Source organism: Populus alba, chromosome 11 (genome assembly GCF_005239225.2).
Source record: "Populus alba chromosome 11, ASM523922v2, whole genome shotgun sequence".
In the NCBI taxonomy this organism is placed as follows: Eukaryota; Viridiplantae; Streptophyta; class Magnoliopsida; order Malpighiales; family Salicaceae; genus Populus; species Populus alba.
This window is the reverse complement of record NC_133294.1, coordinates 10,731,677-10,875,855: the sequence shown is the minus strand read 5'-3', so window position 1 is coordinate 10,875,855 and position 144,179 is coordinate 10,731,677. Positions and strand designations below refer to the sequence as shown.

General features: G+C 38.1%; 1 protein-coding gene and 1 pseudogene across 3 annotated transcripts in view; one reads left to right on the top strand and one right to left on the bottom strand.

Annotated features, from left to right (window-relative positions):
* The window catches only part of LOC118035343 (uncharacterized), a 21,760-nt gene extending 6,448 nt beyond the window's left edge, over positions 1 to 15,312 (bottom strand). Inside the window, exons 1-5 of one of the 3 annotated variants that reach the window (XM_035040866.2) lie at positions 14,948 to 15,312; positions 14,813 to 14,862; positions 14,291 to 14,372; positions 14,176 to 14,217; positions 3,430 to 3,895 (exon numbers count right to left, since the gene is read on the bottom strand). In XM_035040866.2, coding sequence (XP_034896757.2) covers positions 3,681 to 3,895; positions 14,176 to 14,217; positions 14,291 to 14,372; positions 14,813 to 14,862; positions 14,948 to 15,293 — 735 coding nt within the window. In that variant the 5' untranslated portion in view covers positions 15,294 to 15,312 and the 3' untranslated portion in view covers positions 3,430 to 3,680. Of the gene's footprint in view, positions 1 to 3,429; positions 3,896 to 4,271; positions 4,509 to 14,175; positions 14,218 to 14,290; positions 14,373 to 14,812; positions 14,863 to 14,947 lie in introns of those variants that run through there. The other 2 variants (XM_073412514.1, XM_073412515.1) reach the window with 2 other exon arrangements.
* A 76,106-nt stretch (positions 15,313 to 91,418) lies between these two features.
* On the top strand, positions 91,419 to 143,358 carry LOC140956081 (uncharacterized; annotated as a pseudogene).
* The last annotated feature ends 821 nt before the right edge of the window (positions 143,359 to 144,179 follow it).

Here is a 144,179-nt window from a genome sequence, read left to right as displayed (position 1 = left end):
CTCTCTAGCATAAAAATTGGGTTGTTTCTTTAGTTTTTCCACACAATTCTCATCACACTTGCTGACTTTCTTCACTCCTCTTTGTCTTACCTCCACTCTCGGCCAGATTTGGGTGTTTTTGAGTTGTGGTCGAATGGTTTGATTTGTTTGGAGTGTTGGCCGAATATTTGCTTGTGTTTGGATGGGTGGCCGAATGGGTTGTAGTGGTTTGGGTTCTAGCCGAATCTGATGGTCTTCTCTCCCCTTTTTCCTCACCTTGATTTTCTCTCCCCATCGCCTCATGCTCACTTTTTAGCTTTTATTTGATCATCATACACCTGTTTGGGTGTAAGAGGTACAAGAGTGATGGTTTTACCATCTTTTACAATGGTATACCTATTTTTAACCCCATCATGAATTGCCTTCCTATCATATTGCCATGGTCTCCCCAACAAGATGTGACTTGCTTGCATTGGTACCACATCGCACAGAACTTCATCAACATATTTCCCAATCGAAAATGGAACCACAACCTGTTTAGTCACTTTCACTTCACCACTATCATTCAGCCATTGCAATCTATATGGTTTAGCATGCTTAGCAGTACACAAATTCAGTTTACTAACAAGGGTGGCACTGCAACATTAACACAGCTTCCACTATCTATAATTAAACCACACACCTTTCTTTGTACGTAACAACGCGTATGGAAGATGTTCTCCCTTTGTTCATTAGTATCATCTTCTTTGACCTGAACCTGAAGTGTTCGCCTTATAACCAAGGACTCCTCAACCGGTAATGCTAAACTCATCCCCATCACTATCCTCCAATGGTGGCATGCCTTCACAATCAGAACTGTCACTTTCAGATTCCACATCACATTATCTCTAATCATCATGATTCTCTTGTTTGGACACTCTGAAGCATAATGTCCATGTCCCTGACACCTGAAACATTTAACATCACGAGTACGTTTAGGTTGAGTTTCAGATTTACCTTTGGCATTAGTAGGGACATCAACTTTAGCCTTTGGTGGTTCAGTTCTAGAAGGACCAAAGGATCTTGGGCGGACAGTGCCCTCTCTCTTTAGATTCGGCTTCCAAGATGATGACGAACCCGAATTAAACGCTGGCCGAGCATGCCCCCTCCTAAGTTGTCTCTCAACCTTCTTCGCCATGTGAACCATGTCCTCTAGCTCCACATAGTGCTGTAGCTCAACCACATTAGCAATGTCCCGATTCAACCCATTAACAAATCTAGCCATGGTGGCTTCTCTATCCTCAACAACATTAGCCCGAATCATTGCTATCTCCATCTCTTTGTGATATTCATCTACTGTCTTATAACCTTGATTCAGACCTTGGAGCTTCAGATATAAGTCTCTATAATAGTGGTTTGGCACAAATCGTCTCCTCATTAAGACTTTCATCTCCCCCAAGTCTGAACGGGTCGCTCGCCATTCCTCCTCCTACTGATCACAATCTGATCCCACCAAATCAACGCATACTCCGTAAACTCAATTATCACCAATTTCACCTTTTTCTGTTCAGAATAGCTATGGCAATCAAAAAATCCAATCTACCTTTTTCTCCCACTCCAAATAAGCCTCGGGATCGTTTTTACCTTGAAAGGTAGGAATTTTCAGTTTAATGGTGTCCAAGTCCCCATCCATATCTTCATAAGTGCTCATGCCACGGAAATTCACATTCCTCCTAGCCCTGTTCGGTCCAGACCTGATTCCTTGGCCAGCTGATGCAAAATCATAGTCATCTTCTCCCGCATCTGCGTTTTCATCAACAAACTCTTCAAAATCAGATCTAACATTCCGTGCAGCCATACGGACCGTATTTCCCCGTCGATCAGCCCCACTATTCTGTTGCTTTATCGAATTCACCTCATCTTTCAGATCCTTGTACGTCCTAGACAACAGCTCAAGTTGCTGGCCTATGGATCGCAATTGGAAAGCTACGTCAACGTTTTGTGTCGCTGATTCGTTGTTTTCAGACATTCTTTGAATCTGCAAAATTTGGTCAGTAGCACAAATATATCCTCACACCTCTCGTGTATCACACAAACAAAAATGAAGGCTTTTCACTCTATTAAGCTCTCTATGCCTTTTACCTCACAACTTGCTTTCTTTTGGTTCTTTAGGAACTGAAATCAACAAATCAAAGTCAATAGCCTTCGCAGCGCACTCTAAATATAATTTTCAGACTCAAGAATCAATAAATATACTGAAAACAAAGCAAAACAAAACTAGGATTACGATTTTACGAGTAGCAATGCAATGCAAATTCGTACGAATTATGGACGAAACGAAGACACGAAATAAAACAGAAGCGAATGTTAAGAAAACAATTACTTGACTCCTAGATAATCCAAATATATCAGAAACAAAAATATTTGGACAAAACTAAACAGCAAAGATCATGTTTTGAAACTCGAGGCAAATCTAACCTATTACGCAATTTTATGTAACAGAATTGAAACCCAGACCAAACGATCTCGAAATGACCTCAAATTCAATATTTAGTATTACAATACTATGAAAACACCAAAAATCAATTTATAGGTCGTTCTATAATGTCTAGGTACCCAAACCCCTTGTATGATCAGTTTGCGGCAGAATTGAACCTCCAATTAAACCTCCAGAAACCGATATCAAAATAATCCCAAATTTAATATGTGATTGCAATCGCATACCCAATACTCATAATATGAAGTTTCAATAGATTCCAAGGTGTTTACCTAGGGTTCACTAAGAGTAGTGTTTTGCGGCAGAATTGAAACTCGAATTAAAACCTCAAGCAAATAATATCAGAATAAGCCCAAATTTGATATATCATGCGATCCCACCCCCAATAGACTGAATATGAATTTTAAATTGATTCCAAGGTGGTTTGCTTATGGTTCACCAAGATTTGTGTTTCTGCGGCAAAAATTGAATGATCCTTCAAATTTCAACTAATCACTCTTTTCTCTATTTCTTTCTGATTTTTTTTTCTTTTTAACAAACTGATATGATTAGAGGCAGTAACAAGATGAAATATAAACTTTTTTTTTTTTGCTTAGATGACACAGACACGAAGAACAAGAAGATGGATGCAAACACTAAAAAACTTAAGGGACACTAAAAAAAAACGAAAATAACAGAATGATATGACCTTGTTTCGGAGCCTAGCTCTGATACCAACTGATGCGAACCTCGTGATCACGTGGTCACGCAACCCACAATCAAGATTGAGATCTGATCCCGGAAAGCCGAAATAGGTCTGATATGAGTGCGACACAATGGAAACCTGCCCCAAGGCACCAACACTATTGGAATGAGTAGAATGACGCCACGAAGCCAGTTAATCTTCGATAAGTCAGATTCAGTTCGTTTAAGAACTGAAGAATGCAAGAATCACTCTCACACGTTAAAACTGAAAAAATTCAGAATAATAATCATCAAAGCTGCCGAAATTTTGGCCTCCATGAGTTTAAATAGTTCTTGAAAAGTTAACCCTAATGGACCCTTTATGTGGACTTATATGAGGTCCACTCAAAACTGGCCCAAAACCCTAAAATGAAAAGCCCATAACCAAAAAATGAAAAGCCCATAACTTAATCCAAATAAGCCTTGGATCCTAGCTTAAAACAAAGTATGAATTAAGCCCAAACAAGCCTTGGGCTGTAGCTAACAAAATAAAATAAAGCCCTTATCTCATGGCCCAAATAAGGTTGTATTGGACCCCTCTTGCACATGGATAAGATGTACTAAGATCTTCTCTTGATACTCCAATGGACCTTCCAATTCTGACTTGGTGGAAACCTTCAAAACCAATGCATTCAATGCGTCTTTCAATGTCTTTGTCTTGGACCGAGTCATTGGTCCATTTGGAACATGTAATGGGTCCTTGCTGGTGTTTCTGGGCTGGTCCGCATCATAAATAAAAAAGAAAAAAAAATAATAATCCCAACCTAAGGAAGTTAGCCTTAAACATTAGAACAAAAATTTGTTTTTCTTCCAAGTAAAGCCCCATAACTATATGTTGATATTTTGAGCACAAAAGAAAGGTTTAGTAATATCTTGTTTAAGAGGTATTGAGCAGATATATGAATTTAATGAGAGTTTGTTTATCTGGATATATTAAAGTAAGTTGAATGATGAATGCCTTGCTTTGTGGAACTTGCAAATTGTTTTTCTATTTTAACGCTTTGATTACTAGGGACTAGTAATAAGCTGGTTGGAGGGAGTGATTAGTACTTAAAAGTGCATATTATCAAGGTTTTATATCATCATTTTGCACTTAAAGTATCAATAACTCCTTAACTAAAGCATGTTTTATAATAACAAAGGATTGATGAATTGTTCATCTTAAATGCAGGCCTATCACATAAATCAAAGGATTGATTGATGAATTCAACTACTGAAATTTGTGAAGATAAAGAGAGGGTGAAATTTAGAAAAGAGATGTTGGTGCAGTCCAAACTGGAACACTATTCGGTGTTTAGGTCATATCTTGAGTTCTAGATGTCCAAATGACCTGCAATTTTTACAATGATTCAGTAAGATATAGGCCTATAACTTTCATGTTTTCATCAAGATCTAAGAAGGTTGTTTTCAAGTCCAAATTATAGCAACAACAGAGAAGTCTGAATTTGTCCTGTAGCCCGAACACTGTTTGGCCCATATCTGGAGTTCTAGAAGTCCAAATGACCTCCATTTTTTTTCCTGGAAAGCTGAGTCAATTTCCTACAACTTTCATATTTTCCAGTGGACACAGTTCGGATGGTAGCATTTTTGTTTTATTCAGACAAGAAGATAAGGATTTTCACCAAGTCAAAAGTTGGCCACCCACTCAACAATTATTTATCAAATCAATAATTCTGAATTTTGGCCTATAAAAGGAGACATTTGCCATGTATTTGGAAGCTTGGTTGTTCAGATCAAGTTCATGCTCTTTATTTCTCTCTTTATATTTTTTTGTAATTTTTAAGTTTTGCTTTCATTAATATCTTGTTTATGCTTTTCATTTCCTTTTCTTTACTTAGTTAACTTGTATTTTCTTTATGTTCTTGTTTTGTTTATTTATAAACCTCTTCTTCATTATGTTTAGCTAAGCTTATTATATCAAGGTGAAAAGGTTACACTAATGGTGTAAGAATAAATATAGTGTAAACTCAACATGGATCTTAATGTTTAATATTAACATGTCTTATCTTTTTATCTTGCTAATTCTTAATACCTTACTTGTTAAATGGTTAATCTAGATTTGTGTTGTATAACACTTGGTACAACAAATGCTTGGCACTCTCATAGCCCAACTGTATGGTATTACCTACACCTGGGCTATGAAAGGAACTTGATTTGTTGTTAACATCAGTTAACATCATGAATTCCTGACAATATTTAAAAGTTTGGTGTTATGTAAATAAGATAATTAATATGATCATGTTAATAATTTATAATGAGCTATTAATGACAAATCATCCGATTGGAACCTCTTTTGTATGTGGTTTCCAAATTGAGTAATAAGAAATTATATTATACTTGTTTGAAATACCATTGGTGGATCCTCTAACCTTGACATTTATTTTTATCATTGTTTAATCCTTACATTAATCTTTCATCTCAAAGTTCTCATTAATTTCATCTTCTTCTTTTATTACTACTACTAGTATTATTATTATTATTATTATTATTATTATTATTATTATTATATCTCTTTTGATCTTTTTTATAAACTCAGTATATAGGCTGGAAACCTGTGACCTGATCTTTTTTGATCATTCTCAGGTATAACAACGCCATGTACTAAGTATTATTATTATTATTATTATTATTATTATTATTATTGTTATTGTTATTGTTATTGTTATTGTTATTACTATTACTATTACTATTACTATTACTATTACTATTACTATTACTATTACTATTATTGCTATTATTATTGTTATTGTTATTATTGTTGTTGTTGTTGTTATCTTGTTATTTATAATTTATACAATTAACCTTTCTGTGGTTCGACCCCGGTCTTACCGGGTTATTTATTACTTCGACACTCCTGCACTTGGGAGAAGACATCAAGCTTTTGGTCGTGTCATCGATCAACAGGGAGGTCAACTATATATATATATATATATATATTAACAAAGAGTTAAAGAGATCTTTGAGATGTGAGATTAATGTGTAAATTAAACAATGATAAAAACAATTGTCAAGGTTAAAGGATCCACTAATGATATTAGAAATAAGTATATTGTAAAGTCTTTTTATTACTTAAGTAGAAACCACACATAAAGGAGGTTTCAATCGGATGATTTGTCATTAATAGCTCATTATGAATTTTTAACATGATCATATTAATTATCTTATATTATTAGGTATGTTATTATAAAACATAATTTAGTTAAGGAGTTATTGATACTTCAAGTGCAAAATGAATGATATAAAACCTTGATAAAAATGCACTTTTAAGTACTAATCAAATAATAAATATGATAGTATAAAAGTTTAAAAGTTTGGTGTTACGTAAATAAGATAATTAATATGATCATGTTAATAATTTATAATAAGCTATTAGTGACAAATCATCCGATTGGAACCTCCTTTGTGTGTGGTTTCCAATTAAGTAATAAGAGTTTATACTATACTTGTTTGAAATACCATTAGTGGATCCTCTAATCTTGACATTTGTTTTTATTATTGTTTAATCCTTACATTAAACTTCCATCTCAAAGTTCTCATCAACTTCTTTTTTATTATTGTTGTTGTTGTTGTTGTAATATTGTTGTCTATAATTTATACAATTAACCTCCCTGTGGTTCGACCCCAGTCTTACCGGGTTATTTATTACTTTGACACTCCTACACTTGGAAGAAGACATCATCAATCTTTTGGTCATGTCATTATTATAAATCATGCTTAAGTTAAGGAATTTAATGATACTAAAAGTACAATATAATGATATAAAGCCTTAATAACAATGCACTTTTAAGTACTAATTAGTAGCTCTCTTAAATCTTTGATAACCAGATTGATGTTAGCTACTACAATATACTATGTTTGGAGAGAGGAATGCCCGGCTCCATGGTGAAGCTCCTCATAATATTTTTGTTGTTTATCGTGATATCATTAAGTGTACTATATCTAAAGTTAATCCTTTTTGTAACATGGTCTCCTCGGATGCTAATAGAAGGCTTTATATTTTGTGGGATTTTTTTTATGATATTTCTAGTTGATTTATTTCTTGTTTAGGTTTTTAAAGGCATGCCCTCTTAGCCTTTCTCTTATGTATGACACTTTTATTTCATGTTTTCTTCTTGTTTTAGGTTAGGCAGGTTTTGGTCGCCTATCCGAGCTTTGTGGGCCTTGCCCTATGCTGTTGTTTTGTTCCTTTTTGGTTAATACACTTACTTTACCTAAAAAGGGGGTTGATTCGCGTTTGTTTCGCGTTCGCATATCAAAACACATCAGAATTAAATCAAATTGATATTCTGGTTATCTAGGGGTGAAATCACATTAAATATCAAATTTCAGGTCATTTGGTTTAGGGTTTAAATTTAGGTCTAAAAAGGTTTGTTACATTCATCAATTGAAAGACCTTATAATTTTGGATTGGTACCATTGAAAATCAGTATATTCAATTGATTAGTACTTAAAAGTGCATGTTTATCAAGGTTTTATATCATTATTTTGCACTTGAAGTATCAATAACTCCTTAACTAAAGCATGTTTTATAATAACAAGTTTGATACTATAAGATACCTTAATTTATGGTAAATGATCATCTTAAATGCAGGCCTATCACATAAATAAAAGGATTGATTGGTGAGTTTAAGTATTGAAAGTGAAAGGACAAAGAGATGACAAAACTTAGAAACAAGATGCTGGTGCAGTCCAAACCGGAACATTGCTCGGTAATTGGATCATATCTGGAGCTCTAGATCTCGGATTTAGGTCCATTTTATATGGATGGAAAGGTAAGACATAGGCCTAACAAATTTCATGAGGAGCCCAAGATTTAAAAAGTCCGTTTTAAAGTCCAAATTGTAGGAACAACGAAGAAGTCTGAAGTTGTCCTGCAACTCAGACACTGTTTAGTGTCCAACCCATATCTTGAGTTCTAGAAGTCCAAATGACCTCATCTTGTTTTTTATTGGAAAGCCGAGACAATTTCCTAGAACATTCCTGAGGATTCTGTGCAAATTATGATGTTAGCAATGACGTCTTGTTCAGACAAAAAGATAAGGATTGTCACCAAGTCAAGATGTGGCCACCCACTCATCAATTAGTCAACAAATCAATAGTTCCAAATTTTGCCTATAAAAGGAGGCATTTATCATGTATTGAGGCATCTTGGTTTCCAGATCAAGATCATGCTCTTGCTTTCTCTCTTTGTATTGCTTATGTTTTGCTTTCATTAATATCAAGTTTATGCACTTCATTTCCTTTCCTTTATTTAGTTAACTTCTTTCTCATTTATGTTCTTGTCTTGTTCATTTATGTTTCTTTCTTTCATTATGTTCAGTTAAGTTAATTATGTCAAGGTGAAAAGGGTACACTAATGGTGTAAGAATAAGTATAATATAAACTTAACATGGACCTTAATGTTGGATACTAACATGTTTTATATTTGTTATCTTGTTCATTTTTAATACTTTACATGCTAAATGGTTAATCTAGATTTATATTGTGATGCGGATCAGCCCAACACCAAGCGTAATCATGCCAACGATCCATTGGAGGTACCAATTGGGCCAATCACAAGAGCTAGGGCAAAGAAGCTTAAAGAAGCATTGAATGGGCTTGTTCAGAACTTATGGAGCAAGATGGACCTAGAAGGGCTTGGAACATTTAAGGAGCATGAAGAACAGCCTTTAATTCATCTAGTTCATGTCCAAGAAGAGCCCAATTCATGTGGAACAAGGGGTTGATATGTCCGGCCCAATACCAGCCTTGTTTGGCTTGTTTTATTTCCTAACGCTACAAGGATAAAAAGCCAGCAATTTATTCTCCTAATTAAGTAAGGAAGTTGGCCATATCTTATTCCTAAAGAGGGGAGGACTATTTAATGCTTTTCCTAACATAGGAAGGAAAGTAATTAAATCAGCAACAAAGAAGGAAATTTATCCAAGCTAATCAAGGACATCAAAGGAAAGGGGGCAGCAACACAAATTTGATTCTAGCATATTTAGGATGGTAATTTTCGGATTTTTATTATTTTCTTCTTAGTTTTTGGGTTATTATTACTTATTTGGGTCAATTATAAGTGGGCTTCATATAAGTCCACCTAAGGGGGGGTCCATTAGGGTTTCTTTTAAGTTTAGAGTCAGTATAAATAGAGGCATAACCAAACATGTAAGGTTACGCAATTTTCATATCAATAAACTTCTTTGCTGCACTTGTTGTGTGTTGGTGGGATAATCTCCCTTCCTTGGTTCTCTAAAGAACTGAAAACGACTTATCGAAGAACAACTGGCTTCGTGGAGTCATCTTTATACTTCTCGTTCGCGAATCAATATTCGTTGGGTGGGGGTTTACGTTTCCAATAGTGCTGGTGCCTAGGTACAAGTTATCTTTGTGTCACACTCCTATCAAACCTGATTTACTTGGCTTTCCGGGAATTAGTGTCTTTGCGTGTGGGTTGCGTGACCACGTGATCACGAGGTTCGCATCATGTTGTGTAACACTTGATACAACAAATACTTGGCACTTTCATAGCCCATACTGTATGGTATAACTGACACCTGAGCTATGAAAGGAACTTGATTTGTTGTTAACATAAGTTATAATCATGAATGCCTGACAACATTTACAAGTATTAGCATTATTTGAATAAGATAACTAATGTAATCATGTTAACAAATTATAATCTGATTGGAACCTCCTTTATGTGTGGTTTCTAATTGAGTAATAAGAATTTATACTATACTTGTTTGAAGTACCATTAGTGGATCCTCTAACCTTGACATTTGTTTTTATTATTGTTTAATCCTTACATCAATCTTACTTCTCAAAGCTCTCTTTATTATTATTATTATTATTATTTACATTCTTGTTATATTATATGTACATTAAGTATGCTCTGTGTTTGATTAAGGATCCTGACATTGTTTTGTCTTGCCTTGTTCGTTCGCATCAGAAATCTATTTATTATAATATATCACTTTGATTTTTTCATAAACTCAGTATATAGGCTGGAAACCTATGACCCGATCTTTTAGACCATTCTCAGGTATAACAACGCCACGTACTGAGTATTATTATTATTATTACTCTTAATATTATTATTATTATTATTATTATTATTATTATTATTATTATTATTATTATTATTATTATTATTATTATTGTTATTGTTATTGTTATTGTTATTGTTGTTGTTGTTGTCGTATTGTTATTTATAATTTATACAATTAACCTCTCTGTGGTTCGACCCTAGTCTTGCCGGGTTATTTATTACTTCGACATTCCTATACTTGGGAGAAGACATCAAGCTTTTGGTCGTGTCATCAATTATTTTGGGTTAGTTACTACACCAACAACATCTCTATATGCTTTTAGTTAGATCTAATCCAGAAGGTCAAGTTGCAATTTGGGTCTAAATCAATATTTTTCTTATCTTTAATTATTCTTGGCATGTCTTTAGTCTTGACATTATCTTTGCGAACACCATCAATACAGATTTTTCGACATTAAGGCCCCATTTGTTTGCCGGAAAGTAGTTTCTTTTTGGAAAGTGAATTCCGAGAAAGTATTTTTCGATGTTTGATAGTGTAATGGAAAATAAATTGGAAAACATTTTCTAGTGTTTGGTTATGTCATGGAAAATGAGCTGGAAAATAACTTATTAATATTTTTATTTTTCTCAAGATTATTAAAATAACGAGGAAAAAATTTTACAAATTAAAACATTGAATGAGAATGAAATTGAAAAAAATATATATAATTTCATAAATGATCTCAAATAAAATAAATAATAATCAAAATGATATAGATCAAATCTAAAAAAATTAAAAACAAAATAAAAGATGAAGAAATTAAAATAATAATAATCAACATTTCATAAATTATTTCAAATAAAATAAGTAACAATCAAAAGAATGAGGACCAAATTTGATAGATAAAAAAATTTCAATAAAAAAATAATAAGAAAAAAAGCAAATAGCAATTTATAAAAATAAGGACCAAAGTTAATATAAAATTAAAATTTTAAGAGATGAAATTGAAAAATAAAATATTCAAAAAATAAATAAATATATATATATATATATATATATATATATATATATATATATATATATATAGCAATCAAAAGTTTGAGGACTAAATTTGATATAATCAGCAAATAATGACATTTCTAAATTTTTCACAACTTCCGAAAAGTATTTTCCGTCCAAATTTTTCAGGAAAACACTTTCCTGAAAACCAAGCCAAATTTTCCTTTTACTGGAAAGTATTTTCCATTAACCAACTTTACTAATGGCAAACAAACACAAGAAAGTTTGGAAAGTGATTTCCCGGAAACCACTTTCCGGAAAACAAACACAGTAAAAAGGAAACACTTTCCTGAAAACCAACCCAAATTTTTCTTTGACTAGAAAGTGTTTTCCGTTGACCAACTTTCCTAAAGGCAAACAAACGCAGAAAAGTTTGGAAAATGATTTTCCGGAAACTACTTTCCGGGAAATAAATATGGCCTAAAAATACATGTAATTTAAGGCCTTGAGTGAAACACAAGAGGAGTGTAAATACATAAGTGAGTGAGTGAGTGAGGAAACATATTTTCTTTACCACTAACTTGTTTTTTTTTTTTTGGATTTAAGGATGTCAAAGTTATTCAATATGGCACCACTAACATTGCTTTTTAGTTATGATTTGCCGCTCAACAGTTGATAGAGTTCAGTTTGGTGATGGGTGATATGCATAATAGGATGGAAAAGATTGGAGGGACTTGCTAATGAAAATGGTGGAGTTTGACATAGGGTTGATTGGAGAGAATTCAATATGATTAAGAAAGAGAAACTGAGGTTAAGAGCTTCAAATATTTATGATTATAATGCTTCGATGATGGTGTTCGCAAATAGAAAGGTTGAACAAATTGCAAAGTTTTATAAAAGAAACAAATAAAAAACATGAAAAATGAAGAGATTTAGTTCAGCATCGAAATGATAAAAAACAAAAAAGAGCAGAAATGATTATCATTAAAAAATATGTATGCAAGTGGATGACGAGACGTGCTTATTTGAAATTATTATCGGCTACAACATTCATACAATGTTGTTGGATGCATATGCAAGCAAGAAAAGAACTCTTAAGGATTCAACAAGAGGCTAAAGAATTATCCATGCTACCTATTGATGATTCGATGATGAATCATCTTAAAAAGAGAGGGAATGATACAATCAAAGAAATGTTAGATTCAAGTTTTGGTGTAAAATTTCCTATTGTCTAGTTTTACACTATCGAGCATAACTTTCACCTTGACTGTTAGATCAAGCTGAAACATTTACAAACAAATTCTAGACATGATTTTCTACAGTAGGTTAAGATTTTAGGTCAATTGGAGTTAGGTAAGGGGTTATTTTAGAGGGTTGAATTTACTGGATGAATTTTGTCAAATATGTCTATCTAGACCTCCATCTACCTTTTGGACTATATCTAGAGTTACATAAAAATTTATGCTAAGTTCCAATTGAGTTGGAAAATAGACAACCGTATCTTTTTGAAAATATATGGTAGGCTTGCTAATTCATTTGAACAAGAGAGACATGCATGTTTTAAGTCGTGACTGAAATTTATGAGGAATATGCGAGAAAATTAGAGAAACATTGTTTCCTTATATATTATAGATTTCAATGAATACAAGGATTCCTTAATGCTCATGTGTGATTAGCTATTGGTTTACTATTCTATAAGGATTTCATGTCAAACAATGAGATATTTTTGACAACTATTATCCATAATTTACCAGGATTCCATATCTATTATGGAATATACATGGTGGCAAGGAGGCTTGAGATTATTTTGCTATTTTTTTTCTTATTCAAAATGGAGATTATGGTCCTTATTTTACAGGATTTCCTTACTCAAAATGGAGATTATGGGAGGCTATTTAAAAGAGATATTTCAACCACTTTTATTTTTATTTTTTGGGGCATATTTTTAGCTAAATTAGAGAAGAAACTTCAACATTTCAAGATAGCATCTTTCAAGCAAAGAAAGAGGAATTAATGGATGGCACAAAGGGACGCTATTTATTCTACAAGTTTCTTATTCTACTATAGGGAATTCAATACAAGGAGATATGATTTTGGGGTTGTTTTGATAACTCTGTATTAATTTGAATATTTCTTAGGTTTATTTATTGTTTTAATTAATATTTGAGATAATTATATTTTATTTTTAGGGATTTTATTTTTGTTGGTTTTGTTTTGGCTCAAAATCAATGTTTAGGCTTGTTTAGACATTGAACTTGTGCTTAGCTGAGTTTTAGTTAAGGTCTATTGGTTTGCAACCTAATATTAGACCATTAATGTTGTTATCTTAGAACTATATTATGTTTTGTTTTGCTGCAAATTTGAGCAGCATTTAGAAATTAATAAAATTTGTTTTACTTGAGCAAACTTCTTCTTTTTTCCCTGAACAAAAAGTTAATCCGACTTATCAAGGTATAACATTGTGGCTTGATTCGAATCATCAAAAATTTTTGGTTCTTAATTACAGGTTAACCTTTAGTCAAAAGTTCAATCAAACCTGATTGTTTAGATTTCTTGGAGAAGTTATCTTTATCGTTATGAGTTTACGTGATCATGAAATTCATATCAATAATGATATCTAATTTATTTTAAATTAAAATTTTAAAACAATAATAAAATAAATAATATATAATATATGTCCATGAGGTACAATGGTTATTTGTTAAAAAAGAAGAAGAAGTAAACGCTGAGTTTTTTTATGAAAAAACAAAAACCAATCTGAAGACTTTTTACCCCTTTAATCTTTCATTTCCCATTAATATACTGCATTCCTTAAAATTACTCCGTCAAAATAAGATTAACATTTTACTCTGATTGACTTAAACTAAAAAATATTCGAAACAATCTTCGACTAAAAGTATCACATATGTAAAAGCACACCTCACCTCGTGTATATAAATAAGAAAATACATATGAATACCGAAATATATATACACACACACTAACCAGAGAAGAATCTTTTCCAAGTCTGCCACGGTAGAAAGCCTCCTGCCAAGTGTTGAGAATCATATTTTATTAGTCAGTTGTGTGAATAAAAAAAGAAAACAGAAAAAAGTCTTACCACATCCTGGGCAACGAAAATAGTCCTTGTCCCTTAAAACAAGTCCAGAGCCCCCACATACTTGACACCTTCGCTGTGCTATCTACCATGTATGTAAACCGTAAGGTTAAAAATTCCTTCAGTTTGTATGTGAAAATCAAAATATTTATTTAAAAAAATTACATCATCAATTAAAATTTATTACAAGGACCATTATATTGAATAGACACAGAATGTTGAGCATCACAATTCATCCACAATAATCAATTAAATTGATAAATAACACTTGTTTGTGAAATATAAATTGATTAATAACACCAATTGAATTATTTTGGAATGATATTCTTGAAATGCATGTATGTGTTTTCTCCCTTTTGTTTTTCAGAATTTGAAATCCTATCAAATGTTGGCAGCCGTTAGGAATAATGTATTGTGTAGAAAATTCATGAAAAAAACTTGAAAACAAATAAAGGAAGCAGTAATCTTCAACAATGAAGGAGTAGTAGAAAAGCAGTAATCTCAATATGATGCAGTAGTACTTACTATTCTTTTGCTGAACTCAATCCCAGCTACAACGAAGGGTGTTACACCAGCTGCATATTAATTAATTTGTAATTTTGCTTAGACACACAAATTATAACACATGCAGCCCTTTATTATTAACAGTAATACTCTTACCTATAGCTCCGACAATAATTTGCCAGGTGACCTCCACTTGGGCTATATCTGCGGCAGCCGAAATACCATAGTCATTGATGGCTAAGATCTTGGACCTGGTTTTTAATCTTCTTCCATTAATTGTAATCCCAGTAGGAGAAGGATATTGTCCGGTACTTGATTTTGAATTTGGAAACTGATCGGAGAATTGGATTGTATCTCCCTTCTTCCTAGTAGTAAATAGAGCTTTCTTGTTTGCAGGAAATGTTATTAACAGCTTTAAAGAAGAAGAAATTGCTGTTGCTTCCATGGCACCCCACGATCCACTGCAAACTGCAGCTTTAGCAGGGCAGGCTGGGCATTTCATTTTTCATTTTTTTTATGTTTATTTATTTTATTAGTCAACCACAGAGAGACAGAGATTGTGCCACGTCAACATATTATGGCCGGTCTGGCGCCAACCACACAATACAAGATACAGCGGAATGGAATTCAGATTAAGATAGTTAAAAAACGTCACCGTTCGGACCTTCAGCGTTGTTTTTCTTTGATACTAGTATTTTAGTGAAGCGAAACGAAGTCGTTCCATAATTGTCCAAATAATCTGATTTTGGAAGAAAAGCCAGCAATGGTAAACAAAAAAAAAACATTTTAATGAACCTCTAAACTAGAGGTTATGTACATCCATAAAGTGCGTAATTCATTTGTAATAAAATTGTGTTAAAAATATAAAAATATTTAAGTGAAGATAAATGATTTTGATAATTTTTTTAATTATTCACACTAAAAAAAGAAAAAATAAAATTCATTTTATGTATTTAATAAATATATCTGAACAATTAAAATTAAAATAATTTCCATCGGATTTGCAAAGATATTATTATTATTTAGAGGTGAGGATAGGGTTTATGGACACTCTCATACAATTCTATCTTAAATGCACACATTATTTTTGTCTATCTAAAATAATAATAGAAAACATGAAAATTTTAACTATTTATCCATTAAATGTACAATCATTTGAAGGTACAAAAATAGATGAAACTATGTACCAACATTAGTATGATGTTTCATAGTAGCCTGAGTTTGTACTTGTTATTTCTATTTAAATATTTACCTAAATCCTGCTCTCCTTTGGCACTCTCACATGCTTATTATTTTTCAAGCTCACTTAAAGGTACAGTCACTCGCTTGCTATTGTCTATGCACTCAAATGCAAAGATTCTCAAGCCTCATCAAAAGTCACGTTATGGATATATGGAGTACTTATGACACTGATAATGATTGCTTGCTTGATGTGAGTTTTCTTTCGACTAATTTAGACTCTTTGTATATTAAAATTTTAGCTTTTTAGTTTCAGAAAAGAAAAGAAAATGAGAAATTAATAACATTATTAAAACTAACACAATGTGTTAATTACTTAAATAGTAAAAATCACTGGATTCTGACACGACCAAAAGATTGATGTCTTCTCCCAAGTGTAAGAGTGTCGAAGTAATAAATTTAATTGTATAAATTATATAAAACAACAATAACAACAACAATAACAACAATAACAATAGTAATAGTAATAGTAATAGTAATAATATAATAATAATAATAATAATAATAATAATAATAATAATAATAATGAAGAAGAAGAAGTTGATGAGAACTTTGAGATGAAAAGATTAATGCAAGGATAAAACATGTTAATGGTATTTTAAGCAAGTATACTATAAACTCTTATTATTCAACTACAAAACACACAAAGAAGGTTTCAATAGGATGATTTGTCATTAATAGCTCATTATAAATTGTTAACATGATCATATTAATTATCTTATTTAAGTAACACTAAACTTTTAAATATTGTCAGGAATTCATGATGCCAACTTATGTTAACAACAAATCAAGTTCCTTTCATAGCACAAGTGTAGGTAATACTATACGATTGGGCTATGAGAGTGCCAAGCATTTGTTGTACCAAGTGTTATACAACACAAATCTAGATTAACCATTTAACAAGCAAGGTATTAAGAATTAGTAAGATAAAAAGATAAGACATGTTAATATCAAACATTAAGGTCCATGTTGAGTTTACACCATACTTATTCTTACACCATTAGTGTAACATTTTCAAAGATCCTTGCGTTCCGTTCTTGCCAGATACAATACACTGTAGCTGCGAAACCCAGTTTACGAGAAAAGTTGACGAAACTTTTGCCATGCCAAGTGACAATGCCCAATCGAATCCATTCATCCAAGCTTTTTGTCATTCTTGGAATGTCGCATCTGTCACAAACATTCCACCATAATGCTTTCGTATAGTAGCATTCAAAGAACAAGTGGTTGTGATCTTCATTATTGTAGAGACAGAGTGAGCACCTGTTGGGACCATGAATACCAAACCGATGAAGTCTATCCTGCGTTGAGAGCTTCCGTTGGATAGCCACCCATAGTAGAAATGCATGTCTTGGGACAGCATTCTTCAACCACACGATGTCATGCCAATCAACCATTTGATGATGAATTCTGAGTTGCTCCCAAGCTACTTTGACCGAGAAACTCTGATTTGGCGAATCCAACCAAACAATCTCATCCTTTTGCCCCTTAGGAGTAGATGTGGAAGGAATAACTTCTATAATGGGGTGTCAGCCAATAGCATGAGTGATAGGAATTCTCCATTCTAAGTTATTAATCAGCACATTCACTCTCGCGTGGTGTTCCATACCTGAATCATAGATGAATCTTTCACCGTAAGTATCAGCGAGCGGGCTGTGAGGATGCCAATTGTCAAACCATAGAGAGGTTGTCATTCCATCTCCGATGATGTGCTTCATCTTCGGCCATGCTAAGGATCTGAGCTTTAGAATCTTTCCCCAAGCCCAAGAGCAGCTTCCTGGCGCCTTGATTGTCCAGAAATTCCTACCTCGCAAGAGATTGGATTTGATCCAAGTAGACCAGATGGAGCCATCCGAGTCATTGCACAAGTTCCAAATGTGTTTCAACAAGGCAATCTTGTTCCATTCTGTTATATTTTTTTTGGTAAGCTGACTTATGTATTAAAAGAAAATGATACAAAGAATATAATGGGCATACCCAAGATTTACAATGTGGACAGAAACGAAAACCAACAAATGGCTACAGGCTAGCCACACAACAAAACAAAAACTTAGACCAACTAGATATGCTTGGGGTACAAAAACAACAAGCTAAACATCAAATTAAGAGTTCATGTTATTGACCCTCCAAAGTCTTTGGATCCTTATGTTTTCATCTGTTTGTTGAACATTCCTCATCAAAACAAGCTTATCGCGAATGATACATTCGATTTGATCAAAAACCAAATTTGAAGCTTTAGACACATCTGCAAAGATCCTTGCGTTCCGTTCTTGCCAGATACAATACACTGTAGCTGCGAAACCCAGTTTACGAGAAAAGTTGATGAAACTTTTGTCATGCCAAGAGACAGTGGCCAATCGAATCCATTCATCCAAGCTTTTTGTCATTCTTGGAATGTCGCATCTGTCACAAACATTCCACCATAATGCTTTCGCAAAGGAGCATTCAAAGAACAAGTGGTTGTGATCTTCATTATTGCGGAGACAGAGTGAGCACCTATTGGGACCATGAATACCAAACCGATGAAGTCTATCCTGCGTTGAGAGTTTCTGTTGGATAGCCACCCAAAGAAGAAATGCATGTCTTGGGACAGCATTCTTGAACCACACGATGTCATGCCAATCAACCATTTGATGATGAATTCTTAGTTGTTCCCAAGCTACTTTGACCGAGAAACTCTGATTTGACGAATCCAACCAAACAATCTCATCCTTTTGCCCCTTAGGAGTAGATGTGGAAGGAATAGCTTCTATAATGGGGTGCCAGCCTATTGCATGAGTGATAGGAATTCTCCATTCTAAGTGATTAATCAGCACGTTCACTCTCGTGTTGTGTTCCATACCTGAATCATAGATGAAACGTTCACCGTAAGTATCAGCGAGCGGGCTGTGAGGATGCCAATTGTCAAACCATAGAGAGGTTGTCATTCCATCTCCGATGATGTGCTTCATCTTCGGCCATGCTAAGGATCTGAGCTTTACAATCTTTCCCCAAGCCCAAGAGCAGCTTCCTGGCGCCTTGATTGTCCAGAAATTCCTACCTCGCAAGAGATTGGATCTGATCCAAGTAGACCAGATTGAGCCATCTGAGTCATTGCACAAGTTCCAAATATGTTTCAACAAGACAATCTTGTTCCATTCTGCTATCCTTTTTATGCCTAGCCCCCCCTCCTTTTTTGGAAGACATACCTGATCCCAAGCCACTTTAGCCCTAGTAGTGCTCATATCTGAACCTGACCAAAGAAAGGATCTCATAATTTGCTCAACATTTTTCACTACTTGCCCAGGTAATAGGAATAGAGATGCCCAATAGACCTGGATGGAGAATAAGACTGAGTTAATCAGTTGTACTCGCCCTGCGAAAGAGAGTGTTCTGCAGGTCCAATGTCGTACTTTAGCGGTAATTCGATCTACGAGGCCCTTACAATTAACAGCCTTTAGTCTGGACGAGATAAGAGGCACTCCCAAATATTTCATAGGAAGCTCCCCCTCTCTAAACCCAAGAATACTGATAATCTGTTCCCTCTCAGCACCTAACATACCGCTCAAGAAGATGTCACTTTTGTTTGGATTTGGATATAGATCTGATAAATCTTGAAACTCTGTGAGTACATTTTTGATCATACGAATTGAGTGTACATCCCCTTTGCTGAATATCATCAAGTCGTCGGCAAAGCAAAGATGAGAAATTCTGTCCTTCTTGCATCTCCAGTGGAACTTGAAGTTTTGGTTGGCACTCATATTGCAGAACAGCCCTGACAGGATTTCCATGCATAGGACAAACAAATATGGAGATAATGGATCACCTTGTCTCAGCCCTCTCCCCCCTTGGAAGTAACCCGCAAGTTCACTGTTGACGTTGATTGAGAATTGACATGATGTAACACAAACCATGATCCAATCAATGACTGTTCTAGGGAATCCCATTTTTATTAACATAGCATCAATGAAATCCCACCGAACCGAGTCATAAGCCTTCATCAGGTCTACTTTCATAGCACAACGAGCAGGACCCGTAGATTTGTCGCCTTTCATTAGCTCCTGAGACAAAAGAATATTGTCGCTGATTCTCCGTCCAGAGATAAAAGCTGTTTGATACGGACCTACTAAGGATGGTAAAACAACTTTCATTCTCCCAGCTAGAATCTTCGCGATGCATTTGTATACTGTATTGTAGCAAGATATAGGACGAAAATCTGTCAACCTCGTAGGATTAGCAACTTTAGGGATAAGGGAAATGGATGTAGCATTCATCTCTTTAAGCATTCTACGAGTCTGAAAGAAGTAGCTAACAACTTTGATTACATCTTCCCCCACTATATGCCACATTCTTTTGAAGAAACCTGCATTGAAGCCATCCGGACCAGGGGCTTTGTTGTTTTTCAACTAAACATAGCATGCTTAATCTCCTCCCTTGTTACTTCTTGTGCTAGAACATCCTGTTGTGTTGAAGATAGTTTGCAGTTAATTGCCGATTGCATCACTTCCTCGTTCAAGGCCCTAGGCATCTGTTTCACTCCCAACAGACGCTGGAAGTATGCAATTACTTCTGATTTGACTGCCTCGTGTCCTTCAACGACTCCCCCATCCTCCCTTGTTACGGAGAGAAGCTTATTTCTGTTCTGTCTTCCATTTACTGATTTGTGAAAGTAGCTAGTATTCTGATCCCCCAAGCTAAGCCATTGAATCCTTGCCTTTTGTTTGAAAAAACTCTTCCGCCCTGACGATAGAAGCATAGTTATGAACAGCATCTCTTTCTCGCATGCGTAAAGTTGGGTTCTCAGGCGCTGTATGCAGCTCCTGTTGAGCCTTATCCATGAGATCTTTTGCATCTTTGACTCTATCTGAAATATTGGAGAAGTGAGTCTTATTGAAATGTTTAAGTTCCTGCTTTAGTTTCCTTAGTTTGCAACACAACTGATACATTGGACAACCCCCCGAATGCTGATCCCATACTTTCTTCACCAAGGGCATGAACTCGTCATGATCCATCCACATATCGAAGAATCTGAATGGTTTCTTTATGTTCTGAACATTTCCAGTAACCTTTACCACCATGGGAGAATGATCTGACATACCAGCAGGCAAGAATCTCGCTTCCGACAATGGGAAGTGCAGACTCCACTTCTCATTCACAAGCACTCTATCTAGCTTCCGCATAATCAGATTCTCAATACATTGGTTCGTCCATGTATAATGCATACCAGAATACCGAAGATCATCCACTTTCGCATCTCGAATACATGTTTCCAACCTGTCCATCTGACCATCCCACATAGAAGACCCTCCTGACCTTTCTGATGGATTGCGGATAGCATTAAAGTCACCCATAAGAATCCATGGGGTTGACTCCCATTCATCACTACGACTCACTATATCAGACCATAATGTCTCACGTAAGGATGCATTATTGTCTCCATAAATGATTGAAGTATTAAAACAAATATTGGTATCATAATTGTACAAGAAGGACCAATTACGCAAAAGAAGATTAGCAATATTATCTTTATTCTTTTCTCTAACCGGAGTTTCAACCAAACCAAAAAAAACCATCCTCTCTTGATGGATTAGCCGACGCAATTCTGAATGCTTTATGGGGTCATTCAAACCTCTAACATTCCAACATCCAATCATCATAAGAAAATAGAGAGGAGTACAAACAGCAACATAAAGGTTACCTTGACGTGCCACCCCGCGGGGAGCTAGATTTCTTATTCTTCTTTGAACCCTTTTTCTTTTTCTCTAGAGAGTCGCCAGCCTTAATAGCTGACTGATTAACAATTTTCCCATCGGTGGAATTCGGAGTTTGTGGACTTGTCGGGATCAGTGGCGTCGGCTCCTTCTCATTTCGTTCTCCATTTATATCACCTCCCATTGCTGCAACATCAGCATTCAGCTCATCACTAATAGTTGAGAGAACTTGGTTCACGGTCACACAAGCATCTGTATTGGAGACGACTAAACTTTGATCTAAAGCAATACATGTAGCCCCTTCCTCCTGCTCCATGTCTCTCAAAACATGAGGAGAGGTTGGAGTTTTGTCATCATGGCAAATAACATTGCACACATCTGATGTCACATGATCATTACAATCAGACGTATGTATCCCAGATGTTGAGCAACCATTCTCATTCTCATTCTTATGCACTTTAGATGCACACAGACCATTCTCACCACTTACAGAACCCTTATATCGTTTAACAACTACCTGCCATTGAAACTGATTCTGTTTGTTATCCGCAGATTTAGATATCACAGCTCCTACTTTCCTCGCACCCTCTGCCACCACTGTAGGATGAGCAATTTTATTAGTAGTACATATCGTTGTGGTGTGTCCAAAGATGTTGCAGTTATTGCACCTTGACGGTATCCATTCATAATCAGCTGATATTGTTACGAATACCCCATTTGGACAACGAAGGTCGTATTCCTTAACCATTGTCTTAGAAGCATCAATCTCAACGCAAACTCTTGCGTAGCTAAGCCTTTTACGCAACAATGTAGTACGATCAGCATGAAGGGGAACCCCAATAGCACTCGCAATACAACTCAGCCCCTTAAAAGTCCAATACTCAAGAGGAACATTATACAGCCTAACCCATACTGGAACTTTGACCAAATCATCTTTCAAAAATTGCATGTTCGGTTGCCAACGTTTAAGCACCAAAGGTCTGTTTGCCATGTGCCATGGGGCTCTTTCCAGAACATTAGTGGCGCGATCAACAGAATCAAAAGTGAAAAGGTAGAAACCATTTTCCGAAGATAAAACTTCTGATAGACCATAGGAGCCCCATATCCTTTTGGCAATCGAATTAACAACAGGATATGGTAATTTCTGACCCACAAAATGACCAACTAGGGTGGATTTCCAAAGTTCACAGCCATCGTCAAACACATCACGCGGAGGAGCTACTGTTATACGACCATCAGTCATAGTCGGGTGTTCAAAATGCAGATTTCGAACTGGATGAAAATCAATGTTCTTACTACCCTCCTTGACATCAACAACAGAACCCTTCAAAGCATTTAAAAAATTCAGTTTGGTCTTAAGGTTTAGTTGTTCTTGTTGCTGAGACCCTACCTTCAATTCATCAACTTCAGAACCCAGCACATGGTTCATTGCTGAAACAACATGAGGAGCCTGGATAGTCGAAGATTTCTCTATGCTAGCTTCAGAATCAGCTTGATGATCACTAGTAAACTGAGAAATCTTCATACGATGACTATTCAACATATCTTTTAGCTCTAATCTTAAGGTATGTCCAGACTTAACTTCAGTGTGTTGTTCAATGTTACAGCTAAGGTTTGGAACAGATTCCACACCAGAACATAAAGACATTATGGAAATAGACAAATACTAGAGAGAGCAAGCTCTAATGAGAGATTATCATGTTTATAGCTGGTATTGGAAATCCAGAAAGAAAACCCACTGAAAAGATGCAGCTACTCACCTTATCTCAAAGAATTACGAGGCCAGTATCTCTCAGTTAATTGATTGAAACGATGATCCCTTCAGTCAAGATGTAGAGCATGTTCTGATGGACAACATACTCAAATATGGTGGCGATCCAACGGTGAACCAAAGAGATCGAGCTTCAACAACCCCAGAATTATGAGGCCCGTATCTCACAGTTCATTGATAGGAATGATGATCCGTTCGGTCAAGATGTAGAGCATGTTATGATGGACAACATACTCAAAAATGGTGACGATCCAACGGTGAACCAAGGAGATCAAAAGCAATACAGATTAGAGAGAGAGGGGGAGAGAGAGCGAGGAGAGAGAGAGGAGCTTTATTTGATCATTCACCTCAAAAAATTGGATTTACTAATCAAATTCTAATATGAGAGTTTGCTAAGTTTTAATTAATCAAAAAGCTACATGTATGATGGGTATTGGTGATTATGAACTAAGGATTCTCTCTATAGAAACTAGTTTATATTTATGTTTAACAAAAAAAAGGTAATATTAAATGATTATTTCCCTAATAATTATAATATAAATGAAGTTATTTTGATTTTTTTCAGTAATATGAGGCCAATTGTTTCTATATTGCAGCATGTTGTTCACATGGATTGTAAGAAACATATGCATTCTTCTCATTAACTAACATGCCCATCATTGATTTTCCATAGTTTCATTATGGCTTGTGGGCATTATTATTTTTTGCGTCAAGCTAGTCACTAGCACTACTTGTACAGCTCATGCTATGTTAGCTTTGCATTTTTTATATTTGTTTAATCCCTGTCGGAATGTGTATTAAGGATGAATTTGCAAAACTTGTGGATTTTGACGTGGATGGAAACAAGAGAGGGTGAGGTCAGATCTGCATTTTTCACAAACAAGCCAATGATTTTACTTGTGTACAAAGAGGCTTACTTTAATACTAATGATCTTGATTATATTGTGCCTAGTGTTGCTATTTCTTTGTTGCAGGAGTTTGATGATGTGTTCCCCGACGATACTCCTAGCGGATTACCACCATTGAGGGGGATAGAACATCAAATTGATTTCGTACCCGGATCTTCAATTCCTAATCGACCAGCTTATAGAAGCATTCCTAGCCGACGAAGGAACTTCAAAGGCAAGTTGATAAGCTGATGGAAAAGGGCTACATTCGTGAGAGTATGAGCCCGTGTGCTGTACCCGTGCTACTTGTTTCAAAGAAGGATGGAACATGGAGGATGTGTGTTGATTGCCGAGCCATCAACAACATAACGGTAAAGTATAGACATCCCATTCCTAGGCTTGATGACATGTTAGATGAGTTACATGGATCCTGTATTTTCTCTAAAATTGACTTGAAAAGTGGGTACCATCAAATTAGGATGAAAGAAGGTGATGAGTGGAAAACAACATTTAAGACTAAGCATGGTTTGTATGAATGCCGTTTGGACTTACAAATACACCTAGTACGTTTATGCGTTTAATGAATCATGTGTTGCGTACATTCATAGGTAAGTTTGTGGTTGTGTATTTTGATGACATTTTGATATATAGCAAGAACTTAACTGAGCATCTTGATCATTTATGTAATGTACTTAGTGTGTTGCGTAGTGAGAAATTGTATGCCAATCTTAAAAAGTGTGCCTTTTGCATGGAGAAAATTGTGTTTCTTGGCTATGTTGTAACTGCACAGGGTATCGAGATGGATGAGTAGAATGTTAAGGCCATCCGAGATTGGCCTACACCCAAATCGGTAAGTGATGCGGATCAGCCCAACACCAAGCGTAATCATGCCAACGATCCATTGGAGGTACCAATTGGGCCAATCACAAGAGCTAGGGCAAAGAAGCTTAAAGAAGCATTGAATGGGCTTGTTCAGAACTTATGGAGCAAGATGGACCTAGAAGGGCTTGGGACATTTAAGGAGCATGAAGAACAACCTTTAATTCATCTAGTTCATGTCCAAGAAGAGCCCAATTCATGTGGAACAAGGGGTTGATATGTCCGGCCCAATACCAGCCTTGTTAGGCTTGTTTTATTTCCTAATGCTACAAGGATAAAAAGCCAGCAATTTATTCTTCTAATTAAGTAAGGAAGTTGGCCATATCTTATTCCTAAAGAGGGGAGGACTATTTAATGCTTTTCCTAACATAGGAAGGAAAGTAATTAAATCAGCAACAAAGAAGGAAATTTATCCAAGCTAATCAAGGACATCAAAGGAAAGGGGGCAGCAACACAAATTTGATTCTAACATATTTAGGATGGTAATTTTCGGATTTTTATTATTTTCTTCTTAGTTTTTGGGTTATTATTACTCATTTGGGTCAATTGTAAGTGGGCTTCATATAAGTCCACCTAAGGGGGGTCCATTAGGGTTTCTTTAAGTTTAGAGTCAGTATAAATAGAGGCATAACCAAACATGTAAGGTTACGCAATTTTCATATCAATAAACTTCTTTGCTGCACTTGTTGTGTGTTGGTAGGATAATCTCCCTTCCTTGGTTCTCTAAAGAACTGAAAACGACTTATCGAAGAACAACTGGCTTCGTGGCGTCATCTTTATACTTCTCGTTCACGAATCAATATTCGTTGGGTGGGGGTTTACGTTTCCAATAGTGCTGGTGCCTAGGTACAAGTTATCTTTGTGTCACACTCCTATCAAACCTGATTTACTTGGCTTTCCGGGAATTGGTGTCGTTGCGTGTGGGTTGCGTGACCACGTGATCACGAGGTTCGCATCAGTAAGTGAGGTAAGGAGTTTTTATGGGTTAGCTAGTTTTTACAAGCGTTTTGTGAAAGATTTTAGCACAATAGCTGCGCCCTTGAATGAAGTTGTTAAAAAGTCAGTTGGGTTTAGATGGGGGGAGGAACAAGAGTTGGCTTTTGTTCTTTTGAAAGACAAATTATGTTCTGCACCTGTTTTGGCTTTACCTGACTTTACGAAAGCATTTGAAATAGAATGTGATGCGTTTGGAATAGGAATAAATGCTGTTTTGATGCAGGATCAAAGACCTATTGTGTATTTCAGTGAGAAGTTAAGCGGAGCGACCTTGAACTATTCCACTTACGACAAAGAACTCTATGCTTTGGTAAGAGTACTTGAGACATGGCAGCATTACTTGTGGCCAAAAGAGTTCGTAATCCATTCGGATCATGAGTCATGTAAAATGGGTTGAATTCATTGAAACTTTTCCTTACGTAATCAAGTATAAGCAAGGGAAAGAGAACATCGTAGCTGATGCACTCTCGCGCAGGTATGTTCTTTTACACACCATGAATACTAGATTGTTAGGTTTTGAATATGTGAAGGAATTGTATGATAATGATTCTGACTTTGCTGAGATTTATAATGCATGTGGACATTCAGCTTTTGGTAAGTTTTATTTGATGGATGGTTATTTGTTCAAAGAGAATATATTGTGTGTTCCTGCTAGTTCTTTGCGTGAATTGCTTGTTCGTGAAGCACATGGGGGTGGTTTAATGGGTCACTTTGGGGTTGCAAAAACCTTGGATGTATTGCATGAGCATTTCTATTTGCCAAAGATGAAAAGAGATGTGCAACGAATTTGTGAACAGTGCATTGCTTGTAGAAATGCAAAATCTAGAGTACAACCGCATGGACTATATACACCAGTACCTATGCCTACTGAACCTTGGGTAGATATCTCTATGGACTTTGTTTTAGGTTTACCTAGGTCAAAGAAAGGTAGAGACTCTATTTTTGTTGTGGTTGATAGGTTTTCTAAAATGGCGCATTTCATTGCATGCCATAAAACAGATGATGCATCTCATATCGCAGACTTGTTCTTTAGGGAGATTGTACGTTTGCATGGCATTCCTAAGAGTATAGTGTCAGATCGTGATGTTAAGTTCCTTAGTTACTTTTGGAAGACCTTATGGGGAAAGTTGGGAACTAAACTCTTATTTTCGACAACATGCCATCCTCAAACAGATGGACAAACTGAGGTAGTGAATAGAACATTATCCCAACTTTTACATGTTGTAATTCAAAAGAATTTGAAACGTTGGGAAGAATGTTTGCCTTTTGTTGAGTTTGCCTATAATAGAACTGTGCATTCGACTACTACTTTTTCTCCTTTTGAAATTGTTTATGGTTTTAATCCACTAACTCCTATGGACTTAATTCCTTTACGTTTTGAAGAAAGGGTAAGTTTAGATGGTGAAAAGAAAGCAAAGATGGTGAGAGGACTCCATGAGGGAGTTCGACTACAAATAGAGAAAAAGAACAGACTTTACGCTTCTAAAGCAAATAAGGGACGTAAACTAGTTGTTTTCCAACCCGGTGATTGGGTTTGGGTGCACATGCGTAAGGAACGATTTCCTAACCAAAGGAAATCAAAATTGCAGCCTCGTGGTGATGGTCCATTTCAGGTTTTAGAGAGAATCAATGACAACGCATACAAAATTGACCTTCCAGGTGAGTATAGTGTTAGTGCTACCTTTAATGTTGTTGATCTTCCGTTGTTTGACACAGATTTTGATTCGAGGTCGAATCCTTTCAAGGAGAGAGGGGATGATGCGGACCAGCCCAGAAACACCAGCAAGGACCCATTACATGTTTCAAATGGACCAATGACTCAGTCCAAGACAAAGACATTGAAAGACGCATTGATTGCATTGGTTTTGAAGGTTTCCACCAAGTCAGAATTGGAAGGTCCATTGGAGTATCAAGAGGAGATCCTAGTACATCTTATCCATGTGCAAGAGGGGTCCAATACAACCTTATTTGGGCCATGAGATGAGGGCTTTATTTTATTTTGTTAGCTACAGCCCAAGGCTTGTTTGGGCTTAATTCATACCTTGTTTTAAGCTAGGATCCAAGGCTTGTTTGGATTAAGTTATGGGCTTTTCATTTTAGGGTTTTGGGCCAGTTTTGAGTGGACCTCATATAAGTCCACATAAAGGGTCCATTAGGGTTAACTTTTCAAGAACTATTTAAACTCATGTAGGCCAAAATTTTGGCAGCTTTGATGATTATTATTCTGAATTTTTTAGTTTTTACGTGTGAGAGTGATTCTTGCATTCTTCAGTTCTTGAACGAATTGAATCTGACTTATCGAAGATTAACTGGCTTCGTGGCGTCATTCTACTCATCCAATAGTGTTGGTGCCTTAGGGCAAGTTTCCATTGTGTCACACTCATATCAGACCTATTTCGGCTTTCCAGGATCAGATCTCAATCTTGATTGTGGGTTGTGTGACCACGTGATCACGATGTTCGCATCAGAGAGTTAATTCACAAATTAAAAGTGGTGCAAGAGAAAGAGAACTGGCTAGAACACCTATGAGAGGAGTTTAGTTGGAAAATTTTATCATACAAAAACAAAACAAAGGAAGTTGTTTCCTCTAACATTAATGAATAAGGATATGGTTAGACTTTTATATTTTAACTCGCACCCACATATATTTCAAAAGAGCTGACAAATTAGCTTTCGTTGTAGTTGATGACTGGGAAATCTACTGAGGAAAGATATCCAAAGCTATATGAAGAAATACATCTAGATAAAAAGTGTCTCCCGCTTTTGGATTACTAAAGCATGTTTGATCTCAAGGAACCACACTTTTGTCAAGATATTCTGTCAAAACCAAGAGAAACCTAAAACAGAGAGCTTTGTTTCTCCAAAAAAATGCTTCCCTTTTCAGTTCCCCTCTTTCCTTATATATTATTTCCATCTATAAGTATAACTTATTCCTAATAATTAGTCTTTATACATGGAAAGATAATCTTATAGCTAATATTAACAAAGTCCTAAATTTTATATACGGTAACATCTCCTCTCAAATTGATGATGGTAAATCAACCAGCAATAATTTGCCAACAAGAAATTGATGTCGTTGTCAAGTCATAGCTTTGGTGAAGATATCAGCCACTTGGAGATCAAAAGAGATGTGAGGAAGAGATATCACCCGACTTTCCAAGGTGTCTCGAATAGAATGACAATCAACCTCAATGTGCTTGTTACATTCATAGAAAACTGGATTGGTGGAAATTTGAATAGCACCGGTGTTATCAGCATGAAGAGGGGTAGAAGTAGTTTAAGGAGACCCAAGCTCTTCAAGAAGACCACATAGCCATACAATTTTAGAACAATCAGTAAACATGGCATGATACTCGACCTCAATAGAGGATTTAGAAACACAGTCTTGTTTCTTACATCTCCAAGAAATTAAGGCATTACCTAAAAACATACAAAAACTCATAGTAGATCGACAAGTATCCGGACACCCAGCCTAATTAGTATCACTATAGGCAACCAGTTGAAGAGAGGATCCAGTAGGAAAGAACAACCCACAAGTAGGTAAACCTCGAAGATAGCGGATGATGCATCGAACTAGAACAAGATGGAGATGTCAAGGAGAAGACATAAACTCACTAATTTGATGAACAATATAGCAGATATCAGGTTGAGTAGTGGTCAAGTAGCTAAGACTTCCAACCAAGCATCGATAGAGAGTAGGATCATCCAGAAGGTCCCCTTCATCTTTCTTGTATTTGACATTTACCTCCATAGGAGTATCCACTATAGAAGTGTCCTCCAAACCAGCTAAAGCAATAGGATCTTGAATATACTTATATCGGTTCACAAAATTACCATTGGCCCCGATACTGAACTTCCAGCCCTAAAAAGTATATGAGCTGGGCAAGATCTTTCATATCAAAAGTTGGATATAACAACCGTTGAAGCTTAGTAATCAAACCACAGTTAGTGCCAGTAATGATAATATCATCCATATAAACCAAAAGAAGGACTATACCTAATGCAGATGTGTGGAAGAAGAGAGCAGAATCATACTGACCTTGTGTAAAACCGAAGCAAAGAAGTGTACTACGAAACTTCTCAAACCAAGCTCGAGGCACTTGTTTGAGCCCATATAAAGAACGTCTTAGCTTACAGACATTATAAGGAGAAGAAATGGTCATAGTCGAGGGAAGCTTCATGTAAATCTCTTCTTGTAGATCACCATGAAGAAAGGCATTCTTCACATCCATCTGATGTAGTTGTGATGCAACCATATTATTCAATAGTTTCACCCATATTTAACTAGTGTTTTGTTTATTTTATATATAAAATGCATTGATATTCTTTATTATTATTATTATTATTATGTTTTGAAGGAGTTTTTGGATGAAAGATGCAAGGTAATTGGAGGTAACTAGCAGATGTGACCTCCAGTCGATGGTTTGTGTAGAGCGTGAGCTCTAGACGTTGAAATGAAGTGATTCTAAGTGGCATTAAAAAGCTAACATCCATACCATTTTGGAAATCTAAGCCAAGAAAATAAAATAAGGAAGAGCATGGAAATCACAGCCTTCAAAATCAAATATCATAATCTATCAAATACCATTTCGACTTGAAGATCTAGAGTTATAAAAGTCTAATTAATGCAAAACAATTTTTTTGGATTTCTGACTCAAAGGCCTATCAACGCTTAAAAGTTTAGTAAAAAAAGATGTCATATGAGGGAGATATGATTTTTAAAAGATGACAACTGAATTATGCCAACAAACAGGTTTCGTGAAGAAACGAGCCCAAATTATGCTTCGAAGCATCTAAACCGATATCCAAGTTTTTATTTCAGCAATTTAGCTCATCTAAGTCAAAGCTTGAAGATTTCATGCAAGGCTATTTCTCCATTTTTTTTAAGGAAAATAGTTATTGAAGTACTTAAATGTAAACAGTCTACTTAAGGGAGGACTATTTTATAAAATAGAGACTAGTGTTTTCTAGGATATTAAAGAAATGAGAGAAGAGAAGGGGGCAACCAGCCAAGAGGAGAAAAACACCCCCCTTCTCTAAAAAACCCAAAATCATACATTCCTCGTTCTTTTTTATTAGTTGTTCCACAAATATGCAAGGCTAAACTCTTCTTCTTGGTTGCGAGGACACGGAAACCTTCGGATTTCAAGAACTATGAGATTTATTTTACCTTTTCTTTTCATTTTATATGATGAACATGTTTGTTCTCTTATGCTTATTTTTCCTATAATTATTTATTTTAATTGCTAGAGCGGACTCTAAGTTATTATTATAGACAATCTATTCCTAAGTTTGATATCAAAACCGGAGTTGTGGTATATGAACTTGTGAAGCAACTGAGTTTAATTATTGTGGTGGATCAAAGCTCAGATCCTTAGCATGGCCGAAGATGAAGCACATCATCGGAGATGGAATGACAACCTCTCTATGGTTTGACAATTGGCATCCTCACAGCCCGCTCGCTGATACTTACGGTGAACGTTTCATCTATGATTCAGGTATGGAACACAACGCGAGAGTGAACGTGCTGATTAATCACTTAGAATGGAGAATTCCTATCACTCATGCAATAGGCTAGCACCCCATTATAGAAGCTATTCCTTCCACATCTACTCCTAAGGGGCAAAAGGATGAGATTGTTTGGTTGGATTCGCCAAATCAGAGTTTCTCGGTCAAAGTAGCTTGGGACCAACTAAGAATTAATCATCAAATGGTTGATTGGCATGACATCGTGTGGTTCAAGAATGTTGTCCCAAGACATGCATTTCTTCTTTGGGTGGCTATCCAACGGAAACTCTCAACGCAGGATAGACTTCATCGGTTTGGTATTCATGGTCCCAATAGGTGCTCACTCTGTCTCCGCAATAATGAAGATCACAACCACTTGTTCTTTGAATGCTCCTTTGCGAAAGCATTATGGTGGAATGTTTGTGACAGATGCGACATTCCAAGAATGACAAAAAGCTTGGATGAATGGATTCGATTGGCCACTGTCTCTTGGCATGGCAAAAGTTTCGTCAACTTTTCTTGTAAACTGGGTTTCGCAGCTACAGTGTATTGTATCTGGCAAGAACGTAACGCAAGGATCTTTGCAGATGTGTCTAAAGCTTCGAATTTGGTTTTTGATCAAATCGAATGTATCATTCGCGATAAGCTTGTTTTGATGAGGAATGTTCAACAAACAGATGAAAACATATGGATCCAAAGACTTTGGAGGATCAATAACATGGACTCTTAATTTGATGTTTAGCTTGTTGTTTTTGTACCCCTAGCATATCTAGTTGGTCTAAGTTTTTGTTTTGTTGTGTGGCTAGCCTATAGCCATTTGTTGGTTTTCGTTTCTGTCCACATTGTAAATCTTGGGTATGCCCATTATATTCTTTGTATCATTTTCTTTTAATACATAAGTCAGCTTACCAAAAAAAAAAAGTTATTAATCTTATGTAGAACATTCAATCAAATCAAGCATAGACTATAGACAGTTATGTTTTCTTGATTAATCAACTTATCTAGTCTTAAGGCTGCCATTGAATTAAATTGCTAGTGCGAACACTGTGGTTGTTTGATGGTTAGGGTTGATTATACGACGGATCTATTAACTAAGTAATGTTAAAAACAGATAAATATTTAGAATATAAATTGATGTTTCGTTTCCATGATCAGTTCTGATTTCTGTAGGTGGATGTGTGCTTGCAACCAAGGTTTGTTCTCTTGATAATTTTCTGATTTTATTAAATTTTGTTTGATTGTTTTCTGTTTTCTTTTGCTTTAGCATAGATAACGTCCACCCCCCCCCCAAATTGCATATCATCTAGTATAAAAATCTGACTTGAACCTTCCTTGTGGGATCGACCCCTTGCTTGCTCTATATTATATATTATATTGTGTGTTGTGTTTGAAGATAGGGTAATTAATTTGTGCGATTGCGACATTGCAACAAGTTGTCATAACTGTGAAATGACAATAGCTAAGATGATTCGAACTGTGGTAATTTTAGCAACATAAGCAAAAGTCTCCTCATAATCAACCCCATACTCCTGTTTGTTACCCAAAGCTACGAGGCAAGCTTTGTTCCAATCTAAAGAGCCATTAGAATGAAGTTTTACAAAGAAAACCCATTTACTACCAATAGGTTTGACTGTAGGAGGATAAGAAAAAATATCCCAAGTGTGATTCTCCTCAAGTGCTTTTGAAGTTATGCTTGCATTGCATTTTTGATGCGGACCAACTCAGAAACACCAGCAAGGACCTATTACATGTTCCAAATGGACCAATGACTCGATCCAAGACAAAGACATTGAAAGACGCATTGAATGCATTGGTTTTGAAGGTTTCCACCAAGTCATAATTGAAAGGTCCATTGGAGTATCAAGAGGAGATCCTGGTACATCTTATCCATGTGCAAGAGGGGTCCAATACAACCTTATTTGGGCCATGAGATAAGGACAACAAAGGAAACAAAAGAATCCTACTACAACTTGGAAACAACATGGTGGCTACCTTTTCCTTTTGTTTATAAGATTAAGGGGTTGCATGGAAGGCTATAAATAAGTGATGTGCCGTGAATGATTTGAAAATCGGCAACAATGATTCTAATGAAAATGGATGAAGGATGGGTCTGGTTGTGCTGTCTTTCTTTTGGTATTTAGGCTGGATTGTAGTGATTTAAGGTAAATAAGATGGAGGATAGACTAGAATGATACTTTGATAAGTCGATCTGGACGCCACAAAGATCAATCTAGGATTTCAACGCCACACTCTTTGTGATTGAAGAGTGATAAGTCAGGTAGGGTTCTTCACAAAACGAATTTGGAAGAACAACTCTTAATTCTCTGAATTAAGTTTTCAAATCTTGGCCAAAAGTGTTTATTTCATATTCTGATACATATTTATCTTTGGAACATCCCTCCAAAGTTAGGTGAATTCAACATGACAGAAGTCAAGCCTAAAAACTAGACTTTTAATAAAGCAAGTAGACAAATTTAACTAACACACGTTTTTTGTTGACATTTCTAAAACATATGCAGACGAAATTTAAAACAGCCATAACTTTTGACACAAAAGTCCAATGCACTCATGGTTGGACAATATAGAAAGATCACATTCTGAACTTGAATTTTACCTACATAAATCTTGTTTTCACATGCATTGGATGACTTCAAATTCGGGTTCAAATCCATCTACTGTTCTGACCGTAAAGAGCATCAATTCCTTCACTTGCATTATCAATCCAAATACAAGTAGCCCAGCATGAAAAGAACCATTAAGGGCTTTTCCCATCTCCAAGTTCCAATTGTAGGCAAATAAGCACCCTTGAACCAATTCCAAACTGATTGCTAATTTTTAACTCCGACGCAGCTTCAATCATTGCAATTTGATTCGTCAAGGCCCGTTGTAGTTGTTTCGCTCTCGCTCTTGTCATTGGACCATCTAAATCCTCTTGCATATTAGATTCAGCTTTACGAGATGGATTATAATTCCCATGATGCACATCATCAGCCCCGGGTTGAAAATGATTTGTCCTCAAATCAAAATCGTCATCATCATCCAAGTACGGAGATAAGTCTTTCACATTAAAAGTAGCTGATACGTTGTAATCACCAGGAAGATCTACCTTATACGCATTGTCATTCACCTTCTCTATAATACGAAATGGACCGTCAGCTCTTGGCATCAACTTGGACTTACGTTTGCTTGGAAATCTGCCCTTGCTAATATGAATCCAAACAAGATCTCCAGGTTCAAACCTGACCATCTTTCGCCCCTTGTTAGCTTGTTTAGCATACTTTGTTGTTTTCTCCTCAATATGTAGTCGAACCTGCTCATGTAGTTTCTTCATCAATTCTGCCTTTCTAATTCCATCCATAGATGTCCTCTCATCAATTGGAATATGAACAAGATCAATAGAAACACAAGGATTAAAGCCATAGACAACCTCAAATGGTGAAAATTTTGTAGCCCTATGCACACTACGATTATATGCAAACTCCACAATCGGCAAACAAGTATCCCAACTCTTCAAATTCTTATGTATAACAGCTCGTAACAAAGAAGATAAAGTTTGGTTTACTACCTCAGTTTGTCCATCAGTTTGTGGATGACATGCTGTACTGAAAAGTAACTTTGTTCCAAGTTTCCTCCAAAGAGTCTTCCAAAAGTGGCTTAAGAACTTTGTATCACGATCAGAGACAATGCTTTTAGGAATTCCATGCAAACGAACAATCTCTTGAAAGAACAAATCAGCAACATGTACTGCATCATCAGTTTTCGTACAAGGAATGAAATGGGACATTTTGGAGAATCGATCAACCACCATCATTATTGAATCCTTCCCACGTTGTGTTCTCGGTAGTCCAAGTACAAAGTCCATGCTAATGTCCATCCATGGCTGCTCTGGAATAGGCAGTGGCATATATAGTCCATACGCATTCTCTTTACCTTTAGCTCTCTTGCAAATAGCACATCTTTCAATCACCTTGTGTACATCCCGTAACATACTGGGCCAAAAAAAATGTTCTTTCAGCAGCTCATAAGTCTTCTTCTCCCCAAAATGACCACTAAGACCACCACTATGAGCCTCTCGCACAAGCAACTCCCCTAACGAACCTGAAGGAATACACATTCTGCCCATTTTGAACAAGTAACCTTCATGCATAAAGAACCCATCACAAGCTCCCTTTGCACATTCGGCAACCACATTAGCAAAGTAGGAATCATTGGCATACTGATCCTTCACCTGTTCAAAACCCATCAGCCTTGCATTCAACATAGAGATCAGTGCATACCTCCTAGAAAGAGCATCAGCAACCACATTAACTTGCCCTTTCTTGTACTTTATGACATAAGGAAATGACTCCATGAACTCCACCCATTTAGCATGTCTTCGATTCAACTTGTTTTGCCCCTTAAGATACTTCAAGGCTTCATGATCAGTATGTATAACAAATTCTTTAGGCAACAAGTAGTGCTGCCATACCTCCAGAGCCCGAATCAAAGCATAGAACTCCTTGTCGTAAATAGAGTAGTTCAAACGCGCTCCATTTAACTTTTCACTGAAGAATGCAATCGGTCTCTTTTCTTGCATCAAAACAGCACCAATTCCAACCCCGGAAGCATCGCACTCTATTTCGAATGTTTTAGCAAAGTCTGGAAGTGCTAAAACTAGAGCAGTACACAACTTTTCCTTAATTATCTCAAAAGCTTTCTGGGCATCTTCACTCCATCTAAACTCCTTCCCTTTTTTCAAGCATTCTGTCATAGGAGCAACAATAGAGCTGAAGTCTTTCACAAATCGCCTGTAGAAAGAAGCTAAACCATGGAAACTCCTCACATCAGTGATACTAGCAGGTTTTGGCCAGTCTCGAATTGCCTCAATTTTCTCCTCATCAACTCTAACTCCCCTGCTAGAGATAATATATCCAAGAAACACGACACTTTCTTTACAGAAGTAACACTTTGTGAGTTTCCCATACAACTTAGAATCTTGCAAAGTCTCAAACATAACTCTAAGATGCTTCACATGATCGTCAAAGCTCTTGCTATACACCAGGATGTCGTCAAAATATACTACAACAAACAGCCCAATATACTTCCTCAAAACATGATTCATAAGCCTCATAAATGTACTAGGCGCATTAAATAACCCAAACGGCATAACCATCCATTCATATAACCCCTGTTTAGTTTTAAATGTTGTTTTCCATTCATCTCCCTCTTTCATTCTAATTTGGTGATAGCCACTCATCAAATCGACTTTAGAAAACAATGCAGCACCATGCAACTCATCAAGCAAATCATCAAGTCTGGGTATAGGAAATCGATACTTAACTGTTATTTTGTTGATAGCGCGGCTGTCCATGCACATCCTCATGGTACCATCCTTCTTCGGTACAAGCAAAGTAGGTACGGAACATGGACTAAGTGATTCTCGCACATAGCCCTTCTCTAAGAGCTCACCGACTTGCCTTTGGATCTCTTTCGCTTCCTCTGGATTACATCTGTATGCTGGTCTATTAGGAAGTGAAGCTCCCGGCACCAAATCAATTTGATGCTCAATACCACGAATAGGTGGTAATCCTTTAGGTAATTCATCTGGAAACACATCTTTAAATTCTTCAAGTAATTCCTTAATCTGTCTTGGTAAGTCCAATCCTTCTACTTGTAGTAGTTGCTTTGCCCAGACCATGAAAACAAGCCCTGTTGTGGCTAATGCTTGTTTGATGTCTCCTTTTTTGGCTAACAACAGCCCCTTTCGTGATGTCACCTCCTTTTGTTGGCTTCGTAACTGATCCTCTCTAACTTGTTGAGAACTCAGTGGTAACAAGTTCACCTTCTTTCCATTCAGCATAAAAGAATAAGTGTTCTTTCGTCCATTGTAGGTCACATCCTTATCAAACTGCCATGGACGACCCAGCAACAAATGGCTAGCTGACATTGGTGCAATGTCACATAAAACCTCGTCGTGATAGGTTTTAATGGAAAAAGGTACACGAACTTGCTTTGTCACTCGAATCTCCCCATTCTCATTCAGCCATCGCAAACTATAGGGTCTGGGATGTGGAAGGGTATTTAAACCCAATTTCTCCACCAAGGTAGTTGACGCAACATTAGTGCAACTTCCATTATCAATGATCATCCCGCACACCTATCTCGAATCTGACATCGAGTATGAAAGATGTTCTCGCGTTGCTCATCACTAACGTCAATTTGTGCATTCAGAACCCGTTGAACAACCAACAAATCTCCCTTCATTGGTTCGAAATCCTCTTCTTGTTCAGCCACTTGTACTGATCTTCGTCTTCAGTTTCAACCTCATCTCCACTGATCAGCTCTCCATGATCCCCATGCAAAATCATCACCCTTTTATTTGGACATTCCAAAGCAATATGCCCATGTCCCAAGCACTTGAAGCACTTGATGTCCCGAGACCTCCTAGGGTGTTGAGGTTCTGTCACCTTCTCCTTTCCCTTCAAAGAATCAGAACTGGTATTCCCCTTGCTAAACTCCACCTTCTCATCTCGTTTAGGCGTGCTCCATGTTCGTGTAGGCGTAGAAACAGCCCTTGTCGCGCTTGACGTAGTTACACTAGTTCGGACACCTCCTCGTCTCTGCTACCTCTCTACTCGGGTTGCAAGCTTTATAACTTCCTCAAGGAAGATGTACGGTTGTAACTCAACAACATTAGCTATATCCTTCCTCAACCCTCCAAGAAATCTAGCTATTGTTTGCTCTTGAGGTTCCATCAATTCACATCGAATCTCCAGCAATTCAAACTCTTTCACAGTCAAAGATCCCTGTCGCAAAGTCTGAAGTCTGATGTATAGCTCCTGTTTATAGTAATCAGGAACAAATCTCTTCTTCATCACTCTTTTCATAGTTGCCCATGTTGTAATCTCCTCCTCTCCATCCCTTCTCCTCTGAATCTTTACGTTTTCCCACCATAAAAGAGCATAATCTTAAACTCAAGTGCTGCCACCTTGCACTTCCTTTCTTCAGAATATTCATACCATTCAAACACCTTTTCAACCTTATGAATCCACTCCAAGTATTCCTCAGGTGAACTACTTCCTCTAAACGGTGGAATCTTAAGTTTGAGACCATTAAGAGGATTATAATTCTGCCTTCTTGGTCTGACCCTATCATCAGCCTCATCATCCCCATTTGGATCTTCGTCAGCTTCTATAATATCATTTCGTGGCACCCTAAGTGCTTGCCTTGGTTGGGGTTGCAAATTATTTCTTTGCATCCTTTGCATAAGGGTATTCAACTGTTCACGAATTCAGTAATCTCATCCCGAATCTCAGCATGAGATCGTTGTAAGCCCATGACCTGTGCCTGTTCCAAACTTAACCCTCTAGGCAAATCTTCTTTATCTCCAGCCATAGTTAAGTCTGTCAACCTCAATTCCAGCAAACCTTTCTTGTTGTTGTTGTTGTTGTTGTTTTTGGCTCCTGTCTTAGATCGCAACTGATGCTCTGATACCAGATGATGTGCCGTGAATGATTTGAAAATCGGCAACAATGATTCTAATGAAAATGGATGAAGGATGGGTCTGGTTGTGCTGTCTTTCTTTTGGTATTTAGGCTGGATTGTAGTGATTTAAGGTAAATAAAATGGAGGATAGACTAGAATGATACTTTGATAAGTCGATTTGGACGCCACAAAGATCAATCTAGGATTTCTACGCCACACTCTTTGTGATTGAAGAGTGATAAGTCAGGTAGGGTTCTTCACAAAACGAATTTGGAAGAACAACTCTTAATTCTCTGAATTAAGTTTTCAAATCTTGGCCAAAAGTGTTTATTTCATATTCTGATACATATTTATCTTTGGAACATCCCTCCAAAGTTAGGTGAATTCAACATGACAGAAGTCAAGCCTAAAAACTAGACTTTTAATAAAGCAAGTAGACAAATTTAACTAACACACGTTTTTTGTTGACATTTCTAAAACATATGCAGACGAAATTTAAAACAGCCATAACTTTTGACACAAAAGTCCAATGCACTCATGGTTGGACAATATAGAAAGATCACGTTCTGAACTTGAATTTTACCTACATAAATCTTGTTTTCACATGCATTGGATGACTTCAAATTCGGGTTCAAATCCATCTACTGTTCTGACCGTAAATAGCATCAATTCCTTCACTTGCATTATCAATCCAAATACAAGTAGCCCAGCATGAAAAGAACCATTAAGGGCTTTTCCCATCTCCAAGTTCCAATTGTAGGCAAATAAGCACCCTTGAACCAATTTCAAACTGATTGCTAATTTTTAACTCCGACGCAGCTTCAATCATTGCAATTTGATTCATCAAGGCCCGTTGTAGTTGTTTCGCTCTCGCTCTTGTCATTGGACCATCTGAATCCTCTTGCATATTAGATTCAGCTTTACGAGATGGATTATAATTCCCATGATGCACATCAATAAGCCTTCAATCAGTTCTGTACTATTTTAGTTCATTCTCTTCTTCTCATGACAAAAAATGGATTTTATATTAGGGGCTTTATTTTATTTTGTTAGCTACAACCCAAGGCTTGTTTGGGCTTAATTAATACTTTGTTTTAAGCTAGGATCCAAGGCTTGTTTGTGTTAAGTTATGGGCTTTTCATATTAGGGTTTTGGGCCAGTTTTGAGTGGACCTCATATAAGTCCACATAAGGGGTCCATTAGGGTTAATTCTTCAAGAACTATTTAAACTCATGTAAGCCAAAATTTTAGCAGCTTTGATGATTATTGCTTCTGAATTTTTCAGTTTTAACGTGTGAGAGTGATTCTTGCATTCTTCAATTCTTAAACGAACTGAATCTGACTTATCGAACATTAACTGGCTTTGTGGCGTCATTCTACTCATTCCAATAGTGTTGGTGCCTTGGGGTAGGTTTTCATTGTGTCACACTCCTATCAGACCTATTTCGGCTTTCCGGGATCAGATCTCAATCTTGATTGTGGGTTGCGTGATCATGTGATCACGAGGTTTGCATCAATTTTTCCAACACTCATGTTCAATGGCCTATTTGTAGCAAGAGGGAATGGAAATAGTGGATAAAGTAGCAATAAGAGACAGGAAAGAAGAAACCAAAAGGAGGTTTTAGAGAGAGGTTAGAGAGGAAAGATACAAAGGGGCGGTGCTCCGACAGCCATATCTCCGGCGACCACCGTTGGATCAAGCCAAGATTTGGTTATATTGTGCACTGAACGATTGTCTACATTCTGACCGAAGGGATCTTCTAAAGCTGCCGCCGTTTAAGAAATCTGGACAATTGAAATTTTCTGGAAAACCCCCTAGTGCTGTCAGAGTCGCCGGCCGATTTTTCCTTGTTATACCGTTGGATCCAGACTATGTTTTGGTATGTTGTGAACATCTATATTGCCTACATTCTGTCCAGAGGGATCGTCCATATTGGATTCCTCCTGCGGAAGCTAGCCATTTGAATATTTCTGGAAAAATCCTTCCCGGAACAGTCAGAGCCGCCGGCATATTTCTCCTTCTTCCACCGTGGGATCAAGATTATTTTTGGATATGTGATGCATCTGGTTATGATACACATTCGGAACGGTGGAGATTAGAAATTAAGCCTCCAGCAACGTTTTCTACATGTTCAACAGAAGGTCGTCATTCTCAGGTCAATTTCGGTATAATTAAGATCTGCGAAGATCCAACCATTAAACTGTGCTGATTTTTGAATATGTTATACATAACATGTGTATCTACCTTCGAACCGTTGGGAGTTTTGAACTGATCGTTGTTCCAATCATAGTGCTGGTCGCTTATTAGTGCTTCTTGAGAATCCAACATTGCGTATGCGAGAAAGAGATGATGTTCGTAACTATGCTTCTACTGTCAGGGCAGAAGAGAGTTTTTTCAAACAAAAGGCAACGATACAATGGCTTAGCTTGGGGGATCAGAATACTAGCTACTTTCACAAATCAGTAAATGGTAGACAGAATAGAAATAAGCTTCTCTCGGTTACAAGGGAGGATGGAGAAGTCGCTGAAGGACACGAGGCAGTCAAATCAAAGTAATTGCATACTTCCAGCGTGTATTGGGAGTGAAACAGATGCCTAGGGTCCTGAACAAGGAAGTGATGCAATCGGCAATTAATTACAAACTGTCGTCAACTCAACAGCAGGTACTAGCACAAGATGTAACAAGAGAGAAGATTAAGCATGCTATGTTTAGTTTGAAAAACAACAAAGCTTCTGGTCCGGATGGTTTCAACGCAGGTTTCTTCAAAAGAATGTGGCACATAATGGGGGAAGATGTAATCAACGTTGTTAGCTCTTTCTTCCAGACTCGTAGAATGCTTAAAGAAATGAATGCTACATCCATTTCCCTTATCCCTAAAGTTGCTAATCCTACGAGGTTGACAGATTTTCGTCCTATATCTTGCTGCAATACAGTATACAAATGCATCGCGAAGATTCTAGCTGGGAGAATGAAAGTTGTTTTACCATCCTTAGTAGGTCCGTATCAAATTGGATTCGCCAAATCTGAGTTTCTCGGTCAAAGTAGCTTGGGAGCAACTCAGAATTCATTATCAAATGGTTGATTGGCATGACATCGTGTGGTTCAAGAATGCTGTCCCAAGACATGCATTTCTACTATGGGTGGCTATCCAACGGAAACTCTCAACGCAGGATAGACTTCATCGGTTTGGTATTCATGGTCCCAACAGGTGCTCACTCTGTCTCCACAATAATGAAGATCACAACCACTTGTTCTTTGAATGCTCCTATACGAAAGCATTATGGTGGAATGTTTGTGACAGATGCGACATTCCAAGAATGACAAAAAGCTTGGATGAATGGATTCGATTGGGCATTGTCACTTGGCATGGAAAAAGTTTCGTCAACTTCTCTCGTAAACTGGGTTTCGCAGCTACAATGTATTGTATCTGGCAAGAACGGAACGCGAGGATCTTTGCAAATGTGTCTAAAGCTTCAAATTTGGTTTTTGATCAAATTGAATGCATCATTCGTGATAAGCTTGTTTTGATGAGGAACGTTCAACAAACAGATGAAAACATAAGGATCCAAAGACTTTGGAGGGTCAATAACATGGACTCTTAATTTGATGTTTAGCTGGTTGTTTTTGTACCCTTAGCATATCTAGTTGGTCTAAGTTTTTGTTTTGTTATGTGGCTAGCCTGTAGCCATTTGTTGGTTCTCGTTTCTGTTCACATTGTAAATCTTGGGTATGTCCATTATATTCTTTGTATCATTTTCTTTTAATACATAAGTCAGCTTACCAAAAAAAAAAGGTCCGTATCAAACAGCTTTTATCTCTGGACGGAGAATAAGCGACAATATTCTTTTGTCTCAGGAACTAATGAAAGGCTATCATACAACTACGGGTCCTACTCGTTGTGCTATGAAAGTAGACCTGATGAAGGCTTATGACTCGGTTCGGTGGGATTTCGTTGATGCTACGTTAATAAAAATGGGATTCCCTAGAACAGTCATTAATTCGATCATGGTTTGTGTTACATCATGTCAATTCTCAATCAACGTCAACGGTGAACTTGCGGGTTACTTCCAAGGGGGGAGAGGGCTGAGACAAGGTGATCCATTATCTCCATATTTGTTTGTCCTATGCATGGAAATCCTATCAGGGCTGTTCTGCAATATGAGTGCCAACCAAAACTTCAAGTTCCACTGGAGATGCAAGAAGGACAGAATTTCTCATCTTTGCTTTGCCGACGACTTGATGATATTCAGCAAAGGGGATGTACATTCAATTCGTATGATCAAAAATGTACTCATAGAGTTTCAAGTTCTATCAGGTCTATATCCAAATCTAAACAAAAGTGACATCTTCTTGAGCGGTCCGTTAGGTGCTGAGAGGGAACAGATTATCAGTATTCTTGGGTTTAGAGAGGGGGAGCACCCTATGAAATATTTGGGAGTGCCTCTTATCTTGTCTAGACTAAAGGCTGTTAATTGTAAGGACCTCGTGGATCGAATTACCGCTAAAGTTCGACATTGGACCTACAGAACACTCTCTTTCGCAGGGAGAGTACAACTGATTAACTCAGTCTTATTCTCCATCCAGGTCTATTGGGCATCTCTATTCCTATTACCTGGGGAAGTAGTGAAAAATGTTGAGCAAATTATGAGATCCTTTCTTTGGTCAGGTTCAGATATGAGCACTACTAGGGCTAAAGTGGCTTGGGATCATGTATGTCTTCCAAAAAAGGAGGGGGGGCTAGGCATAAAAAGGATAGCAGAATGGAACAAGATTGCCTTGTTGAAACATATTTGGAACTTGTGCAATGACTCCGATGGCTCAATCTGGTCTACTTGGATCAGATCCAATCTCTTGCGAGGTAGGAATTTCTGGACAATCAAGGTGCCAAGAAGCTGCTCTTGGGCTTGGAGAAAGATTCTAAAGCTCAGATCCTTAGCATGGCCGAAGATGAAGCATATCATCGGAGATGGAATGACAACCTCTCTATGGTTTGACAATTGGCATCCTCACAGCCCGCTCGCTGATACTTACGGTGAACGTTTCATCTATGATTCAGGTATGGAACACAACGCGAGAGTGAACGTGCTGATTAATCACTTAGAATGGAGAATTCCTATCACTCATGCTATTGGCTGGCACCCCATTATAGAAGCTATTCCTTCCACATCTACTCCTAAGGGGCAAAAGGATGAGATTGTTTGGTTGGATTCGCCAAATCAGAGTTTCTCCGTCAAAGTAGCTTGGGAACAACTAAGAATTCATCATCAAATGGTTGATTGGCATGACATCGTGTGGTTCAAGAATGCTGTCCCAAGACATGCATTTCTTCTTTGGGTGGCTATCCAACGGAAACTCTCAACGCAGGATAGACTTCATCAGTTTGGTATTCATGGTCCCAATAGGTGCTCACTCTGTCTCCGCAATAATGAAGATCACAACCACTTGTTGCTCCTTTGCAAAAGCATTATGGTGGAATGTTTGTGACAGATGCGACATTCCAAGAATGACAAAAAGCTTGGATGAATGGATTCGATTGGCCACTGTTTCTTGGCTTGGCAAAAGTTTCGTCAACTTCTCTCGTAAACTGGGTTTCGCAGCTACAGTGTATTGTATCTTGCAAGAACAGAACGCAAGGATCTTTGCAGATGTGTCTAAAGCTTCGAATTCGAATTCAGTTTTTGATCAAATCGAATGTATCATTCGCGATAAGCTTGTTTTGATGAGGAATGTTCAACAAACAGATGAAAACATAAGGATCCAAAGACTTTGGAGGGTCAATAAAATGGACTCTTAATTTGATGTTTAGCTGGCTGTTTTTGTACCCCTTGCATATCTAGTTGGTCTAAGTTTTTGTTTTGTTATGTGGCTAGCCTGTAGCCATTTGTTGGTTTTCGTTTCTGTCCTCATTGTAAATCTTGGGTATGCCCATTATATTCTTTGTATCATTTTCTTTTAATATATAAGTCAGCTTACCAAAAAAAAAAAAAAAGAAGAAACCATACCAATCAAGGGGTTGAGAAGGACGAGTAGACCGACGAAGAATGGTGGAAGCAGGAGCAAGATCAGGCGTCGAGTCATGATTAGAAGGGATCATAGAGGGAATTAGGCTCAAGTCGACTATGTGATGCGAACCTCGTGATCACACGATCACGCAACTCACACACAAAGACATCAATCCTCGGAAAGCCAAGTAAATCAGGTTTGATAAAAGTGTGACACAAAGATAACATGTATCTAAGCACCAACACTATTGAAAAGGGAAATCCCCACCCAAGAAATATTGATTCGCGAACGAGAAGTATAAGGATAACGTCACAAAGACAGTTGTTCTTCGATAAGCTGTTTTTCAGTTCTTTAGAGAACCATGGAAGAGAGATTATCTCACCAACACACACACACACACATAAAGTGCGGCAAACAAGAAATTTTATTGATCTAAATTGTCTAACTTACATGTCTGGCTATGCCTTTATCTATACTAACTCTAGATTTAAATAAACCCTAATGGACCCCCTTTAGGTGGACTTATATAAGGTTCACTTACAATTGACCCAAATAAGTAATAGTAACCCAAAGACTAAGAAGAAAATAATAAAAAAAAATCTGTAAATTACTATCCTAAATATGCTAGAAGCAGATTTGTCACCCTTAAGGAGTCCAAAATAAACAAGAAAATCTGATCTGAAGGTAGAATTAATTCTGAAGTCTTCTTTCCTTGTTGTAGCTAGGATAAATACAGAATCCTTGTAAGAAAAGGATTCTAAAACATTTATGAATCCTTGCCACACTTGGAAACTATGTTGCAGTCCATTAAAGATCCTTGTAGAACTAGTAGATTTTCAAAATAAGCTGTCACATCCTTTTAGGAAAAGAATCCTAGCCAAATAGGAAGTCCACAAGTCAAAAGGAAGTAAATAACAAAACTCGTACAACCTGTTCTGACCTATATCGCCAGTCCTTCCTGAACTCCAATTCACCTGAACGTTTATCACAACATAGACAAATAACTTTGGAATCTTCTGGTAAAGTTTCAGCTCTATCCAACGGTTGGATTTGGAGTTATGCTCGATAACATAAAGTTATGCTTGATAACTTCTGGTAAAGTTATGCTCGATAGCGTAAAACTAAATGACATGACCACAAGATTGATATCTTCTTCCAAGTGTAGAAATGTCGAAGTAATAAATAACCCAGCAAGACCGAGGTCGAACCACATGGAGGTTAACTATATAAATTATAGATAACAACAACAACAACAACAACAATAATAATAATAATAAGTTAAAGAGCACTTTGAGATGTTTGATTGATGTGAGGATTAAACAATGATAAAAACAAATGTTAAGGTTAGAGGATCCATTAATGGTATTTAAAACAAGTATAGTATAAACTCTTTTTATTACTCAACTGGAAATCACACACAAAGGAGGTTCCAATCGGATGATTTGTGATTAGAACTTAAAAGTGCATATTTATCAAGGTTTTATATCATCATTTTGCACTTAAAGTATCAATAACTCCTTAACTAAAGCATGTTTTATAATAACAAGTCTAATAGTATAAAATGCCTTAATATATGGTAAATGTTCATTTTAAATGCAGGTCTATCAGATAAATCAAAGGATTGATTGATGAATTCAACTACTGAAATTTGTGAAGATAAAGAGAGGGTGAAACTTAGAAAAGAGATGTTGGTGTAGTCCAAACTGGAACACTGTACGGTAATTGAGTCATATCTCGAGTTATAGATGTCCAAATGATCTCAAATTTTTACACATATTCAGTAAGACATAGGCCTACAACTTTCATGTTTCATCAAGATCTAAGAAGACCGTTTTCAAGTCCAAATTATAGCAACAACGGAGAAGTCCGAATCTGTCCTGCAGCCCGAACACTGTTCAGTGTTTGGCCCATATCTGGATTTCTAGAAGTCCAAATCACCTCCATTTTTTTTTTCTGGAAAGCTGAATCAATTTCCTACAACTTTCATGTTTTCAAGTGGACCCAGTTCTGATGCTAGCATTTTCGTTTCATTCAGATAAGAAGATAAGGATTTTCACAAAGTCAAAAGTTGGCCAACCACTCAACAATTAGTTATCAAATCAATAATTCTGAATTTTGGCCTATAAAAGGAGGCATTTGCCATGTATTTGGGAGCTTGGTTGTTCACATCAAGTTCATGCTCTTTATATTTTTTTTTTGTAATTTTTAAGTTTTGCTATCATTAATATCTTGTTTATGCTTTTCATTTTCGTTCCTTTACTTAGTTAACTTGCATTTTCTTTATGTTCTTGTTTTGTTTATTTATGTTTCTCTTCTTCATTATATTTAGCAAAGTTTATTATGTCAAGGTGAAAAGGTCACACCAATGGTGTAAGAATAAGTATGGTATAAACTCAACATGGACCTTAATGTTTAATATTAACATGTCTTATCTTTTTATCTTACTAATTCTTAATACCTTGCTTGTTAAATGGTTAATCTAGATTTTTTTTGTATAACACTTGGTACAAAAAATGCTTGGCACTCTCATAGCCCAACCGTATGGTATTACCTACACCTGGGCTATGAAAGGAACTTGATTTGTTGTTAACATCAATTAATATCATGAATTCCTGATAATATTTAAAAGTTTGGTGTTATGTAAATAAGATAATTAATATATCAAGTTAATAATTTATAATGAGCTATTAATGAGAAATCATCCGATTGGAACCTTCTTTGTGTGTGTGGTTTTTTTTTTTTGGTAAGTTGACTTATGTATTAAAAGAAAATGATACAAAGAATATAATGGGCATACCCAAGATTTACAATGTGGACAGAAACGAAAACCAACAAATGGCTACAGGCTAGCCACATAACAAAACAAAAACTTAGACCAACTAGATATGCTAGGGGTACAAAAAACAACCAGCTAAACATCAAATTAAGAGTCCATGTTATTGACCCTCCAAAGTCTTTGGATCCTTATGTTTTCATCTGTTTGTTGAACATTCCTCATCAAAACAAGCTTATCGCGAATGATACATTCGATTTGATCAAAAACCAAATTCGAAGCTTTAGACACATCTGCAAAGATCCTTGCGTTCTGTGCTTGCCAGATACAATACACTGTAGCTGCGAAACCCAGTTTACGAGAAAAGTTGATGAAACTTTTGCCATGCCAAGAGACAGTGGCCAATCGAATCCATTCATCCAAGCTTTTTGTCATTCTTGGAATGTCGCATCTGTCACAAACATTCCACCATAATGCTTTCGTAAAGGAGCATTCAAAGAATCTCGTGATCACGTGGTCACGCAACCCACAATCAAGATTGAGATCTGATCCTGGAAAGCCGAAAGAGGTCTGATAGGAGTGTGACACAATGGAAACCTGCCCCAAGGCACCAACACTATTGGAATGAGTAGATTGACGCCACAAAGCCAGTTAATCTTCGATAAGTCAGATTCAGTTCGTTCAAGAACTGAAGAATGCAAGAATCACTCTCACACGTTAAAACTAAAAAATTCAGAATAATAATCATCAAAGCTGCTGAAATTCTGGCTTACATGAGTTTAAATAGTTCTTGAAAAATTAACCCTAATGGACCTCTTATGTGGACTTATATGAGGTCCACTCAAAACTGGCCCAAAACCCTAAACTAAAAAGCCCATAACCTGATCCAAACAAGCCTTGGATCCTAGCTGAAAACAAACTATTAATTAAGCCCAAACATGAAAGAAAATAATAAAAATAAGTAACTTGTCATTAAATACCACCAGCTCTTCTTTCCTTGTGTAGCTAGGATGAATAAGGAATCCTTATAAGAAAAGGATTCTGAAACATTAATGAATCCTTGCCACACTAGGAGATTATATTGCAACTCATTAAAGATCATTGTGGAACTAGGAAATTCCCAAAACCAGCTCCCACATCCTTGGAGGAAAAGAATCTTAATCAAATAGGAAGTCCACAAGTCAAATGGAAGTAAATAACAAAATCCGTACAGCCTCTGTTGACCAGTATTGGGGTGCCTTCCCGAACTCTGATTGACCTGCAATTTTAACCCAAGGTAGTAAGATATTTCTGGAGAGTCCACATAAAATATTAGCCCGATCCAACGGTCGGATTGAGAATTATGATTGTTGCCGTAAACCTGGACTGTTGCGCTTTTTACGCCAAAATCCGAATCTGACCTTACTTGGGTCGTATCACAGGGCTGAACCGTATCAAGCATTCAAAGAACAAGTGGTTGTGATCTTCATTATTGCGAAGACAGAGTGAGCACCTATTGGAACCATGAATACCAAACCGATGAAGTCTATCCTGCGTTGAGAGTTTCCGTTGGATAGCCACCCAAAGAAGAAATGCATGTCTTGGGACAACATTCTTGAACCACACGATGTCATGCCAATCAACCATTTGATGATGAATTCTTAGTTGTTCCCAAGCTACTTTGACCGAGAAACTCTGATTTGGCGAATCCAACCAAACAATCTCATCCTTTTGCCCCTTAGGAGTAGATGTGGAAGGAATATCTTCTATAATGGGGTGCCAGCCAATAGCATGAGTGATAGGAATTCTCCATTCTAAGTGATTAATCAGCACGTTCACTCTCGCATTGTGTTTCATACCTGAATCATAGATGAAACGTTCACCGTACGTATCAGCGAGCGGGCTGTGAGGATGCCAATTGTCAAACCATAGAGAGGTTGTCATTCCATCTCCGATGATGCGCTTCATCTTCGGCCATGCTAAGGATCTGAGCTTTAGAATCTTTCCCCAAGCCCAAGAGCAGCTTCCTGGCGCCTTGATTGTCCAGAAATTCCTACCTCGCAAGAGATTGGATTTGATCCAAGTAGACCAGATTGAGCCATCTAAGTCATTGCACAAGTTCCAAATATGTTTCAACAAGGCAATCTTGTTCCATTATGCTATCCTTTTTATGCCTAGCCCCCCCTCCTTTTTTGGAAGACATACCTGATCCCAAGCCACTTTAGCCCTAGTAGTGCTCATATCTGAACCTGACCAAAGAAAGGATCTCATAATTTGCTCAACATTTTTCACTACTTCCCCAGGTAATAGGAATAGAGATGCCCAATAGACCTGGATGGAGAATAAGACTGAGTTAATCAGTTGTACTCGCCCTGCGAAAGAGAGTGTTCTGCAGGTCCAATGTCGAACTTTAACGGTAATTCGATCCACGAGGCCCTTACAATTAAACAGCCTGTAGTCTGGACGAGATAAGAGGCACTCCCAAATATTTCATAGGAAGCTCCCTCTCTCTAAAGCCAAGAATACTGATAATCTGTTCCCTCTCAGCACCTAACAGACCGCTCAAGAAGATGTCACTTTTGTTTGGATTTGGATATAGACCTGATGGAGCTTGAAACTCTGTGAGTACATTTTTGATCATACGAATTGAATGTACATCCCCTTTGCTGAATATCATCAAGTCGTCGGCAAAGCAAAGATGAGAAATTATGTCCTTCTTGCATCTCCAGTGGAACTTGAAGTTTTGGTTGGCACTCATATTGCAGAACAGCCCTGACAGGATTTCCATGCATAGGACACTCAAATATGAAGATAATGGATCACCATGTCTAGGAAATCTGTCAACCTCGTAGGATTAGCAACTTTAGGGATAAGGGAAATGGATGTAGCATTCATTTCTTTAAGCATTCTACGAGTTTGGAAGAAGGAGCTAACAATGTTGATTACATCTTCCCCCACTATGTGCCACATTCTTTTGAAGAAACCTGCGTTGAAGCCATCCGGACCAGGAGCTTTGTTGTTTTTCAAACTAAACATAGCATGCTTAATCTCCTCTCTTATTACATCTTGTGCTAGTACATGCTGTTGAGTTGACGACAATTTGTAATTAATTGCCGATTGCATCACTTCCTCGTTCAGGACCCTAGGCATCTGTTTCACTCCTAATACACGCTGGAAGTATGCAATTACTTCTGATTTGACTGCCTCGTGTCCTTCAACTACTTCTCCATCCTCCCTTGTAACCGAGAGAAGCTTATTTCTATTTTGTCTACCATTTACTGATTTGTGAAAGTAGCTAGTATTCTGATCCCCCAAGCTAAGCCATTGTATCCTTACCTTTTGTTTGAAAAAACTCTCTTCCGCCCTGACAGTAGAAGCATAGTTACAAACATCATCTCTTTCTCGCATACGCAATGTTGGATTCTCAGGCGCTGTATGCAGAGCTTGTTGAGCCTTATCCATGTGATCTTTTGCATCTTTGACTCTATCAGAAATATTGGAGAAGTGAGTCTTATTGAAATGTTTAAGTTCCTGCTTTAGCTTCCTTAGTTTGCAACACAGTTGATACATTGGACAACCTCCCGAATGCTGATCCCATACTTTCTTTACCAAGGGCATGAACTCGTCATGATCCATCCACATATCGAAGAATCTGAATGGTTTCTTTATGTTCTGCACATTGCCAGTGACTTTTACCACCATGGGAGAATGATCTGACATACCAGCAGGCAAGAATCTCGCTTCCGACAATGGGAAGTGCATATTCCACTTCTCATTCACAAGCACTCTATCTAGTTTCCGTATAATCATATTCTCAGGACATTGGTTCGTCCAAGTATAATGCATACCTGAATACCGAAGATCATCCACTTTCGTTTCACGTATACATGTTTCCAATCTGTCCATATGACCAGCCCACGTAGAAGACCCTCCTAACCTCTCTGACTGGTTGCGGATAGCATTAAAGTCGCCCATAAGAATCCATGGGTTTGACTCCCATCCAGCACTACGACTCACAATATCAGACCATAAAGCCTCACGTAAGGATGCATTATTGTCTTCGTAAATGATTGAAGTATTAAAACAGATACTGGTAGCTAATATCATGACAGAAACATGGATAGCCTGGTCTGACATTCCCAGAACATCCACTTTCACCAAATCAGCATTCCAACAAACCCAAATACGACCATGACAAGAGAAATCATAATTATACAAGAATGACCAATTACGCAGAAGAAGTTGCGAAACATTATCTTTATTCCCGTCTCTAACCCGAGTTTCAACCAACCCAAAAAAAACCATCCTCTCTTGATGGATGAGCTGACGCAGTTCTGAATGCTTTATGGGATCATTCAAACCTCTAACATTCCAACATCCAATAATCATAGGGAAATAGAGAGGAGTACCAAACAGCAACACACTGATTACCTTGACTTGCCCTCGAGGAGCCAGATTTCTTACTCTTCTTTGAAAAGCCTGGAGAACCCGTTTTCTTTTTCTCTAGAGAGTCTCTAGCCTTGCTAGCTAACTGATTAATAAAAGTTTCCCTGTCAGAAGAAATCGGACTTTGCGGACTTGTTGGGATCAGTGACGTCGACTCCTTATCATCATCTTCCTTACTTGTACCACCTCCCATAGCTCCAATATCAACATTCACCTCATGACTAACAAGGTTCATGGTTGCATAAGCAATTGTATTACAGATGGTTGAACTTTGATCTAAAGAAGTAATGCTCTTCCTCCGGCACCATGTCTACTCGTAAGCTCTTCTAAACAAGAGGAGAGGTAGGATTTTCATCTTCATAACAACCAGCATTGGGCACATCTGATGTTGCAGTTTCATTCGTATTACAATCAGCAATATGTAAAGCAGATGCTAAACAACCATTCTCATTACAATTAAGCTCTTTAGATGCCAAACAATCATTCTCACCAATCGTAACACCCTTATTTCGCTTACCAACTACCTGCCATTGAAGCTGATTCTGCTTATTATCTGCAGGTTTAGAGTTCACAGCTCCTATTTTCCTTTTGCCCTCTGCCCCCATTGTACGATCATCAACTTTACTGGTAGCACATATCGCTATGGTATGTCCAAAGACATTGCAATTATTGCACCTTGAAGGTATCCATTCATAATCCGCTGAAATTGTTATGAATAACCCATTTGGACAGCGAAGGTCATATTCCTTCACCAGTGTTTTCGAAGCTTCTATCTCAACGCAAACTCTTGCGTAGCTAAGCCTTTTACACAACAATGTAGTAAGGTCAGCATGAAGGGGAACCCTAATAGCACTCGCTACACAACTCAACCCCCTAACAGTCCAATACTCGAGAGGAACATTATAGAGCTTAACCCATATCGGAACTCTATCCAGATCATCTTTCAAAAATTGCATGTTCGGATGCCAACGTTTAAGCACCAAAGGTCTGTTGGCCATGTGCCATGGGGCTCTCTCCAGAACATCAGTGGCGCAATCGACAGTATCAACTTTGTGTGTGGTTTCCAATTGAATAATAAGAGTTTATACTATACTTGTTTGAAATACCATTAGTGGATCCTCTAACCTTGACATTTGTTTTTATCATTGTTTAATCCTTACATTAATCTTTCATCTCAAAGTTCTCATTAATTTCTTCATCTTCTTCTTTTAGTATTATTATTATTTACATTCTGTTTATATTATATAACATATCTCTTTGATCTTTTCATAAACTCAGTAGATAGGCTGGAAACCTGTGACCCGATCTTTTAGATAATTCTCAGGTATAACAACGCCACGTACTGAGTATTACTATTACTATTACTATTATTGCTATTATTGTTATTGTTATTGTTGTTGTTGTTGTCGTCGTTGTTGTTGTTGTTGTTGTTGTTGTTGTCTTGTTATTTATAATTTATACAATTAACCTCTCTGTGGTTCGACCCCGATCTTGCTGGGTTATTTATTGCTTCGATACTCCTGCACTTGGGAGAAGACATCAATCTTTTGGTCGTGTCAATTTGTCAATAATAGCTCATTATAAATTATTAACATGATCATATTAATTATCTTATTTAAGTAACACCAAACTTTTAAATATTGTCAGGAATTCATGATGCTAACTTATGTTAACAATAAATCAAGTTCCTTTCATAGCATAGGTTATTATTTAATCATGATTATCTAATACAGATACCATTAGCTGAAGTTAATATCATTAATCAATCCCGGTTATCCAATATGGATACCATTAGCAGAAGTTAATCTCATTAATTAATCCATATGGAAACCATTAGCTCAAGCTATTCTCATTAATTAATCCATATGAAAACCATTAGCCAAAGCTAATCTCATCAATTAATCAAGGTTATCCAGTAGAGATACCATTAGCCAAAGCTAATCACATCATTTAATCTCAATGATCCAATATGGATACCATTAGCCGCAGCTAGTCATATCATTATTCTTTGGTTTAATGAGTAATTTTAATCGATTGAAATCGAGTAGCAGCATTATGTATAAATTCTTCGAGGATTTAATAATAATAAATTAAAGGTGGAAACCTCCTCTATGCCTCGCTCATAGTGTGTCCTCTCTCGGTCAAAGATATGATCTCGATCACACCTCCTTTTACACAAAATGCCCATTACTCAGTATTTTATTTAGGTAATTTCAAAGAATATTTCCACACATATACCATAACACACATACATTCAAACATCTATCCCTACTTTTAATAAAGGTCCTATATGAAAATTATATCATATGACACTAAAAATCATTAACGAAAAATTAAGTCATTCTAACATTCAAAATCATCAATGAAAACTAATTCATGTTAACCATCGTCAACAAAAACTATGTTATTCTGACACTGAAAATCATCAATGACAAACTAAGTTGTTCCGACGCTAAAAATCATCTTTTTTTTTGGTACGCTGACTTATGTATTAAAAGAAAATGATACAAAGAATATAATGGGCATACCCAAGATTTACAATGAGGACAGAAACGAAAACCAACAAATGGCTACAGGCTAGCCACATAACAAAACAAAAACTTCGACCAACTAGATATGCTAGGGGTACAAAAACAACCAGCTAAACATGAAATTAAGAGTCCATGTTATTGACCCTCCAAAGTCTTTGGATCCTTATGTTTTCATCTGTTTGTTGAACATTCCTCATCAAAACAAGCTTATCGCGAATGATACATTCGATTTGATCAAAAACCAAATTCGCAGCTTTAGACACATCTGCAAAGATCCTTGCGTTCCGTTCTTGAGTGATAGGAATTCTCCATTCTAAGTGATTAATCAGCACGTTCACTCTCGCGTTGTGTTCCATACCTGAATCATAGATGAAACGTTCACCGTAAGTATCAGCGAGCGGGCTGTGAGGATGCCAATTGTCACAAGATCCTTGCGTTCCGTTCTTGAGTGATAGGAATTCTCCATTCTAAGTGATTAATCAGCACGTTCACTCTCGCGTTGTGATCTTTAGAATCATTCTCCAAATATGTTTCAACAAGGCAATCTTGTTCCATTCTGCTATCCTTTTTATGCCTAGCCCCCCCTCTTTTTTTGGAAGACATACCTGATCCCAAGCCACTTTAGCCCTAGTAGTGCTCATATCTGAACCTGACCAAAGAAAGGATCTCATAATTTGCTCAACATTTTTCACTACTTCCCCAGGTAATAGGAATAGAGATGCCCAATAGACCTGGATGGAGAATAAGACCGAGTTAATCAGTTGTACTCGCCCTGCGAAAGAGAGTGTTCTGCAGGTCCAATGTCGAACTTTAACGGTAATTCGATCCACGAGGCCCTTACAATTAAACAGCCTGTAGTCTGGACGAGATAAGAGGCACTCCCAAATATTTCATAGGAAGCTCCCCCTCTCTAAAGCCAAGAATACTGATAATCTGTTCCCTCTCAGCACCTAACAGACCGCTCAAGAAGATGTCACTTTTGACGCTAAAAATCATCAACAGAAACTATGTCATTCTAACACTAAAAATCATCAATGAATTTGAGTCACTTTGACATTTCTTTTCCCTAAGTTCATGCATATTATCAATACCAAGTTTTCCTCTTAAACCTAGTTTTGGACATAGATCACAACCAATTTCATCCTCAAAGTTTATGAAACAAAGCAACATGTAATGTTTCTATTCCATGACAATATCACACATTCATCAACATTGTTAAAGAGAACCTATTAATCACCACCGTCTTCATGGAGGTCTTTCTTTGTTATTTTCTTCTAGGATGGGCGAAGCCCATGTCGCTTCCCTAATAAGCATACTTTGAGTGCTTCATGTGGTATCATCAATTCTCGTTCATTATAGCATGGCATAAGGTGTTATAGGCATTCTAACTTACAAAGAACTATCAAGCATGTTCAAGAATCATATTCCTTTCCATAATCTTATCAAGTCCATCTCAATGTTGTCAAGTAGTATGCAATTAAGTTCAAACATGCACAGTTTCAAGGGTTCTCCTATCCCAGCTTCTATTGGGGTCGAAACATGGGACATTGAAATCAAGTGTTCATTTCATCATTCTTAATTATACCATTCCAAATCATAAAGCACAAGCTAATAATTAATTTCACATTACACATGCGTTCAATTTCTACCGTTTACTTTGTTTCTTGAAGGATGTTCATCATACAAAGGTTCCCTTCATTATTCTTCCTCTTGGTCAAATATGGTATCCCCTCCTCTTCTAATTTACTCATGTAATCATCATTTTATAATAAACATGCCTATGTTATCATGCATCAATTCACACATCAATCTTCTAAGTTTATAATCAAGCAAGTTCTTTAATTCATGACGTACAACAATGTATTGGCATAAAAATTCTATTTCAGCTAAACTATTTTCCTAACAGCAGGACAAGATCATAAGTGGCACATTTCATTCCATCTTTCTTTCATTCTTTCAACAGACTGGCCTTTATTTGGGTTTGTTCTTCAAAATGCATCAATTTCTTTTGTTATAGATTCTGAAACTACATCCTTTTTATCCCCATTTTCCCAATCTTTCTAAAATTAAAAGTGCAAGAACTAAGATCATTCCATTTAAGGTTTCCTTTTCATCTTGTTTCAAAATCTTAAAATAACTAGGAGAGTGAGGTTAATGTTACCACATGATTGTTAAACAAGATTTGGGGAAGGTTTTAATGGCTTTCCTCCTCCCCCTCTTAATTTTTCTCTCTTTCCTCTATTGTTCTAACTGGCCTTTTATCCTCTTCCTCTCTTCATGTTTTCGGTTCTCTTTCCACTATTCAACTCCCTTCGCACTCAAGTATTCAAGGGGGTACATTCAAGGGTGGTTTGGATGAGTTTCTTTGCAAGAGGGGGGGCTACTGCAGCTAGGGTTGTTGTTGGCTTTGGGGGAGAGGAAAAGTCATCTCTTTCTCCTCTTTATGTGACACAACCAAAAGATTGATGTCTTCTCCCAAGTACAGGAGTGTCGAAGTAATAAATAACCCAGCAAGACTGAGGTCGAACCACATGAAGGTTAATTGTATAAATTATAGACAACAATAATAACAGCAATAATAGTAGTAGTGGTGGTGGTGGTAGTGGTAGTAGTAGTAGTAGTAGTAGTAGTACTAATAAAGAAGAAGAAGAAGTTGATGAGAACTTTGAGATGGAAGATTAATGTGACGATAAAACAATGATAAAAACAAATGTCAAGGTTAGAGGATCCACTAATGGTATTTCAAACAAGTATAGTATAAACTTTTATTATTCAACTGGAAGCCACATACAAAGGAGGTTCCAATCGGATGATTTGTTATTAATAACTCATTATAAATTGTTAACATAATCATATTAATTATCTTATTTAAGTAACACCAAACTTTTAAATATTGTCAAGAATTCATGATGCTAACTTATGTTAACAACAAATCAAGTTCCTTTCATAGCATAGGTATAGGTTATATATACTATACGGTTGGGCTATGAGAGTGCCAAGCATTTGTTGTACCAAGTGTTATACAGTACAAATTTAGATTAACCATTTAACAAGCAAGGTATTAAGAATTAGTAAGATAAAAAGATAAGACATGTTAATATGAAACATTAAGGTCCATGTTGAGTTTACACCATACTTATTCTTACATCATTAGTGTAACCTTTTCACCTTAACATAATAAACTTAGCTAAATAAACATAATGAAGAAGAGAAACATAAATAAACAAAATAATAACATAAATAAGATACAAGTTAACTAAGTAAAGGAAAGGAAATGAAAAGCATAAACAAGATATTAATAAAAGCAAAACTTAAGAATTGCAAAAAAATATAAAGAGAGAGAGCAAGAGCAAGTTCTTGATCTGAACAGCCAAGCCCTAAATGCATGGCAAATACCTCCTTTTATAGGCCAAAATTTGGAACTATTGATTTGATGACTAATTGTTGAGTGGGTGGCCAACTCTTGACTTGGTGAAAATCCTTATCTTCTTGTCTGAATAAAACATCATTGATAGCATCAGAACTGGAACCACCTGTACCCATGAAAGTTATATGAAATTGTCTTATATTTTTGGGGGGAAAACAATTGAGGTCATTTGGACTTCTAGAACTCGAGATATAGGCTGAACACTGAACAATGTCTGGGCTGCAGGATAGATTCGGACTTCTTCGTTGTTGCTATAATTTAGACTTGAAAACGGCCTTTTTAAATCTTAGACTCCACATGAAAGTTGTAAGCCTATGTCTTATCGAATTTTTCCAAAACATTGAGGTCATTTGGACATCTAGAACTCAAGATATGACCCAATTACCGAACAGTATTCCAGTTTGGACTGCACCAACATCTCTTTTCTAAGTTTGGTCCTCTCTTTGTCCTTTCAATTTCAATACTTGAACTCATCAATCAATCCTTTCATTTATGTGATAGGACTACATTTAAGATGAACATTTACAATAAATTAAAGGTGTCTTATATTATTAGGCATGTTATTATAAAACATGCTTTAGTTAAGGAGTTATTGATACTTCAAGTGCAAAATGATGATATAAAACCTTGATAAAAATTTACTTTTAAGTACTAATCACTATGCATTTATATCTCTTTTTAAATATAGTGAGTTATCCTTGGAACATTTCTCTCATGTTTTCCACTTAGTATAAGTCAGTTTATTTCTCTCTCTTTTTTTTTTTAACAAGGTTTTACATATAACCTAGACCTTAGAATTGATAGGCTAAAAGCCTAACCATCTTAAACCCCTGGGTTTACTCATTATCAAAACAACCCACCTCGTCTCCCTCTTTATGGCTTTCACCTCAATTCTCATTCCTAGGATTTCAAGCTATGATAACCACTCTTGGTCCTTCAAACTTATATAATTCTAAATCCACCTAAAACCCTCTTCACTTTCATTCTACCGTGATATTCCTAGTTTCATTTATACCAATTATCATAAATCACCCTCAGCACATGACTTCTAAGCTTATATGAATTCTAAGCTTACTATATCATCCCTATCAATCACATCATAGGAGGTGTATCATCTTATGCTTTACATATGTAACATCCCTTTGCACGTATAACCTTCATTTATCCCAAACTTTGTTGATTGAAATACTATTTGATATGGTACTTCATGTGATATTTTTCTAAAAAAATGATTTAGCTACCATGTTCTTTTTTTTTGCTCTCAACTCATACCTTTTAATTTATCCATTTATCTCTTTTTTTTTTGGTAAGCTGACTTATGTATTAAAAGAAAATGATACAAAGAATATAATAATACCAAGATTTACAATGAGGACAGAAAACGAAAACCAACAAATGCTACAGGCTAGCCACAACAAAACAAAAACTTGGACCAACTAGATATGCTAGGGGTACAAAAAACAACCAGCTAAACATCAAATTAAGAGTCCATGTTATTGACCCTCCAAAGTCTTTGGATCCTTATGTTTTCATCTGTTTGTTGAACATTCCTCATCAAAACAAGCTTATCGCGAATGATACATTCGATTTGATCAAAAACCAAATTCGAAGCTTTAGACACATCTGCAAAGATCTTGCATTCCGTTCTTGCCAGATACAATACACTGTAGCTGCGAAACCCAGTTTACGAGAAAAGTTGACGAAACTTTTTCCATGCCAAGAGACAGTGGCCAATCGAATCCAATTTATCCATTTATCTCCAGAACACATGGAATTCAAATGATCATATATGAATTTCTTTTTTATAGACACACCAAACGATATTCAGTCTTAAGTTTCCAATCAACCCCCTATTATAAAATACATTTAAGCATTGGTTCATCATCTTTTTGATATAACACGCATGTTATATGATCTTTTGGTATCAGAGCTATTGGATAAGGTTTAATGGACTTATGAAATGCAAAGGATGAAGAAGGTAACAAAAATGAAAATGGTAGTATTGATAAGAGTCATATGATGTAATCTTTAAAATAAAGCCTTCTAGATTGGTAGGAGATTAAAGTATACGGGTTGACAAATCAAGACCAACAATTATGTGGTTCTTGATTGCTTAACTTATGAAGAGTTAGGGATAAGAACCTATTATTTAGATGGGTTATAATGAGAAAAAAATCAAGGATATGGATAAATTAATGAACGATGGACCCCTTTTTGAATGTTGAACAGAGATGTAACCATGATGACATGTGTAATCTTGTATTAGTACAATATTAAACACAATTTTCCTTTTACCAATAGCAAATTAGAAGAGTCCATTAGAGAGTAAAATAAGAAGAAAAGGCAGAGGCTTTTCCAAAGTGGTTCAAAGATGATGGAAAAGATTCCTTTGAATTTGATGCGGATCAAGCCCAACACCAAGCGTAATCATGCCAACGATCCATTGGAGGTGCCAATTGGGCCAATCACAAGAGCTAGGGCAAAGAAGCTTAAAGAAGCATTAAATGGGCTTGTTCAGAACTTATGGAGCAAGATGGACCTAGAAGGGCTTGGGACATTTAAGGAGCATGAAGGACAGCCTTTAATTCATCTAGTTCAGGTCCAGGGAGAGCCCAATTCATGTGGAACAAGGGGTTGATATGTCCGGCCCAATACCAGCCTTGTTAGGCTTGTTTTTTTTTTTTTCCTTAATGCTATAAGGATAAAAAGCCAATAATTTATTCTCCTAGTAAGTAAGAAGGTGCCATATCTTATTTCTAAAGAGGGGAGAACTATTTAATGCTTTTCCGAACATGGGAAGGAAAGTAATTAAATCTTTTTTTTTTTTTTTGGTAAGCTGACTTATGTATTAAAAGAAAATGATACAAAGAATATATGGGCATACCCAAGATTTACAATGAGGACAGAAACGAAAACCAACAAATGGCTACAGGCTAGCCACAACAAAACAAAAACTTGGACCAACTAGATATGCTAGGGGTACAAAAACAACCAGCTAAACATCAAATTAGAGTCCATGTTATTGACCCTAAGTCTTTGGATCCTTATGTTTTTCTGTTTGTTGAACATTCCTCATCAAAACAAGCTTATCGCGAATGATACATCGATTGATCAAAAACCAAATTCGAAGCTTTAGACACATCTGCAAAGATCCTTGCATTCCGTTCTTGCCAGATACAAATACACTGTAGCTGCGAAACCCAGTTTACGAGAAAAGTTGACGAAACTTTTTCCATGCCAAGAGACAGTGGCCAATCGAATCCAATTTATCCATTTATCTCCAGAACACATGGAATTCAAATGATCATATATGAATTTCTTTTTTATAGACACACAAACGATATTCAGTCTTAAGTTTCCAAATCAACCCCCTATTATAAAATACATTTAAGCATTGGTTCATCATCTTTTTGATATAACACGCATGTTATATGATCTTTTGGTATCAGAGCTATTGGATAAGGTTTAATGGACTTATGAAATGCAAAGGATGAAGAAGGTAACAAAAATGAATGTAGTATTGATAAGAGTCATATGATGGTAATCTTAAAATAAAGCCTTCTAGATTGGTAGGAGATTAAAGTATACCGGGTTGACAAATCAAGACCAACAATTATGTGGTTCTTGATTGCTTAACTTATGAAGAGTTAGGGATAAGAACCTATTATTTAGATGGGTTATAATGAGAAAAAAATCAAGGATATGGATAAATTAATGAAACGATGGACCCCTTTTGAATGTTGAACAGAGATGTAACCATGATGACATTGTAATCTTGTATTAGTTACAATATTAAACACAATTTTCCTTTACCAATAGCAAATTAGAAGAGTCCATTAGAAGTGAAGGAAAAATAAGAAGAAAGGCAGAGGCTTTTCCAAAGTGGTTCAAAGATGATGGAAAAGATTCCTTTGAATTTGATGCGGATCAGCCCAACACCAAGCGTAATCATGCCAACGATCCATTGGAGGTGCCAATTGGGCCAATCACAAGAGCTAGGGCAAAGAAGCTTAAAGAAGCATTAAATGGGCTTGTTCAGAACTTATGGAGCAAGATGGACCTAGAAGGGCTTGGGACATTTAAGGAGCATGAAGGACAGCCTTTAATTCATCTAGTTCAGGTCCAGGGAGAGCCCAATTCATGTGGAACAAGGGTTGATATGTCCGGCCCAATACCAGCCTCTTGGTTAGGCTTGTTTTTTTTTTTTTCTTAATGCTATAAGGATAAAAAGCCAATAATTTATTCTCCTAGTTAAGTAAGGAAGGTGGCCATATCTTATTTCTAAAGAGGGGAGAACTATTTAATGCTTTTCCGAACATGGGAAGGAAAGTAATTAAATCTTTTTTTTTTTTTTTGGTAAGCTGACTTATGTATTAAAAGAAAATGATACAAAGAATATAATGGGCATACCCAAGATTTACAATGAGGACAGAAACGAAAACCAACAAATGGCTACAGGCTAGCCACAACAAAACAAAAAACTTGGACCAACTAGATATGCTAGGGGTACAAAAACAACCAGCTAAACATCAAATTAAGAGTCCATGTTATTGACCCTCCAAAGTCTTTGGATCCTTATGTTTTCATCTGTTTGTTGAACATTCCTCATCAAAACAAGCTTATCGCGAATGATACATTCGATTTGATCAAAAACCAAATTCGAAGCTTTAGACACATCTGCAAAGATCCTTGCATTCCGTTCTTGCCAGATACAATACACTGTAGCTGCGAAACCCAGTTTACGAGAAAAAGTTGACGAAACTTTTTCCATGCCAAGAGACAGTGGCCAATCGAATCCATTCATCCAAGTTTTTTGTCATTCTTGGAATGTCGCATCTATCACAAAACATTCCACCATAATGCTTTCGCAAAGGAGCATTCGAAGAACAAGTGGTTGTGATCTTCATTATTGCGGAGACAGAGTGAGCACCTATTGGGACCATGAATACCAAACCGATGAAGTCTATCCTGCGTTGAGAGTTTCCGTTGGATAGCCACCCAAAGAAGAAATGCATGTCTTGGGACAGCATTCTTGAACCACACGATGTCATGCCAATCAACCATTTGATGATGAATTCTTAGTTGTTCCCAAGCTACTTTGACGAGAAACTCTGATTTGGAGAATCCAACCAAACAATCTCATCCTTTTGCCCCTTAGGAGTAGAGGTGGAAGGAATAGCTTCTAAAATGGGGTGCCAGCCAATAGCATGAGTGATAGGAATTCTCCATTCTAAAGTTATTAATCAGCACGTTCACTCTCGCGTTGTGTTCCATACCTGAATCATAGATGAAACGTTCACCGTAGGTATCAGCGAGCGGGCTGTGAGGATGCCAATTGTCAAAACCATAGAGAGGTTGTCATTCCATCTCCGATGACGTGCTTCATCTTCGGCCATGCTAAGGATCTGAGCTTTAGAATCTTTCCCCAAGCCCAAGAGCAGCTTCCTGGCGCCTTGATTGTCCAGAAATTCCTACCTCGCAAAGAGATTGGATCTGATCCAAGTAGACCAGATTGAGCCATCTGAGTCATTGCACAAGTTCCAAATATGTTTCAACAAGGCAATCTTGTTCCATTCTGCTATCCTTTTTATGCCTAGCCCCCCCTCCTTTTTTGGAAGACATACCTGATCCCAAGCCACTTTAGCCCTGGTAGTGCTCATATATGAACCTGACCAAAGAAAGGATCTCATAATTTTGCTCAACATTTTTCACTACTTCCCCAGGTAATAGGAATAGAGATGCCCAATAGACCTGGATGGAGAATAAGACTGAGTTAATCAGTTGTACTCGCCCTGCGAAAGAGAGTGTTCTACAGGTCCAATGTCGAACTTTGGCGGTAATTCGATCCACGAGGCCCTTACAATTAACAGCCTTTAGTCTGGACGAGATAAGAGGCACTCCCAAATATTTCATTAGGAAGCTCCCCCTCTCTAAACCCAAGAATACTGATAATCTGTTTCCCTCTCAGCTCCTAACGAACCGCTCAAGAAGATGTCACTTTTGTTTGGATTTGGATATAGACCTGATAGAACCTGAAACTCTGTGAGTACATTTTTTGATCATACGGATTGAATGTACATCCCCTTTGCTGAATATCATCAAGTCGTCGGCAAAGCAAAGATGAGAAATTATGTCCTTCTTGCATCTCCAGTGGAACTTGAAGTTTTGGTTGGCACTCATATTGCAGAACAGCCCTGACAGGATTTCCATGCATAGGACAAACAAATATGGAGATAATGGATCACCTTGTCTCAGCCCTCTCCCCCCTTGGAAGTAACCTGCAAGTTCATCGTTGACGTTTGATTGAGAATTGACATGATGTAACACAAACCATGATCCAATCAATGACTGTTCTAGGGAATCCCATTTTTATCAACGTAGCATCAACGAAATCCCATCGAACAGAGTCATAAGCCTTCATCAGGTCTACTTTCATAGCACAACGAGCAGGACCCGTAGTGTGTGATAGCCTTTCATTAGTTCTGAGACAAAAAGAATATTGTCGCTGATTCTCCGTCCAGAGATAAAAGCTGTTTGATTCGGACCTACTAAGGATGGTAAAACAACTTTCATTCTCCCAAGCTAGAATCTTCGCGATGCATTTGTATACTGTATTGCAGCAAGATATAGGACGAAAAATCTGTCAACCTCATAGGATTAGCAACTTTAGGGATAAGGGAAATGGATGTAGCATTCATTTCTTTAAGCATTCTACGAGTCTGGAAGAAGGAGCTAACAGCGTTGATTACATCTTCCCCCACTATGTGCACATTCTTTTGAAGAAACCTGCGTTGAAGCCATCTGGACCAGGAGCTTTTTGTTGTTTTTCAAACTAAACATAGCATGCTTAATCTCCTCTCTTGTTTGACATCTTGTGCTAGTACATGCTGTTGAGTTGCCGACAATTTGTAAATTAATTGCCGATTGCATCACTTCCTCGTTCAGGACCCTAGGCATCTGTTTCACTCCCAATACACGCTGGAAGTATGCAATTACTTTCTGATTTGACTGCCTCGTGTCCTTCAGCGACTTCTCCATCCTCCCTTGTAAACCGAGAGAAGCTTATTTCTATTCTGTCTACCATTTACTGATTTGTGAAAGTAGCTAGTATTCTGATCCCCAAGCTAAGCCATTGTATCCTTGCCTTTTGTCTGAAAAAACACTCTTCCGCCCTGACAGTAGAAGCATAGTTATAACAGCATCTCTTTCTCGCATACGCAATGCTGGGATCCTCAGGCGCTGTATGCAGAGCTTGTTGAGCCCTATCCATGTGATCTTTTGCATCTTTAACTCTATCGGAAATATTGGAGAAGTGAGTCTTATTGAAATGTTTAAGTTCCTGCTTTAGCTTCCTTAGTTTGCAACACAGTTGATACATTGGACACCCTCCTGAATGCTGATCCCACACTTTCTTCACCAAGGGCATGAACTCATCATGATCCATCCACATATCGAAGTAAATCTGAATGGGTTCTTTATGTTCTGAACATTGCCAGTGACTTTTACCACCATGGGGAGAATGATCTGACATACCAGCAGGCAAGAATCTCGCTTCCGACAATGGAAGCGCATATTGCACTTCTCATTCACAAGCACTCTATCTAGTTTCCGCATAATCATATATTCTCAGGACATTGGTTCGTCCAAGTATAATGCATACCTGAATACCAAAGATCATCCACTTTCGCTTCACGTATACATGTTTCCAATCTGTCCATATGACTAGCCCACGTAGAAGACCCCCTAACCTCTCTGACTGGTTGCGGATAGCATTAAAGTCGCCCATAAGAATCCATGGGGTTGACTCCCATCCATCACTACGGCTCACAATATCAGACCATAAAGCCTCACGTTACAGATGCATTATTGTCTCCGTAAATGATTGAAGTATTAAAACAGATATTGGTAGCTAATATCATGACAGAAACATGGATAGCCTGGTCTGACATTCCCAGAACATCCACCTTCACCAAAATCAGCATTAAACAAACCCAAATACGACCACGACAAGAGAAAATCATAATTATACAAAGAATGACCAATTACGCAGAAGAAGTTGCGAAACATCATCTTATTCCTGTCTCTAACCCGAGTTTCAACCAAACCAAAAAAAAACCATCCTCTCTTGATGGATGAGCTGACGCAGTTCTGAATGCTTTATGGGATCATTCAAACCTCTAACATTCCAACATCCAATAATCATAGGGAAATAGAGAGGAGTACCAAACATCAACACATGGATTACCTTTGACTTGCCCCCCCTCGAGGAGCCAGATTTCTTACTCTTCTTTGAAAAGCCTGGAGAACCCGTTTTCTTTTTTTTCTAGAGAGTCTCTAGCCTTGCTAGCTAACTGATTAATAAAAGTTTCCCCGTCAGAAGAAATCGGAACTTTGCGGACTTGTTGGGATCAGTGACGTCGACTCCTATCATTCATCTTCCTTTACCTGTACCACCTCCCATAACTCCAATATCAACATTCAACCTCATGACTAACAGGGTTCATGATTGCATTACAGATGGTTGAACTTTGATCTAAAGAAGTACATGCATCCCCTTCCTCCGGCACCATGTCTGCTCGTAAGCTCTTCAAAATAAGAGGAGAGGTAGGATTTTCCATCTTCATAACAACCAGCATTGGGCACATCTAATGTCGCAGATTCATTCGTATTACAATCAGCACTCTGTAAAGCAGATGCTAAACAACCATTCTCATTACAATTAAGCTCTTTAGATTGCCAAACAATTCATTCTCACCAATCGTAAACACCCTTATTTCGTTTACCAACTACCTGCCATTGAAGCTGATTCTGCTTATTATCTGCATGTTTAGAGTTCACAGCTCCTATTTTCCTTTTGCCCTCTGAGCCCCCATTGTACGATCATCAACTTTACTGGTAGCACATATCGCTGTGGTATGTCCAAAGACATTGCAATTATTACACCTTGAAGGAATCCATTCATAATCCGCTGAAATTGTTATGAATAACCCATTTGGACAGCGAAGGTCGTATTTCCTTCACCAGCGTTTTCGAAGCTTCTATCTCAACGCAAACTCTTGCGTAGCTAAGCCTTTTACGCAACAATGTAGTAAGGTCAGCATGAAAGGGAACGCCAATAGCACTCGCTACACAACTCAGCCCCTTAACAGTCCAATACTCGAGAGGAACATTGTAGAGCTTAACCCATACCGGAACTCTATCCAGATCATCTTTCAAAAATTGCATGTTCGGAATGCCAACGTTTAAGCACCAAAGGTATCTGTTGGGCCATGTGCCAAGGGGCTCTCTCCAGAACATTAGTGGCGCGATCGACAGAAATCAAAAGTGAAGAGAAAGAATCCATTATCAGAAGATAAAACTTCGGATAGACCGTGGAGCCCCAATATTCTTTTAGCAATAGAATTAACAACAGGCTCTCAATACGGGTGTAATTTCTGACCCACGAAAATGACCAACTAGAGTGGATTTCCAAAGTTCACAGCCATCTCAAACACATCAAGTGGAGGAGGCTACTGTCCACACGACCATCAGTTATTGCCGGGGGAGCAAAATGCAAGTTTACGGACTGGATTCATATCAAGGGACATCCTACCTTATTTTCATTCAACATCAGAGCCCTTCAAAAGCATATAAAAAATTCAATTTGGGGCTAAGGTGTAGCTGTTCTTGTTGCTTAGACCCAACCTTCAACTCATCACCGTTTTTAGAACCCCCAACACAGGATTCATGTCATGACATTTAGCAATGTCTTGGAGCTCTAATTGTAAAGTATGTCCAGATTTAACTCCATTGTGTTGTTCAATGTGTCAGAGCTAACCATTGGAACAAATTGACAGCAGAATACAAAGACAATTTGGCAGCATACAAATTACTAGAAAAAACTCAGTCCAAGAAGACACACTAATAAGCGACCAGCACTATGATTGGAATACCGATCAGTTCAAACATCCCCAACGGTTTCAAAGGAAGATACACATGTTATGTATAACATATTCAAAAATCAGCACAGTTTAACGGTTGGATCGCCGCAGATCTTAATTATACCGAAACTGACCTGAGAATGACGACCTTCTGTTGAACATGTAGACAACGTTGCTGGAGGCTTTAATTTCTAATCTCCACCGTTCAGAATGTGTATCATAACCAGATGCATCACATATCCAAAAATAAGGTTGATCCAACGGTGGAAGAAGGAGAAATATGCCGGCGGCTCTGACTGTTCCGAGAAGGATTTCTCCAGAAAATAATTCAAATGGCTGGCTTCCGCAAGAGGAAATCCAATATGGACGATCCCTCTGGACAGAATGTAGGCAATATAGATGTTCACAACATACCAAAAAATAGTCTGGATCCAACGGTATACAAGGCAAAAACGGGCCCGGCGACTCTAACAGCACTTAGGGGGTTTTCCAGAAAAATTTCAATTGTCCAGATTTCTTAAACGGAGGAAGCTTCTAGAAGACCCTCCGGTCAGAATGTAGACAATAGTTCAGTTCACAACATAACCAAATCTTGGCTTGATCCAACGGTGGTCGCCGGAGATATGGCTGTTGGAGCACCGCCCCTTTGAATCTTTCCTCTCTAACCTCTCTCTAACCTCTCTCTAATGGACCCCTCAAATCAGCCTGAATACCCAAGATTTACAATGAGGACAGAAACGAAAACCAACAAATGGCTACAGGCTAGCCACAACAAAACAAAAACTTGGACCAACTAGATATGCTAGGGGTACAAAAACAACCAGCTAAACATCAAATTAAGAGTCCATGTTATTGACCCCCAAAGTCTTTGGATCCTTATGTTTTCATCTGCTTTTGTTGAAACATTCCTCATCAAAACAAGCTTATCGCGAATGATACATTCGATTTGATCAAAAACCAAATTCGAAGCTTTAGACACATCTGCAAAGATCCTTGCATTCCGTTCTTGCCAGATACAATACACTGTAGCTGCGAAACCCAGTTTACGAGAAAAGTTGACGAAACTTTTTTCCATGCCAAGAGACAGTGGCCAATCGAATCCATTCATCCAAGTTTTTGTCATTCTTGGAATGTCGCATCTATCACAAACATTCCACCATAATGCTTTCGCAAAGGAGCATTCAAAAGAACAAGTGGTTGTGATCTTCATTATTGCGGAGACAGAAAAGTGAAGCACCTATTGGGACCATGAATACCAAACCGATGAAGTCTATCCTGCGCCTTGAGAGTTTCCGTTGGATAGCCACCCAAAGAAAGAAATGCATGTCTGGGACAACATTCTTGAACCACACGATGTCATGCCAATCAACCATTTGATGATGAATTCTTAGTTGTTCCCAAGCTACTTTGACCGAGAAACTCTGATTTGGAGAATCCAACCAAAACAATCTCATCCTTTTGCCCCTTAGGAGTAGAGGTGGAAGGAATAGCTTCTAAAAATGGGGTGCCAGCCAATAGCAATGAGTGATAGGAATTCTCCATTCTAAGTTATTAATCAGCACGTTCACTCTCGCGTTGTGTTCCATACCTGAATCATAGATGAAACGTTCACCGTAGGTATCAGCGAGCGCGGCTGTGAGGATGCCAATTGTCAAACCATAGAGAGGTTGTCATTCCATCTCCGATGACGTGCTTCATCTTCGGCCATGCTAAGGATCTGAGCTTTAGAATCTTTCCCCAAGCCCAAGAGCAGCTTCCTGGCGCCTTGATTGTCCAGAAATTCCTACTCGCAAGAGATTGGATCTGATCCAAGTAGACCAGATTGAGCCATCTGAGTCATTGCACAAGTTCCAAATATGTTTCAACAAGGCAATCTTGTTCCATTCTGCTATCTTTTTATGCCTAGCCCCCCTCCTTTTTTGGAAGACATACCTGATCCCAAGCCACTTTAGCCCCGATAGTGCTCATATATGAACCTGACCAAAGAAAGGATCTCACAATTTGCTCAACATTTTTCACTACTTCCCCAGGTAATAGGAATAGAGATGCCCAATAGACCTGGATGGAGAATAAGACTGAGTTAATCAGTTGTACTCGCCCTGCGAAAGAGAGTGTTCTGCAGGTCCAATGTCGAACTTTGGCGGTAATTCGATCCACGAGGCCCTTACAATTAACAGCCTTTAGTCTGGACGAGATAAGAGGCACTCCCAAATATTTCATTGGAAGCTCCCCCTCTCTAAACCAAGAATACTGATAAATCTGTTCCCTCTCAGCACCTAACGAACCGCTCAAGAAGATGTCACTTTTGTTTGGATTTGGATATAGACCTGATAGAACCTGAAAACTCTGTGAGTACATTTTTTATCATACGGATTGAATGTACATCCCCTTTGCTGAATATCATCACGTCGTCGGCAAAGCAAAGATGAGAAATTCTGTCCTTTCTTGCATCTCCAGTGGAACTTGAAGTTTTGGTTGGCACTCATATTGCAGAACAGCCCTGACAGGATTTCCATGCATAGGACAAACAAAATATGGAGATAATGGATCACCTTGTCTCAGCCCTCTCCCCCCTTGGAAGTAACCCGCAAGTTCATCGTTGACGTTGATTGAGAATTGACATGATGTAACACAAACCATGATCCAATCAATGACTGTTCTAGGGAATCCCATTTTTATCAACGTAGCATCAACGAAAATCCCACCGAACAGAGTCATAAGCCTTCATCAGGTCTACTTTCATAGCACAACGAGCAGGACCCGTAGTTGTGTGATAGCCTTTCATTAGTTCTTGAGACAAAAGAATATTGTCGCTGATTCTCCGTCCAGAGATAAAAGCTGTTTGATTCGGACCTTACTAAGGATGGTAAAAACAACTTTCATTCTCCCAGCTAGAATCTTCGCGATGCATTTGTATACTGTATTGCATCAAGATATAGGACGAAAATCTGTCAACCTCGTAGGATTAGCAACTTTAGGGATAAGGGAAATGGATGTAGCATTCATTTCTTTAAGCATTCTACGACTCTGGAAGAAGGAGCTAACAGCGTTGATTACATCTTCCCCCACTATGTGCCACATTTCTTTTGAAGAAACCTGCGTTGAAGCCATCTGGACCAGGAGCTTTGTTTTTTTTCAAACTAAACATAGCATGCTTAATCTCCTCTCTTGTTACATCTTGTGCTAGTACATGCTGTTGAGTTTGACGACAATTTGTAATTAATTGCCGATTGCATCACTTCCTCGTTCAGGACCCTAGGCATCTGTTTCACTCCCAATACACGCTGGAAGTATGCAATTACTTCTGATTTGACTGCCTCGTGTCTTTAGCGACTTCTCCATCCTCCCTTGTAACCGAGAGAAGCTTATTTTCTATTCTGTCTACCATTTATTGATTTGTGAAAGTAGCTAGTATTCTGATCCCCCAAGCTAAGCCATTGTATCCTTGCCTTTTGTCTGAAAAAACACTCTTCCGCCCTGACAGTAGAAGCATAGTTACGAACAGCATCTCTTTCTCGCATACGCCAATGTTGGATTCCTCAGGCGCTGTATGCAGAGCTTGTTGAGCCCTATCCATGTGATCTTTTGCATCTTTTTACTCTATCGGAAATATTGGAGAAGTGAGTCTTATTGAAAATGTTTAAGTTCCTGCTTTAGCTTCCTTAGTTTGCAACACAGTTGATACATTGGACAACCTCCCGAATGCTGATCCCATTCTTTTCTTCACCAAGGGCATGAACTCATCATGATCCATCCACATATCGAAGAATCTGAATGGTTTCTTTATGTTCTGAACATTGCCAGTGACTTTTACCACCATGGGAGAATGATCTGACATACCAGCCAGGCATGAATCTCGCTTCCGGACAATGGGAAGCGCATATTCCACTTCTCATTCACAAGCACTCTATCTAGTTTCCGCATAATCATATTCTCAGGACATTGGTTCGTCCAAGTATAATGCATACCTGAATACCGAAGATCATCCACTTTCGCTTCACGTATACATGTTTCCAATCTGTCCATATGACCAGCCCACGTAGAAGACCCTCCTAAACCTCTCTGACTGGTTGCGGATAGCATTTTAAAGTCGCCCATAAGAATCCATGGGGTTTCGACTCCCATCCATCACTACGACTCACAATATCAGACCATAAAGCCTCCACGTACAGATGCATTATTGTCTCCGTAAATGATTGAAGTATTAAAACAGAAATTTATTGGTAGCTAATATCATGACAGAAACATGGATAGCCTGGTCTGACATTCCAGAACATCCACCTTCACCAAATCAGCATTCCAACAAACCCAAATACGACCACGACAAGAGAAATCATAATTATACAACAATGACCAATTACGCAGAAGAAGTTGCGAAACATTATCTTTATTCCTGTCTCTAACCCGAGTTTCAACCAAACCAAAAAAAACCATCCTCTCTTGATGGATGAGCTGACGCAGTTCTAAATGCTTTATGGGATCATTCAAACCTCTAACATTCCAACATCCAATAATCATAGGGAAATAGAGAGGAGTACCAAACATCAACACACGGATTACCTTGGCTTGCCCCCCCTCGAGGAGCCAGATTTCTTACTCTTCTTTGAAAAGCCTGGAGAACCCGTTTTCTTTTTTTCCAGAGTCTCTAGCCTTGCTAGCTAACTGATTGATAAAAGTTTCCCTGTCAGAAGAAATCGGACTTTGCGGACTTGTTGGGATCAGTGACGTCGACTCCTTATCATCATCTTCCTTACCTGTACCACCTCCCATAGCTCCAATATCAACATTCACCTCATGACTAACAGGGTTCATGGTTGCATTACAGATGGTTGAACTTTGATTTAAAGAAGTACATGCATCCCCTTCCTCCGGCACCATGTCTGCTCGTAAGCTCTTTAAAATAAGAGGAGAGGTAGGATTTTCATCTTCATAACAACCAGCATTGGGCACATCTAATGTCGCAGATTCATTCGTATTACAATCAGCAATATGTAAAGCAGATGCTAAACAACCATTCTCATTACAATTAAGCTCTTTAGATGCCAAACAATCATTCTCACCAATCGTAACACCCTTATTTCGTTTACCAACTACCTGCCATTGAAGCTGATTCTGCTTATTATCTGCATGTTTAGAGTTCACAGCTCCTATTTTCCTTTTGCCCTCTGCCCCCATTGTACGATCATCAACTTTACTGGTAGCACATATCGCTGTGGTATGTCCAAAGACATTGCAATTATTGCACCTTGAAGGAATCCATTCATAATCCGCTGAAATTGTTATGAATAACCCATTTGGACAGCGAAGGTCGTATTCCTTCACCAGCGTTTTCGAAGCTTCTATCTCAACGCAAACTCTTGCGTAGCTAAGCCTTTTACGCAACAATGTAGTAAGGTCAGCATGAAGGGGAACCCCAATAGCACTCGCTACACAACTCAACCCCTTAACAGTCCAATACTCGAGAGGAACATTATAGAGCTTAACCCATACCGGAACTCTATCCAGATCATCTCTCAAAAATTGCATGTTCGGATGCCAACGTTTAAGCACCAAAGGTCTGTTGGCCATGTGCCAAGGGGCTCTCTCCAGAACATTAGTGGCGCGATCGACAGAATCAAAAGTGAAGAGAAAGAATCCATTATCAGAAGATAAAACTTCGGATAGACCGTGGGAGTCCCATATTCTTTTAGCAATAGAATTTACAACAGGATAGGGTAATTTCTGACCCACAAAATGACCAACTAAAGTGGATTTCCAAAGTTCACAGCCATCCTCAAACACATCAAGTGGAGGAGCTACTGTCACACGACCATCAGATATTGCGGGGGGAGCAAAATGCAAGTTACGGACTGGATTCATATCAAGGGACATCCTACCCTTATTGTCATCAACATCAGAGCCCTTCAAAGCATTTAAAAAATTCAATTTGGGGCTAAGGTGTAGCTGTTCTTGTTGCTTAGACCCAACCTTCAACTCATCACCTTTAGAACCCAACACAGGATTCATGTCATGACTATTTAGCATGTCTTGGAGCTCTAATTGTAAAGTATGTCCAGATTTAACTCCATTGTGTTGTTCAATGTCAGAGCTAACCATTGGAACAAATTTGACAGCAGAACACAAAGACAATTTGGCAGCATACAAATACTAGAAAAAACTCAGTCCAAGAAGCACTAATAAGCGACCAGCACTATGATTGGAACACCGATCAGTTCAAACATCCCAACGGTTCAAAGGAAGATACACATGTTATGTATAACATATTCAAAAATCAGCACAGTTTAACGGTTGGATCTCCGCAGATCTTAATTATACCGAAACTGACCTGAGAATGACGACCTTCTGTTGAACATGTAGAAAACGTTGCTGGAGGCTTAATTTCTAATCTCCACCGTTCAGAATGGGTATCATAACCAGATGCATCACATAACCAAAAATACGCTTGATCCAACGGTGGAAGAAGGAGAAATATGCCGGTGGCTCTGACTGTTCCGAGAAGGATTTCTCCAGAAATATTCAAATGGCTGGCTTCCGCAAGAGGAATCCAATATGGACGATCCCTCTAGACAGACTGTAGGCAATATAGATGTTCACAACATACCAAAAAATAGTCTGGATCCAACGGTATAACAATGAAAAAATGGGCTGGCGACTCTGACAGCACTAGGGGGTTTTCCAGAAAATTTCAATTGTCCATATTTCTTAAACGGCGGCAGCTTTAGAAGATCCCTCCGGTCAGAATGTAGACAATAGTTCAGTTCACAACATAACCAAATCTTGGCTTGATCCAACGGTGGTCGCCGAAGATATGGCTGTCGGAGCACCGCCCCTTTGAATCTTTCCTCTCTAACCTCTCTCAAGAACTTTTTCTTCCCACACAAATTTTGATTCTGTCGATCGCGCCACTAAAGGAGGAAATTTGTTTTCTTATTTGTCTAAGTTAAACAAGGAAATCCAAGCTAATCAAGGACATCAAAGGAAAAGGGGGCAGCAACACAAATTTGATTCTAGCATATTTAGGATGGTAATTTTCAGATTTTTATTATTTTCTTCTTAGTTTTTGGGTTATTATTACTTATTTAGGGTAATTGTAAGTGGGCTTCATATAAGTCCACCTAAGAGGGGTCTATTAGGGTTTCTTTAAGTCTAGAGTCAGTATAAATAAAGGCATAACCAAACATGTAAGGTTACATAATTTTCAGATCAATAAACTTTTTTGCTGCACTTGTTGTTTGTTGGTGGGATAATCTCCTTTCCTTGGTTCTCTAAAGGACTGAAAACAACTTATTGAAGAACAACTAGCTTCGTGGCGTCATCCTTATACTTCTCGTTCGCGAATCAATATTGTTGGTGCCTAGGTACAAGTTATTTTTGTGTCAGACTCCTATCAAACCTGATTTACTTGGCTTTCCGGGAATTGGTGTCTTTGCATGTGGGTTGCGTGACCACGTGATCACAAGGTTCGCATCAGAATTTATGATTATTAGCTAGGATGAATAAGGAATCCTTATAAGAAAAGGATTCTGAAACATTAATGAATAACTGCCACACTTGTAGATTATATTGTAGCTCATTAAAGATCCTTGTGGAACTAGGAAATTCCCAAAACCACCTGCCACATCCTTGTAGGAAAAGAATCCTAACCAAATAGGAAGTCCACAAGTCAAATGGAAGTAAATAACAAAATTCGTACAACCTCTGTTGACCAGTATTGTGGTTCCTTCCTGAACTCCGATCACCTGAATTTTTAACCCAAGGTAGTAAAACATGTTTGGAGAGTTCACATAAAATATTAGCCTGATCCAACGGTCGGATTGAGAATTATGATTGTTGCTGTAAACCTGGATTGTTGCGCTTTTTACGCCAAAATCTGAATCTGACCTTACTTGGGTCATATCATAGGGTTGAACTGTATCAGCATGTCATTGAAGGATGGCCCTGAACTGGAGTGGGGGAAGGAGCAATCTGTTTAGAGCGAAGGCAAGAACTGCTAGCTTTAGCCTCACCACAGCACACCTTATGGTGGTCTGAGTTCAAGGGGATGGCCCTAGAATTACCAGAGGAGCCACTAGTACGACCACCAGAAGAGGGACAATGAAAAGAAGGAGTAGGGGAGCTCGACATTGGCATGGGTTTTTTCCTGCAAGAAGACGAAACCCTAGCATCACTAGAGAAATTTACAAAATCAGCAAAAGCAACCTTCGATCGAGGTGGAGTAGAAGTCGAAGATGGGGATTGCACCGGCGAGCAACTTCTAGACTGAACCCTAGCTGTGTGCGAGGCAGGGCGTTGTTTGGATTGGAGCTGGAAATCACCCTCGCTAGAGCGAATAGCTGAGGATTTAGCCTTTGATTTCATCATGTTGACCGAAGAAAGAGCGTGGGACAGAAGAAGATAAATGGTGACCAAAAAGGGAAGAACACAAACACCGAAGGGCTGCTTCTCTCACTACACCGGGAGTGTCTCTCTCCTACTTTCTTTGGGCTATTATTACTTATTTGGGTCAATTGTAAGTGGGCCACATATAAGCTCAACTAAGAGGGGTCCATTAAGGTTTATTTAAGTCTAGAGTGAGTATAAATAAAGACATAATCAAACATGTAAGTTACACAATTCAGATTAATAACACTTTTTGTTTGCCGTACTTTGTGTGTGTTTGTTGGTGAGATAATCTCCCTTCCTTGGTTCTCTAAAGGACTGAAAAATAACTTATCGAAGAACAACTATCTTCGTGGCGTCATCCTTATACTTCTCATTTGTGAATCAATATTTGTTGGGTGGGGGCTTTCCATTTTCAATAGTGTTGGTGCCTAGGTACAAGTTATCTTTGTGTCACACTCCTATCAAACCTGATTTACTTGGCTTTCTAGGAATTGATGTATTTGCGTGTGGTTGCGTGATCACGAGTTCTCATCAATTCTTCTCATATTATCCCAGCTATCCCACATGGATACCATTAGCATTCACTAATCTTTTTTATACAATCCTAGCTATCCATACCATTAACATTCTCTATTCTTTTTATACTATCCTAGCTATCCCATACATATACCGTGACATTCGCTAATTTTTTATACTATCTCGGTTATCCCACACAAATACCATTAGTCAAACTATCAATTTATTCCTTTTAGATTTCTCATCATTCATTTAATGCTAACAAATCCACTTCTGTAACATTCATAAATAAAGAGTTGATACATTATTTAATTTAAATAAGAAAAAACACCTACCTACTTCTCATGTGGGGTGGCCTCCTCCTATGGAAGATACAATCCCTATCGTTCCTTCTGGATCATCGGAAACTCGTTTTAGTTTATGCTTCTTACGAAAGCCATCTACATTTATTTTTTGTTGATATTTAGTTTTTTATATACATGATACATTCAATGAATGTTCATAAATCCATCATGACATGAATACCGGTGTAATTGCATACTAAACAAGGCTAGCCATACTTATACCAACAAGTTAAAACAGAAATTTTATTTTGTAGTATCATTTTTTTTTGTCGTGACCTAACCCTTCTTTATCTTGTCATGTTTCAACAACATTAATGTCCTCACACACACCAACATGTATTTAAGTCTACCATCTTTGTTTTCTTTCCTAAGTTCATGCATGGTTCAAATTAATGACTGTTTAATTTTTCCTTCTTTTCCCATAATAACTCTTAGACTTTCCCACCATATAACTTTTTCAAATATTCTAGTATTCACCATTAACAATCACAAATTATGGTCTTCAATCTTTTAATTATTTTGCCTTCATAACACCAAATTTTATTAAGAAACAAATCCTTAGCATTGTTTATAACAAAAAAACACACTTGAATTTCTTTACCTTCCATTTCTTCTGAAAGTGGTTGCAACCTAGGTTGTCCATAACTAAGAATTTGTCTTTAATATATTCTTGAACATGTGTAACTATCAATTATCAATAAAATCCTTTATCCTTTCAAGTCGTGTTTCAATAAAATCAACTTTTGTCAAAGTTATTTATTCACATGATGTATAAGTATCCACACACACACACACACACACACAACATATATATATATATATATCATCTATTTTCTATCTTCTTCTAAGAGTGGCCGAAACATAAGTCATCATTAAACATAATTTATCTCTAATATGATCTTAACCATGTACAATTATCAATCACCAACCAGAATTCCACAATTATCCCTTTTTAGCTTTGGTCTATGCTGATATGGATCAGCTCAGAAATGCCAACAAAGACACATGTTTCAAATGGTTCAATGACTCAGTCCAAGACAAAGGCATTGAAAGAGGCATTGAATGCATTGGTTTTGAAGGTTTCAACCAAGTCAGAATTGAAAGGACCATTGGAGTATCAAGAGGAGACCCTAGTACATCTTATCCATGTGCAAGAGAGGTCCAATACAACCTTATTTGGGCCATGAATCCTAATATAACTTGGAAACAACATGGGTGGCTAATATTTTCTTTTTGTTTCTAGGATTAAGGGGTTGCATGGAAGGCTATAAATAAGCCTTGAATCAGTTCTATAATATTTTACTTCATTCTCTTTTTCTCATGGCAAAACATGGATTTAATATTAGGGGCTTTATTGTATTTTGTTAGCTACAACTAAGGCTTGTTTGGGCTTAATTAATACATTGTTTTCAGCTAGGATCCCAAGCTTGTTTGGATCAAGTTATGGGCTTTTCAGTTTAGGGTTTAGGGTCAGTTTTGAGTGGACCTCATATAAGTCCACATAAGGGTCCATTAGGGTTAATTTTTCAAGAACTATTTAAACTCATGTAACCAAAATTTGGGCAGCTTTGATGATTATTACTTCTGGATTTTTTAGTTTTAACATATGAGAGTGATTCTTGCATTCTTTAGTTCTTTAACGAACTGAATATGACTTATCGAAGATTAACAGGCTTCGTGGCGTCATTCTACTCATTCCAATAGTGTTGGTGCCTTGGGGCAGGTTTCCATTGTGTCACACTCCTATCAGACCTATTTCGGCTTTTCGGGATTAGATCTCAATCATGATTGTGGGTTGCATGACCATATGATCATGAGGTTCACATCATACGCTATTCATTCATATACACATACAAATAATCAATTTTTCTTCTAATGTTTCCTAAAAAGTGGTTGAAAGATATCCTTGATTTCAACAATTATCCCTTTTGTGTTTTTTCAATTCAATAGCATCAAATCCTCATTCCCATTAACAGACATAAATATATTTTACACTTTTCAACTCAAGCAACACAACCATACATACTCATAAGCAATCGCCATGACTATTAATAATCATTAAAATGATGGAAAATTAAATAATTAATTATATGCATAAACACACATTGAACTTTCTTCTTCATTTTCTTTTTTTTTAACTGAATAGAGACTTAATTTCACTTTTAATTATTTACTATTTTCTGGATAATAATGATATATTTTCTAAGTTATTCCCTTTCTATTTCATAATCATTCAAGTTCGTCATACAAGAACCCTAACTAAAAAAATCTAAAAATTCTTAAAGTTACTTTCTATTTCATGTTTTTCTTCTTCTTTTCTCTTTTATTTCTCTTGTTCTTCTTCAAATTTACTCTAACAAGTCCTTTCATCTCTCTTGGTGGGAGCTTCAGTACTTATTTTAAGTTTTCTAACTCACTTTTCTCTTGGCTTATTCGGTGAGGGTAGGTTTAAGAGAATTTTAAGAGATCGAGCTTTTCTTCCTCTCCAACTTGATGGGTCTCGTTTAAGAGAAGGCTAATTTTTAGTTATATATAACATCCTGAATTATCACGGGCAAATTGATTAAAACATTTGTAGCACTTCCTTGAAAAATAAGGCCATTTTTTATCCCTACTAAATATTTAGTAGAGTTTCCCATGTTTTTGAAGCATACTACGTTATCGACATCTCCATATTTATATATCACAGTCATCACTACTATCAAGGGCCCAACTCATCTTGGACTGTATTCCCATCTCAGTACAACACAAGATGGGACTGTATCCCATCTTGGGTTGTACCTTTAAATATTTATGAATTATACATAATTCAAATAAGAATTTAGTGAACCCATAATTTGAGAGACATATTTTCCTAAAGAATATAGGAAATACTAACATTTGTATACAAACATACATATAAAGTTTTATCTACATCCCCATGGATTTAAGTAGATGATGTGAACCTCTTGAACACACGGTCAAGCAACCTACACGCAAATACAATAATTCTTGGAAAGCTAAGTAAATCAGGTTTAATAGAAGTGGCACAAAGATAACTTGTACCTAGGCACCAGCATTATTGAAAACAAAAACCTCTACTCAATGAATATTGATTTGCAAATGAGAAGTATAAGAATGATACCATGAAGTCATTTGTTCTTCGATAAGTCGTTTTTAGCTTTTTAGAGAACCAAGAAAGGGAGAGTATCTGATACGGTTCAGCCCTGTGATACGACCCAAGTCAATCGGAGTTCGGGAAGGCACCCCAATACTGGTCAACAGAGGCTGTACGGATTTTGTTATTTACTTCCATTTGACTTGTGGACTTCCTATGTGATTAGGATTCTTTTCCACCAAGGATGTGGGAGCTGGTTTTGGGATTTTCCTAGTTCCACAAGGATTCTTTTCCAATGAGTTGCAATATAATCTCCTAGTGTGGCAAGGATTCATTAATGTTTCAGAATCCTTTTCTTATAAGGATTCCTTATCCATCCTAGCGACACAAGGAAAGAAGGGCTGGTGGTATTTAATGACAAGTTACTTATTTTTATTATTTTCTTTCATGTTTGGGCTTAATTAATAGTTTGTTTTCAGCTAGGATCCAAGGATGCATTACTGTCTCCATAAATGATTGAAGTATTAAAACAAATATTGGTAGCTAATATAGTGACAGAAACATGTACCGCAGACATCCACCTTCACCACATCAGCATTCCAACAAACCCAAATACGACCACGGGAAGAGAACTCATAATTGTACAAGAAGGACCAATTACGCAGAAGAAGATTAGAAATATTATCTTTATTCTTTTCTCTAACCCGAGTTTCAACCAAACCAAAAAAAACCATCCTCTCTTGATGGATTAGCCGACGCAATTCTGAATGCTTTATGGGGTCATTCAAACCTCTAACATTCCAACATCCAATCATCATAAGAAAATAGAGAGGAGTACAACAGCAACATAAAGGTTACCTTGAGTTGCCACCCCGTGGGGAGCCAGATTTCTTATTCTTCTTTGAACCCTTTTTCTTTTTCTCTAGAGAGTCTCCAGCCTTAATAGCTGACTGATTAACAGTTTTCCCATCAGTGAAATTCGGAGTTTGTGGACTTGTCGGGATCAATGACGTCGGCTCCTTCTCATTTCGTTCTCCATTTATGTCACCTCCCATTGCTGCAACATCAACATTCAGCTCATGACTAATAGTTGAGGGAACTTGGTTCACGGTCACACAAGCATCTGTATTGGAGACGACTAAACTTTGATCTAAAGCAGTACATGTATCCCCTTCCTCCTGCTCCATGTCTGATGTGCCGTGAATGATTTGGAAAATCGGGCAACAATGATTATAATGAAAATGAGATGAAGGATGGGTCTGGTTGTGTTGTCTTTCTTTTGGTATTTAGGCTGGATTGTAGTGATTTAAGGTAAATAAGATGGAGATAGACTAGAATGATACTTTGATAAGTCGATCTGGACGCCACAAAGATCAATCTAGGATTTCGACGCCACACTCTTTGTGATTGAAGAGTGATAAGTCAGGTAGGGTTCTTCACAAAAACGAATTTGGAAGAACAACTCTTAATTCTCTGAATTAAGTTTCAAATCTTGGCCAAAAAGTGTTTATTTCATATTCTGATACATATTTATCTTGGAACATCCCTCCAAAGTTAGGTGAATTCAACATGACAGAAGTCAAGCCTAAAAAACTAGACTTTTAATAAAGCAAGTAGACAAATTTAACTAACAGACGTTTTTTTTGACATTTCTAAAACATATGCAGACTAAATTTAAAACAGCCATAACTTTTGACACAAAAGTCCAATGCAATCATGGTTGGACAATATAGAAAGATCACGTTCTGAACTTGAATTTTACCTACATAAATCTTGTTTTCACATGCATTGGATGACTTCAAATTCGGGTTCAAATCCATCTACTGTTCTGACCGTAAACAGCATCAATTCCTTCACTTGCATTATCAATCCAAATACATTACTGCCCAGCATGAAAAGAACCATTAAGGGCTTTTCCCATCTCCAAGTTCCAATTGTAGGCAAATAAGCACCCTTGAACCAATTTCAAACTGATTGCTAATTTTTAACTCCGACGCAGCTTCAATCATTGCAATTTGATTCGTTAAGACCCGTTGTAGTTGTTTCGCTCTCGCTCTTGTCATTGGACCATATGAATCCTCTTGCATATTAGATTCAGCTTTACGAGATGGATTATAATTCCCATGATGCACATCATCAGCCCCGGGTTGAAAATGATTTGTCCTCAAATCAGAATCGTCATCATCATCCAAGTACGGAGATAAGTCTTTCACATTAAAAGTAGTTGATACATTGTAATCACCAGGAAGATCTACCTTATACGCATTGTCATTCACCTTTCTCTATAATACGAAATGGACCGTCAGCTCTTGGCATCAACTTGGACTTACGTTTGCTTGGAAATCTGCCCTTGCTAATATGAATCCAAACAAGATCTCCAGGTTCAAACCTGACCATCTTTCGCCCCTTGTTAGCTTGTTTAGCATACTTTGTTGTTTTCTCCTTAATATGTAGTCGAACCTGCTCATGTAGTTTCTTCATCAATTCTGCCTTTCTAATTCCATCCATAGATGTCCTCTCATCAATTGGAATATGAACAAGATCAATAGGAACACAAGGATTAAAGCCATACACAACCTCAAATGGTGAAAATTTTGTAGCCCCATGCACACTACGATTATATGCAAACTCCACAATCGGCAAAACAAGTATCCCAACTCTTTCAAACTGTTATGTATAACAGCTCGTAACAAAGAAGATAAAGTTCGGTTTACTACCTCAGTTTGTGGATGACATGCCGTACTGAAAAGTAACTTTGTTCCATGTTTCCTCCAAAGAGTCTTCCAAAAATGGCTTAAGAACTTTGTATCAGGATCAGAGACAATGCTTTTAGGAATTCCATGCAAACGAACAATCTCTTGAAAGAACAAATCAGCAGGAATGAAATGGGACATTTTGGAGAATCGATCAACCACCACCATTATTGAATCCTTCCCACGTTGTGTTCTTGGTAATCCAAGTACGATTTGAAAATCGACTTTAGAAAAACAATACAGCACCATGCAACTCATCAAGCAAATCATCAAGTCTGGATATAGGAAATCGATACTTAATTGTTATTTTGTTGATAGCACGGCTGTCCATGCACATCCTCATGGTACCATCTTTCTTCGGAACAAGCAAAGTAGGTACGGAACATGGACTAAGTGATTCTCGCACATAGCCCTTCTCTAAGAGCTCACCGACCTGCCTTTGAATCTCTTTCGCTTCCTCTGGATTACATCTGTATGCTGGTCTATTAGGAAGTGAAGCTCCCGACACCAAATCAATTTGATGCTCAATACCACGAATAGGTGATAATCTTTTAGGTAATTCATCTGGAAATACATCTTTAAATTTCTTCAAGAAATTCCTTAATCTGTCTTGGTAAGTCCAATCCTTCTACTTGTAGTAGTTGCTTTGCCCAGACCATGAAAACAATCCCTGTTGTGGCTAATGCTTGTTTGATGTCTCCTTTTTTGGCTAACAACAGCTCCTTTCGTGATGTCACCTCCTTTTGTTGGCTTCGTAACTGATCCTCTCTAACTTGTTGAGAACTCAGTGGTAACAAGTTCACCTTCTTTCCATTCAGCATAAATGAATAAGTGTTCTTCCGTCCATTGTAGGTCACATCCTTATCAAACTGCCATGGACGACCCAGCAACAAATGGCTAGCTGACATTGGTGCAACGTCACATAAAACCTCGTCGTGATAGGTTTTAATGGAAAAAGGTACACGAACTTGCTTTGTCACCCGAATCTCCCCATTCTTATTCAGCCATCGCAAACTATAGGGTCTGGGATGTGGAAGGGTATTTAAACCCAATTTCTCCACCAAGGTAGTTGACGCAACATTAGTGCAACTTCCATTATCAATGATCATCCCGCACACCTTATCTCGAATCTGACATCGAGTATGAAAGATGTTCTCGCGTTGCTCATCACTAACGTCAATTTGTGCATTCAGAACCCGTTGAACAACCAACAAATCTCCCTTCACTGGTTCGAAATCCTCTTCTTGTTCAGCCACTTGTACCTCATCTTCGTCTTCAGTTTCAACCTCATCTCCATTGATCAGCTCTCCATGATCCCCATGTGGATCTTCATCAGCTTCTATAATATCATTTCGTGGCACCCTTAGTGCTTGCCTCGGTTGGGGTTGCAAATTATTTCTTTGCATCCTTTGTATAAGGGTATTCAACAGTTCACGAATTCCCGTCATCTCATCCCGGATCTCAGCATGAGATCGTTGTAAGCCCATAACCTGTGCCTGTTCCAAACTTAACCCTCTTGGCAAATCTTCTTTATCTCCAGCCATAGTTAAGTTTATCAACCTCAATTCCAGCAAACCTTTCTTCTTTTTTTTTTTTTTTGGCTCCCGCCTAAGATCGCAACTGATGCTCTGATACCAGATGATGTGCCGTGAATGATTTGGAAATCGGCAACAATGATTATAATGAAAATGGATGAAGGATGGGTCTGGTTGTGTTGTCTTTCTTTTGGTATTTAGGCTGGATTGTAGTGATTTAAGGTAAATAAGATGGAGATAGACTAGAATGATACTTTGATAAGTCGATCTGGACGCCACAAAGATCAATCTAGGATTTCGACGCCACACTCTTTGTGATTGAAGAGTGATAAGTCAGGTAGGGTTCTTCACAAAACGAATTTGGAAGAACAACTCTTAATTCTCTGAATTAAGTTTTCAAATCTTGGCCAAAAGTGTTTATTTCATATTCTGATACATATTTATCTTTGGAACATCCCTCCAAAGTTAGGTGAATTCAACATGACAGAAGTCAAGCCTAAAAACTAGACTTTTAATAAAGCAAGTAGACAAATTTAACTAACAGACGTTTTTTTTGACATTTCTAAAACATATGCAGACTAAATTTAAAACAGCCATAACTTTTGACACAAAAGTCCAATGCAATCATGGTTGGACAATATAGAAAGATCACGTTCTGAACTTGAATTTTACCTACATAAATCTTGTTTTCACATGCATTGGATGACTTCAAATTCGGGTTCAAATCCATCTACTGTTCTGACCGTAAACAGCATCAATTCCTTCACTTGCATTATCAATCCAAATACATTACTGCCCAGCATGAAAAGAACCATTAAGGGCTTTTCCCATCTCCAAGTTCCAATTGTAGGCAAATAAGCACCCTTGAACCAATTTCAAACTGATTGCTAATTTTTAACTCCGACGCAGCTTCAATCATTGCAATTTGATTCGTTAAGACCCGTTGTAGTTGTTTCGCTCTCGCTCTTGTCATTGGACCATATGAATCCTCTTGCATATTAGATTCAGCTTTACGAGATGGATTATAATTCCCATGATGCACATCAATGTCTCTCAAAACATGCTGTAGGAGTTTTGTCTTCATGGCAAATAGCATTGCACACATCTGATGTCACATGATCATTACAATCAAACGTATGTATCCCAGATGTTGAGCAACCATTCTCATTCTCATTCTTATGCACTTTAGATGCACACAAACCATTCTCACCACTTACAGAACCCTTATTTCGTTTAACAACTACCTGCTATTGAAACTGATTCTGTTTGTTATCCGCAGATTTAGAGATCACAGCTCCTACTTTCCTCGCACCCTCTACCACCACTATAGGATGAGCAACTTTATTAGTGGTACATATCGCTGTAGTGTGTCCAAAGATGTTGCAGTTATTGCACCTTGACGGTATCCATTCATAATCAGCTGATATTGTTACGAATACCCCATTTGAACAGCGAAGGTCGTATTCCTTAACCAGCGTCTTTGAAGCATCTATCTCAACGCAAACTCTTGCGTAGCTAAGCCTTTTACGCAACAATGTATACCGATCAGCATGAAGGGGAACCCCAATAGCACTCGCTATACAACTCAGCCCCTTGATAGTCCAATACTCAAGAGGAACATTATACAGCCTAACCCATACTGGAACTCTGACCAAATCATCTTTCAAAAATTGCATGTTCGGTTGCCAACGTTTAAGCACCAAAGGTCTGTTTGCCATGTGCCATGGGGCTCTTTCCAGAACATTAGTGGCGCGATCAACAGAATCAAAGGTGAAAAGGTAGAAACCATTTTCCGAAGATAAAACTTCTGATAGACCATAGGAGCCCCATATCCTTTTGGAAATCGAATTAACAACAGGATATGGTAATTTCTGGCCCAAAATGACCAACTAGAGTGGATTTCCAAAGTTCACAGCCATCGTCAAACACATCACGCGGAGGAGCTACTGTTATACGGCCATCAGACATAGCCGGGGGTTCAAAATGCAGATTTCGAACAGGATGAAAATCAATGTTCTTACTACCCTCCTTGACATCAACCATAGAACCCTTCAAAGCATTTAAAAAATTCAGTTTGGTCTTAAGGTTTGGTTGTTCTTGTTGCTGAGACCCTACTTTCAATTCATCAACTTCAGAACCCAGCACATGATTCATTTCTGAAACAACATGAGGAGCCTGGATAGTAGAAGATTTCTCTATGCTAGCTTCAGAATTAGCTTGATGATCATTAGTAAATTGAGAAATCTTCATACGATGACTATTCAACATATCTTTTAGCTCTAATCTTAAGGTATGTCCAGACTTAACTTCATTGTGTTGTTCAATGTTACAGCTAAGGTTTGAACCAGATTCCACACCAGAACTTAAAGACATTATGAAAATAGACAAATACTAGAGAGAGCAAGCTCTAATGAGAGATTATCATGTTTATAGCTGGTATTGGAAATCCAGAAAGAAAACCCACTGAAAAGATGTAGCTACTCACCTTATCTCAAAGAATTACGAGGCCAGTATCTCTCAGTTCATTGATTGAAACGATGATCCCTTCGGTCAAGATGTAGAGCATGATCTGATGGACAACATACTCAAATAAGGTGATGATCCAACGGTGAACCAAAGAGATCGAGATTCAACAACCCCAGAATTATGACGCCCGTATCTCACAGTTCATTGATTGGAATGAAGATCCGTTCGGTCAAGATGTAGAGTATGTTCTGACGGACAACATACTCAAAAAAAATTCAGATTCAGTTCGTTCAAGAACTGAAGAATGCAGGAATCACTCTCACACGTTAAAACTGAAACATTCAGAATAATAATCATCAAAGCTGCTGAAATTGTGGCTTACATGAGTTTAAATAGTTCTTGAAAAGTTAACCCTAATGGACCCTTTATGTGGACTTATATGAGGTCCACTAAAAACTGGCCCAAAACCCTAAACTGAAAAACCCATAACCTGATCCAAACAAGCCTTGGACCCTAGCTCAAAACAAAGTTTTAATTCAGCCCAAACATTAAAGAAAATAATAAAAAATAACTAATCTGTCATTAAATACCACCAGCCCTTCTTTCCTTGTGTAGCTAGGATGAATAAGGAATCCTTATAAGAAAAGGATTCTGAAACATTAATGAATCACTGCCACACTTGTATTGCATCTCATTAAAGATCCTTGTGGAACTAGGAAATTCCCAAAGTCAGCTGCCACATCCTTGTAGGAAAAGAATCCTAACCAAATAGGAAGTCCACAAGTCAAATGGAAGTAAATAACAAAATCCGTACAGCCTCCGTTGACCAGTATTGCGGTTCCTTCCCGAACTCCGATTGACCTGAATTTGTAACTGATGCGAACCTCGTGATCACGTGGTCACGCAACCCACAATCAAGATTGAGATCTGATCCCGGGAAGCCGAAATAGGTCTGATATGAGTGCGACACAATGGAAACCTGCCCCAAGGCACCAACACTATTGGAATGAGTAGAATGACGCCACGAAGCCAGTTAATCTTCGATAAGTCAGATTCAGTTCGTTCAAGAACTGAAGAATGCAAGAATCACTCTCACACGTTAAAACTGAAAAATTCAGAATAATATTCATCAAAGCTGCCGAAATTGTGGCTTACATGAGTTTAAATAGTTCTTGAAAAGTTAACCCTAATGGACCCCTTATGTGGACTTATATGAGGTCCACTCAAAACTGGCCCAAAACCCTAAACTGAAAAGCCCATAACCTGATCCAAACAAGCCTTGGACCCTAGCTCAAAACAAAGTTTTAATTAAGCCCAAACATTAAGGAAAATAATAAAAATAAGTAACTTGTCATTAAATACCACCAGCCCTTATTTCCTTGTGTAGCTAGGATGAATAAGGAATCCTTATAAGAAAAGGATTCTGAAACATTAATGAATCACTGCCACACTTGTATTGCAGCTCATTAAAGATCCTTGTGGAACTAGGAAATTCCCAAAGCCAGCTGCCACATCCTTGTAGGAAAAGAACCCTAACCAAATAGGAAGTCCACAAGTCAAATGGAAGTAAATAACAAAATCCGTACAGCCTCCGTTGACCAGTATTGCGGTTCCTTCCCGAACTCCGATTGACCTGAATTTTTAACCCAAGGTAGTAAGATATGTCTGGAGAGTCCACATAAAATATTATCCCGATACAATGGTCAGATTGAGAATTATGATTGTTGCCGTAAACCTGGACTGTTGCGCTTTTTACGCCAAAATCCAAATCTGACCTTACATGGGTCGTATCACATCGCTGAACCGTATCAAGGAGCTTCAAAGGCAAGTAGATGAGTTGATGATGAAGGGTTACATTCGTGAGAGTATGAGTCCTTGTGCTGTGCTAGTGCTACTTGTGCCTAAAAAGGATGGAACATGGAGGATGTGTGTTGATTGTCGTGCCGTCAATAACATAACGGTAAAGTATCGACATCCTATTCCTAGGCTTGATGACATGCTAGATGAGTTACATTGATGCGAACCTCGTGATCACGTGGTCACGCAACCCACAATCAAGATTGAGATATGATCCCGGAAAGCCGAAATAGGTCTGATATGAGTGCGACACAATGGAAACCTGCCCCAAGGCACCAACACTATTGGAATGAGTAGAATGACCCCATGAAGCTAGTTAATCTTCGATAAGTCAGATTCAGTTCGTTCAAGAACTGAAGAATGCAAGAATCACTCTCACACGTTAAAACTGAAAAATTCAGAATAATAATCATCCAAGCTGCTGAAATTTTGGCCTACTTGAGTTTAAATAGTTCTTGAAAAGTTAACCCTAATGGACCCTTTATGTGGACTTATATGAGGTCCACTCAAAACTGGCCCAAACCCTAAAATGAAAAGCCCATAACTTAATCCAAACAAGCCTTGGATCCTAGCTGAAAACAAAGTATGAATTAAGCCCAAACAAGCCTTGGGCTGTAGCTAACAAAATAAAATAAAGCCCTTATCTCATGGCCCAAATAAGGTTGTATTGGACCCCTTGCACATGGATAAGATGTACTAGGATCTCCTCTTGATACTCCAATGGACCTTCCAATTCTGACTTGGTGGAAACCTTCAAAACCAATGCATTCAATGTGTCTTTCAATGTCTTTGTCTTGGACCGAGTCATTGGTCCATTTGTATGCGTTGTCATTGATTCTCTCTAAAACCTGAAAAGGACCATCACCACGAGGCTGTAATTTTGATTTCCTTTGGTTAGGAAATCGTTACTTACACATGTGCGCCCATACCCAATCACCGGGTTGGAAAACAACCAGTTTACGTCCCTTATTTGCTTTAGAAGCGTAAAGTCTGTTCTTTTTCTCTATTTGTAGTCGAACTCCCTCATGGAGTTCTCTCACCATCTTTGCCTTCTTTTCACCATCTAAATTTACCCTTTCTTCAAAAGGTAAAGGAATTAAGTCCATAGGAGTTAGTGGATTAAAACCATAAACAATTTCAAAAGGAGAAAAAGTAGTAGTTGAATGCACAGTTCTATTATAAGCAAACTCAACAAAAGGCAAACATTCTTCCCAACTTTTCAAATTCTTTTGAATTACAGCACGTAAAAGTTGGGATAATGTTCTATTCACTACCTCAGTTTGTCCATCTGTTTGAGGATGGCATGTTGTCGAAAATAAGAGTTTAGTTCCCAACTTTCCCCATAAGGTCTTCCAAAAGTAACTAAGGAACTTAACATCACGATCTGACACTATACTCTTAGGAATGCCATGCAAACATACAATCTCTCTAAAGAACAAGTCTGCGATATGAGATGCATCATCTGTTTTATGGCATGCAATGAAATGCGCCATTTTAGAAAACCTATCTACCACAACAAAGATAGAGTCTCTACCTTTCTTTGACCTGGGTAAACCTAAAACAAAATCCATAGAGATATCTACCCAAGGTTCAGTAGGCACAGGTAGTGGTGTATATAGTCCATGCGGTTGTACTCTAGATTTTGCCTTTCTACAAGCAATGCACTGTTCACAAATTCGTTGCACATCACTTTTCATCTTTGGCCAATAGAAATGCTCATGCAATACATCCAAGGTTTTCGCAACCCCAAAGTGACCCATTAAACCACCCCCATGTGCTTCACGAACAAGCAATTCACGCAAAGAACTAGCAGGAACACACAATCTATTTTCTTTGAACAAATAACCATCCATCAAATAAAACTTACAGAAAGCCGAATGTCCACATGCATTATAAATCTCAGCAAAGTCAGAATCATTATCATACAATTCCTTCACATATTCAAAACCTAACAATCTAGTATTCATGGTGTGTAAAAGAACATACCTGCGCGAGAGTGCATCAGCTACGATGTTCTCTTTCCCTTGCTTATACTTGATTACTTGATCATGTATTTTCTCTAAGATTGATCTAAAAAGTGGGTACCATCAGATTAGAATGAAAGAGGGTGATGAGTGGAAAACTGCATTTAAGACTAAGCATGGTTTGTATGAATGGTTAGTCATGCCGTTTGGACTTACGAACGCGCCTAGCACGTTTATGCGTTTAATGAATCATGCATTGCATGCGTTTATAGGTAAGTTTGTTGTTGTGTATTTTGATGACATTTTGATCTATAGCAAGAACTTAAATGAGCATCTTGATCATTTGCGTAATGTACTTAGTCTGTTGCGTAGTGAGCAATTATATGCTAATCTTAAGAAGTGTACCTTTTGTATGGAAAAAATTGTGTTTCTTGGCTATGTCGTAACTGCACAGGGTATCGAGATGGACAAGGAGAAAGTTAAGGCCATCCAGGATTGGCCTACACCAAAATCGATAAGTGAGGTAAAGAGTTTTCATGGACTTGCTAGTTTTTATAGAAGGTTTGTGAAGGATTTTAGTACTATTGCTGCACCTTTAACTGAAATTGTTAAAAAGTCTGTTGGATTCAAATGGAATGATGAACAGGATAAGGCTTTTTAATTTGTTGAAAGATGAACTTTGTTCGGCACCTGTTTTAGCTTTGCCTAACTTTACGAGAGCTTTTGAAGTTGAATGTGATGCGTCAGGTATTGGTATAGGAGCTGTGTTAATGCAGGATAAAAGGCCCATTGCGTATTTCAGCGAAAAACTTAATGGGGCAGCTTTGAATTACCCTACATATGACAAGGAGCTCTATGCCTTGGTAAGATCTCTAGAGACGTGGCAGCATTACCTGTGGCCCAAGGAGTTTGTGATACATTCTGATCATGAATCATTGAAGCACTTGAAAGGGCAAGGTAAGTTGAGTAGGAGACATGCTAAATGGGTGGAATTTATTGAAACCTTTCCATATGTGATCAAGTATAGGCAAGGAAAGGAAAACATTGTAGCTGATGCACTTTCGCACAGGTATGTTCTTTTATCTACTTTGGATGCTAGATTTCTAGGATTTGAACACACAAAAGAATTGTACAAGGATGATAGTGATTTTGCTAATGTTTACAATGCTTGCGAAACTTTGACTTTTGGGAAGTTTTATAGACTTGATGGATATTTGTTTAAAGAGAGTCGATTATGTGTTCCATTAAGTTCTATGTGTGAATTGCTTGTACGTGAAGCACATGGGGGCGGGTTGATGGGGCATTTTGGTGTTGTTAAGACTTTGGATGTGTTGCATGAGCATTTTTATTGGCCTAAAATGAAAAAAGATGTGTAGCGCATATGTGATAAATGCATAACTTGTAGGAAAGCAAAGTCTAGGACTCAACCACATGGCTTGTATACCCCTTTGCCTGTACCTAAGGAACCATGGGTAGACGTTTCGATGGATTTCGTCTTAGGTTTACCTAGGTCAAAACGGGGTAGGGATTCAATCTTTGTAGTTGTTGATAGGTTTTCAAAGATGGCACACTTTATTCCATGTCATAAAACCGATGATGCCACTAACATTGCTGATTTGTTCTTTAGGGAGATAGTATGACTTCACGGGGTCCCTAAGAGCATTGTTTCTGATAGAGATGTGAAGTTCCTTAGCTATTTTTGGAAGGTGTTATGGGGAAAATTGGGTACTAAACTGTTGTTTTCAACTACTTGTCACCCCCAAACAGATGGACAAAGCGAAGTAGTTAATAGGACCTTAACACAACTTCTGCGTGTTGTCATTCAAAAGAACTTAAAGAATTGGGTAGATTGTTTGCCATTTATAGAGTTCGCATATAATCGTAGTGTGCACTCTACTACTGAATTTTCACCATTTGAAATTGTGTATGGATTTAACCCTTTAACTCCAATGGATTTGATTCCTTTGCTTGTTGATGAAAGGGTTAGTTTGGATGGTAATCGTAAAGCACAGGTGGTGAAAACACTCCATGAGAGTGTGTGGCAACAGATTGAAAAGAGGAATCATGAGTATGCGACCAAAGCCAATAAAGGGCGCAAACATGTTGTCTTTCAGCCCGGCGATTGGGTTTGGGTGCATATGCGCAAGGAGAGATTTCCGGCTCATAGAAAATCAAAGCTACAACCACGAGGAGATGGGCCATTTCAGATCCTTGAGAGGATCAATGACAATGCCTATAAAGTTGATTTGCAAGGTGAGTATGGTGTTAGTGCTACCTTTAATGTTTCTGATCTTACTTTGTTTGATGTAGGCAATGATTCGAGGTCAAATCCTTTTGAAGAGAGAGGGGATGATGCGGATCACCCCAACACTAAGCGTAATCATGCCAACGATCCATTGGAGGTGCCAATTGGGCCAATCACAAGAGCTAGGGCAAAGAAGCTTAAAGAAGCATTGAATGGGCTTGTTCAGAACTTATGGAGCAAGATGGACGTAGAAGGGCTTGGGACATTTAAGGAGCATGAAGGACAGCCTTTAATTCATCTAGTTCAAGTCCAAGAAGAGCCCAATTCATGTGGAACAAGGGGTTGATATGTCCAGCCCAATACCAACCTTGTTAGGCTTATTTTGTTTCCTAATGCTACAAGGATAAAAAGCCAGCAACTTATTATTCTCCTAATTAAGTAAGGAAGTTGGCCATATCTTATTCCTAAAGAGGGGAGGACTATTTAATGCTTTTTTTTTTTGGTAAGCTCTATTTAATGCTTTTCCTAACATATGAAGGAAAGTAATTAAATCAGCAACACAAATTTGATTCTAGCATATTTAGGATGGTAATTTTCGGATTTTTATTATTTTTATTATTTTCTTCTTAGCTTTTGGGTTATTATTACTTATTTGGGTCAATTGTAAGTGGGCTTCATATAAGTCCAAAAAAGGGGGGCTCCATTAGGGTTTCTTTAAGTCTAGAGTCAGTATAAATAGAGGCATAACCAAACATGTAAGGTTACGCAATTTTCATATCAATAAACTTCTTTGCTGCACTTGTTGTGTGTTGGTGGGATAAACTTTGGAGGGTCAATAATATAGACTCTTAATTTGATGTTTAGCTGGTTGTTTTTGTACCCCTAGCATATTTAGTTGTTCTAAGTTTTTGTTTGGTTATGTGGCTAGCCTGTAGCCATTTGTTGGTTTTCGTTTCTGTCCACATTGTAAATCTTGGGTATGCCCATTATATTCTTTGTATCATTTTCTTTTAATACATAAGTCAGCTTACCAAAAAAAAAAAAATCTCCCTTCCTTGGTTCTCTAAAGAACTGAAAACGACTTATCGAAGAACAACTGGCTTCGTGGCGTCATCCTTATGCTTCTCATTCGCGAATCAATATTCGTTGGGTGGGGGTTTACGTTTCCAATAGTGCTAGTGCCTAGGTACAAGTTATCTTTGTGTCACACTCCTATCAAACCTGATTTACGTGGCTTTCCGGGAATTGGTGTCTGCGTGTGGGTTGTGTGACCACGTGATCACGAGGTTCGTATCAACAACTCTATTTGTTATTCAAGCAATGCATGAAACAAGCAAGAGAGATCAATTATTGATGAAGTTACGTTCTAATTTTGAGAGTGCACGTTCAAATATGATGAATTGACATCATGTATCATCTCTAGATGCTTGTTTGAGTGAAACTTCTTCGTAAGGAGCAACATATTATAACTTAGGCTATCATGGAACATCAAGCAAATGTTAATGCAATTGTTTATATGACTTATGCAGCACAAGAAAGGAATAAGGGTAGAATGTGTGTGTCGTCTAGTGCTTTAGCTGTAAAGCTTTTAGTCATATTGCTCGGGATTATCGTAAGAAGTTCTATAACTATTGCAAGAAACAAGGTCATATCATCTTTGCTTATCATACCTCTACTAGTGCCTCTAGTTCTGTTGCATTGCCTATTGCCTCGCTGATTGTTCATATTCTTGCTTCTACAGCCTTAGCAAACCTGAACACATTTACTCCTAAAATGGTACAACAGATGATCCTTTATACTCTTTCTGCTTTGGGCTTTTTTTTAATCATCAAGTTTCTTCTAAGCTATGTTGTTTTAACTCCAGAGCCTTTGTCACCAATATTGTTGTTCCTCTTTTCAATGTCAGAAATTGTGATAAAAGTCTAAAAATTAACACTGTGATGGCAGTTCTCTGCCTATCAGCAGTGTTGTTGGTGATCTTTCCTTTTCCTTAACTGATGTTTTGTGTATTATGACCTCTTGATCACACATCATGGGAATTATAATCCATCTCGTAAAGCTGAATCTAATATGCAAGAGGATTCAGATGGTCCAATGACAAGAGCGAGAGCGAAACAACTACAACGGGCCTTGACGAATCATCCAATGCATGTGAAAACAAGATTTATGTAGGTAAAATTCAAGTTCAGAACGTGATCTTTCTATATTATCCAACCATGATTGCATTGGATTTTTGTGTCAAAAGTTATGGCTGTTTTAAATTTCGTCTGCATATGTTTTAGAAATGTAAAAAAAAAAAACGTGTGTTAGTTAAATTTGTCTACTTGCTTTATTAAAAGTCTAGTTTTTAGGCTTGGGAAAACGTAAAGATTCAGAGGAGAAGGGATGGAGAGGAGGAGATTACAACTTGGGCAACTATGAAAAGAGTGATGAAGAAGAGATTTGTTCTTGATTACTATAAACAGGAGCTATACATCAGACTTCAGACTTTGCGACAGGGATCTTTGACTGTGAAAGAGTTTGAATTGCTGCAGATTTGATGTGAATTGATGGAACCTCAAGAGCAAACAATAGCTAGATTTCTTGGAGGGTTGAGGAAGGATATAGCTAATGTTGTTGAGTTACAACCGTACATCTTCCTTGAGGAAGTTATAAAGCTCGCAACCCGAGTAGAGAGGCAGCAGAGACGAGGAGGTGTTCGAACTAGTGTAACTATGTCAAGCGTGATAAGGGTTGTTTCTACGCCTACACGAACATGTAGCACACCTAAACGAGACAAGAAGGTGGAGTTTAGCAAGGGGAATACCAGTTCTGATTCTTTGAAGGGAAAGGAGAAGGGGACAGAACCTCAACACCCTAGGAGGTCTCGGGACATCAAGTGCTTCAAGTGCTTGGGACATGGGCATATTGCTTCGGAATGTCCAAATAAAAGGGTGATGATTTTGCATGGGGATCATGGAGAGCTGATCAGTGGAGACGAGGTTGAAACTGAATACGACGATGAGGTACAAGTGGCTGAACAAGAAGAGGATTTCGAACCAGTGAAGGGAGATTTGTTGGTTGTTCAACGGGTTCTGAATGCACAAATTGACAGTAGTGATGAGCAACGCGAGAACATCTTTCATACTCGATGTCAGATTCGAGATAAGGTGTGCGGGATGATCATTGATAATGGAAGTTGCACTAATGTTGCGTCAACTACCTTGGTGGAGAAATTGGCTTTAAATACCCTTCCACATCCCAGACCCTATAGTTTGCGATGGCTGAATGAGAATGGGGAGATTCGGGTGACAAAGCAAGTTCGTGTACCTTTTTCCATTAAAACCTATCACGACGAGGTTTTATGTGACGTTGCACCAATGTCAGCTAGCCATTTGTTGCTGGGTCGTCCATGGCAGTTTGATAAGGATGTGACCTACAATGGATGAAAGAACACTTATTCTTTTATGCTGAATGGAAAGAAGGTGAACTTGTTACCACTGAGTTCTCAACAAGTTAGAGAGGATCAGTTACGAAGCCAACAAAAGAAGGTGACATCACGAAAGGGACTGTTGTTAGCCAAAAAAGGAGACATCAAACAAGCATTAGCCACAACAGGGATTGTTTTCATGGTCTGGGCAAAGCAACTACTACAAGTAGAAGGATTGGATTTACCAAGACAGATTAAGGAATTACTTGAAGAATTTAAAGATGTGTTTCAGATGAATTACCTAAAGGATTACCACCTATTCGTGGTATTGAGCGTCAAATTGATTTGGTGCCGGGAGTTTCACTTCCTAATAGACCAGCATACAGATGTAATCCAGAGGAAGCGAAAGAGAGTCAAAGGCAGGTCGGTGAGCTCTTAGAGAAGGGTTATGTGCGAGAATCACTTAGTCCATATTCCGTACCTACTTTGCTTGTACCGAAGAAAGATGGAACCATGAGGATGTGCATGGACAGCCGCGCTATCAACAAAAATAACAGTTAAGTATCGATTTCCTATACCCAGACTTGATGATTTGCTTGATGAGTTGCATGGTGCTGCATTGTTTTCTAAAGTCGATTTGATGAGTGGCTATCACCAAATTAGAATGAAAGAGGGAGATGAATGGAAAACAGCATTTAAAACTAAACAGGGGTTATATGAATGGATGGTAATGCCGTTTGGGTTATCTAATGCGCCTAGTATATTTATGAGGCTTATGAATCATGTTTTGAGGAAGTATATTGGGCTGTTTGTTGTAGTATATTTTGACGACATCCTGGTGTATAGCAAGACCTTTGATGATCATGTGAAGCATCTTAGAGTTTTGTTTGAAACTTTGCAAGATTCTAAGTTGTATGGGAAACTCACAAAGTGTTACTTCTGTAAAGAAAGTGTCGTGTTTCTTGGATATATTATCTCTAGCAGGGGAGTTAGAGTTGATGAGGAGAAAATTGAGGCAATTCGAGACTGGCCAAAACCTGCTAGTATCATTGATGTGAGGAGTTTCCATGGTTTAGCTTCTTTCTACAGGCGATTTGTGAAAGACTTCAGCTCTATTGTTGCTCCTATGACAGAATGCTTGAAAAACGGGAAAGAGTTTAGATGGAGTGAAGATGCGCAGAAAGCTTTTGAGCTAATTAAGGAAAAGTTGTGTATTGCTCCAGGTTTAGCACTTCCAGACTTTGCTAAAACATTCGAAATAGAGTGCGATGCTTCCGAGGTTGGAATTGGTGCTGTTTTGATGCAAGAAAAGAGACCGATTGCATTCTTCAGTGAAAAGTTAAATGGAGCGCGTTTGAACTACTCTATTTACGACAAGGAGTTCTATGCTTTGATTCGGACTCTGGAGGTATGGCAGCACTACTTGTTGCCTACAGAATTTGTTATACATACTGATCATGAAGCCTTGAAGTATCTTAAGGGGCAAAACAAGTTGAATCGAAGACATGCTAAATGGGTGGAGTTCATGGAGTCATTTCCTTATGTCATAAAGTACAAGAAAGGGCAAGTTAATGTGGTTGCTGATGCTCTTTCTAGGAGGTATGAACTGATCTCTATGTTGAATGCAAGGCTGATGGGTTTTGAACAGGTGAAGGATCAGTATGCCAATGATTCCTACTTTGTTAATGTGGTTGCCGAATGTGCAAAGGGAGCTTATGATGGGTTCTTTATGCATGAAGGTTACTTGTTCAAAATGGGCAGAATGTGTATTCCTTCAGGTTTGTTACGGGAATTGCTTGTGCGAGAGGCTCATAGTGGTGGTCTTAGTGGTCATTTTGGGGAGAAGAAGACTTATGAGCTGCTGAAAGAACATTTTTTTTTGGCCCAGTATGTTACGGGATGTACACAAGGTGATTGAAAGATGTGCTATTTGCAAGAGAGCTAAAGGTAAAGAGAATGCGTATGGACTATATATGCCACTGCCTATTCCAGAGCAACCATGGATGGACATTAGCATGGACTTTGTACTTGGACTACCAAGAACACAATGTGGGAAGGATTCAATAATGGTGGTGGTTGATCGATTCTCCAAAATGTCCCATTTCTTTCCTTGTACGAAAACTGACGATGCAGTATATGTTGCTGATTTGTTCTTTTAAGAGATTGTTCGTTTGCATGGAATTCCTAAAAGCATTGTCTCTGATCGTGATACGAAGTTCTTAAGCCACTTTTGGAAGACTCTTTGGAGGAAACTTGGAACAAAGTTACTTTTCAGTACGGCATGTCATCCACAAACTGATGGACAAACTGAGGTAGTAAACCGAACTTTATCTTCTTTGTTACGAGCTGTTATACATAAGTATTTGAAGAGTTGGGATACTTGTTTGCCGATTGTGGAGTTTGCATATAATCGTAGTGTGCATGGGGCTACAAAATTTTCACCATTTTAGGTTGTCTATGGCTTTAATCCTTGTGTTCCTATTGATCTTGTTCATATTCCAATTGATGAGAGGACATCTATGGATGGAATTAGAAAGGCAGAATTGATGAAGAAACTACATGAGCAGGTTCGACTACATATTGAGGAGAAAACAACAAAGTATGCTAAACAAGCTAACAAGGGGCGAAAGATGGTCAGGTTTTGAACCTGGAGATCTTGTTTGGATTCATATTAGCAAAGGGCAGATTTCCAAGCAAACGTAAGTCCAAGTTGATGCCAAGAGCTGACGGTCCATTTCGTATTATAGAGAAGGTGAATGACAATGCGTATAAGGTAGATCTTCCTGGTAATTACAACGTATCAGCTACTTTTAATGTGAAAGACTTATCTCCGTACTTGGATGATGATGACGATTCTGATTTGAGGACAAATCATTATCAACCCGGGGCTGATGATGTGCATCATGGGAATTATAATCCATCTCGTAAAGCTGAATCTAATATGCAAGAGGATTCAGATGGTCCAATGACAAGAGCGAGAGCGAAACAACTACAACGGGCCTTGACGAATCAAATTGCAATGATTGAAGCTGCGTCGAAGTTAAAAATTAGCAATCAGTTTGAAATTGGTTCAAGGGTGCTTATTTGCCTACAATTGGAACTTGGAGATGGGAAAAGCCCTTAATGGTTCTTTTCATGCTGGGCTACTTGTATTTGGATTCATAATGCAAGTGAAGGAATTGATGTTGTTTACGGTCAGAACAGTAGATGGATTTGAACCCAAATTTGAAGTCATCCAATGCATGTGAAAACAAGATTTATGTAGTTAAAATTCAAGTTCCGAACGTGATCTTTCTATATTGTCCATCCATGATTGCATTGGACTTTTGTGTCAAAAGTTATGGCTGTTTTTAAATTTCGTCTGCATATGTTTTTAGAAATGTATAAAAAAAAAACGTGTTTAGTTAAATTTGTCTACTTGCTTTATTAAAAGTCTAGTTTTTAGGCTTGACTTCTGTCATGTTGAATTCACCTAACTTTGGAGGGATGTTCCAAAGATAAATATGTATCAGAATATGAAATAAACACTTTTGGCCAAGATTTGAAAACTTAATTCAGAGAATTAAGAGTTGTTCTTCCAAATTCGTTTTGTGAAGAACCCTACCTTACTTATCACTCTTCAATCACAAAGAGTGTGGCGTCGAAATCCTAGATTGATCTTTGTGGCGTCTAGATCGACTTATCAAAGTATCATTCTAGTCTATCCTCCATCTTATTTACCTTAAATCTTTTTTTTTTTGGTAAGCTGACTTATGTATTAAAAGAAAATGATACAAAGAATATAATGGGCATACCCAAGATTTACAATGAGGACAGAAACGAAAATCAACAAATGGCTACAGGCTAGCCACAACAAAACAAAAACTTGGACCAACTAGATATGCTAGGGGTACAAAAACAACCAGCTAAACATCAAATTAAGAGTCCATGTTATTGACCCTCCAAAGTCTTTGGATCCTTATGTTTTCATCTGTTTGTTGAACATTAATTATCAAAACAAGCTTATCGCGAATGATACATTCGATTTGATCAAAAACCAAATTCGAAGCTTTAGACACATCTGCAAAGATCCTTGCATTCCGTTCTTGCCAGATACAATACACTGTAGCTGTGAAACCCAGTTTACGAGAAAAGTTGACGAAACTTTTTCCATGCCAAGAGACAGTGGCCAATCGAATCCATTCATCCAAGCTTTTTGTCATTCTTGGAATGTCGCATCTATCACAAACATTCCACCATAATGCTTTCGCAAAGGAGCATTCAAAGAACAAGTGGTTGTGATCTTCATTATTGCAGAGACAGAGTGAGCACCTATTGGGACCATGAATACCAAACCGATGAAGCCTATCCTGCGTTGAGAGTTTCCGTTGGATAGCCACCCAAAGAAGAAATGCATGTCTTGGGACAGCATTGTTGAACCACACGATGTCATGCCAATCAACCATTTGATGATGAATTCTTAGTTGTTCCCAAGCTACTTTGACTGAGAAACTCTGATTTGGCGAATCCAACCAAACAATCTCATCCTTTTGCCCCTTAGGAGTAGAGGTGGAAGGAATAGCTTCTAAAATGGGGTGCCAGCCAATAGCATGAGTGATAGGAATTCTCCATTCTAAGTTATTAATCAGCACGTTCACTCTCGCGTTGTGTTCCATACCTGAATCATAGATGAAACGTTCACCGTAGGTATCAGCGAGCGGGCTGTGAGGATGCCAATTGTCAAACCATAGAGAGGTTGTCATTCCATCTCCGATGACGTGCTTCATCTTCGGCCATGCTAAGGATCTGAGCTTTAGAATCTTTCCCCAAGCCCAAGAGCAGCTTCCTGGCGCCTTGATTGTCCAGAAATTCCTACCTCGCAAGAGATTGGATCTGATCCAAGTAGACCAGATTGAGCCATCTGAGTCATTGCACAAGTTCCAAATATGTTTCAACAAGGCAATCTTGTTCCATTCTGCTATCCTTTTTATGCCTAGCCCCCCCTCCTTTTTTGGAAGACATACCTGATCCCAAGCCACTTTAGCCCTGGTAGTGCTCATATCTGAACCTGACCAAAGAAAGGATCTCATAATTTGCTCAACATTTTTCACTACTTCCCCAGGTAATAGGAATAGAGATGCCCAATAGACCTGGATGGAGAATAAGACTGAGTTAATCAGTTGTACTCGCCCTGCGAAAAGAGAGTGTTCTACAGGTCCAATGTCGAACTTTGGCGGTAATTCGATCCACGAGGCCCTTACAATTAACAGCCTTTAGTCTGGACGAGATAAGAGGCACTCCCAAATATTTCATAGGAAGCTCCCCCTCTCTAAACCCAAGAATACTGATAATCTGTTCCCTCTCAGCTCCTAACGAACCGCTCAAGAAGATGTCACTTTTGTTTGGATTTGGATATAGACCTGATAGAACCTGAAACTCTGTGAGTACATTTTTGATCATACGGATTGAATGTACATCCCCTTTGCTGAATATCATCAAGTCGTCGGCAAAGCAAAGATGAGAAATTCTGTCCTTCTTGCATCTCCAGTGGAACTTGAAGTTTTGGTTGGCACTCATATTGCAGAACAGCCCTGACAGGATTTCCATGCATAGGACAAACAAATATGGAGATAATGGATCACCTTGTCTCAGCCCTCTCCCCCCTTGGAAGTAACCCGCAAGTTCACCGTTGACGTTGATTGAGAATTGACATGATGTAACACAAACCATGATCCAATCAATGACTGTTCTAGGGAATCCCATTTTTATCAACGTAGCATCAACGAAATCCCACCGAACAGAGTCATAAGCCTTTCATCAGGTCTACTTTCATAGCACAACGAGCAGGACCCGTAGTTGTGTGATAGCCTTTCATTAGTTCCTGAGACAAAAGAATATTGTCGCTGATTCTCCGTCCAGAGATAAAAGCTGTTTGATACGGACCTACTAAGGATGGTAAAACAACTTTCATTCTCCCAGCTAGAATCTTCGCGATGCATTTTGTATACTGTATTGCAGCAAGATTATAGGACGAAAATCTGTCAACCTCGTAGGATTAGCAACTTTAGGGATAAGGGAAATGGATGTAGCATTCATTTCTTTAAGCATTCTACGAGTCTGGAAGGAGCTAACAGCGTTGATTACATCTTCCCCCACTATGTGCCACATTCTTTTGAAGAAACCTGCGTTGAAGCCATCTGGACCAGGAGCTTTTGTTGTTTTTCAAACTAAACATAGCATGCTTAATCTCCTCTCTTGTGACATCTGTGCTAGTACATGCTGTTGAGTTGCCGACAATTTGTAAATAATTGCCGATTGCATCACTTTCCTCGTTCAGGACCCTAGGCATCTGTTTCACTCCCAATACACGCTGGAAGTATGCAATTACTTCTGATTTGACTGCCTCGTGTCCTTCATCGACTTCTCCATCCTCCCTTGTAACCGAGAGAAGCTTATTTCTATTCTGTCTACCATTTACTGATTTGTGAAAGTAGCTAGTATTCTGATCCCCCAAGCTAAGCCATTGTATCCTTGCCTTTTGTCTGAAAAAACACTCTTCCGCCCTGACAGTAGAAGCATAGTTACGAACAGCATCTCTTTCTCGCATACGCAATGTTGGATCCTCAGGCGCTGTATGCAGAGCTTGTTGAGCCCTATCCATGTGATCTTTTGCATCTTTTACTCTATCGGAAATATTGGAGAAGTGAGTCTTATTGAAATGTTTAAGTTCCTGCTTTAGCTTCCTTAGTTTGCAACACAGTTGATACATTGGACACCCTCCTGAATGGTGATCCCATACTTTCTTCACCAAGGGCATGAACTCGTCATGATCCATCCACATATCGAAGAATCTGAATGGTTTCTTTATGTTCTGAACATTGCCAGTGACTTTTACCACCATGGGAGAATGATCTGACATACCAGCAGGCAAGAATCTCGCTTCCGACAATGGGAAGCGCATATTCCACTTCTCATTCACAAGCACTCTATCTAGTTTCCGCATAATCATATTCTCAGGACATTGGTTCGTCCAAGTATAATGCATACCTGAATACCGAAGATCATCCACTTTCGCTTCACGTATACATGTTTCCAATCTGTCCATATGACCAGCCCACGTAGAAGACCCCCCTAACCTCTCTGACTGGTTGCGGATAGCATTAAAAGTCGCCCATAAGAATCCATGGGGTTTGACTCCCATTCATCACTACGACTCACAATATCAGACCATAAAGCCTCACGTACAGATGCATTATTGTCTCCGTAAATGATTGAAGTATTAAAACAGATATTGGTAGCTAATATCATGACAGAAACATGGATAGCCTGGTCTGACATTCCCAGAACATCCACCTTCACCAAATCAGCATTCCAACAAACCCAAATACGACCACGACAAGAGAAATCATAATTATACAAGAATGACCAATTACGCAGAAGAAGTTGCGAAACATTATCTTTATTCCTGTCTCTAAACCCGAGTTTCAACCAAACCAAAAAAAACCATCCTCTCTTGATGGATGAGCTGACGCAGTTCTGAATGCTTTATGGGATCATTCAAACCTCTAACATTCCAACATCCAATAATCATAGGGAAATAGAGAGGAGTACCAAACATCAACACACGGATTACCTTGACTTGCCCCCCTCGAGGAGCTAGATTTCTTACTCTTCTTTGAAAAGCCTGGAGAACCCGTTTTCTTTTTTTCTAGAGAGTCTCTAGCCTTGCTAGCTAACTGATTAATAAAAGTTTCCCCGTCAGAAGAAATCGGACTTTTGCGGACTTGTTGGGATCAGTGACGTCGACTCCTTATCATCATCTTCCTTACCTGTACCACCTCCCATAACTCCAATATCAACATTCACCTCATGACTAACAGGGTTCATGGTTGCATTACAGATGGTTGAACTTTGATCTAAAGAAGTACATGCATCCCCTTCCTCCGGCACCATGTCTGCTCGTAAGCTCTTCAAAATAAGAGGAGAGGTAGGATTTTCATCTTCATAACAACCAGCATTGGGCACATCTAATGTCGCAGATTCATTCGTATTACAATCAGCACTCTGTAAAGCAGATGCTAAACAACCATTCTCATTACAATTAAGCTCTTTAGATGCCAAACAATCATTCTCACCAATTGTAACACCCTTATTTCGTTTACCAACTACCTGCCATTGAAGCTGATTCTGCTTATTATCTGAATGTTTAGAGTTCACAGCTCCTATTTTCCTTTTGCCCTCTGCCCCCATTGTACGATCATCAACTTTACTGGTAGCACATATCGCTGTGGTATGTCCAAAGACATTGCAATTATTGCACCTTGAAGGAATCCATTCATAATCCGCTGAAATTGTTATGAATAACCCATTTGGACAGCGAAGGTCGTATTCCTTCACCAGCGTTTTCGAAGCTTCTATCTCAACGCAAACTCTTGCGTAGCTAAGCCTTTTACGCAACAATGTAGTAAGGTCAGCATGAAGGGGAACCCCAATAGCACTCGCTACATAACTCAGCCCCTTAACAGTCCAATACTCGAGAGGAACATTGTAGAGCTTAACCCATACCGGAACTCTATCCAGATCATCTTTCAAAAATTGCATGTTCGGATGCCAACGTTTAAGCACCAAAGGTCTGTTGGCCATGTGCCATGGGGCTCTCTCCAGAACATTAGTGGCGCGATCGACAGAATCAAAAGTGAAGAGAAAGAATCCATTATCAGAAAGAATAAAACTTCGGATAGACCGTGGGAGCCCCATATTCTTTTAGCAATAGAATTAACAACAGGATAGGGTAATTTCTGACCCACGAAATGACCAACTAGAGTGGATTTTCCAAAGTTCACAGCCATCCTCAAACACATCAAGTGGAGGAGCTACTGTCACACGACCATCAGTTATTGCAGGGGGAGCAAAATGCAAGTTACGGACTGGATTCATATCAAGGGACATCCTACCCTTATTTTCATCAACATCAGAGCCCTTCAAAGCATTTAAAAAATTCAATTTGGGGCTAAGGTGTAGCTGTTCTTGTTGCTTAGACCCAACTTCAACTCATCACCTTTAGAACCCAACACAGGATTCATGTCATGACTATTTAGCATGTCTTGGAGCTCTAATTGTAAAGTATGTCCAGATTTAACTCCATTGTGTTGTTCAATGTCAGAGCTAACCATTGGAACAATTTGACAGCAGAACACAAAGACCAGCATACAAATACTAGAAAAAACTCAGTCCAAGAAGCACTAAATAAGCGACCAGCACTATGATTGGAACACCGATCAATTCAAACATCCCAACGGTTCAAAGGAAGATACACATGTTATGTATAACATATTCAAATATCAGCACAGTTTAACGGTTGGATCGCCGCAAATCTTAATTATACCGAAACTGACCTGAGAATGACGACCTTCTGTTGAACATGTAGACAACGTTGCTGGAGGCTTAATTTCTAATCTCCACCGTTCAGAATGTGTATCATAACCCGATGCATCACATATCCAAAAATAAGCTTGATCCAACGGTGGAAGAAGGAGAAATATGCCGGCGGCTCTGACTATTCCGAGACGGATTTCTCCAGAAATATTCAAATGGCTGGCTTTCCGCAGGAGGAATCCAATAATGGACGATCCCTCTGGACAGAATGTAGGCAATATAGATGTTCACAACATACCAAAAAATAGTCTGGATCCAACGGTATAACAAGGCAAAACGGGCCGGCGACTCTGACAGCACTAGGGGGTTTTCCAGAAAATTTCAATTGTCCAGATTTCTTAAACGGCGGAAGCTTTAGAAGATCCCTCCGGTCAGAATGTAGACAATAGTTCAGTTCACAACATAACCAAATCTTGGCTTGATCCAACGGTGGTCGCCGGAGATATGGCTGTTGGAGCACCGCCCCTTTGAATCTTTCCTCTCTAACCTCTCTCTAACCTCTCTCTATACTCTTAAATCACTACAATCCAGCCTAAATACCAAAAGAAAGAGAACACAAACCAGACCATCCTTCATCCATTTTCGTTAGAATCAATTGTTGCCGATTTTCAAATCATTCACGGCACCTCTCCATAAATTTTATTTTTGTTGGTCAATTGATTGATAATAAGTGTAATGTCAATTTCTCCCATTCTGGTTATATTATGCCGTATCAAGTGTCAGGGAAGATGGTCGCAAAGGGGTCTAAAGTAGGACAACTCTTTCCTCTTCACCTTTCTCCTTCCATTATTATCCCTAGTTTTCCTTTACCTTTTTTTTGCATATAATATTGTTGGTTGTGGAACTAAGATGTGGCATAGACGTCTAAGCCACCATACTTTGTTTAATTCTGGATTATTAGGAAATAAAGCATGTTCTTCTCTTGATTTTCTTTTAATTGTACATCATGCAAAACTTGGCAAAAGTAAAGTTCTAACCTTTTCCTCATAATGCAATCTCGTCCCTCATAATGTTTTGAGATTATTCATAATGAATGTTTGGGTTATTGCACCCGTTGTTTCTCATGAGCATTACATATACTTTGTTACTTTTATTGGTGACTTTAGTCGCTTTACTTGAGTTTCCTTCCTTCGGGCTAAGACTGAAGTTTTTTCCAGTCTTTAAGTGCTTCCTTGCACTTCTTGAGACTTAATTATCTGCTAGCATCAAGGTCTTGCACTCTGATTCTGGCGGTGAATACATGTCTAATGAGTTTTCATGATTTTTCTTCAAAGTAAAAGGAATCATGTCTTAGCGTTCTTGGTCCTTTTACACTATAACAAAACGGTGTTTCTAAGAGAAAAAATCGTCACCTTCTTGAATGTGGTAAGAACTCCTTTACTTGAATCATCTGATCCTCCTTGTTTTAGGTGTGAAGAACCTTTTAAGTTAATTCACTTGATCAATCGCTTACCATCTCCTATGTTTAATCATGTTTCTCATTTCTTTAAAGTTGTTTGGTCATTCTCTTTTATACTCTGATCTTCATACATTTGATTGTGTTTGTTTTGTGCATCTTCTTACTCATGAACAACATAAACTTACTACTCAGTCTGTTAAATGTATTTTTCTTGTTTATGCTATCCCTCAAAAAGGTTATGTTTGTTATTATCCCTATGCTCGTCGTTTACAAGTTTTTAGAAATGTGATTTTCTTTGAAAATCAATATTTGTTTCCATCTCATGTTAAGCAACCATATGCCTCTTTATCTCTTCTGCCTAGTTTTTTTTATTCCCCAACAATTATGGAAAGGTTCAAACCTGGCTTTGTTTATGAAAGACATGGTCGACTTGAGCCTAATTCCACTTCCTCTATGCTCCCTTCTAATTTTAACCCGATGCCTAATCTTGCTCTTGATTCAACCACTTTTCGTCAGTCTACTCGTCTTTCTCAACCCCCTGATTGGTATGATTTCTTCTCTCCTATCTCTCTTATTGCTACTTTATCAACTATTTCCATTCCTTCTTGCTACAAACAAGCCATGGAACATGAGTGTTGGCAAAATGCAATACAAGCATAACTTCAAGCACTTGAGGAGAATCACACTTGGGATATTGTTTCTTATCCTCCTATAGTCAAACCTATGGGGATTAAATGGGTTTTCTCTGTAAAACATCGTTCTAATGGCTCTTTAGATCGGAACAAAGCTCGCCTCGTAGCTTTGGGTAACAAACAGGAATACGAGGTTGATTATGAGGAGACTTTTGCTCATGTTGCTAAAATTACCATAGTTCAAATCATCTTAGCTATTGTCGTTTCACAGTCATGACAACTACATCAGATGGATGTGAAGAATGTCTTTCTTCATGGTGTTCAACAGGAAGAGAAACATGAAGTTTCTTTGTATGACGATTTCTTCTCCTCATAATGTCTATAAGCTAAGGTGTTCTTTGTATGGGCTCAAACAAGCGCCCCAAGCTTGGTTTGAGAAGTTTTGTAGTACACTTGTTTCCTATAGTTTTACATAAAGTCAATATGATTCTTCTATCTTCTTCCACATATCTGCATCGGGTAGTCGTTCTTTTGGTTTATATGGATAATATTATCATTACTGGCACTAAGTGATGCGAACCTCGTGATCACGCAACCCACAATCAAGATTGAGATCTGATCCCGGAAACCCGAAATAGATCTGATATGAGTGTGACACAATGGAACCTGCCCAAGGCACCAACATTATTGGAAAGAGTAGAATGACGCCACAAAGCCAGTTAATCTTCGATAAGTTAGATTCAGTTCCTTCAAGAACTAAAGAATGCAAGAATCACTCTCACACGTTAAAACTGAAAAATTCAGAATAATAACATCAAAGCTGCCGAAATTTTGGCTTACATGGGTTTAAATAGTTCCTGAAGAATTAACCCTAATGGACCCCTTATGTGGACTTATATGAGGTCCACTCAAAATTGGCCCAAACCCTAATCTGAAAGCCCATAACTTAATCCAAACAAGCCTAGGATCCTAGCTTTAAAACAAAGTATTAATTAAAGCCCAAACAAGCCTTGGGGTGTAGCTAACAAAAATAAAATAAAGCCTTTTTTTTTGGTAAGCTGACTTATGTATTAAAAGAAAATGATACAAAGAATATAATGGGCATACCCAAGATTTACAATGAGGACAGAAACGAAAACCAACAAATGGCTACAGGCTAGCCACAACAAAACAAAAACTTGGACCAACTAGATATGCTAGGAGTACAAAAACAACCAGCTAAACATCAAATTAAGAGTCCATGTTATTGACCCTCCAAAGTCTTTGGATCCTTATGTTTTCATCTGTTTGTTGAACATTCCTCATCAAAAACAAGCTTATCGCGAATGATACATTCGATTGATCAAAAAACCAAATTCGAAGCTTTAGACACATCTGCAAAGATCCTTGCATTCCGTTCTTGCCAGATACAATACACTGTAGCTGCGAAACCCAGTTTACGAGAAAAGTTGACGAAACTTTTTTCCATGCCAAGAGACAGTGGCCAATCGAATCCATTCATCCAAGCTTTTTGTCATTCTTGGAATGTCGCATCTATCACAAACATTCCACCATAATGCTTTCGCAAAGGAGCATTCGAAGAACAAGTGGTTGTGATCTTCATTATTGCAGAGACAGAGTGAGCACCTATTGGGACCATGAATACCAAAACCGATGAAGTCTATCCTGCGTTGAGAGTTTCCGTTGGATAGCCACCCAAAGAAGAAATGCATGTCTTGGGACAGCATTGTTGAACCACACGATGTCATGCCAATCAACCATTTGATGATGAATTCTTAGTTGTTCCCAAGCTACTTTGACTGAGAAACTCTGATTTGGTGAATCCAAACCAAACAATCTCATCCTTTTGCCCCTTAGGAGTAGAGGTGGAAGGAATAGCTTCTAAAATGGGGTGCCAGCCAATAGCATGAGTGATAGGAATTCTCCATTCTAAGTTATTAATCAGCACGTTCACTCTCGCGTTGTGTTCCATACCTGAATCATAGATGAAACGTTCACCGTAGGTATCAGCGAGCGGGCTGTGAGGATGCCAATTGTCAAACCATAGAGAGGTTGTCATTCCATCTCCGATGACGTTGCTTTCATCTTCGGCCATGCTAAGGATCTGAGCTTTAGAATCTTTCCCCAAGCCCAAGAGCAGCTTCCTGGCGCCTTGATTGTCCAGAAATTCCTACCTCGCAAGAGATTGGATCTGATCCAAGTAGACCAGATTGAGCCATCTGAGTCATTGCACAAGTTCCAAATATGTTTCAGCAAGGCAATCTTGTTCCATTCTGCTATCCTTTTTATGCCTAGCCCCCCCTCCTTTTTTGGAAGACATACCTGATCCCAAGCCACTTTAGCCCTGGTAGTGCTCATATCTGAACCTGACCAAAGAAAGGATCTCATAATATGCTCAACATTTTTCACTACTTCCCCAGGTAATAGGAATAGAGATGCCCAATAGACCTGGATGGAGAATAAGACTGAGTTAATCAGTTGTACTCGCCCTGCGAAAGAGAGTGTTCTCCAGGTCCAATGTCGAACTTTGGCGGTAATTCGATCCACGAGGCCCTTACAATTAACAGCCTTTAGTCTGGACGAGATAAGAGGCACTCCCAAATATTTCATAGGAATCTCCCCCTCTCTAAACCCAAGAATACTGATAATCTGTTCCCTCTCGGCTCCTAACGAACCGCTCAAGAAGATGTCACTTTTGTTTGGATTTGGATATAGACCTGATAGAACATGAAACTCTGTGAGTACATTTTTGATCATACGGATTGAATGTACATCCCCTTTGCTGAATATCATCAAGTCGTCGGCAAAGCAAAGATGAGAAATTCTGTCCTTCTTGCATCTCCAGTGGAACTTGAAGTTTTGGTTGGCACTCATATTGCAGAACAGCCCTGACAGGATTTCCATGCATAGGACAAACAAATATGGAGATAATGGATCACCTTGTCTCAGCCCTCTCCCCCCTTGGAAGTAACCCGCAAGTTCACCGTTGACGTTGATTGAGAATTGACATGATGTAACACAAACCATGATCCAATCAATGACTGTTCTAGGGAATCCCATTTTTATCAACGTAGCATCAACGAAATCCCACCGAACAGAGTCATAAGCCTTCATCAGGTCTACTTTCATAGCACAACGAGCAGGACCCGTAGTTGTGTGATAGCCTTTCATTAGTTCCTGAGACAAAAGAATATTGTCGCTGATTCTCCGTCCAGAGATAAAAGCTGTTTGATACGGACCTACTAAGGATGGTAAAACAACTTTCATTCTCCCAGCTAGAATCTTCGCGATGCATTTGTATACTGTATTGCAGCAAGATATAGGACGAAAATCTGTCAACCTCGTAGGATTAGCAACTTTAGGGATAAGGGAAATGGATGTAGCATTCATTTCTTTAAGCATTCTACGAGTCTGAAAGAAGGAGCTAACAGCGTTGATTACATCTCCCCCCACTATGTGCCACATTCTTTTGAAGAAACCTGCGTTGAAGCCATCCGGACCAGGAGCTTTGTTGTTTTTCAAACTAAACATAGCATGCTTAATCTCCTCTCTTGTTACATCTTGTGCTAGTACATGTTATTAAGTTGACGACAGTTTGTAATTAATTGCCGATTGCATCACTTCCTCGTTCAGGACCCTAGGCATCTGTTTCACTCCCAATACACGCTGGAAGTATGCAATTACTTCTGATTTGACTGCCTCGTGTCCTTCAGCGACTTCTCCATCCTCCCTTGTAACCGAGAGAAGCTTATTTCTATTCTGTCTACCATTTACTGATTTGTGAAAGTAGCTAGTATTCTGATCCCCCAAGCTAAGCCATTGTATCCTTGCCTTTTGTCTGAAAAAACACTCTTCCGCCCTGACAGTAGAAGCATAGTTACGAACAGCATCTCTTTCTCGCATACGCAATGTTGGATCCTTGGCGCTGTATGCAGAGCTTGTTGAGCCCTATCCATGTGATCTTTTGCATCTTTGACTCTATCGGAAATATTGGAGAAGTGAGTCTTATTGAAATGTTTAGGTTCCTGCTTTAGCTTCCTTAGTTTGCAACACAGTTGATACATTGGACACCCTCCTGAATGCTGATCCCACACTTTCTTCACCAAGGGCATGAACTCGTCATGATCCATCCACATATCGAAGAATCTGAATGGTTTCTTTATGTTCTGAACATTGCCAGTGACTTTTACCACCATGGGAGAATGATCTGACATACCAGCAGGCAAGAATCTCGCTTCCGACAATGGGAAGCGCATATTCCACTTCTCATTCACAAGCACTCTATCTAGTTTCCGCATAATCATATTCTCAGGACATTGGTTCGTCCAAGTATAATGCATACCTGAATACCGAAGATCATCCACTTTCGCTTCACGTATACATGTTTCCAATCTGTCCATATGACCAGCCCACGTAGAAGACCCCCCTAACCTCTCTGACTGGTTGCGGATAGCATTAAAGTCGCCCATAAGAATCCATGGGGTTGACTCCCATCCATCACTACGACTCATAATATCAGACCATAAAGCCTCACGTACAGATGCATTATTGTCTCCGTAAATGATTGAAGTATTAAAACAGATATTGGTAGCTAATATCATGACAGAAACATGGATAGCCTGGTCTGACATTCCCAGAACATCCACCTTCACCAAATCAGCATTCCAACAAACCCAAATACGACCACGACAAGAGAAATCATAATTATACAAGAATGACCAATTACGCAGAAGAAGTTGCGAAACATTATCTTTATTCCTGTCTCTAACCCGAGTTTCAACCAAACCAAAAAAAACCATCCTCTCTTGATGGATGAGCTGACGTAGTTCTGAATGCTTTATGGGATCATTCAAACCTCTAACATTCCAACATCCAATAATCATAGGGAAATAGAGAGGAGTACCAAACATCAACACATGGATTACCTTGACTTGCCCCCCCTCAAGGAGCCAGATTTCTTACTCTTCTTTGAAAAGCCTGGAGAACCCGTTTTCTTTTTTTCTAGAGAGTCTCTAGCCTTGCTAGCTAACTGATTAATAAAAGTTTCCCCGTCAGAAGAAATCGGACTTTGCGGACTTGTTGGGATCAGTGACGTCGACTCCTTATCATCATCTTCCTTACCTGTACCACCTCCCATAACTCCAATATCAACATTCACCTCATGACTAACAGGGTTCATGGTTGCATTACAGATGGTTGAACTTTGATCTAAAGAAGTACATGCATCCCCTTCCTCTGGCACCATGTCTGCTCGTAAGCTCTTCAAAATAAGAGGAGAGGTAGGATTTTCATCTTCATAACAACCAGCATTGGGCACATCTAATGTCGCAGATTCATTCGTATTACAAGCAGCACTCTGTAAAGCAGATGCTAAACAACCATTCTCATTACAATTAAGCTCTTTAGATGCCAAACAATCATTCTCACCAATCGTAACACCCTTATTTCGTTTACCAACTACCTGCCATTGAAGCTGATTCTGCTTATTATCTGCATGTTTAGAGTTAACAGCTCCTATTTTCCTTTTGCCCTCTGCCCCCATTGTACGATCATCAACTTTACTGGTAGCACATATCGCTGTGGTATGTCCAAAGACATTGCAATTATTGCACCTTGAAGGAATCCATTCATAATCCGCTGAAATTGTTATGAATAACCCATTTGGACAGCGAATTCTTAGTTGTTCCCAAGCTACTTTGACCGAGAAACTCTGATTTGGGGAACCCAACCAAACAATCTCATCCTTTTGCCCCTTAGGAGTAGATGTGGAAGGAATGGCTTCTATAATGGGGTGCCAGCCAATAGCATGAGTGATAGGAATTCTCCATTCTAAGTTATTAATCAGCACTTTCACTCTCGTGTTGTGTTCTATACCTGAATCATAGATGAAACATTCACTGTAAGTATCAACGAGGGGGCTGTGAGGATGCCAATGTCAAAACCATAGAGAGGTTGTCATTCCATCTCCGATGATGTGCTTCATCTTCGGCCATGCTAAGGATCTGAGCTTTAGAATCTTCCCCAAGCCCGAGAGCAGTTTCCTGGCGCCTTGATTGTCCAGAAATTCCTACCTCGCAAGAGATTGGATCTGATCCAAGTAGACCAGATTGAGCCATCTGAGTCATTGCACAAGTTCCAAATATGTTTCAACAAGGCAATCTTGTTCCATTCTGCTATCCTTTTTATGCCTAGCCCCCCCTCCTTTTTTGGAAGACATACCTGATCCCAAGCCACTTTAGCCCTGGTAGTGCTCATATCTGAACCTGACCAAAGAAAGGATCTCATAATTTGCTCAACATTTTTCACTACTTCCCCAGGTAATAGGAATAGAGATGCCCAATAGACTTGGATGGAGAATTAAGTAATTAACACATTGTGTTAGTTTTAATAATGTTATTAATTTCTTGTTTTCTTTTCTTTTCTTGAAACTAAAAAGCTAAAATTGAAATATACAAAGAGTCTAAATTAGTCGAAAGAAAACTCACATCAAGCAAGCAATCATCATCGTTGTCATAAGTACTCCTTGGCTGCTGCTGCTTCTTCTTTTTCTGCAGCTCAAGCAATGCCAGTCAAATTGGTGCTACATTGGAGAGGTAGCACCCCGTAATGGTAGCACCCCTTGGCTACTACCTTTCCAATTGATGCAAACCTCATGATCACGTGGTCACGCAACCCACACGCAAAGACATCAATTCTCGGAAAGTCAAGTAAATCAAATTTGATAGGATTGTGAAACAATCAGATCGGATTTTGACACCAACACTATTTGAAACAGAAACCATAAAAATAACCCAACGAATATTGATCTGGGCAATGAAAAAACAATCAGATCGAATTCTGACATAAAATGTTGTCTAGTTTTATTGCAATAGTCATAATTCTCAATGTAACTGTTGGATCAGGTTGGAATTTTACATGGAATCTGCTGACATAGGGTCCTACCTTAGGTTAAAATTTTGGGTCAATCGAAGTTCGAGAAGATATGGAAATACTGGTCAACAAAGGTTGTATAAATTTTGTTATTTTCTTTTTTTTGTGAACTTCCTATTTGGCTTGGATTCTTTTCCTACAAGGATGTGGCAGCTGGTTTTGAGAATTTCCAAGTCTTGCAAGGATATTTTAATGGGCAACAACATAGTTTCTATGTATGGTATGGACTCCATATTAGTGTGGAATTCTTATGGTGTATGGAAACAATTATTCTATCCTCATTAAATAAGTTTCCAAGTCAGCTAAGAATACTTTGCACACAATTAAACTAAAGAGGAGGCAACTTCAGATTTGATTCTCCTAACTTATATGAGACTTCTAAAAGGCAGCAAATCTGATCATATCATATTAAGGATATTAAATTCAGAATTATTATTATTATTATTATTATTATTAGTTGAAGGTTTATTTATATTATTTGGTTTAATTGTAAGTGGACATCATATAAATCCACATTAGGGTTAATAAAACTAGAGTCAGTATAAATAAAGGCATAACCAGATATGTAAATCTCGAGAAAAAAAAATAAAAAATAAAAATCAAGGTTGGATTAAATTAAAGGAAATAAACTAAACTAGAAAGAAGTGGGGGCAAAACAAATACACTTAAAGAAGATGGGGCCTAAATGAAAATAAGAATAATTATAGAGCGTAAGTAATCCTCTTGTCACTAAAAACAGATCTTCAGATAACGTAAAGAAAGAAAAAAGGGAGTTTTATGTTCATTTTTACAAATCAAGATAGAAACACCAAAATTACAAAAAAAAAAAAAAAAACCCATCCAAGATTAAGGGTTGTACGTAAAATAAACACTGGTGGGAAAGGGATTGACAAGAAGAGAAGAGGGGAGGGCCGGCTACAATTAGAAAGAAAAACAAACAAGAAGAGGGATCGAAACTTTGATGCGTATCGGGTAAGGTATTCTAAACCTACTTTTATGAGTCATTTCAAGTTGATTATGAATTGATGCCTGTATGTTAAATTATAGATTTTAGTTCTTAGACTTAAATTGAGGAAAAAGTATGAGTTGCTAAATTAAAGAACTTCATGTGTTGTGTATAAATGGAAAGGCTGACGAATCTGGACAGTTTCGTCTCTTGATTTTCAAAGAGATTTCGGGCAAGAATCTCGCTTCCGACAATGGGAAGCGCATATTCCACTTCTCATTCACAAGCACTCTATCTAGTTTCCGCATAATCATATTCTCAGGACATTGGTTCGTCCAAGTATAATGCATACCTGAATACCGAAGATCATCCACTTTCGCTTCACGTATACATGTTTCCAATCTGTCCATATGACCAGCCCACGTAGAAGACCCTCCTAACCTCTCTGACTGGTTGCGGATAGCATTAAAGTCGTCCATGAGAATCCATGGGGTTGACTCCCATCCATCACTACGACTCACAATATCAGACCATAAAGCCTCACGTAAGGATGCATTATTGTCTCCGTAAATGATTGAAGTATTAAAACAGATATTGGTAGCTAATATCATGACAAAAACATGGATAGCCTGGTCTGACATTCCCAGAACATCCACCTTCACCAAATCCGCATTCCAACAAACCCAAATACGGCCACGACAAGAGAAATCATAATTATACAAGAATGACCAATTAGGCAGAAGAAGTTGCGAAACATTATCTTTATTCCTGTCTCTAACCCGAGTTTCAACCAAACCAAAAAAAACCATCCTCTCTTGATGGATGAGCTGACGCAGTTCTGAATGCTTTATGGGATCATTCAAACCTCTAACATTCCAACATCCAATAATCATAGGGAAATAGAGAGGAGTACCAAACAGCAACACACTGATTACCTTGACTTGCCCCCCCTCGAGGAGCCAGATTTCTTACTCTTCTTTGAAAAAGCCTGGAGAACCCGTTTCTTTTTCTCTAGAGAGTCGCTAGCCTTGCTAGCTAACTGATTAATAAAAGTTTCCCCGTCAGAAGAAATCGGACTTTGCGGACTTGTTGGGATCAGTGACGTCGACTCCTTATCATCATCTTCCTTGCCTGTATCACCTCCTATAGCTCCAATATCAACATTCACCTCATGACTAACAGGGTTCATGGTTGCATAAGCAATTGTATTACAGATGGTTGAACTTTGATCTAAAGAAGTACATGCATCCCCTTCCTCCAGCACAATGTCTGCTCGTAAGCTCTTCAAACAAGAGGAGAGGTAGGATTTTCATCTTCATAACAACCAGCATTGGGCACATCTGATGTCGCAGTTTTCATTCGTATTACAATCAGCAATATGTAAAGCAGATGCTAAACAACCATTCTCATTACAATTAAGCTCTTTTAGATGCCAAACAATCATTCTCACCAATCGTAACACCCTTAGTTCGTTTACCAACTACCTGCCATTGAAGTTGATTCTGCTTATTATCTGCGGGTTTAGAGTTCACAGCTCCTATTTTCCTTTGCCCTCTGCCCCCATTGTACGATCATCAACTTTACTGGTAGCACATATCGCTGTGGTATGTCCAAAGACATTGCAATTACTGGCACCTTGAAGGTATCCATTCATAATCCGCTGAAATTGTTATGAATAACCATTTGGACAGCGAAGGTCGTATTCCTTCACCAGCGTTTTCGAAGCTTCTATCTCAACGCAAACTCTTGCGTAGCTAAGCCTTTTACGCAACAATGTAGTAAGGTCAGCATGAAGGGGAACCCCAATAGCACTCGCTACACAACTCACCCCTTAACAGTCCAATACTCTAGAGGGAACATTATAGAGCTTAACCCATACTGGAACTCTATCCAGATCATCTTTCAAAAATTGCATGTTCGGATGCCAACGTTTAAGCACCAAAGGTCTGTTGGCCATGTGCCATGGGGCTCTCTCCAGAACATTAGTGGCGCGATCAACAGAATCAAAAGTGAAGAGAAAGAATCCATTATCAGAAGATAAAACTTCGGATAGACCATGGGAGCCCCATATTCTTTTGGCAATAGAATTAACAACAGGATAGGGTAATTTCTGACCCACGAAATGACCAACTAGAGTGGACTTCCAAAGTTCACAGCCATCCTCAAACACATCAAGTGGAGGAGCTACTGTCACACGACCATCAGTTATTGCAGGGGGAGCAAAATGCAAGTTACGGACTGGATTCATATCAAGGGACATCCTACCCTTATTGTCATCAACATCAGGCCTACACCAAAATCGGTAAGTGAGGTAAGGAGTTTTCATGGACTTGCGAGTTTTTATAGAAGGTTTGTGAAGGATTTTAGTACTATTGCTGCACCTTTAACTGAAATTGTTAAAAAGTCTGTTGGATTCAAATGGAATGATGAACAGGATAAGGCTTTTAATTTGTTGAAAGATAAACTTTGTTCGGCACCTGTTTTAGCTTTGCGAGACTTTACGAGAGCTTTTGAAGTTGAATGTGATGCGTCAGGTATTGGTATAGGAGCTGTGTTAATGCAGGATAAAAGGCCTATTGCGTATTTCAGCGAAAAACTTAATGGGGCAGCTTTGAATTACCCTACATATGACAAGGAGCTCTATGCCTTGGTAAGAACTCTAGAGACGTGGCAGCATTACCTGTGGCCCAAGGAGTTTGTGATACATTCTGATCATGAATCATTGAAGCACTTGAAAGGGCAAGGTAAGTTGAGTAGGAGACATGCCAAATGGGTGGAATTTATTGAAACATTTCCGTATGTGATCAAGTATAAGCAAGGAAAAGAAAACATTGTGGCTGATGCACTTTCGCGCAGGTATGTTTCTTTTATCTACTTTGGATGCTAGATTTCTAGGATTTGAACACACAAAAGAATTGTACAAGGATGATAGTGATTTTGCTAATGTTTACAATGCTTGCGAAACTTCGGCTTTTGGGAAGTTTTATAGACTTGATGGATATTTGTTTAAAGAGAGTCGATTGTGTGTTCCATTAAGTTCTATGCGTGAATTGCTTGTACGTGAAGCACATGGGGGCGGTTTGATGGGGCAATTTTGGTGTTGTTAAGACTTTGGATGTGTTGCATGAGCATTTTTTATTGGCCTAAAAATGAAAAAGGATGTGCAGCGCATATGTGATAAATGCATAACTTGTAGGAAAGCAAAGTCTAGGACTCAACCACATGGCTTGTACACCCCTTTACCTGTACCTAAGGAGCCATGGGTAGACATTTCGATGGATTTCATCTTAAGTTTACCTAGGTCAAAACGGGGTAGGGATTCAATCTTTGTAGTTGTTGATAGGTTTTCAAAGATGGCACACTTTATTTCATGTCATAAAACCGATGATGCCACTAACATTGCTGATTTGTTCTTTAGGGAGATAGTACGACTTCACGGGGTCCCTAAGAGCATTGTTTCTGATAGAGATGTCAAGTTCCACATGATCCAAACAAGCCTTGGATCCTAGCTCAAAACAAAGTTTTAATTAAGCCCAAACATTAAAGAAAATAATAATAATAAACTAATCTGTCATTAAATACCACCAGCCCTTCTTTTCTTGTGTAGCGAGGATGAATAACGAATCCTTATAAGAAAACGATTCTGAAACTTTTTTTTTTTTGGTAAGCTGACTTATGTATTAAAAGAAAATGATACAAAGAATATAATGGGCATACCCAAGATTTACAATGAGGACAGAAACGAAAACCAACAAATGGCTACAAGCTAGCCACAACAAAACAAAAACTTGGACCAACTAGATATGCTAGGGGTACAAAAACAACCAGCTAAACATCAAATTAAGAGTCCATGTTATTGACCCTCCAAAGTCTTTGGATCCTTATGTTTTCATCTGTTTGTTGAACATTCCTTATCAAAACAAGCTTATCGCGAATGATACATTCGATTTGATCAAAAACCAAATTCGAAGCTTTAGACACATCTGCAAAGATCCTTGCATTCCGTTCTTGCCAGATACAATACACTGTAGCTGCGAAACCCAGTTTACGAGAAAAGTTGACGAAACTTTTTCCACGCCAAGAGACAGTGGCCAATCGAATCCATTCATCCAAGCTTTTTGTCATTCTTGGAAAAGGATTCTGAAACATTAATGAATCACCGCCACACTTAGAGACCACATGAATCCTGCAAGAACAATTGCGCGATCATGTATATTTTTTCCTCTTGATGCATTTCATTTTAATTTTAAGCCAGACATTATTCGATTTTTACCTTCTTTTCATGGCTTAGATTTAGAAAATCCATACTTGCATTTGAGAGAATTTGAAGAAGTTTGTAACACTTATAATGACTCAAATTGTAGCATGAACACCATCAGATTAAAGCTTTTCCTTTTTGTTTAAAAGATAAAGCTAAAACATGGCTACAAAAGTTGAGACCAGGATCCATTCATGCTTAGGATGAAATGTAACAACAATTTATAAAGAAGCTTTTTCCATCTCACAGAACAAACTCTTTTAAAAGACAAATCACCACTTTCACTAAAAAACGAGGAGAAACATTTTACCAATGTTGGGATAGGTATCGAGACTTGCTTAATACTTGCCCTCATCATGGTTTTGAAACATGGAGATTGGTTTCACATTTTTTATGAAGGGTTAACACCTAAAGATAAACAAATGGTGGAATTGATGTGCAATGGAACTTTTGAAAATAAAGACCTTGATGAAGCAATTGAGTACCTAGACTTGCTAGTTGAAAAATGCTTAAAATTGGGACACTACAGACACTTATGACGCACCGGGTAAAACTCAACCTCATACATCTAGTGGAGGTATGTACAACCTTAGGGAAGATCATAGCCTCCATGCCAAATTTGCATCCTTAATTAGAAAAATCGAGGCATTTGAATTTTAAAAGAGTGGTCAATTAAAATCTGTTCAAAACATTATGTGTCAAATATGTGAAATGAATGAAAATGCAACCAATGACTGTCCAACTTTGCCTTCTTAAGGAATGCCTTCATGAACAAGCCCATGCTTTAAACAGTTTCCAAAGGCCCAATCTAACCCATGCAAACATACAACCCTGGTTGGAGAAATCACCCAAATTTCAGTTGGAAGAGTGGTAACAATAATGCACAAACTTCACAGCCACCGTTTCAAGCACACCATAATTTCCAAAATTCTCATGGATATGCACCTCCTTATGCTCCACCTCCTAGAAGAAATCATGAGGAAACATTGCATGCATTCATTGAAAAACAAGAGACAATCAACACTCAACTTACTCAAAGCATGACAGATTTTAAAGATGCTCTTGTAAAATTCATATCTGCTCTTAATTTTCAAGAGAAAGGTAAGTTTTCATCTCAACCACAGCAAAATCCAAAGGGGTGATACAAATGCAAGTAGTTCTAGAAATCAACATATGGATCAAGTCAAATTAGTCATCACTCTTCGCAGTGGTAAGGTTATTGAAAAACCCACTCTTGAACCTTGTGAGAAATATGATGAGTCAATCTCTAAGGGTAAGGAAAGGGTTGAATCTGAACATTGCAAAATGAACACAAACCCAGCTGCCTAGAAAAAAAAAACCCAGAAAACATGTTTTAAGCCTCTAAACCAAACTCTTGTGGCCTTAGTAACCCACATTATCATAACCAAACATACTTAAATAAAAAAAAAAACCCGATAAAAACAACAAATCATCATAAACATGCCAAAAACAAAATCAAATTTCAAAATTGTCAACCTAGAACAACCTATATTTTTATGCAATCTGGATTCAACTTTTATAACCCTCTAACAAAAATAGATAAAACCCAGTATCCCAAAAACATGCAAGAACTAACAAAAGAATATCATACCCTTGCTAACCTATTTGTAAAAATTCCAAATCAAACTTAGATGCAAGCATAACATGTTAAAGCAATCAGTAACATGTCAACACATTCAAAAAATGGCATTTAAATAATAAAATTAATCCAGCAGGCCTCTCATGGACACCACCTTCAAGGTTAGTAAGAATGTACATTCCAAGCTTTCAATCTTCAAATAGGAATGGATTTCCAATGTTGCCTTCTTTCTCTTCTCCAGCAATAACAAGCTCACTCACTTTATGAGATCGTGACTTTGATTGAATCACTTGAACCTTAATAAAAATATCTTTTTCACTTCTTTTTCTCCTCTTTCTTCTTTCTTTTTGTCCTCTTATTACCTCTCCTTTTATAGGCAGATTTAGAGCTTCAAGATGAGTTTGTTAGGATTCAACAAACCAAAACTAGGTTGGTTTCACCTTTGAACCAATGTTTTTGGTTTAGGTGGTTTTGTAACAAACTTAAATGCCAAGGTGAAGTATTTCTAATCTTTCGATCTTGAGAGAAGGGTTTTAAACCCTTGATAAGAATCATCTTGGAGTTTTTAAATGTGAACACACAAAAGAGTTAAGTGATTTTGTGCAGATGGGTGTTTCATTTAAGATTGTCTGGGTTGATCACTTTTGTGGCTTTGCTAGAGTAACACCAACGTAAACGTCGCCTAAAATCATTTGATCATTGTAGAGGGGGTGTATATATGTTGATTGGATCCATTCCTACTTAATTTAGAGGTCTATAGCTCCACATTCATTCATTTGAAAGTGTAACTTAATCAGTATGAAATCTAAAAATGCAGTGATGCATAAGGGACAAGATGTTGAGATCATTGGAATAAATGAGATGTAAACATTTGATTTCATGGAAATGAGGTTATAGAGGGGGTGTTTCTCAATTGAATGGTGGTCGTTGGAGCCTCAAAGGTGGTTAGAAACACCACATTCACTCGACCATCAAAACTGCTAAAAAAGGTGCACAGTAGCTGAACAACATCCTTTTGGCTAAACCCTAAAAATTAGAAGGGTGACATGATATGCATGCTTAATGTACATGCTTTTATCAAGAGGCATTATTCATTAATTATCCTGTGTTGAAACACCTGAACAAAATAGAAGGGTGACATGATCCAAGAGTTGATGTCTTTTTCCAATTGCAAGAGTGTCAAAGTAATAAATAAACCAGCAAGACCGGGTCGAACCACAGGGAGGTGAACTATATAAATTACAAATAATAAAATGATATTGATGTTGAAGAGAACTTTGAGATATGATAATAATGAAAAGACTAAACAAGGATAAAACAATTGTCAATGTTAGAGGATCCACTAGATATATTTTAAATAAATATAATATAAACTCTTTTTATTACTTAACCAGAAACCACACACAAAAAAGGTTCCAATCGGATGATTTATCATTATTAGCTCATTATAAATTATTAACATGATCATATTAATTATATTATTTAAGTAACATCATACGTTATTGCTATTGACATTGTTGGCTGGTTATTGATATTGTTGGCTGGCCAAAACATTATTGCTAACATTAGTATTCTAGCACATATTCTTCATGAAAGTTGTGGGCAATTGTTTTAGCTTTTCAACAACAAACAAACAGAGCTTATTTGGACTTCTAGAACTCAAGATATGGGTTAAACACCGAATAGTGTCTGGGCTACAGGATAGATTCAAACATCTCTTTCGATGCTAAGATTTGAACTTGAAAACAGGAGATTTGAAATCTTGGACTCTTTATAAAAGTTTTTAGGCCTATGTCTTAGCTTTCCATCAAGATAAACCAGACCTAAATCCAAGGTCTACAGCTCCACTTATAACCCAATAACTGAATGGTGTTCCAGTTTGAATTGAACCAGCATCTCTTCTCTAAGTTTAGTCCTCTTTTTTGTCTCATCACTTTTAATAGTTAATCACATCAATCAATCCTTTGAATTGTAAGATATACCTGCATTCAAAATAAGCATTTACCATAAATTAAAGATATCTTATATTATCAGACTGATTATTATAAAAACATGCTTTAGTTAATGAATTTAATGATACTTTAGTGCAATATAAAGCCTTCATGAGAATGCACTTTTAAGTACTAATCAAAGGGTTGAGAGAAAACATCAGCACCTATTGAATGTAGCTAGATCTCTCATGTTTCAATCCAAACTTTCTTTATCCTACTGGACATATTGTATTATAACAACCACTCATTTGATCAATCGTACTCCTTCATCCATTCTCAATAATCAAACACCATATCATCTTTTGTTTCAAAAACCACCAACCTATAACTATTTCAAAGTCTTTGGTTATTTATGTTTTGCTAGCACAATCACAAGCAACCGAGGCAAATTTCAACCACGAGCCACAAAATGTATTTTTCTTAGTTATCCTCCACACATTAAAGGGTATAAAGTTCTTGACTTATCAACTCTCAAAACCTTTGTCTCTCAAAATGTAGTTTTTCATGAATCTATATTTCCATCTATTTTAGATACAGTTCATACACCTTTTGTGTTTCCAGATTTTTCCTCAAACCTAAGAACCCATCTCTTGTATTCCAACTAAATCAGTTCCTCAAACTCTGTTCATCCTACAGATTTACCTTTAGTAAATCTTGTCCTTGAACTTCCTCCTTTTGAAAATAATGATGCTTTTAATCTTAGAAGGTCTGCAAGAACTAAGCATATACCTAATTACTTGCAGCAATATTATTATGGTAATATTACTCAGATTCCTTCAGCAAATCCAGCATCTTTTAGATGCTCTTTCTCTGGTAGGCCCTATTCTATATTCCCCTTCTTGTCTGATTCTAGATTATCTTTTAAACATAAAGCTTACTTATGCTATTTCATCTATTTTTGAACCAAAGTCTTACAAACAAGCTAGCTCAATTCCTCATTGGCAAACTATCATGACTAATGAAATTAAAGCTATTGAGAAAAACCAAACTTGAGATCTTGTAATTTTGTCTTGAAACAAAACTGCTATTGGTTGTAAATGGGTATATCGAGTGAAATTTAAGGCTGATAGGAGTGTTGAGAGGTACAAAGCTAGAATAGTAGCTAAGGGCTATAATCAACAAAAGGGACTTGATTTTTTTTGACACCTATTCTCTTGTTGCAAAGATGACAACAATTAGAGTTCTTCTTACTATTGCTGCTATTAAACAATGACGTTTACATCAACTTGATGTTAATAATGCATTCTTGTATGGAGACTTAAATGAGGAGGTTTATATGCAATTGCCACCAGGTTGTTCCACTCCAAATGACTCTCGGGTTTGTAAACTCAAATAGAGTTTATATGGTTTGAAACAAGCTTCTAGACAATGGTTCTCCAAGTTGTCTTCATCTTTACTGCATTTTGGTTTCAGTTAGGCAAAGTCAGATTCCAGTCTTTTCATTAGACAAATATCAACCAACTTTTTGGCATTGTTAATACATGTTGATGATGTTATCCTAGCTTCTAATGATCTTGTAGAAATAACTATTGTGAAAAGGTTTCTTCATGAATCTTTTACTATAAAAGATTTGGGTGAGTTGAAATACTTTCTAGGCATTAAAATAGCTAGATCTGATAAGGTAATTTCTTTGCCAATGAAAGTATGATTTGGATGTGTTGGAAGACAGTGGTTTTTCTTGTTTTAAACACGCTAGCTTTCCTATGGAATCAAATTTGAAACTCACTGCTAATGATCCTAGTCCTTTATTATCTGATCCTGCATCCTATTGAAGACTTATTGGTAGACTTCTTTATCTCACAATCACAAAACCAGATTTATCATATACAGTCCAACCAGTTTATATCCAATCCTCATACAATGCACTTACAACTACAAAGAGAGTCCTTCGATATCTTAAGGCAACCCCCGATCAAGGCTTATTTCTCAAAACTGATTTTGATTTGCATTTAAAGGCATATTCTGATAGTGATTGGGGTGGTTGCATTGATGCTAGGAAGAGTGTTAGTGGTTTTTCAGTTTTCCTTGGGATTCTCTAGTATCTTGGAAATCAAAGAAGCAACCTACTATCAGTAGGTCCTCAGCAGAAGCTAAATATAGAGCTTTAACAACTACCACATGTGAGCTTCAAATGTGAGTTTATTTGTTGGCTGATTTCAAAGTAACACATTCTTAGGCTGCATTGTTATATGCTGATAGCAAACCTACTTCAGAAATTGCTTCCAATCTAATACACCATGAAAGAACTAAACATATACAGAAAGGTTGCATCTAGTTAGGGAGAAATTGCAAGAGGGTTTGATGAAAATCATTTATATACCTTCCAGGTTTCAATTGGCTGATATTCTCACCAAACCTCTCGGTTGTCTCAATTTTCATCATCTTCTTAGCAAGTTGGGAATGATAAATATTCATTCTCATCTTGAGGGGGGATGTTGGAATATACAGAATGAGATTGATAAATTAGAGTTTAAAGTCTGTAGCTAATCAGAAAGTAGTTAGTATTTAGAGTTAGTTAGAGTTTGTTACTAACAAATTAAAGTTAGTCATACCAGCTGTAAATTAGTTGAAACTTCTGTATATATCATCATCTTGTAAACAAAGGCTACTGAATATAAAAAGAAAGGAGAATTATTTTCAATCAGAATACATTTTTTTCTTCTCTCAAGTTCATATCTCTGTTTTGTATTTTACACTTTTGATGAGAAAGTCCTCTAGTGAAGTCTTGAGAATTTTGTAATCCTATTTATAGAGCATGTGTTTAAAGATCAAAATACATTTAGCATGAGCCTTTTTTTTTTTTTTTGGTAAGCTGACTTATGAGCCTTTTCTAGACATTCTTAGACGTGAAAGGTGAAGTAGCATTGGCATTTGAGCAACAAAGTCAAAGAACATAGTTATGTGGCTACCCTAAGAAGTCTAGGTTGGTGGAGTTGAAAGGTGAAAAATTTTAAAAGCGCTGGAACAAAAAGAAATTGTAGTAATGGAAGGTGTTAACATGGCTGAAGATGAAGCACATCATCGGAGATGGAATGACAACCTCTCTATGGTTTGACAATTGGCATCCTCATAGCCCGCTCGCTGATACTTACGGTGAACGTTTCATCTATGATTCAGGTATGAAACACAACGCGAGAGTGAACGTGCTGATTAATCACTTAGAATGGAGAATTCCTATCACTCATGCAATAGGCTGGCACCCCATTATAGAAGCTATTCCTTCCACATCTACTCCTAAGGGGAAAAAGGATGAGATTGTTTGGTTGGATTCGCCAAATCAGAGTTTCTCGGTCAAAGTAGCTTGGGAACAACTAAGAATTCATCATCAAATGGTTGATTGGCATGGCATCGTGTGGTTCAAGAATGTTGTCCCAAGACATGCATTTCTTCTTTGGGTGGCTATCCAACAGAAACTCTCAACGCAGGATAGACTTCATCGGTTTGGTATTCATGGTCCCAATAGGTGCTCACTCTGTCTCCGCAATAATGAAGATCACAACCACTTGTTCTTTGAATGCTCCTTTACGAAAGCATTATGGTGGAATGTTTGTGACAGATGCGACATTCCAAGAATGACAAAAAGCTTGGATGAATGGATTCGATTGGCCACTGTCTCTTGGCATGGCAAAAGTTTTGTCAACTTTTCTCGTAAACTGGGTTTCGCAGCTACAATGTATTGTATTTGGCAAGAATGGAACACAAGGATCTTTGCAGATGTGTCTAAAGCTTTGAATTTGGTTTTTGATCAAATCAAATGTATCATTCGCGATAAGCTTGTTTTGATGAGGAATGTTCAACAAACAGATGAAAACATAAGGATCCAAAGACTTTTGAGGGTCAATAATATAGACTCTTAATTTGATGTTTAGCTGATTGTTTTTTGTACCCGTAGCATATCTAGTTGTCTAAGTTTTTGTTTGGTTATGTGGCTAGCCTGTAGCCATTTGTTGGTTTTCAAATCTGTCCACATTGTAAATCTTGGGTATGCCCATTATATTCTTTGTATCATTTTCTTTTAATACATAAGTCAGCTTACCAAAAAAAGAAGGTGTTTGGGAGTGTGGTTGCAGTTGCTTTTCAAAGTATTTTTTCATTGAAAAATATATCAAAATAATATTTATTATTATTATTTTTAAAAAACTAATTTTGATATTAGCACAACAAAACGATCTAAAAACACCAAAAAATATATATTAATTTAAAGAAAAGAAAAAAAGAAAAGAAAATTTTTTTTCAAAAAAAACTTTTGAAACGTAAAAATAAATATTTTTTGCAAAGGCATTTTCAGTGGAGTAAAAGGTTGGTCATGGGTGATGCTCTGTCAGCTTATCTCCGTGAACTGCAAAGACTTTGGAGAGGATGGTGCCTCATTTGATGGGATCTTAATAGCACTGAACCATCTGTTTTCATCATTTTAAAAATGCAAAAAGAAATTAAGGTGTACATGACAATGGTTGCAACAAGAAATAACTCTTGATAGAAGCCTTTTTTAAAGTAAACCCACCAAACAAGAGCGGTTGGCAAGCAAACTTTCTACAATTATCTCATGTATGACCCACATCTTCCGTTTTGTCCTGCAGTTATTGGATGGGAGTGGTATGGAGGGAAAAGAGTAGGAGTGGATACTCGAGGGCTAATAATCCTTTTGTATAGCAAAATCAAATCAAACCTGGTTATATTTGAAAAAATATTAATAATCTAACTAGAAAATATTTTGATGAAATAATATAGTTTGGTACATGTCGTGATTGATAAGTGATGCGAACCTCATGATCATGTGGTCACGCAACCCATACACAAAGACATCAATTCCCAGAAAGCCAAGAAAATCAGGTTTAATAAAAGTGTGACACAAAATAACTTGTACCTAGGCAGCAACACTATTAGAAACAAAGATCCCCACCTAACTGATGCGAACCTCGTGATCACGTGGTCACGCAACCCACAATCAAGATTGAGATCTGATCCCGGAAAGCCAAAATAGGTCTGATATGAGTGCGACACAATGGAAACCTGCCCCAAGGCACCAACACTATTGGAATGAGTAGAATGATGCCACGAAGCCAGTTAATCTTCGATAAGTCAGATTTAGTTCGTTCAAGAACTGAAGAATGCAAGAATCACTCTCACACGTTAAAACTGAAAAATTCAGAATAATGTTCATCCAAAGCTGTCGAAATTGTGGCTTACATGAGTTTAAATAGTTCTTGAAAAATTAACCCTAATGGACCTCTTATGTGGACTTATATGAGGTCCACTCAAAACTGGCCCAAAACCCTAAACTAAAAAGCCCATAACCTGATCCAAACAAGCCTTGGATCCTAGCTGAAAACAAACTATTAATTAAGCCCAAACATGAAAGAAAATAATAAAAATAAGTAACTTGTCATTAAATACCACCAGCCCTTCTTTCCTTGTGTAGCTAGGATGAATAAGGAATCCTTATAAGAAAAGGATTCTGAAACATTAATGAATCCTTGCCACACCAGGAGATTATATTGCAACTCATTAAAGATCCTTGTGGAACTAGGAAATTCCCAAAACCAGCTCCCACATCCTTGGAGGAAAAGAATCCTAATCAAATAGGAAGTCCACAAGTCAAATGGAAGTAAATAACAAAATCCGTACACCCTCTGTTGACCAGTATTGGGGTGCCTTCCTGAACTCCGATTGACCTGCAATTTTAACCCAAGGTAGTAATATATGTCTGGAGAGTCCACATAAAATATTAGCCCGATCCAACGGTCGGATTGAGAATTATAACTGTTGCCGTAAACCTAGACTGTTGCGCTTTTTACGCCAAAATCATAATCTGACCCTACTTGGGTCGTATCACAGGGCTGAACCGTATCACCAACGAATATTAATTTGTGAACGAGAAGTATAAGGATGACACCACGAAAACAGTTGTTCTTTGATAAGTTGTTTTTCAGTTCTTTAGAGAACCATGGAAGGGAGATTATCTCACCAACACACACACACACACAAAAAGTGCGGCAAACAAGAAGATTTATTAATCTGAATTGTCAACCCTTACTTTTCTGGTTATGCCCTTATTTATAGTGACTCCAAACTAAAATGAACCATAATGGACCCCTTATGTGGACTTATTTTTTTTTTTGGTAAGCTGACTTATGTATTAAAAGAAAATGATACAAAGAATATAATGGGCATACCCAAGATTTACAATGAGGACAGAAACGAAAACCAACAAATGGCTACAGGCTAGCCACAACAAAACAAAAACTTGGACCAACTAGATATGCTAGGGGTACAAAAACAACCAGCTAAACATCAAATTAAGAGTCCATGTTATTGACCCTCCAAAGTCTTTGGATCCTTATGTTTTCATCTGTTTGTTGAACATTCCTCATCAAAACAAGCTTATCGCGAATGATACATTCGATTTGATCAAAAACCAAATTCAAAGCTTTAGACACATCTGCAAAGATCCTTGCATTCCGTTCTTGCCAGATACAATACACTGTAGCTGCGAAACCCAGTTTACGAGAAAAGTTGATGAAACTTTTTCCATGCCAAGAGACAGTGGCCAATCGAATCCATTCATCCAAGCTTTTTGTCATTCTTGGAATGTCGCATCTATCACAAACATTCCACCATAATGCTTTCGCAAAGGAGCATTCAAAGAACAAGTGGTTGTGATCTTCATTATTGCAGAGACAGAGTGAGCACCTATTGGGACCATGAATACCAAACCGATGAAGTCTATCCTGCGTTGAGAGTTTCCGTTGGATAGCCACCCAAAGAAGAAATGCATGTCTTGGGACAGCATTCTTGAACCACACGATGTCATGCCAATCAACCATTTGATGATGAATTCTTAGTTGTTCCCAAGCTACTTTGACTGAGAAACTCTGATTTGGCGAATCCAACCAAACAATCTCATCCTTTTGCCCCTTAGGAGTAGAGGTGGAAGGAATAGCTTCTAAAATGGGGTGCCAGCCAATAGCATGAGTGATAGGAATTCTCCATTCTAAGTTATTAATCAGCACGTTCACTCTCGCGTTGTGTTCCATACCTGAATCATAGATGAAACGTTCACCATAGGTATCAGCGAGCGGGCTGTGAGGATGCCAATTGTCAAACCATAGAGAGGTTGTCATTCCATCTCCGATGACGTGCTTCATCTTCGGCCATGCTAAGGATCTGAGCTTTAGAATCTTTCCCCAAGCCCAAGAGCAGCTTCCTGGCGCCTTGATTGTCCAGAAATTCCTACCTCGCAAGAGATTGGATCTGATCCAAGTAGACCAGATTGAGCCGTCTGAGTCATTGCACAAGTTCCAAATATGTTTCAACAAGGCAATCTTGTTCCATTCTGCTATCCTTTTTATGCCTAGCCCCCCCTCCTTTTTTGGAAGACATACCTGATCCCAAGCCACTTTAGCCCTGGTAGTGCTCATATCTGAACCTGACCAAAGAAAGGATCTCATAATTTGCTCAACATTTTTCACTACTTCCCCAGGTAATAGGAATAGAGATGCCCAATAGACCTGGATGGAGAATAAGACTGAGTTAATCAGTTGTACTCGCCCTGCGAAAGAGAGTGTTCTACATGTCCAATGTCGAACTTTGGCGGTAATTCGATCCACAAGGCCCTTACAATTAACAGCCTTTAGTCTGGACGAGATAAGAGGCACTCCCAAATATTTCATAGGAAGCTCCCCCTCTCTAAACCCAAGAATACTGATAATCTGTTCCCTCTCAGCTCCTAACAAACCGCTCAAGAAGATGTCACTTTTGTTTGGATTTGGATATAGACCTGATAGAACCTGAAACTCTGTGAGTACATTTTTGATCATACGGATTGAATGTACATCCCCTTTGCTGAATATCATCAAGTCGTCGGCAAAGCAAAGATGAGAAATTCTGTCCTTCTTGCATCTCCAGTGGAACTTGAAGTTTTGGTTGGCACTCATATTGCAGAACAGCCCTGACAGGATTTCCATGCATAGGACAAACAAATATGGAGATAATGGATCACCTTGTCTCAGCCCTCTCCCCCCTTGGAAGTAACCCGCAAGTTCACCGTTGACGTTGATTGAGAATTGACATGATGTAACACAAACCATGATCCAATCAATGACTGTTCTAGGGAATCCCATTTTTATCAACGTAGCATCAACGAAATCCCACCGAACAGAGTCATAAGCCTTCATCAGGTCTACTTTCATAGCACAACGAGCAGGACCCGTAGTTGTGTGATAGCCTTTCATTAGTTCCTGAGACAAAAGAATATTGTCGCTGATTCTCCGTCCAGAGATAAAAGCTGTTTGATACGGACCTACTAAGGATGGTAAAACAACTTTCATTCTCCCAGCTAGAATCTTCGCGATGCATTTGTATACTGTATTGCAGCAAGATATAGGACGAAAATCTGTCAACCTCGTAGGATTAGCAACCTTAGGGATAAGGGAAATGGATGTAGCATTCATTTCTTTAAGCATTCTACGAGTCTGGAAGAAGGAGCTAACAACGTTGATTACATCTTCCCCCACTATGTGCCACATTCTTTTGAAGAAACCTGCATTGAAGCCATCTGGACCAGGAGCTTTGTTGTTTTTCAAACTAAACATAGCATGCTTAATCTCCTCTCTTGTGACATCTTGTGCTAGTACATGCTGTTGAGTTGCCGACAATTTGTAAATAATTGCCGATTGCATCACTTCCTCGTTCAGGACCCTAGGCATCTGTTTCACTCCCAATACACGCTGGAAGTATGCAATTACTTCTGATTTGACTGCCTCGTGTCCTTCAGCGACTTCTCCATCCTCCCTTGTAACCGAGAGAAGCTTATTTCTATTCTGTCTACCATTTACTGATTTGTGAAAGTAGCTAGTATTCTGATCCCCCAAGCTAAGCCATTGTATCCTTGCCTTTTGTCTGAAAAAACACTCTTCCACCCTGACAGTAGAAGCATAGTTACGAACAGCATCTCTTTCTCGCATACGCAATATTGGATCCTCAGGCGCTGTATGCAGAGCTTGTTGAGCCCTATCCATGTGATCTTTTGCATCTTTGACTCTATCGGAAATATTGAAGAAGTGAGTCTTATTGAAATGTTTAAGTTCCTGCTTTAGCTTCCTTAGTTTGCAACACAGTTGATACATTGGACACCCTCCTGAATGCTGATCCCATACTTTCTTCACCAAGGGCATGAACTCGTCATGATCCATCCACATATCGAAGAATCTGAATGGTTTCTTTATGTTCTGAACATTGCCAGTGACTTTTACCACCATGGGAGAATGATCTGACATACCAGCAGGCAAGAATCTCGCTTCCGACAATGGGAAGCGCATATTCCACTTCTCATTCACAAGCACTCTATCTAGTTTCCGCATAATCATATTCTCAGGACATTGGTTCGTCCAAGTATAATGCATACCTGAATACCGAAGATCATCCACTTTCGCTTCACGTATACATGTTTCCAATCTGTCCATATGACCAGCCCACGTAGAAGACCCCCCTAACCTCTCTGACTGGTTGCGTATAGCATTAAAGTCGCCCATAAGAATCCATGGGGTTGACTCCCATCCATCACTACGACTCACAATATCAGACCATAAAGCCTCACGTACAGATGCATTATTGTCTCCGTAAATGATTGAAGTATTAAAACAGATATTGGTAGCTAATATCATGACAGAAACATGGATAGCCTGGTCTGACATTCCCAGAACATCCACCTTCACCAAATCAGCATTCCAACAAACCCAAATACGACCACGACAAGAGAAATCATAATTATACAAGAATGACCAATTACGCAGAAGAAGTTGCGAAACATTATCTTTATTCCTGTCTCTAACCCGAGTTTCAACCAAACCAAAAAAAACCATCCTCTCTTGATGGATGAGCTGACGCAGTTCTGAATGCTTTATGGGATCATTCAAACCTCTAACATTCCAACATCCAATAATCATAGGGAAATAGAGAGGAGTACCAAACATCAACACACGGATTACCTTGACTTGCCCCCCCTCGAGGAGCCAGATTTCTTACTCTTCTTTGAAAAGCCTGGAGAACCCGTTTTCTTTTTTTCTAGAGAGTCTCTAGCCTTGCTAGCTAACTGATTAATAAAAGTTTCCCCGTCAGAAGAAATCGGACTTTGCGGACTTGTTGGGATCAGTGACGTCGACTCCTTATCATCATCTTCCTTACCTGTACCACCTCCCATAACTCCAATATCAACATTCACCTCATGACTAACAGGGTTCATGGTTGCATTACAGATGGTTGAACTTTGATCTAAAGAAGTACATGCATCCCCTTCCTCCGGCACCATGTCTGCTCGTAAGCTCTTCAAAATAAGAGGAGAGGTAGGATTTTCATCTTCATAACAACCAGCATTGGGCACATCTAATGTTGCAGATTCATTCGTATTACAATCAGCACTCTGTAAAGCAGATGCTAAACAACCATTCTCATTACAATTAAGCTCTTTAGATGCCAAACAATCATTCTCACCAATCGTAACACCCTTATTTCGTTTACCAACTACCTGCCATTGAAGCTGATTCTGCTTATTATCTGCATGTTTAGAGTTCACAGCTCCTATTTTCCTTTTGCCCTCTGCCCCCATTGTACGATCATCAACTTTACTGGTAGCACATATCGCTGTGGTATGTCCAAAGACATTGCAATTATTGCACCTTGAAGGAAACCATTCATAATCCGCTGAAATTGTTATGAATAACCCATTTGGACAACGAAGGTCGTATTCCTTCACCAGCGTTTTCGAAGCTTCTATCTCAACGCAAACTCTTGCGTAGCTAAGCCTTTTACGCAACAATGTAGTAAGGTCAGCATGAAGGGGAACCCCAATAGCACTCGCTACACAACTCAGCCCCTTAACAGTCCAATACTCGAGAGGAACATTGTAGAGCTTAACCCATACCAGAACTCTATCCAGATCATCTTTCAAAAATTGCATGTTCGGATGCCAACGTTTAAGCACCAAAGGTCTGTTGGCCATGTGCCATGGGGCTCTCTCCAGAACATTAGTGGCGCGATCGACAGAATCAAAAGTGAAGAGAAAGAATCCATTATCAGAAGATAAAACTTCGGATAGACCGTGGGAGCCCCATATTCTTTTAGCAATAGAATTAACAACAGGATAGGGTAATTTCTGACCCACGAAATGACCAACTAGAGTGGATTTCCAAAGTTCACAGCCATCCTCAAACACATCAAGTGGAGGAGCTACGGTCACACGACCATCAGTTATTGCGGGGGGAGCAAAATGCAAGTTACGGACTGGATTCATATCAAGGGACATCCTACCCTTATTTTCATCAACATCAGAGCCCTTCAAAGCATTTAAAAAATTCAATTTGGGGCTAAGGTGTAGCTGTTCTTGTTGCTTAGACCCAACCTTCAACTCATCACCTTTAGAACCCAACACAGGATTCATGTCATGACTATTTAGCATGTCTTGGAGCTCTAATTGTAAAGTATGTCCAGATTTAACTCCATTGTGTTGTTCAATGTCAGAGCTAACCATTGGAACAAATTTGACAGCAGAACACAAAGACAATTTGGCAGCATACAAATACTAGAAAAAACTCAGTCCAAGAAGCACTAATAAGCAACCAGCACTATGATTGGAATACCGATCAGTTCAAACATCCCAACGGTTCAAAGGAAGATACACATGTTATGTATAACATATTCAAAAATCAGCACAGTTTAACGGTTGGATCGCCGCAGATCTTAATTATACCGAAACTGACCTGAGAATGACGACCTTCTGTTGAACATGTAGACAACGTTGCTGGAGGCTTAATTTCTAATCTCCACCGTTCAGAATGTGTATCATAACCCGATGCATCACATATCCAAAAATAAGCTTGATCCAACGGTGGAAGAAGGAGAAATATGCCGGCGGCTCTGACTATTCCGAGAAGGATTTCTCCAGAAATATTCAAATGGCTGGCTTCCGCAGGAGGAATCCAATATGGACGATCCCTCTGGTCAGAATGTAGGCAATATAGATGTTCACAACATACCAAAAAATAGTCTGGATCCAACGGTATAACAAGGCAAAACTGGCCGGCGACTCTGACAGCACTAGGGGGTTTTCCAGAAAATTTCAATTGTCCAGATTTCTTAAACGGCGGAACTTTAGAAGATCCCTCCGGTCAGAATGTAGACAATAGTTCAGTTCACAACATAACCAAATCTTGGCTTGATCCAACGGTGGTCGCCGGAGATATGGCTGTTGGAGCACCGCCCCTTTGAATCTTTCCTCTCTAACCTCTCTCTAACCGATATCCAAATGACCTTTCCTTATGTGGACTTATATGATGCCCACTTACAATTAAACCCAAATAATATAAATAAACCCTGAATTAAGAAGAAAATAATAATAAAATAAATAAATCTGAATTTAATATCCTAAATATGATAGGATCAGAGTTGTTGCCCTTTAGAAGTCCCATATGCTTTAGGAGAATCAAATCTGAAGGTGGAATTAATTGTGAAATCTTCTTTCCTTTTTGTAGCTAGGATGAATAAGGAATCCTTGTAAGAAAAGGATTCTGAAACATTTATGAATCCTTGCCACACTTGGAAACTACGTTACAGCCCATTAAAAATCTTTGTAGAATTAGCAGATTTTCAAAATAAGTTGCCACACCCTTTTAGGAAAAGAATCCTAGCCAAGTCCACAAGTTAAAAGGAAGTAAATAACAAAACTCGTACAACCTCTATTGACCCATGTTTGGATGCCTTTCCGAACTCCGATTGACATGATATTTTAACCCAACATAGGACAACATGTCAGGAGACTCCACATAAAATTTTAACCCGATCCAATGGTAGGATTGAGAATTATGACTATTGCTGTAAAACTGGATAGTTGTACATTTTACGTCAAAATCCGAATTTGACCATGCCTAGATCGTATTATAAAACTTCTTATTTGCCGCAATTCTTGCTGAACTAGAGGGAATTAGAGGAGTCAACATGCCTCTTGGTGAAGATGGGGTAGGTTAGGGGCAAGCATTTAATGCTACATGTTTTTGGGCATATCTTAGCTACATATCTGACTATTCAGAATGATAAGGCAACCGGAATGGAAGAGACTAAGCTAAAAACGCTGGTTGATAGGACTAACTCAAAGTATAATCTACCTAACAATCTTGAACGTTGGAAAGAGAAAGAAGAGAAATCATAATACTATGCCTAGTAGCTCTGGTGTAACTAAAGGGACACATATAGTGAATGACAAGGTGAATCAGGCTTGTAGATTGCATTATGGATCATCCAAGCAGTTAATTGTTGAACTTTCAAAGTAGTATATGTCAATCCTTGCCACAAGAAAATATTGATCCAAAAGTTTGCATGAACACAAGTGTCTTAACTTACCCGGGTTCTTAGGCCACGTATGAAGATTGTATGAAAGCTGAAGTTGAGAATATCACAGTAGATAATGTTTCGGATGATGATAGTCCGAAAGCAACAAGCCCTTCTCTGCAATTCCCTTTTTTTTCAACCAACACCGATAACCAACTAGCAAGTAAAGCCAAAGACTCTTGAGGATAGGTAGATCAAGGGATTAGATGTTGTGATAATAAGAAGTCAGGCTCCTTGTGCAGCGCAATTTGAGGTAATTTTGTGTCCGTAGTTGGTTTCAACATTCTTTTGTTTTGTTCACTATGTTTATTGGATGTTGGAATATCAGATGTTTGAATGATCCTGTAAAACATTCTGCTTTTCATTGTATTGTACAAAAGCATTCGGTAGCTCTTTTTGGTTTAGTTGAAACTCATGTTAGGGAGGTGATGCGAACCTCGTGATCACGTGGTCATGCAACCCACAATGAAGATTGAAATCTGATCCTGGAAAGCCGCAATATGTCTGATAGGAGTGTGACACAATGGAAACCTGCCCCAAGGCACCAACACTATTGGAATAAGTAGAATAACACCACGAAGCCAGTTAATCTTCAAAGCTGAAAAAATTCAGAATAATATTCATCAAAGCTGCCGAAATTCTGGCCTACATGAGTTTAAATAGTTCTTGAAAAGTTAACCCTAATGGACCTCTTATGTGGACTTATATGAGGTCCACTCAAAACTGGCCCAAAACCCTAAACTGAAAAACCCATAACTCAATCCAAACAAGCCTTGGATCCTAGCTTAAAACAAAGTATGAATTAAGCCCAAACAAGCCTTGGGCTGTAGCTAACAAAATAAAATAAAGCCCCAAATATTAAATCCATGTTCTATCATGAGAAGAAGAGAATGAACTAAAATAGTACAGAACTGATTGAAGGCTTATTTATAGCCTTCCATGCTTCTAGTGGACGTGGTGGATAGCTCTCAAGCTCTTGTATGGATGAAATGTCATTGCTAACATCAGAATTGGAGTAGGTGGTTCGCATGAATGATGCGAACCTTGTGATCACTTGGTCACGCAACCCACACGCAAATACACCAATTCCTGGAAAGTCAAGTAAATCAGGTTTGATAGGAGTGTCACTAGCACTATTGAAAATGGAAACCCCCACCCAAAGCTTATAGATTCGCGAATGAGAAGTATAAGGATGATGCCATGAAGCCAGTTGTTCTTCGATAAGTCATTTTTAGTTCTTTAGAGAAGAACCAAGGAAGGGAGATTATCCCACCAACACACAACAAGTGCATCAAAGAAGTTTATTGATATGAAAATTATGTAACCTTACATGTTTGGTTATGCCTTTATTTATATTGACTCTAGACTTAAAGAAACCCTAATGGACCCCCCTTAGGTGGACTTATACGAAGCCCACTTACAGTTTACCCAAATAAGTAATAATAACCCAAAAACTAAGAAGAAAATAAGAAAAATAATAAAAATCCAAAAATTACCATCCTAAATATGCTAGAATCAGATTTGTCACCCTTAAGAAGTCCTACATAAACTAGGAAAAATTTGATTTTGAAAAATTTGTGTTGCTGCCCCCTTTCCTCTGATGTCCCTGATTAGCTTGGATTTCCTTGTTTAACTTGGACAAATAAGAAAACAAATTTCCTCCTTTGTTGCTGATTTAATTACTTTCCTTCCTATGTTAGGAAAATCATTAAATAGTCCTACCCTCTTTAGGATTAAGATATGGCCAACTTCCTTACTTAATTAGGAGAATAAATTGCTGACTTTTTATCCTTATAGCATTAGGGAAAAAAAAGCTTAACAAGGCTGGTATTGGGCCGGATAGATCAACCCCTTGTTCCACATGAATTGGGCTCTTCTTGGACCTGAACTAGATGAATTAAAGGCTGTCCTTAATGCTCCTTAAATGTCCCAAGCCCCTCTAAGTCCATCTTGCTTCTTTAAGCTTCTTCGCCCTAGCTTTTGTGATTGGCTCAATTGGCACCTCTAATGGATCGTTGGCATGATTCCGCATCATCCCCTCTTTCTTCAAAAGGATTCGACCTCGAAACATCGCCTACATCAAATAGAGTAAGATCATAAACATTAAAGGTAGCACTAACACCATACTCACTAAGCAAATCAACTTTATAAGCATTGTCATTGATCCTCTCAAGGATCTGAAATGGCCCATCTCCTCGTGGTTGTAGCGTTGATTTCCTATGGGCCGGAAATCTCTCCTTGCGCATATGCACCCAAACCCAATCGCCGGGCTGAAAGGCAACATGTTTGCGCCCCTTATTGGCTTTGGTCGCACACACACAATTCCTCTTTTCAATCTGTTGCCACACACTCTCATGGAGTGTCTTCACCACTTGTGGTTTATGATTACCGTCCAAACTAACCCTTTCATCAACAGGCAAATGAATCAAATCCATTGGAGTTAAAGGGTCAAATCCATACACAATTTCAAATGGTGAAAATTTAGTAGTAGAGTGCACGCTACGATTATATGCAAACTCTATAAATAGCAAACAATCTTCCCAATTCTTTAAGTTATTTTGAATGACAGCACGCAGATGTTGTGTGAAGGTCCTATTAACTACTTCGGTTTGTCCATCTGTTTGGGGGTGACAAGTAGTTGAAAAAAACAGTTTAGTACCCAATTTTCCCCATAACACCTTCCAAAAATAGCTAAGGAACTTGACATCTCTATCAGAAACAATGCTCTTAGGGACCCCGTGAAGTCGTACTATCTCCCTAAAGAACAAATCAGCAATGTTAGTGGCATCATCGATTTTATGACATGGAATAAAGTGTGCCATCTTTGAAAACCTATCAACAACTACAAAGATTGAATCCCTACCCTGTTTTGACCTAGGTAAACCTAAGACAAACTTAATGGAACACACAATCAACTCTCTTTAAACAAATATCCATCAAGTCTATAAAACTTCCCAAAAGCCGAAGTTTCGCAAGCATTGTAAACATTAGCAAAATCACTATCATCCTTGTACAATTTTTTTGTGTGTTCAAATCCTAGAAATCTACCATCCAAAGTAGATAAAAGAACATACCTGCGCGAAAGTGCAACAACCACAATGTTTTATTTTTCTTGCTTATACTTGATCACATACATAAAGGTTTCAATAAATTCCACCCATTTGGCATGTCTCCTACTCAACTTACCTTGCCCTTTTAAGTGCTTCAATGATTCATGATCAGAATGTATCACAAACTCCTTGGGCCACAGGTAATGGTGCCACGTCTGTAGAATTCTTACCAAGGCATAGAGCTCCTTGTCATATGCAAGGTAATTCAAAGTTGCCCCATTAAGTTTTTCGCTGAAACACGCAATGGGCCTTTTATCCTGCATTAACACAGCTCTTATACCAATACCTGATGCATCACATTCAACTTCAAAAGCTCTTGTAAAGTCTGACAAAGCTAAAACAGGTGCCGAACAAAGTTTATCTTTCAACAAATTAAAAGCCTTATCCTATTCATCATTCCATTTGAATCCAACAGACTTTTTTAACAATTGTAGTTAAAGGTGCAGCAATAGTACTAAAATCTTTTTTTTTTTGGTAAGTTGACTTATGTATTAAAAGAAAATGATACAAAGAATATAATGGGCATACCCAAGATTTACAATGTGAATAGAAACGAAAACCAACAAATGGCTATAGGCTAGCCACATAACAAAACAAAAACTTAGACCAACTAGATATGCTAGGGGCACAAAGACAACCAGCTAAACATCAAATTAAGAGTCCATGTTATTGACCCTTCAAAGTCTTTGGATCCTTATGTTTTCATCTGTTTGTTGAACGTTCCTCATCAAAACAAGCATATGAAAAGAAAGACAGCCTCGTAATTCTGTGAGATAAGGAACATTGATTGTAGAGAGAGAAAGAAAGACAGTGATTCAGTTCGTTGTTGAAGCTTGATCTCTTTGGTTCACCGTTGGATCGTCACCATATTTGAGTATGTTGTCCATCAGAACATGCTCTACATCTTGACCGACGGGATCATTATTTCAATCAATGATCTGAGAGATACTGGCCTCGTAATTCTTTGAGATAAGGTGAGTAGCTGCATCTTTTCAGTGGGGTTTCTTTCTGGATTTCCAATACTAGCTATAAACATGATAATCTCTCATTAGAGCTTTGCTCTTTCTAGTATTTGTTATTGCCATAATGTCTTTATGTTTTGGTGTGGAATCTATTCCAATGGTCAGCTGTAACATTAAACAACACAATGAAGTTAAGTCTGGACATACCTTAAGATTAGAGCTAAAAGATATGTTGAATAGTCATCGTATGAAGTTTTCTCAGTTTACTAGTGACCATCAAGCTGATTCTGAAGCTAGCATAGAGAAATCCTCTACTCTTCAGGCTCCTCATGTTGTTTCAGAAATGAATCATGTGCTGAGTTCTAAAGTTGATGAATTGAAGGTAGGGTCTCAGCAACAAGAAGAACTAAACCTTAAGACAAAACTAAAATTTTTAAATGCTTTGAAGGGTTATGTGGTTGATGTCAAGGAGGGTAGTAAGAACATTGATTTTAATCCAGTTCGAAATCTGCATTTTGAACCCCCGGCTATGACTGATGGTCGTATAACAGTAGGTCCTCCGCGTGATATGTTTGACGATGGCTGTGAACTTTGGAAATCCACCCTAGTTGGTCATTTTGTGGGTCAGAAATTACGATATCCTGTTGTTAATTCGATTGCCAAAAGGATATGGGGCTCCTATGGTCTATTAGAAGTTTTATCTTCAGATAATGGTTTCTACCTTTTCACTTTCGATTCTGTTGATCGCGCCACAAATGTTCTGGAAAGAGCCCTATGGCACATGGCAAACAGACCTTTGGTGCTTAAATGTTGGCAACCGAACATGCAATTTTTGAAAGGTGATTTGGTCAGAGTTCCAGTATGGGTTAGGCTGTATAATGTTCCTCTTGAGTATTGGACTATTAAGGGGCTGAGTTGTATAGCTAGTGCTATTGGGGTTCCCCTTCATGCTGATCGTACTACATTGTTGCGTAAAAGGCTTGGCTACGCAAGAGTTTGCGTTGAGATAGATGCTTCAAAGACGCTGGTTAAGGAATACGACCTTCACTGTCCAAATGGGTTATTCATAACAATCTCAGCTGATTATGAATGGATATCGTCAAGGTGCAATAACAGCAATATCTTTGGACACACCACAACGAAATGTCTACTAATAAAGTTGCTCATCCTACAGTGGTGGAAAAGGGTATGAGGAAAGTAGGAGCTGTGATCTTTAAATCTGCGGATAACAAACAAAATCAATTTCAATGGCAGGTAGTTGTTAAACAAAATAAGGGTTCTATAAATGGTGAGAATGGTCCGTCTGCATCTAAAGTGCATAATTGTAATGAGAATGAGAATGGCTGCTCAACATCTGGGATACATACGTCTGATTGTAATGATCATGTGACATCAGATGTGTGCAATGTTGTTTGCCATGAAGACAAAACTCCCACCTCTCCTCATATTTTGAGAGACATGGAGCAGGAGGAAGGGGCTACATGTACTGTTTTAGAACAAAGTTTAGTCATCTCCAATACAGATGCTTGTGCGATCGTGAACCAGGTTCTCTCTACTATTAGCCATGAGCTGAATGTTGATGTTGCAGCAATGGGAGGTGATATAAATGGAGAACGAAATGATAAGGAGCCGACGTCACTAATCCCGACAAGTCCACAAACTCCGAATTCCACCGATGGGAAAACTGTTAATCAGTTAGCTATTAGGGTTAGAGACTCTCTGGAGAAAAAGAAAAAGGGTTCAAAGAAGAATAAGAAATCTGGTTCCCCCGCAAGGTGGCATGTCAAGGTAACCTTTATGTTGTTGTCTGTACTCCTCTCTATTTTCTTATGATGATTGGATGTTGGAATGTTAAAGGTTTGAATGACCCTATAAAGCATTCAGAATTGCGTCGGCTAATCCATCAAGAGAGGATGGTTTTTTTTGGTTTCGTTGAAACTCAGGTTAGAGAAAAGAATAAAGATAATATTTCTAATCTTCTTCTGTGTAATTGGTCCTTCTTGTACAATTATGATTTCTCTTCCCGTGGTCGTATTTGGGTTTGTTGGAATGCTGATGTGGTGAAGGTGGATGTCTGCGGTATGTCAAACCAGGCTATCCATGTTTCTGTCACTATATTAGCTACCAATATTTGTTTTAATACTTCAATCATTTATGGAGACAATAATGCACCCTTACGTGAGACATTATGGTCTGATATAGTGAGTTGTAGTGATGAATGGGAGTCAACCCCATGGATTCTTGTGGGTGACTTTAATGCTATCCGCAACCCATCAGAAAGGTCAGGAGGGTCTACTACGTGGGATGGTCAAATGGACGGGTTGGAAACATGTATTCGAGATGCGAAAGTGGATGATCTTCGGTATTCTGGTATGCATTATACATGGACGAACCAATGTATTGAGAATCTGATTATGAGGAAGCTAGATAGAGTGCTTGTGAATGAGAAGTGGAATATGCACTTCCCATTGTCGGAAGCGAGATTTTTGCCTGCTGGTATGTCAGATCTTTTTTTTTGGTAAGCTGACTTATGTATTAAAAGAAAATGATACAAAGAATATAATGGGCATACCCAAGATTTACAATGTGAACAGAAACGAAAACCAACAAATGGCTACAGGCTAGCCACACAACACAACAAAAAGTTATACCAACTAGATATGCTAAGGGTACAAAAACAACCA